This window comes from Cupressus sempervirens, chromosome 1 (assembly GCF_028749045.1).
Source record: "Cupressus sempervirens isolate cs-2001-9-10 chromosome 1, ASM2874904v1, whole genome shotgun sequence".
NCBI lineage: Eukaryota > Viridiplantae > Streptophyta > Pinopsida > Cupressales > Cupressaceae > Cupressus > Cupressus sempervirens.
This window is the reverse complement of record NC_143118.1, coordinates 713,716,305-713,860,483: the sequence shown is the minus strand read 5'-3', so window position 1 is coordinate 713,860,483 and position 144,179 is coordinate 713,716,305. Positions and strand designations below refer to the sequence as shown.

The following is a 144,179-nucleotide window of genomic DNA, read 5'->3' as shown; positions in this document are numbered from 1 at the left end:
AGGTGTGAAAGTAGGCACCTTATATCTTTGTATAGGTCATACCGTTCCTTCTACTTTGATTGTTTCAGATAAAAATGAATGTTCAGGGATAGTTGTTGCAGTTGAGCAAGAAGAACAAATACTTGTTGTAGATTCTGATACAGTGCTATGGCACAATAGACTTGGGCACATCAGTGAGAAAGGTATGAAAGTACTCTATTCAAAGCAAGTTTTACTAGGTCTGAAATCTGTTAATATGGATTTTTGTGAAAGTTGTGTACGAAAAAAGAGAGAGAGTGAGTTTTATGAAGACTAGGAAGGAAAATAAAAGTGAGAAATTAGAGCTTGTGCATACAGATGTATGGGGACCAACTTAGGTATCTTCCCTTGGTGACTCTCATTATTATGTTACATTTATTGATGACGCAATTAAAAAAGTATGGGTTTATTTTTTTAGATAGAAATTTGATGTATTTCAAACTTTTAAGAAATGAAAATGCTTGGTTGAAAATGAGATTGGTAAGAAATTAAAATGTCTCTGATCTGATAATGGTGGTGAGTATTGGAGTCATGAATTTGAAGATTATTGCTCAACTAATGGTTTCATAGACAGAAAACTATTCTAAGGACTCCACATGAAAATGGAATGGCTGAACACATGAACATGACTATAATGGAGCGTGCATGGAGCATGAGGCTGTATGCAGGGTTACCCTTAAACATTTGGGCGGAGGCTGTCAATACTATTGTATATTTGATTAATAGAGGTCCCTCTACTCCTTTGGGTTGTGGTATTCCAAAAGAAGCATGGACTGGTAAGAAGGTGAGTTATTCTTTTCTCAAGACCTTCGGTTGTGAATCATTTTCTCATATAGATTTTGAAAATAGAACCAAGTTGGAAGCTAAGTCAAAGAAATGTGTATTTGTTGGTTATGGCATTGATGAATTTGATTATAGGCTTTGGGATTTTGAAAATCATAAAATTGTAAGAAGCAGGTATGTCATATTCAATGAAAAAGTGTTGTACAAAGATTTGTTGCAACGACATGAGAAGAAAGAAGATGATTATGTAGTGCTGGATGATGTTCCAGCAATTCCTCATGATGTGCAACAACTGAAACAACAAATACCACACACGCCAGTGATGTTAGATGATCAACAAGGCTAAGTAGACCTCTAGAAAGATTTTCTCCTTCTTTGTACTCTATTTTACTAATAGATGTTGGTGAACATGAATGTAATGATAAAGGTGTGCAAGTGGATACTAAGATTTAGTGGGAGTTTTCTATGGAAGACGAAATGGACTCCTTGTTGAAAAATAAGAATTGGGATTTATGCAAGTTGCCTACAAGTAAACGGGCTTTACAAAATAAGTGGGTTTATAGGTTGAAAGAAGAGGATGGAGGCAAGAAAAGATTTAAAGCTAAGTTAGTTGTAAAAGGATTTGCATATAAAAAGGGCATTGATTTTGATGAGATATTCTCTCCTGTTGTCAAAATGACTTCTATCCATATTGTTTTAAGTCTTGTGGCTACTAAAGATTTGTATTTGGAGCATCTTGATGTTAAAACAACCTTCCTCCATGGTGATTTGGATGAAGAGATATATATGGCACAACCACAGGGACTTGAGGTCAAAGGTAAGGAGAACCTAGTGTGTAGATTGAAAAAAAGTTTATATGACTTGAAGTAAGCACCTCGACAATGGTATCCGAAATTTGACAGTTTTATGCATGAGCATGGATATAGTAGGTGTCATTCAGATCATTGTGTTTACTTTAAGAGGTTGAATGATGAAAACTACATTATTTTATGTTTATGTGTTGATGATATGCTTGTAGCTGGGTCTAACATGGATCACATTAAGGGGCTAAAATGCCAGTTTGCACATGCATTTTCTATGAAGGATTTGAGGGTAGCAAAAAAAATCCTTGGTATGAATATTTACAGAGATAGAAAGAACAGGAAATTGACATTATCTTAGGCTCATTATATTGCAAAGGTGTTGCAACGTTTCCCTATGGAGAATGCTAAAGTTGTCAGCACATCTTTACCTGGTCATTTTAAGTTGACTAAAGAGATGTGTCTCAAGACACAAGAAGAGGAGGATAAGATGTCTAAGGTACGTTATGCTTTAGCTATAGGAAGTTTGATGTATGCTACTGTATGTATTAAGACAGATATTGCACATGCAATGGGAGCTGTTAGTAGGTATATGAGTCATCTCGAAATTGAGCATCAAAATGGAGTAAAATGGATTCTCAGATATTTGAGAAGAACATTCAGTAAGAGTTTACACTTTGGGGGCTCTACTGCTGATTTACAGGGATATGTTGACTTTGATTTGGTAGGGGATATTGATACTAGGCAGAGTACTATAGGTTATGTATTTACTATTGGTGGGGTAGCCGTGAGCTGGGTTTCTAGGTTATAGAAGGTTAATGCTTTATCCACTACAGAGGTAGAGTATGTTGTTGCTACAGAGGCAACCAAGGAGATGATATGGCTTCAGGTCTTCTTGGAAGAATCGGGACACCCTCAAAAGGATAATTATTTGTTTATAGATAGTCAGAGTTCCATTCATCTTGCAAAGAATTTAGCTCTGCATTCATAAACAAAACACATTCAGTTGCAACACCATTTCACTTGGTCAGTTTTGGATGATGGATAGTTAAAGTTGGACAAGATATATATAGATAACAATCCAGCAGATATATTTACAAAGGTAGTGACACGGGAGAAGTTGAATTACTCTTCAGCTTTGGTTGGTCTTCTAGATTGAATAAGAATAAAAGAACAACATAGTCCAAAGTAGTTTGATCCAGTGGGAGCCCCATGTGGTAGTGGTATTGCTACATGATCAGTCTCCAAGTGGGAGATTGTTGTTTACTGTGGAGCCTCATCAATCCCTAAGTGGGAGATTGTTAGATTGTGGTGACTAAACAGGGAAGTATTGTACATACTCCATAATTCCTCAGCAGGATTGAAGAAGTACTGATGAGGGAAGTACTATACATACTCCATAGTTTTTTTAGGGCTACTATATTGGCATTTTATGGCTGACATGTTGTAACTAATTGTAACACTAAAGCAACAAAAATACTTTTATAAAAGGGCTTAGGGTTAGGGATTGTTTCATAAGGTGTGATGTGAAAATTTCTTCTTGCGGTAGTATTGAGTTGTAAGGGATTACATATTGTAATTAGGTTGTATCACTAGATCATAATAATATTGGACTTTCTATTTGGTGGACGTAGCCTAGGGATTCGGTGAACCATGTTAAATCTTGGTGTCTTGTGTTCTCTTTTGTGTGATCTATTATTTTCTGTTATTGTTTATATTTGCATGTAATTGTTATTTCCGTTTGAGGTTTAATCCTAACACAATTCTAATTTCACACAAACCTCAAAGCATAAACATACTGATACTCAAAACTTTGCTTGCCAACAAGATCAACACTACCCAAAAATTACCCTATGACCTCATCGTTAAGACTCTATGGTGGAGAGAGGATCATTTATGCAGTTATCATAGGAATAAGGGTCACAATACCAAAAATTTCATCAAACTCAAGGACATCATATAAGACCTTATTGAGGGTGAAAATTTTGGTGTGGATGAACTTGTCAAGAATTTTGACCACAAAGCTTTCACGGAACATCTTCCTAAATATGAGAAAGGGAGATGTCAAATGCTAATAAGAAAAGCAATGATGGTAAGATCAAGTATACCTACATGAACATTGATAACATCATTCATATTCTTAAACTCGTCAATGAGAACATTCACATGGTGAGACCTAATTACCATGAACCTAACTATGATACAGCTGATGAAAAAAGATAAATTTGAGGGGTCTTAGTTCCTCACAAACAAAAACTTCTGGTGAATACAAGCCTATGGTCATACTTAGAGTCGTAACCTCTTCCTCTCATAGTGAAAGACTTAATGCCATTACTAGGAGTCAACCTAAGGTTGTTCTTAAAGTTACAAATACTTCTAAATAGTCAAATCCTAAGAAAGTCATGCCTTCATCTTCCAATAAAACATCTACCACTACCAAGTCTACTTATGACCTTGTGGATCAATTGCAATGTACCTCTACAGAAATTTCTATTTTTGAGCTGCTACAATTATCCCATTTGATTAATGAGATCCTTGAGAAAGTGTTACATATAGTTAGTGTCTCTACTGACATTGATGTTGATAAGTTCCAAGCTATGGTCAATCATATCTTTGCTCCACACTACCTAACATTTTTTGTAGGATACGACAAAGAACTTATCCATCCGCATAACCTTGCACTCCATATTGAGGTTCAAATTTGTTGTACCCAAGTCAGACATGTGCTGATAAACAATGGTGTCAGGTTGAATATTTGTTCTTTTAATGTTGTCAAACAATTGGATCTATCTGAGTTTTCTATTGACCTTAGAAGAAATATTACTATCAAGGCTTATGATGAGGTTGAATGGTCTTCCAAAGGTCTTGTGGTTTTTCCCATTTGAGTTGGTCCTATTGAGAAAGATGTAATTTTCCAAGTTCTTGACATACCTCTTGCAAACAAAATCTTGCTAGGATGACCTTGGATACATGACATGTAGGTTGTCCCATCTACTTATCATCAATGCATTAGGTTTCCTTTTAATGGTACAGGAGTTTCTATTCTTGGAGATAATTCTATGTCAATCAATACACTTACTGTTGTTGAGTCCTTTGTCTCAATAATTGAGATGCTAAAGATGCTAGAACTACACTTTTTGACTATGAGAGAAAGCTTAAAATGATGAATATTGGTATGGGAGAATACACTATTGACTCGATTGTTGTACTTCTAGATTTCCCTCATTCCTATGGGAAACTATATGAAAACATGAGACTTTCATCTTCAACTATGATAGTCTATGGAATTTTTTTCTAGTCCTTAGTCCCACTAGAAGATGAGAAACAAGACCAAGCTATTAGTGTTTGGATTTATAGAGAAAAAGAGGCACCCAATGAGGTTACACTTACTACTCCCACTTCTCCTAAGTGACATGGAAAGGGATATGAATTTATTAAAAAGATGGGTTATCCAAGACATGGTCCTTTGACTAATAATAAATATACTCTTATTGAACCTATGAGTCATAAAAATGGGTGCAAAAGAAAATATACTATTGGATTAGGTTATGATGTTGATGATGGCTTTCCTATCTATGGTCAAGAACCTCCAACTACTAGCAATTCAGAAGAAGAAACCCAACTTGTTGCTACTATGACCCTAGAAGATGAGGACTTTGTATCTTCTAACTCTATTCTTTGGGGTGAAGCTGAACAACCTAGTGATCACAATGTTGAATCTTCTACCTCTAGATAGTTGGAATTTGATGAATCATATGTAGAAGACCTTAAAAGAGACATAATTGGGAGGAATATTTCTAGTCTTATAGAATGTGACCAAAGTACTAATTTTGATGAGTATGATTTGCATTATCTCTCGATTGCATCTCATGAACTAGTAGTTGATGATATCCATACCTATGCTAACCATATCGACACAGTTGACGGGTTTCCCATAGGGTTTGACGAGTTGAACTCACAACTTGCCTTAGTGGACCATGTTGACCTTGCTAGGAATCAACCAAAATTGAGTGTCTTTGAAGATTTCCTCAAAGATTCTAACTTTCTTGTCACTAGAGACGACTCCTTCCACATCAACAACTTGGAATCCTTCACCTCATTACCACTGATGTCCTATGATCTCATTGATTGGTCTTTACAATATCAATGAATTGATTTGACTTCCTTTCAAAACAATTATGAGATCACTTGCTACCTTAATGCCATAAAAAATGCAGTCTCTTCCATTGTGAACCGACTACCAACATGACAGAAACAGATATCAAGTACCTTAGTCACAAAAATAAAATGAAAAATGAAAAAGAACAAGCACTCTAATGGTGAAAACCACTTTGCGGCTATGTCAAATCCTAAAAATGGTAAAAATAAAGATGTATCCAAGGGTGAAAACCTCTTTGAGATGCCTGAGGATGAGGTGCTTGGTAGTCTTCCTAACTATTTTTAGGAAATATCATCAGTGGTATTTGACCCTACACATCCTATCAATCTCGAAACAAAAGAGGCTCCCAAAATCATACACTTAGCTCACTCTTTGTTAGCTTAAAGAAAAGGAACAATTTACTTAGTTCTTCCAAGAGAAAAAGATTAACTTCTCTTGGAATTAGGAAAATATGCATGACCTTGACACTAAACTTATCATGCATCATCTCTCTATAATTCTTGGTTTGAAGCACATTAATAAAAACTAAGAAATATGCATCCACATGTCACCCTCTTGGTAAAAGTTGAACTAGAAAATATACTAAGTGCTAAAATTCATAAGACCTATAGACTATGTAGAATGGATCTCCAATATTGTACGTCTCCAAGCATGAAAAATCCATTCAAGTGTTCACTACATTTTGAGACCTAAATAAAGCTTTCCCTAAGGATGACTTTCTGCTTCCTAACATCGATATGATAGTGGACATTATTGCAGTATATGAGATCTATTATGTAACAGATGGCTTCTTGAGTTATAATCAAATCAAGATAGGTCCAAAAGATCAAGAGAAAATTGCTTTCACCTGCGCATGGGGTACCTTTTTTTGAATGACATGTCATTTGGAATAAAGAATTCTAGTGCTACATATCAAAGGGCTATGCCAACTATTTTCCATGAAATGATGCTTAAGAACATGGAGGACTACATAGATGCGACTTTGGCTAAATCTAAGAAAATGAATACTCACTTAGATGACTTAAGCTTGATTTTGGACCATATGGAACAATTTCAGCTTAAGTTAAATCCTAAGAAATGTGTCTTTGGTGTCACTTATGGAAAACTGTTGGGCTATATCATATCTACTAAAGGAATTGAGGTTGATCCTGAAAATGGTCAACAATCATGTAAATCTCACCTTCTCACAACATTAGTCAACTAAGGAGTCTTCAAGGAAGTCTTTAATCAATAAGGAGGTTTATGTCTTAGCTAGTTGATCGATCACAACCTTTCAAAAAGAGTTTGGATAAGGGGTCTACATGTGTATGGAATGAAGAGTGTGAGAAGAAGTTTAATCAGATGAAAGAATACTTGGCTAAGCCTCCTATTCTTATGCCTCTTATTCCAAGAAAACATTTGATTTTATATATCTTAGCTACAACTACTTCCCTAGGGGCATTGTTAGTACAACATATCGAAAATGAAAAGGAGTGAGCTATTTACTATATTAGTATAACTCTAGTTGCTTATGAGGTCAACTATAACAATATAGATAAGGCTTACCTCATTGTAGTGTTTGCATCTCAAAAACTTTGACACTTTTTGCTCGCTCGTACTACACAATTGGTTGTGAAGATTTATATTATCAAATACCACTTAAGTAAATTTTCTCTCACTGGTCAACTTGCTAAATGGATGACGATTCTTTCAAAATTTGACATTCATTATGTCAAGCGTAAAGCTATAAAAGGACAAGCTATTGGAGATCGACTTGCTGATTTTCCACTTCAAGACGATGCTCCTATGCAAATTGACTTTCCAGATTCATCCATCATGTATGTCACTAAAAGAACTCTGAAGATTTTCTTTGATGGATCTAACACTCAGAACAATGTTGCTATTGCCATCTTGTTTATTACCCCACATGGTTATACTATTCCTAAATCCTACAAGTTGTTGTTTCCTTGTAAAAACTAGTGGGATTAAGCTAGCTATTGAATGGAGGATTATAGACCTACATATCATTGGAGATGCCCAACTTGTTATCATTCAAATCAACAATGACTATCAAACTAAGGATGAAAAGTCAATCCCTTACAAGAAACTGATTAATGCTTTGAGGAACTATTTCACTTTTGTTAATTTCCAACAAATTCCTCAGGCTAAGAATAAGGTTGTTGATGCTATCACTATTGTGGCATCAATCTTACAACTTGAAAAACAAGAGTCTCACTTTGAATTCGTGGTGGAAGAGTTACGTCACCCTTTGTATGATTCCCATAATAACCTATTCATTTGCATTATTGTTGGTCATGGCTCTTCCTACCACTCCACTATCTACTCTACTTGTGTGATCAAATCATACTAGATAACCTAACTCAAATTGAGAAGTGTCAAACCATTCACAATGCCTCACATTACACCCTTGTCTCCAGTGACTTATTTAGGAAAGGTCTAGATGGAATGCTTCTTAGGATCTTAGGAAAGGATGAGTCTGAATGAGCATTAGATGAAGTCCATGACGAAAATTGGGGGTCTCACTCTAATGGTCTTGTGCTTGCTCAGAAATTTCTTAAGACTAGTTATTATTACCCTACTATGCAAGCTGATGTTGTACGGTATACTAAGTTTTGCAAGAAATGTCAACTCCATGGAAACTTGACTCATGTTGTCGGACATGAGTCGATACCCTCTATCACACATTTTCATTTTTAGCAATGGGTCCTTGATTTAGTTGGCAAGATCCATCCTAGCTCTTCTAGTGAACAAAAATTCATCATCATAGCTACTAAGTATATCACTATGTGGGTTAAAGGTGTCCCTATTTTTTCTTCTATTGGAAAGCATGTGTGCCTTTTCATACTGAACCATATCATTTGTCATTGTGGTGTTCCTTCGTCCATTGTCATTGATAATGATAGATAATTTAAGAACAAGGATATCAAATAACTATGCAAGAGATTTAAAATCAACCAACATTGGTCCTTGATATACTATCCTCGAGGATGGTCAAGTTGAAGCCTATAATAAGACACTACTAAAGATCTTGCATAGAACAGTTCACAAATCTGGGAAAGGTTGACTCTTAAGCCATGGGCCTATAGGACGAGCATACACACACCTACTAGAGTGTCACTTTTTGCTCTAAGTCTACAAATCTTAGTTTGTTCTACCACTAGAGTTTTAGATTCCTTCCCTATGGGTCTCCTTAAAAGGACTAATTACTTATGTAGATTATAGAGCTATGAAAATTCAAGAACTTGAACTCCTAGATGAATTCCAAAAGGTTTCTTTTGATCACATGAAAGCATATTAGAGAAATATGTCTACTAGCTACATAAAGAAGGTTCATCCTAGGGAGTTCTAGGTTGGTGATCTTGTCCTTAGAGAGAATCCAAAGAATCAACAAAACATGGAACAAAAAGGAAAATGTGAACCTAACTAGTTGGGTCCTTACACTATTACTGTTGTTTTTGGATCCAGTGCTTATCATCTCTCTACACCTGTAAGGCCCCTTCCCTAGCACCCTATTATAAATCTTAATAAAATGAATATGATTATATATGGAAGAATAAGGAGATGAGATGTCATGTTGTGAATTATATATTGTTAACATACACCTTATGATAGAATGATAGTAAGGAGGTTTCAGGATATAAGTATGCCATGATTGGCATTTTCCTTATCAGTAATGAACTTGAGATTTTATTGAGACTGACATATATATATATATATATATATATATATATATATATATATATATATAAAAGTTATTGTTACATGCTATGCATCCTATTCAAAATTACATTAGGTTGATAGGCTAAGACCTTATGGAATAAAGGCACAAGGTGTCATAACTTAGAAACTATGTCAATGGGTTCGTGTTATTTTATGGCCTATTAGGATAATTGAATTAGATGGTTGTTATGGAAAGATGAATCAACATCCACTCTTGTGAATATTACTAATAGTCATAGATGAAAATTGTTTTCGAATTGGATAAGGGTCTACAAGGTAGAACTTGGTATGATGTTATGTAGTAAGTCAATTTTTGTGCAAATAGTATTAGGTGGATGTGATGATGTTCATGAGGACAGATTTTATGGCCCAATAAAATGTAATGGATTTATTCGATGATTGATTTTGAAACTATGTGACAGGACTATGCAAACATCCTAATTACCTGACATAATTGATACAACTTATGATGTATTGTCTCATAATGATAACATGATATTGTTAGTAATCACACCATATTGTAATTTTTACATTTTGGTTATTTTCACCTAAGATATGTATTCAAAACTAATTTTCATGTTGGTTGATTTAGTAGTTATAGATTCAGTATTTCATCATTATGATAGGAATTGGATTATGATGTGATTTAGAATGTTAATTGGATCACTTGATTAGATATAAATGTCAATATGCAGATTATGATATTTTAACATTTTTAATGCTTTATATGAAAATGATTAGAAAATAAAAGTTGATTATGATGATAAGGTGAATTATTTAATATGAAATTGTCATGCACATATATACATGCTTTTTATATAATTTTTTATTGGGTTACTGATGTTTGATTTTAGTGTGCAAGGAATTGAACCATGGAATTTAATTGAGTAAACAAGGCCCAAACTTATGTAGACACAATATAGCCAATGTGAATCTTTGAAAGGATTCAAAGCCTCATTGTGATGTGTTTATTCCGTAAATGTAAGTTTGCATGTGTGTAATAAATATATATTCATGAATGAATTAGGGACATGTCATTGTGATGTGTAATGGGTTTTAATGTGTCACTTGACACTTGTAATTGTCCATGTGTTGATGACATGTCACCTAGGGCTTTGGTCATGAGTTTACTTAATCTTAGTCTAATTTCCATTAAATGTGTAAGTACACCCACTTGGGAGAGAGTGTTAGGATGGGTCACCATCATATTGAATTTCGAATTCAAACTTGTCAAGGATTTTATGGGGCCTAAATATGGTCCTAAAGTGCAATTTCTTTTGAAATAAGCCACCCATATGGTAGTATAACATGTTAGGGGCCTAAATTCAATCATTTTAGTGCTTAGCTAACTTAGTGGGCCCCTTAAACAATGCAATCTTGAACCAATTCGAAATTTGGGGTTTTCCCATGAGTGTACCCTCATACTCCCACTTGGTCAAAGTTTCTTTTTTTGGAGGGACAACGATGTAGGGAATAGTGAGCTTGATGTTTCTACCAAAAATGGGATAGTAGAGAGTCTTTTTAGAGGATTGGTGACAAACTAGTTAGGTGTTCACCCACTTTCTAAGTTTAGAGACAATGAGGGTTTTGGAATGAAAGACTAAGCAGAAGGGAGCTCTTCATCAACTATCATTTTGCCTTTAGCTTGGACCAAGGTTGGTGCCCATGCCATGACCTTCTTTTGCACTTTCATAATGGTGTTGTAATCTTGTTATTTTTGTTGGTTAAATTGTGTTTTGTGTTACGTTGAAGTGATGGTAAATTGTGTTGCATTTACTTTCTTTCATTTTCTTTCTTTTGTTCTTGTTTTTAAGTGTTGAATGTTAATGGGTGTGAAGGCTTCATTCACCCTTGGGAGGGAAGAGAAGCCTTGGGTGAAGGGGTTAGTTGGGTTCAAAATTGAAGTTGATAAATTTTCCACTTTGAGAGGGATTAGTTTGTTCATGGAGTATGGGCTCCATTGAAGCCATATGCCTTGTTTGTATTATGAGAGGTATAAGTGTATTGATGTGATGAGGAGGATGTATTTTGATAGCCTTGAAGAGGCATTATGCAATTGAAAATGTATATGTATATATGGATATCACATTCTCCTCTTTGGATAGCCCACCTTCACCCATTGTTTCATAATTCCAATGGTGAATTATTGTGTTAAACCTTGGAGGGATTGTAAATGTATTATGATATTGTGCTTGTATGCATTTTTGGTGCTTGAGTGTAACCCATTTGAGCCTTGTTTCCCCTAGCTCGGTGGGTGGCTTCTTAGAAGCCTAGGATGGGAGGTGAGCCTCCATGGTTCTTGTGTAAATGTGTGTGTAGGTTTTGTGCTATTTGGATCCATGAAGATATGATGGTTTCCCCATTGTATTGTTGAAGAAGCAAAAGATATGTCATTATGTAATGCATTTGGAAGGATGAAATCCTCCTCCATGTCTTGAGCATTGTATTTACAAAGTTAAAACCTCCATGGTTGTATTGTGTGATGCATTCCTCCATGTCTTTGAACATTGTATTGGTAAGGACAAAGTTTCCATTTGTTGTTTTGTGTATTGTGCTACACAAAAAAGCTCTCTAGATTTTATGAATATCACTGTCAAGAATGGTTTCATGGAAGAAAGAAAGTAATTTGGATATCTCCCAACTATTTGCATTGTAAGATTTATTGTTATGCATCTAGTTTCATTGAAAAGGCAACATCGACTTGTCATAGTAGACACGTATAAAATGTAAAAGAGATTCATTTGAGATAGCTATTTCTATTGAAACTTAAGTAGTGTATATGTCTTCTTTGCATGTATTCAATTGAAGCAAGAATCAATACAAGAAAAATGTTTCAATCAGAGAATGATCATGAAGGAGATTTTACCATGCATTCATTCAATGAGAAAATATTATTTAAGTCCCATTAATGATAGGAAAGGAAGAATCCAATAGTTACTTAGATTATATTTCATAACATTGCCCGAATAATGGTGTTTCTTTCAATGATTTAAAATAACTTCATAAATTTGACATTTATATCAAAATAACAAGTAATATTATACCACTACTACACCAAGACCTTCCATATAATAGCTAAGTAGAGAGGATAAATCAATAGATAACATAGTATGAATATCATAAAAAGGAACATATTGTAGAAGCACATTTAGTTCTCTGGATTTTGTATGGAGATAGAAAAAATGCCCCACTCTCAAATACAATCCATTAAAATATTCCTTGAAAGCTTTGAAATAAGAAATTAACAAAATAATATTAGTCTTAGAAAGTAATAATAAAACTTGAATTCACCTAGCCAAGAAGAAAGAATTGCATATAAGGAGATCCCCAAGAATCTCGTGACCCATGGAATGGACATGTTTGTTATTAAACAAGTCACTTCAAAAAAAAAAACTAAGTTACATGTATGTAAAGATGGACAAACAAGGAAGGCAAAAAAATAGGGATACTCAAAAATGCCACTCCCCACATAACTTTCCTGCTTAGCACATGACCTCCTCCCCAACACTTGGCTCATGCCATACCTAGGAATGGCCACTGCCAAGTATCCATGTTAGGTCGTCACCTTAATGCCTTGGGTCCAAGGAAAAACATGACCTAGTCACATGGGCCCCTTGGAGACTTAGGAGGGCACGTGGATAGAGGTTTAGGGAATAGCGCTTAGGAAGTAGCACAGAGGGGTAGGGAATTAGTAGTGTAAAAGGGTCTTTAGCAAGTAAAGAGGTCACGTCGATAGATGGGTTGGGATTAGTTAAATTAAATTGAGATGCTATAGTTGGTGGTTAGTTTGGGTGGTAAAGGAAGGTTGGCTAGCATTTATGTTTAGTTAGTGGTTAGTTAGTTAATGATTTAATTGGTGATAGATTTAGTTGCATGTCAATTGATCAAAAGTAGGATGGTAAATTAGAAGATAAGTTGGATTTTAGTGGTAAGCATCTTAATGATCGGTTAGTAGGTAGATTTAGATAAGTTAGTATAAATAGGTAAGATAGTAATTAGTTTAATTTAAATAACTTAGTTGATAAGTGGTATAGTATATATTTTTAGTAAGAGGGGAATGTTAGCACGATATTTAGTATTAGAACTAAATGTTTTGTTATTGGTACTTAGAATTGTAAATTTTATAGTGGAAAATTGTTGGTTCTTAGTTGTTAGTAAAAGTGAAGGCTAGGGGTTATTAATAAGAATCATTTGTTATTTGTTGAAGTTGAGTAAACATTGTATTGCCAAAATAAGATGAAGGCTCCTGCTTCTGCTTTGGTGAAGGTTCCTGCCCACCATGTGTTTCAAGCTTGTCTCTCGCACTCATCATCTGCTTGAAGCTTCAGTAGAGGATCTTAGTTCCCTGCATGTGGTTGGCGATGCTCCACCTGTTGTGGCTTGTTTTGTCGATGCAAGTCCTTCTACCGCTAACCAAGCTATTCCTGATGCTCATTGTTTTTTCGTTGTTCCTATCCAGGTTGTTCAAGCTAGGTTTCATACTTTGTCTTCTCCTAACCATTGTTCTCTGGCCAGTGCTAGGGGTGTTATTCTTTCTCTAACTATGGCTATGAAAGCTCTTCGTCCCCCTGCAGAGGCTTGGATTGTTGTGGATGTAGGTCTTATTGCTCTTGCTATAGTGGCTCACCATTCTCCTATTGCTAAGGGTCGTTCTGAAATCTCTTATGCTGATGTGGTGGCTTATGAGGTAGGTATTGGGGGTCCTGTTGTGAAATCAGGGCTTTATTTAGCTGTGCCTATATCTGTAAGTAACCTGTTAGTGCTTCATTTAGATTCAGAAATTGTTGATCAGATCTCTACATATGAGGCAAAATCCTCTTCTACAACTATTATTTTTCGTTTTAGGGGTTTCTAGCCCTCTCTTTCAGATCTACATGCTTGGATTTCCAAGTATTAGGAACCAATCATCTCAAATCTAGGTCAGATTTACCCTATGGCAAGGGGTTTTTTTATTGTAAAATTTGCTAATGCTAAAGATAGAAATTCCATCTCGTGTCGTGGTTTCTTGGGAGGAAAGGTTCCCCTTGATGGCCAAACCTTGGTATAAGGATTTTGACCTGACTACTGAATCCTTTAATTAAATACCTCTTTGGGTAAGGTTATTGAATCTTCCCATTCACTTTTGGTTGGATTTTGTCTTGGAGGCTATGGGGGAGGCCATGGGGGACTTCTTGTTGGTTGATTCAAGGTCTTCCAATATGTTTAGGATGACATATGCTCGCATTCTTGTGGAGATTGATGTCTCCAAGGGGCTTCCTAAAATGATAATGTTGGCCTCTCCAAAGGGGTCTTAGCTTCAACTTCTTGATTATGAGGGAATTCCCTTTCAATGCAGGAAAGTCATAAGATCGGCCATCTTGCTGCACGATGCTCCTTTGAAAAGGTTAGGTAGAAGAAACCACATTCTTGGTGGTTGGGGGTTTCAGATGATCGCCATGCAATACATAAAGTTTCCACAGTTTTGTATGGGTTGGACAACTCTTCTTAGATTGATCCTTCTTTGGTGGAGGATTTTGTTGTTGCCCTTGATGATTCTATCAATGTCCCTTCAACGGTGACTCAGAATATTATTGATGTCCCTACTTATGTTGTTGAGACAGTTGTTTCGAATGTTGGCCCTTTGGCGGCTCACATTCAGATTGGTGTTGTTGTCCCTTTTTATGTTGTTTTTTAGAACACTGACGTTGTTGGTAGTGCTTCAATAGTTTTATCTGCTGATGCAAGGGATTTGGGGGGTGGTTGTGGGGTTGTTTTTCCTGAGTGGTAGAAGTTTTCTGGGAAGGTGGAGGATGGATGGACATCAGTAAACGGAAAAAAAGTTGAGTCCTCCATTCCTTCGTCTGATATGTCTTTATGTTCTCAAAAGATGGGAACAAAATGTAAATCTTAATGATCTATTGTGTATGAGGTCTCAGGTCCTATCTTTACCCGTGGATTGCCTGCTCTTTTAGAGGCTGTCTCTTTTGGTCTAACTCTCCTGGCCTTCTTTGGCATGTTGTGTCCTTGTTTGTTTGTTTTGGTTCAGGACTTAATGTATGTATCTTTTGTAAACTATTGGGTTTCAAGAGCCCGTTAAAACCTATTTTACTTAATCAAAAACAAGAATCATTTGTTAGTGATAGTATTTTATATTAGGAAGGAATTTAAATAAATTGGTCAATAGATATTGTGAGACAATATAGTTAATAGTTAAAATGATAATTTAATTCACACTAGTGTGTAGGAAGTGAGGAGTAGTGACATCTATTTATTATTAATAACTTATAAAAATTTAGATTCAAAAATTGAAAAGTAGCTCTTGAAATTTGATGTATAAGCTTAAATATTTTATTGTTAATTCTACTAAAGTCATGCATTTTAAACATTCATCATACTTAACATACACACCATGTAATATATATAATGTGAGATGAAGAGCAATTGATATACAAAAATAAACATGATATATAAAACGAAGAGATGAAGACAATTATGTATATCCCTTTGAGTATCTAGTTAAGCAATGTCATGAGTCGTGACTTAAATTTACACATGAATGTTATGAATATAGTATATAGTGTAAAAAAGGAAATTATATAGTGTTTGATCTCAAACACAAATACGAACTTATTTATCTATATCCCCTTTTAATACAATTCAATTGTGAAACTATGTTCAAAAGATCAGATACAATGTCTAAGGCCTAATTGGAATTATTAATGCAACATGATACTCTTAAGTGTATTACTCTATACTAAATAATTGTTTAAAGAGATGCTCTTCTAAAAATGAAAGTAGTAGGTATCAACACATACCATACCCCAATGAACATAACCATTACTCAAAAACCCTAAGTAGATGTAGTATGAATGCCTAGCTATTCGACAACCTAGTTGCAACATGCATATGTCAAATTGTGACTCCTTAAGATTGTTTTTTTTATAAAAAAAAAAAATTAGTTGTATTTTTACCCTGTAAAATTTGGGCATGACAACACCTAAGGGAGAACAAATCCTGGAGCCTATCAACATACTAAATCTAAATAAATTATATGTTTAGTGCTCTTGTTGCTTAGAGCTTGTACATACTTTATGATCTTGAAAAAAATCCACGAAAAAATGATTTATTGTCTTGAAAAAATCCTAAAAACTAGACAATTTCCTAAAAAAATGATCATCGTAGTGAAAATCTAGCAATAGGTGCTTTGATATATCACCAAAAAAAAGAAATATCTCAAAAATAAAAAATAAAAATAAAAAGTACTTGAATGTGTGTGTGTGTGTGTGTGTGTCTGTGTGTGTGTCCTACCAAGTGATAAAAACATGGATATAGGTGCTACATAAGACCCTCACACCTATGTCTATAAACATGTCACTTTACGCTCTGAACTAATCCATCTCTCGTATCTCTTTTCGTTGCCTAGTTTGGAACTGATGCGTGTCTAGGTCTAGGGGGAACAAACTGTATAGCTTACTAGGTATCTTGGTTGTGTTGGTGTTTCTCTGATAGCTATCTAAATAGTGTTTTCTGATACTTTCCCCCTTAACATTGAGTATTTTTCAACACTTATCAGATACCTTATCTTGAGTCAATAATGTGGCTACAGTCTAGGATGTTGTGATATTTCTCACTGGTACACTTGAGTCATACGAAGACAATCATTTGACTTTCACACATACACACACTTAAACTAAAATGACTGAGACTTGGTTGACTTATTTTCTTTGTGTGTTGTTTATGATGATTACTCTATTGAGTGTTCCCTCCCTAATAGCATCTTGAGGATGTCACTAAATTAGAGGACTTGGCGTATGGGACATGCTTTCCTTTGATCTATGTATGTCAATGTACTTGGTGGATCTTAGGTGTCTTGAGCATTTTGCTTGACCCACTTGACAATTAGGATCTTTGAAGTTACATCCTTGTATATTTTTTAGCAAGGTTGTGCATATGGTCATCTTGATATTCTGTGTCTCGACATGAGCGTAATCTTTCTATACTAAACATAGGAAATCTAATTGCCATATCATCTTGACCTTTATGTCTTTGATGGATAGGTTGGATTCTCACACTTCTATCTGATATCAATCATATTCATTTCCTCATAGTTCACACTAGTGATGATTGTATGATCTTTTGATGTCCCTAATAAGGTTTGATGATAAAAACTATGACCTACTTATATAAGCCTTGCAATTGCACTTTTCATACTATCTTGCATTCTAGGATTCATTTTAGCTTAGCTTGAATTTGAATGGCAAGAGAGTCTTCTTTGTCTTTCATGGACATGACAATCAACTATGCTCATCTTCTTTATTCTTCTTGATCATGTCTTAATCACATCTTCTACCTTTTTCTCATCATTTTCTTTTCTTTTTCTGACATCAAAAGGGTTAATCTTATCAACACTTCTATCTACCCTTTTGGATCCTTAATATAGAATTTTGACCTAATTTTTTACTATCTTGAATTTTCATGAAAATTGCACCATTACCTAATTTTGACATCTAGGATCCATTTTCAGGATCAAAATCAAAATCTAGGTTCATCTTGATGGCCAAAATCATGTTTTAAAATTCTTCCTTCTTCTGCATAGTTGACTGACTCTTTGACGCTTAATCTTCAAATCCTTTTGAGAAAAACATCATTTCTTCATTTCTACTCTCTTCACATCTCTTCTCTTTCATTTCACATGAGGGGCACACTTTCCAAGGTGTGTGGAATCTTTACGCTCCTCCACAAATCTTTTGTCTCTTAAACATATCAATTGATCTTGCTTAAGTGAGATCCTTGTGCACATGGATCACTCAAGACTCATTCTCCGCCCTTGATTTTGCCTCTTAATCTCTATCGTCCATTTCTCTTTACAAGGAGGCTCTCACCTCACTCTCATCACTTACACTTCCATGTTATTATTACGTTGCAAGTTTTCTTAGAGTGTTTGGAATACTTGGAGCACTCGCTTTGCACTCATCTTGCACTTGCATTCTCTTGTATTTATCTTAGTTTTTGCTTATGCATATCATAGCTCACCTAGTCTAATTAGGGGATCTTGTAACGTTTTGTTGGCTTACTCTTCCATTTGCATTTTACTTAGTTTAGCTTGCATTGCATTTCATTCTTGATTCTTGGATATTGGCATTCTTGCCTCTACTCTTTTGAATCTTCCATTTTATGGTGCATCTTGCAAGGGTTTCTTAAACTAGGTTCATTTGAGAGCCACAATCTCATAGCTCTTGCATGTCATAGATAGGAAGCTATAGGCCGCCTCTTTAGATGTTCTTCATCATGGGTATTATCAAATATAAGTGTCTATAGAAGTGTGTCCACATTTTTACATACAATAATAAGATGGGTATTGATATCTTTGAGCACATTTGAACATGCATTTACTTTTTTGGCACAAACCCAACCAATAAAGCATCTTAAGAATGAAGCTCCAATGAATTATATCTGAATCTTTTATCAAAGTCAAACTTAACCAACAAAGCACTTCACCCTAATTGTTGGGCCCATTCTAATTGCCAAAGTCTTTGCTATAATTTTATCAAAATCAGTCAAAAGAGTAATTAGACATCAACCAACAATTATATTTTTTATTTCCCCCCTTAGGAATGAGTTTGATTAAGCCTTCCTTATCAATGGGCCTAAGGTTTGTCTTGAGGTTCTACGCAAACCATATAAAAATCATCTTTTATATGATTACAAATGGATTGATAGAATTCATTAGGAAGACCATCAGAACCTAGTCTTTTTCTAGACTTAATAGAAAAAAGAGTAATTTAAATTTTATCCAAGAAAAGAGTACGATCTAAGCATTGACTGCAGCTAAGATGAATCATGGAAGGGATGCAATACTTCACACCATCTCTAAATTTTCTAAATGTTAGCCCAACAGTTCTCATAATTATTTTTAAAATGCCATTATAATTTAATTATCATCTGATTGTAATCCATGATTGCAATAATTCCTTATTTTATATGTTTATAGTTAGGATAATTTAAAAAGAACTTGGATCTTTTATTTCCTTCTTTATCCATTGTAGAATAGTTATGATTATGGCTCTTTGACAAAGTTGTAATAGTCCATCTTTTGAAGTTCAGATTCAATTGTACAAATAGCAATTTGAATCTTTTCATTTTTAGGATTGGTATTCAAGTGTTTCTTGGCATGTTCTAGTTTTTCGTAAAAGGATTTTCCTCTACATTTATGTTACCATGTCATTCTCTTGCCAAATGTTAAAGAGAATCAATATATTGAGATAGAGTAGCACATTGCCACTCAATCTAAAATATTCCCAATAAACACGAAGTAATTTATTTTATTTTATTTATTAAGTGGTCCCAAAATTTAAATAATAGCATGTGAAGTACTTTAATTAATTAATTTTATTATGAAATAAAATAATAAATTAAGTTATGACAACCCTTTATAACTTTCCAAAAACTTTTTGGAGGCCTTTATAAGGCATTAGTTGACATCATAGGTAATTGTTGTGGAATTAATTTTCTTGTTAATTTGTGATTCCAGTTGGAATTGAGTCTATGTTTACAATTTTAAAGGTGCAAGACTTTCCCTATTTTGTATTTGTAGTTTTAGTGAGAATCACTCCTGACACTATTTAGCATGTGATCCAAATTTGTGAAGTCTTTAATTGAAGAAAAATCTAATGTAATATGAGTTATTCTTGTCATCTAAAAATACAAATATCCAATTATTGGCTATTCAATGGTGTTGAGTGTGTACTCCATGTAGATGATGCATTCATTCATTTCTTTATCTTGAAGTCTTCAATTGAAGAAAAATCTAATGCAGTCTAAGTTATTCTTATCATCTAAAAATACAAATATCCAATTCTTGGCTATTCAATGGTGTTGAGTGTGTACTCTATGTAGATGATGCATTCATTGATTTCTTTATCTTGAATATCAATTGAGTCTTATCTAGTGGTACCAATAGTAGAAGTCACAAGTACATTGCCTATGATGAAAGCCACACATGTGTGGAGTGACAATGTTTTGAGTTAGTTACTGTACTAGGGAGTGAAGAGTGATGAGATTATACATGGTATCATCCCAGTTAACAGAGTGGATTGGCAGTCTACTAGAGGGTGTGAGTATTTGATAATACAGTGGTTAGAGACTGTGTAGGAGAGAGTGGTACTATATGAAAGAAAGGCATATAGGTGGAGGGAATGATTGTTGTCGTATGAACACTACCTTGTCATATGAGAGCTCGGTACATTTCAATAGTAACAGAGCTGGTGATCTTGTCAACCTATTCGATAGTGTTGAATGCAAACAAGATCTCAATCATTAGATACGATGGAGGAATCAAGCACTGAAATGATGACATTACTACAAGAGCTAACAAGAAGAGAAAAACAACTCAGTAAAACCTTGGTGCATGGACAACAACTACTTGGTGAGACATTGACAAGAGGACAATAGAAAATTAGTGAAACACTATGGTTTTTGGCAGGAGGAAAGACAAATGTAAATCATAATGGGCATGACGATGATTCTGTAATTGAGAATGTCATACTCAGCATTCCCAGACACACCCAATAATGTCAACATTTCCTCAAAGGAGTGAACAACATGGAGAATAAGAGCCTTCCTTCTTAGAGATGGAAGACCAATTCAGGCAAGACTAGTTTGATGTCAGATTTCGAGGAAATCTACCCTTCAAGGATTATGTGGATTTGTGGATGAGATATTTTAAGAGATATGACCATCACAATAATGACATTACACAAAAGATCAATAAGATGAACCTAACTACTTTTAATGGGTCTGGAAAAACATCAACATGAGTTTGGATACAGAAATAAGATATGTACTTCTACTTCAACTTGACGCCTTAAGATGAAGCAATCAAATTTGTAGCACTTCAATTAGAGGGAGTCTCTCATGAATGGCGGCAATATGGGGTGGTCACCCTCGATTAGGACCAAATTACTTCATATGCTCATTTCACAAAGAGACTCATTGATTGCTTTGATGGGAAGGACCCAAAGCTCAATTTCAAGGAGTTGGCACTACTAAGAGAGACCAATGGACAATTACAATTTAGAATTTCAAAGGTTGTTAGTGTTAGTTACCAACATGTCTTGGAGAAGAGTTGTTGTATTGTTCATGCGTAGATTGATGGAGCCCCTCAAGGGTTGGGTCAAAGGTTTCAATCCCAACATCCTCACAAAGGCATATAAGAAGTCACATAACATGACTACTTCATCCTCTATGAATCAAACAAATTCCCAACCAGCTCTCTCACAAGAGGACAAGGACAAAGAGTCATTTTAGAAGAGGTCTACACTTGATGAGGCCACTCATCGGGAGCTTTGAAGGAGGAAGCTTTGTTTCACTTGTAAGGGGCCCAAGAAATTGGGTCATGGTTGTCTTGGCAAGGGGAAGATTTATTATATTGAGGTGTTACCTGATGACAAGAAAGAAAGAAAAGAACCCCAAGTGCATGAGGAAGAGAGTAATCAAGCAAAGAGGATTTCCACACTTGTGCAAAGGGGAGGTTTCATTGCTACAATCCACAACTTTCAGATGTATTGTATTTTAGATCCATGACAATCTTCAAGGGAAGTGAGTCACAGTCATGCTTGATGGTGGGGCCACACTCAATTTCATCAATTTGTAACTTGTCCCAAGCGAGATTTGCACATGATGGAGCATGAGGGATTTGAGGTCAAGGTGGCAAGACGATATTCACTACCCTACACTCATGTGATTCCACAACTAAGAATTGTGATGGGGAACTACACATGATAAGTAATTTCTTTGTGGTAGATTTGGATGATACAATGTCATATTGGGCATTCAATAGATGCAAACTCTCAACAAGTATACACAAAGTTTCAAGAGGATGGACTTTTCATTCGAAGTGGATGGCAAGAAGTTGGTGCTACGAGGGATGTCCAATATAGGCCCAAGAGATATTTTAGTGAAAAGGATGGCATCAATTTTTGGGCATGATAAGATTTAAACATATAACTTTAAAATCGAGGATGCGAACATGAAAAAGAATGTGCAACCAATGCTTTACTCAAGAAACCTATCATATGCTCCTATTTCAAATTTTAGAGGGTTGGAGAACTCATTTATTGGTTGAGTACTCCAAGAACACATTTGTTTGTCAATTCATGGGTGGATAGATTCAAGATGATAGTACAAGGTGGTTGATGTTGTCATCTACTAGAACAATAGGATCTATTTGGTACCAAACTCTAAGAAGATGATAGTTGTAATGCCCCACCCAGAGATTCTTGGAACAAACACAAATAAAAGCCAATACATTTTTTTAAAAAAGGTATTAAGCATGGATACTTGCAACATCAACATGCAACTGATCACAAAGATCACAACGGAAGACTCAACCAAACAATCCAATCAACCAATGATCACCAAATGCCACTACTTACCAACACAACAATAACCAACTAAGAAAGTTAACAAACGAGAAACACTTAATCATCGAACTGTCAGGATCTAGGAAGGGGCGCAACCCAATAGGATATCCAAAACACCCTTCAAAATTCATCTGACACGTTTGAAAATGCTTGTTGTTTGCCTAAGCAAGTTTTTGCACACAAACCATGCGATACTTTCCAGTATTGTATGATATTGTTCACTACTACCAAGTGATACTTTTTCAGTATTGCATGATACTTCTTACTACTACCGTGCAATACTTTCTAGTATCACACAATATACTTTATAATTACCGTGTGATACTTTACCAATATCGTACAATAGACCTTTCTACTGTTGTGCAATACTTTCTAGAATTGCACGATATTTCTCTCTATAGTCATGTGATACTTTTCTAGTATCACCCAATGTTGAACCAATGTTGCCCAAGTTTATAAGGAAAAATCCTAACAACAATTCTAGAAGGAAGATAGAGTGAGAACCTCCACACTGGGGAGTACCGAAACCACTTTAGTCAAGGCACTAACACTCGAAAGAATAAAGGAGATCAAATATCTATAACATCTAATCCATAGCATCTAATGAAATCATGTGGAAAGCAACATTGCAATGAACATACATGAGCATAAATCAAATATCACAATAAGGAAAGCACAAGCAACGAAGCACCAAACTAAAAACAACCGTGCTCGTTTCCTCCCAACCATAATAGCATCATGAGACCTTAAAGGCCCTAGCATCTAATCCATAGCATCTAATGCAATCATGTGGAAAGCAACATTGCAATGAACATACATGAGCATAAATCAAATATCACAAGAAGGAAAGCACAAGCAACGAAGCACCAAACTAAAAACAACTGTGCTCGTTTCCTCCCAACCATAATAGCATCATGAGACCTTAAAGGCCCTAGCCATCCCCCAAGCTTGAATCTCAAATTTCCAACAAGATAGTTGGAGTTGAGTCATGAGATCATTCTTACCAATAATCATCAAAAAACATCATAAGAACAAGTACATCCAACATGTTAATGTACCAATAGCATCACTAATCCAAAACAGTGGTAAGAAACATCATCTAGCAATATGATACAATATCGTGATAAAGGAATGCATCAAGTAACATACTAATCATCATCTAAACATGATAGCAAATGTATCCAAAGTAAAACATAAATCACGAGAGAACATACTTTGGACACACCAAGTGCTAAGTGAATATCCAACATTGGCATCAAACTGGAAATAGGCCATCTTTGTACACTCGTCCCCAACAGTGGTAGAGGTAGCTACATCTCCCAGCCATGTGGTACCCGTAGGCCCACTCCCATCGTGTTGATGGAGATAATGATCCAACCATTATCACACAATATAATCATCCATGGCTAACACTCACACCAAACAGTACAGAGGACTACAACCAAGATCATGAGACAATGCAATACAACAGATCCTGATCAAACGCTCTATGGGTCTACTATGTAGGGACTCTAGCAGAGAGTAGATCGCTTGGGACTCCCAAGCTAAACATCATATGGAACCTTTCCCCTCACGAGGCCAATGTGTTGTGTCCCCAAATGAACTGTGCAGACATTGGCCATCAGATAAACTAAACGGGCACATACCTTCGGATGAGCTGCACATGAACATAATATTTTCTTATCTTAGTTAATTATCCATGAATTCATTTAGTTATCACTTATTAGAAACTTCTTCACGTATACCTTGCTGGGATAGCCTGGGTATAAGAGAGAAGCCCCTCCACTTGTCTACCCTACATACCCATGTTCATCACACGATGAGTGCAAGTAGAAAATGCAATTTCCCAACCCAACCCCAATGAACATAACTCACCCGACAAGCATCTAGGAGCTCGGGTCTTGCAAGAACCCGACAAGTGCATGCTCACGTGCTCCTACGTGGGCACACCAACTACACGATGATCATAATAATAAGGGTTGGATGAGAACAAACAAAATACCAAGTAAAACAAAATCACTCAACCAACCTATATCCAAGAGTACGAATTTTACATGAATCCCAGTGAACAATAAATCACCAAGCATCATGAACTCGCTCTACCGACCTAAATCCTAGAGTGTGGATTCTACACGAATACCATTGTCCATGAAGGGTAAACATAACATGCAAGGAAACATGGCATATAATCAATTTCCACCATCCAAGGAAACAAAGCCAAAATCATAATAAAATATGGGTGACACGCAAACCAAGGCAAGAATAAAAAGCCCAAAACTCAAAGTTCTCAGATAACAACGAAACCGAAACCTCAATTCAAGAATAGGGTCACAAGACCAAGGGTCAAATAAAAGACAATAAAGAGGCACTGATTCTCAATCTGGAAAATTCGGCAAAGGACACAAGTCCACAAAATCCACTATGGAAACACAAGTTTGGCTCGGGAAATAAAATACTTTGGAATGTCCTATAATTTTTCTGATTCCACAATCCTCATCGTTAGGGCAAGGGCTACAAGATCAAATCTCTAAATAAGCCAAACAAAGAAATGGGCAAAAACCCCGATGGCACGCAAAATGAGACAATGTCAAAACACCCAAAACTGAAACATCTTGGAATTCAATAGAATCGGGTCAAAATCCACTAATTAAATCTACCCAACATCACACTTTCAAATTAAATCATGGACCCAAACACTTCATGGAAGTCTAGCAGCATAGCAACACCTAAACTTGCATTTCTAATTTCATATGAAATAGAAATGCTCACCCCCATCCAACCGAGTGATATGAATGTATAAAAACGCAGAGGAACACTAGTTCTCCACTCCCTAACATTTAGCAACATGAAACAAAAGCTGAAACAGAGTAAAACTATTAAAACTCAAAAGCCCTACCTCGTAGCCAAGAGGGCAAAATGAGAAATACCACTGTAAAATAATGGGAACGCCAAATTGGATGAAACCTTCGACATAACAAAGCAATCCCAATATGAATTCGACGAGATTGGCCTCGCAACAATTCGTCTAGCCAAACTCCCGCAATGAGCAAGATACCAATTTTTCACAAGAGGGTTTGGAGGAATTTTCTCCAAAATCTTCAAATTACAAAGTGAGAAGTGAGAATAAACTCACTTTTAGCCAATATATGCACTTTAGCAAAGTGAAATATTAATTAGATTATTTCAATTAAATAATCTAATTAGCTCCCTTAACCCAAATTAAATCAAGGAATTCCAATTGCATGGAATTTGACTATGGCCAAATTAGCTAGCAATAAAATAAAGATTAAATGAAATAGTTAAAATCCCTCTAACCCATTAACATCATTTAATTTAATCTTTTCCGTGACCATTGTGAAATCCTAAATGCATAGACATGCTCACGGGTCTAATCACATAATGCATTATGAATCCGGATTTACCATTTACAGGAGGATTAAATTAAAAATAAAGATACATCACCCATACAGGGACAATATTGGCTCAACATGAAAGGTCTAATCACCAACTCAATGTATCATTGTCAGGGATATAAGTCATGCACAATAAACGAACATAATTAAATGTAGATGCACAATAATAATAGTCGAAGCGACAATTACGCAAAATTATGTAATTAAAGCATCTAATTAATTTCATTTAAATAATCATTTAAATAGCTCATTTTGGATAAATTACCAAAAATGAACAATGCAAATATCTGTAGCACATTATCGATGAATCCAACATGGACAATTCATTTGTAAGTATTTGAGTATTTAATAATGGAATTAATAACAATTGTTAAACAACACTAAAAAGGCATTTAAAACACATAAGTGAACATGATCAAATATATGACTAACCAGTGTTACAGGAACCTAGTCAAGTGTAGTGGGATAATAATAGACAACATAATCTTTGCACACATATTAGGGTAATCACGGGACAACATCATGATAGAACATCAATCTTGGTAACCACTAGCACAAACCTCAATGAAATCATCTAACACATCATAATCTCATAAATCAGCCATAAGCATAACCAATCTAACTGATACAATAACATAAATCTAATAACCCCAAGGGTGTAGACCACTCATGGTCCCAATCATAATCACTCACAAAGAAAAATCATCAAGTTTGCATCCATAAGGATGACTTACATATATCGAATGGGAGAGGCACTACAATTGTAGAGGAGATTCATGATCCATCCCCAACCGATTACCAGGATTGAATTTGTGATTGTTTGAGAGCAAGCAATCTTTAATTAAATTAATTTATTGAATGGCCCCTAAATTTAAATATCATACAGGCTACTTTAATTAATTAATTAATTAAACTATAAAATTAAAGTAATAAAATATATGATCCTTCGTAACTTTCTAGAAACTTTTCGGAGGTCTTTATATGGGATTGGTTGGCACTATAGATAATCATCATAGAATTTAATTTCTTTTGTGCTTACAATTTTGATGGAATTGACTTGACTCTTTGTTTGTAGTTTCGAAAGTCCAAGGCCATCCCTATTCTTTATTTGCAGCTTCAGTGGAAATCACTCTTTACCATGTTCAACATGTAACCCAAATTTGCGAAGTTATTCAGTTGTAGACAAATCTTTAATCTAAGTTATATTCTTATCATCCAAAAATGCAAATAACCAATTCTTGGTTATTCAATGTTGTTGATGGTGGTGTGTACTCTATGTTGATGATCCATTCCTCCATTCCTTTATCTTTGATATCGAGTCTTATCTAGTGGAGGTTGCCATATATTATGGTGGCATCAATTGAGTCTTATCTTGTGGAGGTCATCGATAAAGTATGACGGTATCAATTGAGGGGCTTCAGAGACTTATGGACTTTGATTTAGTACGATGGTATCAATTGAGTCTTATTTGGTGGAGTTTGTAGCTATTGTATAGTGGTACATTGTGTAAGGTTCAAGCCGCATGGGTGTGTTGTGGCAGTGTTCTACAAGTTAGCTACTCCACTAAGGGGGCAACATCTATATGACCCATATATGAACCTTGATGTGACTATTTTTTTTTGCCAGTGTTAATGGAGTTTTAAAAATAATATAGAAAACATAATAATAGAAGAGATTCCAATATAAACAGATTAATTCGAATGGAGTGGTTTGGTAGTTCACCTTCTAAATGAGGATTTGACTGTACAGTGGCAGGATACCACGGAGTTGGTGGCTACCGGCAACTTATATGCACCCTATGCAGTGTTAAATAGTCTAAGTCTATTATATTTGCATTGTAAAAAAAGGTGTATATCTATAGCAAAGGGGAGTAGGGTATTGTACGAAGGAGGCATACGGGTGGAGGGAAAGAGTGTTGTCGTACGAGCATTACCTTGCCGTATGGAAGTTTGTTACATTACACAATCCAAGACCCTCCTTCCTATTGGTGGTTTAGGAAATGTAATTCCAAATTCCATCTAAGGCTGAAACACAATAATTATTTTTTATGATAGGAGATATTAAGTTTTAGGGAAGATTTGAACAAATGATGAGATAAGGTGGCAAAATAGTCAACTCCAACTATTGGACTCATCTAGATATACACTATGCGAAACATATAATTTATTTAACATATGCCATATAGACCAATTATTGTGGTGACTAGAATATTTATTATGCAAGGATTCAATCAATCAAATAGCACTACATCAATAGACCAATCTATGAAAACTAATTATTACTAAGATTGAGATAGTTAAAGAAGTTACGGTCTTCATGATGTTCAACCATGTTGAAATCCTCTTTCAACATCCAATCAACAATAGGACTATTAGAAATTCCATCCCAGAAAGTGTGTCTTTCTTTTGGATTCTTAGGAGCGTAGATAGAGCAAAAACAAATTGCTCATTAGCTGATAAAAGTAAGGAGCCAAATGAATTATACAAATGATCATGATCTTCACCTTTATCAATTACACATTGTAAAACTCAAGGAAATAATCTAATAATTCCTCTACTACTAATGTTATTAGAAGTATGAAGGAAAATTGTTCTTAAGAAGTATGAAGGAACACTGCTCGTACTTGACTTCTTAAAAGGAAGAAAATGTCAAGTCTCCATCTTGAGATTCAAACAATAAGGAAAAGAGAAGTCTTCATCTTAACAAAGTATCTTTAATTATAATTTTTCATTGGAAGTGGCAAAACTCTCACATTACTCTTCTCTAATCTTTCTTGAGGTTTCTTTGATGTTCCTTAATATTTCTTTAGAGCTTTCATCTTCTCTATATTCCTTCTCTTTCATACCTTGTTCCCCCTTCCCTCGCCCGCCTTCTGCCCTCAACTAACACTCATTGGTATCCCATACCTCCACCCTCTATGATATCTCTGGCCAACTACCCACTCACCCTCCCCCCCCCCTCCACTACCATCTTTTTACTTCCTCCACTGTTAGTGAGGCCATTAGACTCATGAGATGTAGTAGGGCTGCTAATGAGGAAAGTTTTGACGTAGAGCTCTTCAAGCTCGATATTCTGATCATTTGTTCTTTTCTTCCGACACTCTTCAACAAAGTGGTTTGTGGTAGGTTTCTTAACTCCTGGTTGAGACACATGATTTATCCCATCTATAAGTCTAGTTTGGTTTTGAACCGTGGCAACTATAGGACCATCATGATTGGGCATACCTTTGCCAAGCTCTATGCTATAGTTTTGAATACTATCTTGTCTGGATACCTCAACAGGGGGCAGTATCATGCTAGAGGACAGGTTGGGTTTCGTATCGATTATCAGACTATGGATCACATCTTGACGTTATGGGTTGTCATTGAGGAAGCTCGACATCGTGCTATGAACGTCTTTTGTTGTTTCATAGACTTTTGTAAGGCTTTTGACTCTGTTCCTCATGAAGCTCTTTTCCAAAGGCTCAAAGATAGCGATCATGAGATTATATGAGATAGTGGTGGGCAGATTTTGAACTCTCGAGGGTTTCTTCGATCCGATTCACAATATCATTGGGGTGAAGCAAAGTTTCCCTCTCTCCCGCACTTTATTCAATATATACATTGATGAGCTTGAGACCTTCCTCAGAGAGACCTCGCTCCTCGGAGATAGTCGACTTACACTAGGTTCTTATCTCCATTCTCCTCTTTGCTGATGATGTGGTTCTCCTTGCCTCCTCTCTTGAGGGGCTTTAGAGACTTATTTTGATGGATTAGCCTCTTTCTGTGTCCTTCGCCAACTCATTGTGAACCTGGGTAAGACTCGAGTCATGGTCTTCAATGCTTGAGGACCTCTCATCTTCACTTTACCTTCTAGGATCAAGATATTGAGATGGTCTCATCATACACTTACCTTGGGGTTAAGTTCTCTGGCCCCTAGTTCAACATGAGGCCAGCTTGCCTGCCTAGGGTTGTAAGGGGATGGGCTCCCTCACCCTATAGGAGAGACAGTGCTTCCAACATCACTTTCAGGACACCGAGTTTAAGTTATCACCTTTGGACTCTTTGGTCTGACCGGTAGTTCTTTATGGCTCGGTGGTTTCAGGACCTTCACTTTTGGACTCTAACTGGGCATTAGTCAAGTGGGTCCAGATCCTTCTCCTCCATCAGATCATCAAATGCCACCCATACACCTTACACACTATTATTTTGGCTGAGTTCAAGGCCCATCCTTTCAGGCTTAGTGTTATCTTTGACTTGATTTGGTTTCTCCACTGCCTCAGGGGCTTTGTTGACTCAGCGGATGACCACCACAGATACTCCTACCTAGCTTACTGCTCCTCCATTCATATCGCTAGGTCTCATTTGAGACCTAGAACTTGTGGTTGGTATGCCCAGGTCACTACCTTACTTAGCTTGATTGGGATCGATATTAATCGTCTCCCTCCTTACCATTTCTCACTAGATGCTCCTGCTCATCTGCTCCCCTCACAGGGTGAATTGAATGGGCATGTCAAACTCGACATATACAGACAATACACCACCACGACCTAGGTTAACCCGCACAGGGGTCTGTGCCCACAGATGGCCTTCTACTTGGAGCACTTTCTTGAAATCCATGAGGGGACTATTATGCGACCCTTCTACTTGAGCTGGTGTTGGAGGCATGCCCTTTGTGTCTCCCTAGGGTCCTTCAAAGTGGGTTCTCACAGGCTATAGTGCCAGATAGATCACCACTTGGTTAGAGACAATAAGATCTACCACCTTTGTACTCTGTACGAGACAAAGACGAAGATCCATTTCATCTTTAGATGTCCCATCTACTATGAGATTAGAGGCAGGTTTCACTACCTATTCAAAGACTGATAATCTTTGTTGGCCTTCTTCAACTACCCCAACCAGCAGTGTTTAGCCCTCTACCTCCATGAGACTTAGCATCTTCGTGACCAAACTTTACAACTCATGTTTCCTCAGAGTCAAGCCTCAGATCAACTCATCATTGCCTTCTCCTCCCCCCCCCCCCCCCCCCCCCACCATCACCCTCCAGGGGCAAGAAGTGGCCTCCAAATATACCCGCATCAGGACACACTTGATCTATTAGACCACGTCATGGATTCATCAGGCAGCAACATTCTACTCCCAGTGCTACTCGGATTCAGATTCGAGCTCAGGCCCCTGGTCTCCCTGGGTCTTATCCTTCTATGATAGACTTCTTTGTACCAAAAAAGGATATCTCATCCTTCTCTCATCCGTTGACTCGTGTTTCCTCTCTTTATTTTGATTTGTTTTGTTTTGTTGCTCATTCCTTTTCAGACATCGTTTGGTGCTCCTATTGGGTTGCATTTCTGCCCTATTGCATCCTCTAGTCCATTGGACCCTTGTTGGTCTTTTGTCGGACATTATTATTGTTATCTTATCTCTCCTCATTTTAATACCCAATGAATAAATTGTTATGCCTTATCAGTAGCCCAAAAAATTCTTCGTTAATCTCATTTACTCAAAAAAAATCCTTCTTTGTTTGTTGTAATTTGAATGTGATACATTGAACAATCACTCACGTTTCTCTTACAATGCATTCTCTTCAATAGCATAGGTAGCAGTGGAAATCAATAGCTAAAGTAAATTAAATTAAATGTGTCTTTTCATTTAAATTTCTAAGATTTTACGGGGATTTATAATTGGCACATCAATCTTCCTTCACATGAATTTATACCCAGTAAATTCAGTACTCAGTAGAAAACAGGTCTCTTCAGTACTCACATATGTTAAGTTCTTTGTGAATCCAAAAATTAGTTTTTTCCTTGGAACTTTTGATATTCGAGCAATAGCAAAAGTTGTAAGCTAACCATTATTATCACATACCTATCCACTAGCTTGAACAAACTATTAATCCTGAGAAACTGGTAGTTTGGCAGCAAAAACAATCTTTACAGATCACTTAAAATTGCAATAGTAAATCCAAAGCTGTCCACTGGATCAAAAGATGAAAAATTAACTTGATCTGCACCATTATGAAGAAATATGATGTTTTTGATTAAGTAAAACAAGTTTTTTATAGGGGTTCCTGAAACCCACTAGTTAACAACAAAATACTACTAAAAGCTCAGGTCTAGCAACCAAGCAACAAAAAAAACAACAGGCCATACCCGACCATCAGATGTAGACAAAAAACATATAGCCAAAAGCTAGGGTACAGACAAAAAACCAGGAGCATCGATCAGGGGACCAATTCTTTGGCCAGCTCCGCTTTCTTGAGGTCCAACTCTCCCATGGCCTCAACCTCGTCTATCTTCGATTGACTATCATCTTGAGAAACTTCCTATTCCCTCTTCCTCTTTTCTGCTCTCCTTTTGCTCAGGCTCTCAACCTGCAAAGAATCATCCTCATCAACTGCCCCGGTTTCCTCTTTGTCCTTTTCCTCCTTCCCCTTTTTGCTTTCCTCCATCATCAAGTGTAGCTGAATGATGTTATCATTAAAACCTTTTATTATGTTGAGGCTTTGGTTAGCCAAGCTATGGAGAGAGCTCTCCATCCTTTCCACTGTTTTTTCAATCTCAGAAACCCTTGCATCCAGTTTCTAATTCTGACAGTCCCGTCCCCCCCTTCCGACCTTTCCTGCCCCTGCATCCTGATCTTAATCTCTTCAATTTCATGGAAGATCCATTTAATGGACTGGAAATTGTCCACCAAACTGTTGCAGGGATTGTTTAGGAGGTTCATCCCCATTTCCCTCACGTTGTCGCTAAGAATCACCAAAGCTGGGTCAATGAAGAAATATGATGTTTTTTCCTTGGAACTTTTGATATTTGAGCAACAGCAAAAAGTGTAGGCTAACCATTATTATCACATAACTATCCACTAGCTTGAACAAACTATTAATCCTGGGAAACTGGTAGTCTGGCAGCAAAAACAATCTTTACAGATCACTTAAAATTGCAACAGTGAATCCAAAACTGTCCACTGGATCAAAAGATGAAAATTTAACTTGATCTGCACCATTATGAGATTTTTTATATCAGTATAATTTAAAATCAACTTATTCTGCACCACTATAATTTAAAAGTGACAAAAAATGTTTCAACCCAGAATATGATGTTTTATAGACCATATTTAAATATTTGAAAATACCGAAGGCTTCTGTTTGCTTGCCAACAATGAGATGTTTCATACCTATTATATCTTCTCCAGTGATGCCCATCTTCTACCCTGTTGACCTTGTGCTGCTAAGAATTGTGTTCTTTACATCTTCTTGTCTTTGTAAACAAGAATGGCCTCCTATCACATCAAACATTTGCTGCACTGCTAAGAATCATGCTCTTTAAAACTTCTTGTCTGAGTAAACAAGAATGACCTCCAATCACATCAAACTTCTGCTGCACTATGCAAAATTACAACAGTGGAAGCAATAACTCTCAACTACCTGAAATACAATATTAGAGTTGGAAAATACACGGTAGCTTTATATTACTATATGGTGCCTCGGGCAAAAAGTAGAAATGCACAAAACTGTGCAACAAAATGCTGACAAGCTTCTGGTTAGGGCATAGCAATTGGTATCATTAAGCAAAATCAAACAGCTATATCCCCAACTTTTCTATTCTTATATCATCTAATAGCTTTCCATTTATATATCTACTATCTTGTTGACCTAGCAAGCCATGGTTGTGTTGCAAGGTGGAGAGCATATATTGGTCTTTTAATTTGGTCATATCCATGCATACACTCACGAAATTCAACTCATGTCCCAAATGAATGTTAATGAGATAGAAACTCCTTGGAGGTGAGGTCTAACCCAAAAGGTGTTCTATCCTTGAATAAGATTTAAATAAAAGTTGAATTTACAATGTACTAAACTTGGTGACCTATAAAATTTCTTTATACAAATTAGTGCTACTGCAACAAACAATAATAAACAATTGATCACGAATTATCCTAACAGTGACTGGAAGGTTTATATAACTGGAATTAAATAGAGGCCATCTAGTAACTTTATTGGGTCCCAATTCTTTAGATGGATGTACTTTTTCTACTTTGCAGTAACTACCATGTATATACATATATTACAGATAAATCATTCAAAGAATAATTCTTGGAAAAGTCTGGAAGGAAGATATTCGATCCAATTGATCATTTTGTCATCTTTTATTCAGGTTTCCAGTATCATACATAATGTATCATTCATCTCATGTATTGATATCCTTGTTGAGCATCCACTTAATTCAATGACAGCTACTGCAAGGAACAATGATAAACAATTAATCACGAATTATCTTAGAGTGACTGGAAGGTTTATATAATTGGAATTATATAGAAGCCATCTATCAGCCTTATTGGGTCCCAGTCCTTTAGATGGATGTATTTATTCTACTTTGCACTAGCTGCCATGTACAAATATATCTATATTACATATTACAGATAAATCATTCAAAGAATAATTCTTGGAATTGTCTGAAAGGAAGATGTTCGATCCAACTGATCATTTTGTCATCTTTTATTCAGGTTTCCAATTTCTTACATAATGTATCATTCATCACATGTATCGATATCATTGTTGGGCATCAACTTGATTGATAGCACTTGAAATGTTCTGCAGTTATGATATCATTTTTTTTGTTTTCTTATTTAAAGCTTCCAGCACACTTTGAGAACCATTGCTTATGTTGCGGGTGAGCTTGTCAAATCAATGACATTCTTTGAAACAGGCCGAGGTGTAGATAATACAGTTATAACTTGTCTCTGAGAAGCTACTGGAGATAAAAATGTACAGCTTACACTAATTGGTTTCTTGGTGGGAGGGGATTTGAAGGGTGATGTGAATGACAACAACGCTTCCTCAGACATTTTCAGAGGTGAGATATAACACACAGGACTGTATTCCTGGAGAGATGGAAACTCTATCATATTTGAGCTTGCAGTTTTGCAGTTTATGCTATAATCATCAATATCATTTACTATCTTGTCAACTACACTATCTTTGGTAACTCTGTAATCAATTTTCAATTCATCGGATAAATTATACTCTTCTGAATCTGAGGCAGCAATCATTTTACGTTTTATGCTGAACTCGTCTGAGATATCTTTTAGCTTGCCAGACTCGCTAACATTGGGTAGAGAATGATCAGCTCTGAAGTTAATGGACCAACTATTTTTTACAGTAGTTGATGCTTCCTGATTAAGATTGACTGGCAAAGAGGTAGTTGTATTTGGCATTACAGATGAATCTGATGTACCATTACTATCCTCACTGTTCTCACTGTCTGATATTTGAATTTGGCAATCACTGCTGGAAAAAAATCTGTTTAAACTATCCGATCCCTCACTTTCTGTACCTGTCTGTGTTGAAAATAAAGATGATTTACTTGGGGAAGGAACTTTAGCTTTAGCACTTAATTCATCTGAATTACATTTAAATTTTTTTAAAGAGCGACCTCTTCTCCTGCATTTCTTAGCAGGATTCTGATCACATTCTTGCTTTTTCTGCTTTTTCATTTTAGTATGTTGTTTCATCAGTGCTGCTCCCTTGTCAACCTCCATTTCCTCTTCGAGATCACTGGCATTGCTTTTTCCGACATAACACTCTTCTTCCAGATCATCCTCACAATCTGACATCCAATCATTTGTATAACAGGGAAGTTCATCCACAGGACAGATCTGAACTTTCATATGAGAAGGTAGAATAGGGCAACCCTTTGTATTGCTCACGTACTTTGTTGACAAGAAATTGACCGTAAGATTTAAGCTACAAAGTACAAGATACAACAATTAGAAAAGATAGAATATTAGTTCCTCTGTAGGCACTACATAATTTATAGAAAGTTCTCCAACTAAACCAATGTGTTTTTGTGTAACCACTACCATAAATTTTATTCCTACACTCCTTTTGTTGTTGGAAACTCTTGCAGTTTTTAAGTTATTATCTACAGACTATGATAGATTCAATCTAACCTTCTCCATTCAGAAAGTGTGAGCATAGTATAAGCAAGCCTTATTTTACCCGTAGTGCCACCCAAATCCATCCCTTTGGCCGCTTCCCTTACAACCAGTGATTCTTTTGGATGCTGCCACGCCCACTCAAACTGCACATAGTAACAATTAATGAAGAAATGGCAATGGAAATCAAGAGACACTAATTGAAAGACCGGAGCGGTGAAATACTTCAAATATATACAGTAACATTTTTTATTTGCACAAACTTATCATGTCCAAACATACTCACAAACATGGAGTACAAGTATAATTGTAAGAAATGGATGAATTGAATTCACAAGCGACTCATGTATAATCTTCCTGAAAAATGCAACTAGGGAAAGTTTTCAATTATAGTTTTTTAACTTATCTCCTTTCAGCATAAAGATTAGAAATATATCAGACAGAGCAAGTCCACATATGTTCAAAATTACAATGCTGAGAACATTACCTGTCTGGGAAAACAATGTTCCATAGGGATAGAATTAACCCATACTAGCGTGACATTGGGTAACTCAAAGAGAAACCACATACATAATTGGAAGTATCCAACTAAATTTTTTATTAAGAAAGTGGAGTGAGAAAAGTAGGTTTTAAAAAAGTTATTCAAGAACAGGTCTGATCTATAGATGTCCTATCCAAAAATTGGAGTCTCCCAAATCTAGTAATAAAATGCAATCTTCCTAGAACAAGTCTACGTCATTAACTATCCTGTCAATTACAATTTCATTAGCTTGCTTATTTTGTGTGGTTAGTAGCTTGCCATCCCGATATAGATTAGTAAAATGGTATGCAATTCTCCATCATGTTTTTGAACCCATGGCAATTACCTTATCGATTGATGAGTATGCAAGTTGGTGCAAAAGTTGGCAAATAACCTTATCCTAGCCTTCCATCCACCATTCATCATCATGGTCAATATGATAAAATCTGCAGGTGCAAAATCAACCATGTTACTTCCAGGCCTGCAAATCTTAACCTCATTTTTTAATATTTGAGTTCCTAAATAGGGTACATGCTTCCATTGTTTACTAGCCATCACCAGCCAACTAAAGTATGAATAATGCTAAACTGCTTCTGAAGTTCTGAATCATGCTTTTGCTCGTCCAATTTTTAGCTGTTGATTCGTCAGCCGAATAATAATCTATTTGGTTTTCCTTCCCTTTTACTGCACATTTATGACCTGGGGCCCAAGGTTCTTTAATGTGAAGCTTAAATTTTTCTTCCTCGGGTCAATTATTGCATCACTGTCTAGTTTGGAAGTTGATTTTGTTGGCTGATTCAAGTCCATTGAAAATTTTTGTTGTATTTCTTGCTAGGAAGGGTCTCAGACTGAAATTTTGATCTAGGTGCAGCTCACTCCATTCTATGTGCTTTTATAGCTTCTTGCAAGGATGGGGGATCGAATGCCTCAACTCATTCCCCAATAGGATTCATAAGTCCTTCACTGTAAAAGACTGATAGTCTCCTCTCTGTAATCACTGAAACCATCACTAATAGCCTTTGAAATTCTGATGCATCAGCCTCCAATCAACCATACTGTTTTAACTGTGACGACTCTCTAAAATACTACATGAGATCCTTATCAAACCTCCCAGTGAACCTTTTAATGAAATCATGATATGTAGTGAATGACATATAACCCAAAGTGCTAAGGTCACAGTAATACCAATCTGTGCAATACCATCTGTCTGTAGAGTAGCAAACTTAATTGCCTCATACTCAACCATTGGCCTAAGAGCCAAGTAATTGTCCAGCTTCTGAACCCATGTTCTAGTTGTAGGTCTCTTTGAACTGCTGGACCTCTATTATCAGCTCTTCCTCCTCACCTCTAATTCTTCTGATCCAAGAACTCCTCGAATGCCAAATTTTGTCCGATCACTTCAGAAAGGGCGTCATACTCTGCAAAAGAATTCCTCAACTGATCCACCAATGGTATTAGAGCCTTGTGATCAACCTAAACTGTTGGGTGGATATTTTGCAACCGACAGTTTTGGGTAAAAATCTAGTCGCAAAATCGGATGACCAGTGGCTGGTCATCCTATTTTGCGACTGGATTTTTACAGAAGGGGGAGCCTTCCCTTTAAGGTAGGAGAGACTCTGTCTCACACATTGTGGCTGGTCATCCTATTTTGCGACTAGATTTTTACCCAAAACTGTCGGTTGCAAAATATCCACCCAACAATTTTTTGGCGACTCCGCTGGGGATATGAACGCATTCGGAAGCCTCTTGCTTTCGTTTGAAGTTTAGTTCCTTATTCTGATTGGCATTACCAATTATCACACTGGTAAGTTTTGAGCACGTATATTCTTGGAGAAAGAAGGGTGATAGTTCTTCAGCTTCTACCAGATCATTTTGGGCGCAACAAGCTTGTTTTGATTTGCTTACCAAAATTCCTTCACTCCCGTACTACAAGTTATCCTCGTAAAAGGAAGACTGTTATACCTAGTGAAGATTCCCAGTTGTTCCTCAAACCCCTTGTGTCTATTCTTCTTTAGTCTATGGCTTCGAGGTCATTCTCCCATTAGAAGTAGGGATCCCCTCCTTGAGAGTCTCTTTACATGGGTTGATAACTAATGAAGACCATAGAGCTATGCAAATACAAGAATTAGAGACTCTTGATGAGCGTCGTAAGGCAGCTTTTGATCACATGAGGGCTTATCAGAAGCGCATGTCTACTCAGTATAACAAGAAGGTTCATCTGCGTGAGTTTCAAGTTGGTGACCTTGTGCTTAGAGAAAATCTGAAAAATCAACAGAATAGAGAGTAGAAAGGAAAGTTTGAACCTGATTGGTTAGTCCCATTCATTATCACAGTAGCATTTGGGTTTGGGGATTATCAGTTGTCTACTCCCGAAGGTGAAGAACTAGCAGAACCTATCAATGTTCTACACTTAAAGAAGTTCTATGCTTAAATACTTGTTGCTCCACTATCTTGTACATATTTATGATCTTGAAAAAATCCTAAAAATTGCAAAAAGTTGAAAAAATAAAAATAAAAAGTACAAAAGAAGTCAAAATGCCACCTCTGATTTGAAAAAGGGCGAGAGACAGCGCTTTTGGACTTCCCTAAACAACACAAGGCCTTCAATGCTAAAAACGGGCTGCAGTTGAATGGTTGATTTTCCGTCTCTGAGACAAATTTTGGTTCTTTGTGGCTTTCCATTGCAATTAATAGAAGATAGGAATAAGAGAAAGGGTTAGCATTTACAATTGAATTATTTAGATGTATTTGGTAGAAAATTATTTGTTTATCTGGGGTTGAGAAGCTTATAGCCTGGACTAGAGTAGTCTATTAGGCTGGTATTTGATCTAGAATTAATTTCACAGATACCCAATTGACAAATACTGTGGGTTTTAAGTTCTACTCTGCCAATCAGTGGTTGCTTGGCATTAGAAATGGATGGAAGTAGGGGTAGCTGGAGAGAAGGAAGTTTGTGGCTCGGAGGAAACATGGAGTCCAATTATGTATTGAGATACCATAGACATGAATTGCAAGAAAATCAATGCACATCTTCGCTATCCCCCTTGGCCAATCATCTCCAATGTTTATTTTAGCACTTAGTCGACCCATTTGATGTCATAAACTTCTTTCATTACCTCTTTAGGTACCTCACATGGTCCTGGTTGCTCTCGTATTTTAACAAATCTCACTCACATCCTCTGTTTCTCCCTCACAAACCCAAAAAATATCCAAAATTACCAAAAAAATCAAAAATCATCCATAATTACCATAAAAATTCAAAAATCATACAAAATTACCAAAAAAATTCAAAAATCATCCAAAATTACCAAAAAAATTCAAATATTGCCTAAAATTATCAAAAAAAAATTCAAAAATTGCCTAAAATTATCAAAAAAATTCAAAAATTGCCAAAAATATCAAAAAAATTCAAAAATTGTCTAAAAATATAAAAAAGATTCAAAATCATCTAAAAATATCAAAAAATTCCACAAATAGCCCAATGCATTCAAAAGGGGGTCATAATTGCCAAATACGGCCGTAAAAGCTCGAAACATTAACAACACACCAAAATTCCTGTCAATTCCTGCCTCACTTTAGCTCAATTAGGCTATACAACAGGACATCAGATATTTGAACCCCACATGCCTCACTGATATTAAGAAGCACTGTAGTAATGTCTTGAAACATTTCGCGAGACGTTGGAAAATTTGGCATAACGTAGATAGCGCAAGAGGTGCCCTCATTTCCTTCCTCTTGTCAAGAACAACAATTCCGAACAGATCATAAAACTTATTTAAGTTGTAGTGGCCACGATTAGTCTACCCCCCTTCAACAAATATATCAATGTTATCTCGAAAACCCAGATATCTATCGGACTCTTTCATCCTCATACAGCTGGGGGCACAAAATAAGTAAGCATAAGCGTGAGAGCTTGGCTCTCCCCTCTACGCCTTTTTCAAGGCCCAAGTGTCCTTTTTGGACCCCTCTAGTGCCTTTTTAGGCCCCTCTAGCACCTTTTTCAAGGCCCAAGTGTCCTTTTTGGACCCCTCTAGTGTCTTTGTAGGTCCAAAGCGCCATTTTAGGCCCCTCTAGAGCCTTTTTCAAGGCCCAAGTGTCCTTTTTGGACCCCTCTAGCACCTATTTAGGCCCAAATGCATTTTTCAAGGCCCTATTTTGCCTTTTTCAAGGCCCATCAAGTGCCTTTTTAGGCCCAAGCACCTTTTTCAAGGCCCATCAAGTGTTTTTTTAGGCCCAAGCGCCTTTTTCAAATCCCATCAAGTGCCTTTTTCAAGGCCCCTCAAACACTTTTTTGTATCAAAGCGTCTTTTTCAAGGCCCTATCTTGCCTTTTTCAAAGCTCAGGTGTCCTTTTTAGGCCTCCAAAGCACCTTTTTGGGTCAAGGCGCCTTTTTCAAGGCCCTATTTTGCCTTTTTCAAGGCCCTAGCGTCCTTTTTAGGCCTCCAAAACACCTTTTGGGTAAAAGCACCTTTTTCAAGGCCCTATTTTGCCTTTTTCAAGGCTTAGGCATCCTTTCTAGGCCCCCAAAACACTTTTTTGGGTCAAAGCACCTTTTCAAGGCCCTATTTTGCCTTTGCAAGGCCCAAGCGTCTTTTTTTTTAGGCCCTCAAAACACCTTTTTATAGACCTTGAGGATGTCCGTCCCGGCGCACACTGAGTAACATCCCAACGTTGGCCTTGTAATCATCTGTAAGGGTTATTAGTACACACAGAATTACGCTTTACACACGACAGCTCTCCAAATGTTATGCTAATCTGTAGACATTCAGTTCCCCACACAGGTAAAGGTTTTCCTTACTCTATGGATTGTATTATTCCCACTTTTATAGAAATTACCTTTTCCAATATTCTTCAAAAAATCACAAAAACATCCACATATGGCATGAGATCACCACGATCCACTTGGGCAAATACTTCCTACCACATGACACACAAAGTCACAACATCAGTACAATACTCGTCAATGTCCTCCTTGTGGAGGTGGTGCATTTGGGTTTCCAGTTGGGGATATTCCTATTTGTGCAGTCCCAGATGATGAAGCTCCTGGAGTCAGTCTTGCACCTTCCCAAATTGTATCCATCGAAATCAGGATATGGCCGCGTCTCAACAAAGTATTCATCTGAGTAATAAACGTCCTATCTGAGAAGCATATTCCTCTCTTGTGCTCTGGGGAGACTACCTGATGGTACAATCCCATGTAGTACGCTGCCTCTCGTGCCAGTTTCTCTGACTTCTCCCTAACTTCATTCATATCCACTTGCAATTTTGCTGTTCCAAGTACTATCGTCGCCTGTTCAGCAATGTCTCATTCTGCCTTATACGTATTCGCAGTCATCTTCCACGATTCCCTCTCATGCTTTGCTTCATGCATCTAGTTTATGAAGTGGGTGATCCTTTCATTGGCAGCATTCAATTGATCTTGTGATTGGTATGCTATGGCATTAGTCTTTGCCATAGTTTTTCTGAACGTTTCCACCTAAGCTTGTAACAACACCATCTTATTGTGAATTTGTTCCACCGCTGCCCGCTCTTCCACCAGAGATGCCTCTGCAATTTTTGCGCACGCTTGTGTTGTTGATAGCGCTGCTTCCGCTCACTTCGCTTCCTCTCGTGCTCCATCTTCTCGAGCTCTTTCAATCAAACCTTGAAAGAACTCTGCATCTTTCTCTGTGTTATCAGCCCGCTTCGTCTCTGCCGCCAGCGCTTTCTTTAGCTCCACTTCTATCGCCTTGACTGCATTATGAACTGGTGGCAAAACCACACTAGGTTGCATTTCTTTAAATGGACAAAATGGAGACCTGAGAACAACACTTGTGTTCTCCTCGAGGATGTTGATTATACCCCTTAGGATGTTTTTTGCCCGCCTCCACGATGATGCAACAGGCTTTAGCACTAGTCCTTGCTCAATATCTTGGGAAGGCTCCTCCATCGGCATTTTCTCCTCTGCTCGGCTATCTATGAAACTGAAATGCACATCCGCAGTCTCACTAAGTCTTTCCATGCTTGGTGATCTTGTTTTCTATGTTGGTTTCTATTGCTCCGTGAGTTGTGCCACACTCTTCGCTAACAATTGAAGCAAGGTAGGGTCCTCTGCGTTGTCCTTCGTTGGACCCTAGACTAGTAGCTCCACTTGACTTGCTCCAACCACTTTTGGGTTGGATCTACGAACCCTTTGATGAGACGATGCTCCTCTTGGTTCTAAACGCCTACATTTTTCTCTTTTCTGTCCCCTTCACCCTGTTCCATCCACCAAGCTATCACTTCCCTCATCCATCCATTCCCCCTTTCTCGTATCTACAATCTCTGGTTCTTGTTGCACATTATCTTGAGCACTGGCCATGACTGTAATAATTCACAAGCTCTATTTACTTCACTCCAATTTCTCAAAGACTACTGATAATCTTGCAAACTTGTGAATTGGTTCAATCAATGTAGTTGCTTATTTATAGAATAACTTCAACATACATTGTTGTCTCTACATGTCATTTCATTCATCATATCATTGCAATGCGTCAAAGTAATATTGAAAGTAGGTGAAGTTGTTCGTTGAATTGTCAATATTAAATTGGATAGTTCTGGACAGGTGTCTCATACATCCTTTTTTATTATACTTTAACCTCAATTTGGTCATTGGATACTTAACTTTTTATGATACTACATGATGTTTGGATTTCCACTATCCTTTAATGGTCCAAACCGACTCCCACTTTTGCTTTATTAAACAAGATAACAACAAATTGCAAACTGTTAAACACTATCACACACTATTATGCAATAAACAAAGACTGTGATGTTTTCTTTTCTTTAGTCACCTGTCTCTTGCAACTCGATGATGTTCAAAACTAGAGGAAGGATTGTGGGACATGATCTTTTATTTGTTTTTTGCTTAATGGTTTAGTTCCAATGATCTGAAGAATCCATATAAAAGGGGTGTCTACTGTAAGAGTCTCTATCTCATGTTGGATGGTCGTGTATACCTCGACTCATTTTATATGAATGCTTTAGTGAGGTTGGTTCTTCTCCTTGTCTATTTCAGCGAGTTCTTTATGCTATAGTGCATATTGATACTCGTCCTCTTAGTGAATGTATGGGTCACTACGAGTATCCTTCGCAAACTTCTGTCTCAGATTACGAACCCAAGGGTCGTTGCAGACATAAAACTTTTTGATTACTTAGCATGAGAAGGATCTCTCACGTGTCTAGTGTGATTGTCTACAAGAAACATTCTGGTCATCCTAGCCTTTATGCTTTGATGCTTATGTTCCCTTGCTAAATTAAAAGGGATAGGTGTTCCGGTCATTTCAGCTTCTTGTGCCTTAATGCTTACACCTCATTCCAACATCCCGATAAGGTCATATTCATATCTTCATAGCTCATGCTTGTGATGATTGTATGATCTTATAAATGCTCAATGATGAAATTAGAGTCTAAATGTTTTGTGCTCCTCGCTAGTAAACCAATTTGCATATTAGTTTGCATAGTCTTGCATTCCTACATATGGGGAGAGCTCGCTCTTTATCTTTTTTTCAGACATCTTAGCTAACTGCTTTCATCTCATCTTTTGCTTTCTTCTTGATCATGTCTTTTGACCCTCTTGATCTTTGGCTTCGCCTCTTTGATATTCTGTCATCAAAAGGGTTAACCCTATCATCACATTTATCTACCCTTTTGTATCTCTTATTATTTTTTACCCTAGCTAATTTGGACATCCTGGATACATTGTCGGGATCGAAATTGAAATTTGAGTTTATCTTTCGGGTCAAAATCACATTTTCACATTCTACCTTCTTCTCTGCAGCTAGCTGACTTTTAGAGGTCTAGTCTTTGAATCTCCGCTGGGGCATCCTCATTCCTCCATGTCTTCACCATTACCATGCTTCATGTCTACTTCAATTCACAACTTTCACCTCTACATTCTTTTCGATTGATTTTGACCTCATTTTCATATTTTATCATTCATGGTTAACTCTTGTCAAATTGGGGCATTCCATCACTTCTTTATGGTCAACCTTTGGTTCTAATCACCTATCGGTCATTATGGACTTTGCTATATTTCAATTTGCCCATATCTTGCTAGTTTATGCACTTCCTCTCTATCATTTGAATTTCGATCCTGAGGGGGCAAACATAATCTATCATTGCTATGCTTGACAACATTTTCTCTTTCAAGGGCATATGCTTGACCATCTCTATTTGCTCTTGATCTAACTACTAGTATTCTAGACTATCGATATCAATTTGTTCACTCAATACTTGCTACATCCATTGCTATTATAGTCTCTTTATTCTTTGACTACATGTGTTCCCATACCAACCACACATTAGTTAGAGAATGGCTTCATTCTTTGAAGTTAAAGCTATCTATCTATTTGTTATCATGGCTTCTTCATTTGTTATGTTCCCATATCGATCACATATTAAATGAATACTTTTAAGCTTTTTCTATTCTAGGACCACATGTGTTCCCACATCAATCACACATTAGTTAGAGAAGGGCAAATGTAATCATCTAAAAATGGTCACCTAAACCATAAGCCTCCTAACATTTCTTGCTAATGTTATCAAGTGTTTGATCACAAATTCTCAAAAATAAGATAAAATCAATTTATTTGATTATAACCTATAGTTTGACCATCATATTCTAAACACATATTTGATTAAAAGAATTTGTTCCTTTTTAATTCAAATATAATTCTGAAAAATCCATCCACACATTCTTATTTAATAAATAGAAGAAATACATTTTTGTCTACAAATGAGCCTTCTATTTTGACTAAATCATTTTGTCTACACATGAAGGTGTCATTTTTCGTGTGTAGAGCCTCTTATTTTGACAAAATATTTTATCTACACATGAAGGTGTAATTTTGCATGTGTAGAGCCTCCTATTTTGACAATTTTTTTGTCTACACATGAAGGTGTAATTTTTCATATGTTGAAAGCCTTTCATTTTGACAAAATAAAATCATTTTCTACAAAAATGCATAATTTTCTATGAGTGGAGCCTTTTATTTTGACTAAGAATATTTTAGTGTAAAAAATAAGCCAAGGATTATTCTCCACCCTTGATTAGGCATTTCTTGTCTTTTGATCTCAACCATCCAATTTTTTTTAAAAAGAGGGCTCTCTCCTCATAAGGGAGGACACTCTTGAATATTGTTATGCTGCCAGTCTATCATTTGAATTCTTAAGAGCTTGTGGAGAATTTCTATTCCTTGTCTCATTCTATCATCCATAAGCATTTTAGCTTAGATCCATATAGTTTAGCTTTCATTTTGCAATAATTTAGCTCGCATAGTAATTAGTTGGATTTGTAATACTCTCATATTGTTTAATCTAGTCGCATCTTGCATATTCATACTAGTTTAGTTTACATTTTGCATTGCATCCTTAAGAAGCTCCTTGTGGACATTTACATACTTGCATCTTGTCTTTGGAATCTCCCATTACATGGTCTACTAGCAAGGGTTGCATTTTTAAAGCTCAACTGAGAGTCTATTTCATGTTATTTTATGTATCCTTGCACTCTATGGATAGGGAGCTCTAAGCCAGCATCTAAGCATTCCAATCTAATGGAATAACTTGGATAGAAGGGTTTAGAGTGTGACACAAATATATTGTACACCTTTCAATGGGTAAAAAAGTGTGTATTATGCTAGTAGTTTGTTGGTAAGTGGAAACTTGCAACCCTTCCATTAAAATCAATTGTGATTGATGAGCCATTTCAAAAATGGGTTATTGATTTTATTAGTACTATTAATCCATCTTCAAGCAAAGGTCATACTCATATCATAGCAGCGACAGATTATTTCACCAAGTGGGTTGAATCAATTCCTGTGAAACGATCTACATCTGAGATAATTTATGACTTTCTGAAGCAGAACATTTCACGTTTTGGTGTTCCAAATAAGATTGTTGCAGATAATGCAGTTGCTTTCTCTTCCAAGGAGGTCATTGAATTTTGTTTCAATCACGGGGTTATTTTAGCACATGCCTCTAACTATTACCCACAAGGTAACGGTCAAGTAGAATCAAGCAAAAAAAATTTGGTGAATATCATGAAGAAGTTGATTGATTCAAATCAAAGAACCTGACACAACTATCAAGAATTTCAAATTGATCTTGTTCTACTCTGGGACAAGAGGCGAGAACGAAAAGGAATGCATGGCAAATTTGATTCTCTTTGGCGACGACCTTTACAATTCATAAGATTGTGGGCAAAAATAGTTTCTAGCTTGCATATCATAATCGAACACCGATGCCACTATCAAATAGTGGACATCTGAAACATTACTATCAGTAATTATCAGATAAGTACCCCTTGTACATAGTTTTTCTTTTTGAGTCGTAGTTTAGTTTTTCTTTTGAGATTTTGTGCTTTGTGCTTGCTTGTTAGTTTTCTCCCCTTTGGAGAAGTTACAAGTTCTTTCCCAAGAACTTGTTGTTTCAATTCATGCGAAAGCATCGTCACGTTTCGCTTCCATCCTCCATGTCACAACACTATGCATCTCATCCGACAAATGCGATTACATGTTTTCCATCTCATTCACCATTCGCACATGCGTGTAATCCCATTTTCCACTTACATTCACACTCATCTCACTTTTTGCATCCACTCGCACAACACGATTACATGAAAAGCCTTACGTGTAATAGCATCTCAAAACCCCAATTTTGATTAAGTCACTTTTTGAAAACTCAAAAAAAATTCATTTTGATCTTCGATGTACTTTGACTTCACCTTTTCACCAAAGATGACTATAAAATTCATTATCTCTCTTGCATTTTCCATTTCCATCTCTCCATATGTATTTGTGCCTTCATGAGCAAATACATGTTTCTACATCTTTCCATGCTTTGTACCTCATCCTCCATCTGTGCTTGCATGTAAAGTGCATCCTCCATTTGCATTCGCATCTCATCTCACTTTCCATCTCTCGTTACATGTTGCGCTTACATGTAGTTATTTTTCATGTGATAATGTCTTGAAAACCCTAAGTCACATTTGAAAATTAGCAATCTTCATTCGCACACATTCCCATGCATCCCACTTTCATAGACTTTCATTTCATCTTCCATTTTCCACCTTCATAATACTTCATTCTGCATTCTGTTCATTTCATCTTCGTTCACTGCACATGCATATGATTTCTTTTTGAGATCATTTCATCGGATCTACAAAGTCTCCAATCCGTTTCCAAATCTTTTTTGCTGATCACAAATCAACTTGTATGGAAATTCCTTCTGATGATGTGTTTATGTTTTGAGATTTTTGTGTTGCAAACAGGGGAACATCACTGCCTAGCCTACCTAATGATCTAGCTAAAAATCAAGTAAGTATTGATCAAACTGCTCTTGCATCTAGTGTTTCAAAGTCCAGTGTGCCTAAAGTTCAGGCTGAAATTTTTAATTTTTCCTTAGCAGCCACAACGTGTGACACAGAGTCTCTCCTACTTTAAAGGGAAGGTTCCCCCTTCTCACCGATCCTTGGAACAACTCAAGGCAAGCAAGAAGTCGAGAGATTTTATAAAATGGGTGTTACCAATATCCTTTCTTCTTATCTTTCAAAAAAGAATCCACTTACTCATGGAGCGAGTAATGGGCAGGGTGAATCTCTGACTACACTTCTATCAAGAGCTAGAAATAGTGATACCAATAAATTTTCACTAACCCAAAGACTAGCTAAACATGAAACCAGTTTGGCTCTAAGTCTGGTAGTACTTCTATATGGAAAAGATTTACAATTAGGGCACAAAGACTCCTAAAAGTAAGAATAACTTAACTATTTTACGAATTAAGAAATAAGTATAAGGTATAGACAAAGCTTCTAGCTATACACTTCTACAACTGCTCCTTGTCAAAGCTCTGACTCCAATTGCTTCTTAACTCCTTTTATATTCAATTCACAAGATACAATTACCAATAACACAAGATAATATGAATCAAAGATAACTTAAATGAATTATAGACAAAGTTTATAACTCACACAAGTAACAATCTCACTTAATCAAAGTTAAGTCTCAAATGTTCCTTTGTATTCACTTTCTCTCAAAATAGTGCTTACACAAACAAAGTTCTGCTGGCACAGTTTCTCCAGAGCTCTCTTGCATAAAGATAAAGATGATTTTTACAATGAGGGGGCACTCCTTATATAGGTACAGGAGTTGAGAAAAAGGTGGAGGAAAAAGTGGGAGCAACTCAACCAACTTTGACCTAGTCTAACTAAAAGAGAAAATATACGGTCACATGCAACTCTCATTACATCTTTTACGTACACATGTAACTCGCATTACATGTAATTATATCTTTTCATGTAAAGCGTTCTCTTCGACCTACAAATAGAAATAAAAACAAAAACAACAATCTTAAAGATTGTTTTTTAGTGCCTTGAATTTGACAATGATATCACGCACTGTGGGAAGATCAACAATTTCCATGGTCTTTGATATGGCTTTGATCCTCACTACATCTGCATACACTGACTGTACAACTTTGGAATTTGTTGCTAGAGAATCCAACATCCTCACTGCATCTGCATGCACTGACTGAACAACTTTGGATTATGTTGCTAGAGAATCCAACAAGTGTTTTGTTGAGGATTTATACAAGACAACCTTGTTCATTGTGTGCAAACCAAAGTCTTCCGAATCTACATCAACATTAATCCTAATTGTATATTCCGAGCTTACCCTTTCAACTACAATGATATTACTAGATTCATCAATATCTTGGCATCCCATTTGTTCCAAATCACAAGTAACACCTGTTTCAATTGTTTGACAATCTCCAAGTGTTGCCTGCAACTTTGTAATCAGCTTCCTCAATGTTTCCTCTTTATAACCAATAAGTTCTTGAAATCTAAAGAACATTTCACATGACAGAAGAATATCACATGAGACCAAGGCATCTAGAACAAATCTTGCCATTTCATCCCAATCATTGAGAATTTCTTTCAAATCATTTGCCTCTCAAGTCAAAGAAGAGATCAAGTTTCGCTCCGTTTCATTCATGTCTTTAACATGCCTAAGAACTGCAAATGTCTCTGTGATGGCTTGGACTCCTTTAGAGATGATTTCTCCTATCAAGACTTGGCGGCTTCAATTAGTTTTCTCTCCTTGGATGTCTGAGACACAATAACAACACTCTAAGAAGATTGTTGCCGAATGACCTCGTTCAAGCGAGAAACCTCCTGTTTTAGTTGATTTTTCTTCTCCCATAGCTCATGATTACTCTTTGATACATTGGCCAATGCATCATGAGCATCTTGTAAACAACTCAGATGTGATTGTTTTCCGATTTCAACACTAGTAAACTTGTAATCAGAACAAGTAAGTTCTTCAACAAGTTTGTACACCAAGGGCTAAGCAACTTCAACAAATTTGGTTTTATCTGAATCAACCAAAATCCTTGATCTTCTTGATAGGGAGATTATCTGGAGGTACAACCACTTTTCTTCTTTGTTGTGATTCTACTCAACCATGCAAGCAAGTTGAAACCTTCATCCATAGAAGCAAGTAGAATAGAGACCATTGGCATTGATCTAGATTGTATTTCTGTTGTGACTAAGCAAGATTCAGTCTACACAGCTAAAGGCATACAAACATGCTGAGAGAAAGTCTGTCATGAAAAGCTCTAAAACATTACCCTACAGTGGACAGCATCTGAAACATTACTTTCAGTAATTATCAGATAAGTACCCCTTGAACATAGTTTTGATTTTTGAGTCATAGTTTAGTTTTTGTTTTCTTTTGTCGCCTGACTCTATTACCCAATGGAGTGGATAAAGACACTTAGAGAACTGGACTCTTTGTCACTCTTTGTTTCCAAGAACAAACGAGTAACATTCCCTAGACAGAGCCAGTTGTCGTCCTGCACTGTCATCACAAAATGTTGGTAACAGCACGAAACTTTTTCAAGCTAGTTTCGTGTATTTCTAAGTTGAATTCGGTATTCAATTGCTCAATGTTGATCGATCGATCAACTCCAATTCGTATATCAAATCATTTTACTGAAGGCTTACGTCAAATCTTTTTTGTTTTGCTTTCTATCAAGCCTTTGCTTGAATTTTTAGGCCTTCATCATCATTTTCTTTGCTTTTGAGTTTGAGTTTGTTGGTTTTTAATCATTTGGTTTTGCTCATGTCATAGCTTTCGGTTTCCCCTTCATTTTGGTCTAACTTGGAGCCTAATCGAATTTGTCAGTCAAGAGATATGGCTGTTTTAGTGTCTCAAAAGTGGACATTTTTTATGCAACAACACGAAAAATGAATATCATGTTATATTTTCAATTTGAATTTCACTTTTTAAAAAATATAACTTAAATTCACTTTTTGTTATGCTTTTAAGTTACTTTATCATTTAAATTTTCACTTAAAGTAACTATAGTGCATTTTATGTTATAATTTTAAGTTGAGTTACATTTCGATTTTTCACTTAAAATGACTATATAAACTATATAGTTTCAGTCTAATTTTTGACATTTAAATGTTACTTTTTAAATAATATTTAAGTGTTATATTTTTAATATGATATATAAATATTATTTGTCTCATTAAAGTAACATTTTAATGAAATTAAATTGATATATGTTTGTTAAATGACTTTAAGTTCTCAGAAGTGGACATTTTATATGCAATTACATGTAAAATCCATCAAAAGTGGACATTTTACATGTTACTACATATAAAGTTCAAGTTAAAAGCATAAGACTATCAAAAGTGGACCTTTTTGGTGCCATTACACCAAAAGTGTGAACTTTCACTTGAAATGTGTCATTGCATCAAAGATGTGAGCTTGTTACAACTTAAAATATGCATTCCACTCCAAAAGGTGCGATTTTGACCAAATGCATGTTTTAAAATGTGTCATGCACCCCAAAAGGTGCGATTTACCTTGTGGAGATTTTTTTAAATATGCATGTCACCCCAAAAGGTGCGATTTCAACTAAAAGCATATTTTAAAACATGTGCCTTCTAAAGGTCTGATTTTGGAAGAACATGTGCATTTGCTCTCCAAGAACCCGATTTTGCACATTGTGAGAGATTTACTTGATGTTTTTGCATGAGATCTTCTCCAATAGGGTCATTTTTGCTTGGCAATGGATTTTCTACCATCAAAAATGGATTCATCTTGCTAAAAGACATTTTTCGTTTTTGGTTAAAACTTCAAATAAATCCATTTTTTATCAATGTTTTTGTCTCAAGAGGAATCGTTTTGGCATTATTTGGTAATTGCATTGCATATTGGTAAATGATTTGGTGTTAAACAAGCAAAATGATTTGATCTCTTGCTTTGGTGAAAAACATTTTTCACCAAAAATGTCCCATAGCACGTTTAATCCAAAAACGTTGGATTTTGGAGCAAGTATAGGGCACGTTTTGGCATCTTCCTCCAAAAACACCTTGTTTACTGCCTTCTCTCTTTAGAATTTGCAAGAGTTTGAAAGATTCAAGTGTTTTTTAAGACATTTTCAACATTGGAGCATCTTTTTGTTTCATTTTTGGCACTTAATCTTCATGTAAGTGAACTTGTTCTTTCTTGCTATTTAATTTGTGCTTATCTTGTTGATTTTATGCACATTATTGTTTGATGACTGCCACTTGTTGAAATCAATGCCATGGAAAGTGCATTTTTCCTTTAAAAATGAAAAAATTGTTCGTTTTCTTGTTTTTGGTTTTTCCCCAATTTCCAAAGTCGAATTTGTGTGTTGAAGTGCTTTACATCTTGACATGTTTGAGTTACTTTTTGAAGGTACGTTTTTCTTTTGAGTTTTTGTGCTTTGTGCTTGCTTGCAAATTTTCTCCACTTTGGAGAAGTTACAAGTTCTATCCAAGGAACTTCTTGTTTCTTTTCATGCGAAAGCATCATCACGTTTCCCTTCCATCTTCCACATCAGAACACTTTGCATCTCATCCGACAAATGCAATTACATATTTTTCATCTCATTCACCATCTGCACATGCATGAAATCTCATTTTTCGCTTCCATTTTCACTCATCTCACTTTTTGTGTCCACTTCCACGACACGATTACACGAAAAGCCTTATGTGTAATAGCATCTCAAAATCTCATTTTTGACTTCGTCACTTTTTGAAAAGTCAAAAATGTCAAATGCATGTTTTCCCATGCACTTTGACTTCACCTTTTCACCAACGATGACTATAAAGTTCATTGTCCCTCTTCCATTTTCCATTTCCATCTCTTCATATGCAATCGTGCCTTCATGAGCAAATACATGTTTCCGCATTCGCATCTCATCTCACTTTTCATGCCTTATTACATGTTGCACTTATATGTACTCATTTTTCATGCAATAATGCCTTGAGACCCTAAGTCACATTTGAAAATCAGCAATCTTCATTTGCACGCATTCTCATGCATTCCACTTTCATGATTCAAAGCATTTCCATCCTTCCAAGCACTTTGCTTCACAAAAAAAAGGTTAAAAGTGCTAATGGAAAGTTATTTCGAGTTTACATCTGAACATCTTCAAAAAGGTTTTCAAAGTGTCATACTCCAATTTGTGTTGATCTACAAAGGAGAATTCACGACAACTTGAGCGAGAAAAGCTGGATCACACCAAGTTTTCAAATGACAACGGACAATTCATCAAAGTCAGAGGTTATCAAAAGATGCAACACCATGGTTATCAAGACGAATATAGTAGTACAAAGTAGAGGAACTCTCAATCCTATGATCATCCGGGATTGCATCGTCAAGTACAAGGCCCTTCAAAACAATCCCTAAGATTGTTTCCTACGCTTCCATCTTCTTTGTTCTTCTTTCATGTTTGTAATGGGAGAGGATGCATTGCATGAAAGGATGTAATTACATGTAATGCAAGTAACATGTGCATAAAAAGATGCAATGCAAGTTGCATGTAACCCAATAATTTCTCTTTTAGTTAGACTAGGTCAAAGTTGGTTGAGTTGCTACCACTTTTTCCTCCATCTTTTTCTCAACTCTTGTGCCTATATAAAAGAGTGCCCCCTCATTGTAAAAATCATATTTATCTTTATGCAAGAGAGCTCTAGAGAAATTGGGCCAGCAGAACTTTGTTTGTGTAAACACTATTTTGAGAGAAAGTGAATACAAAGAAGCATTTGAGACTTAACTTTGATTAAGTGAGATTGTTACTTGCGTGAGTTATAACCTTTGTCTATAATTCAACTAAGTTATCTTTGATTCATGTTCTTTTGTGTTCTTGGTAATTGTATCTTGCGAATTGAATTTAAAAGAGTTAAAAAGCAATTGGAGTTGGAGCTTTGACTAGGAGCAATTGTGGAAATATATGACTAGAAGCTTTGTCTGTAGCTTATACATCTTTCTTAATTTGCAAAATTGTTAAGTTGTTCTTACTTTTAGGATTCTTTATGCCCTAATTGTAAAGTTTTTCCATATAGAAGTACGACCGTACTTAGAGTTGTGGCTGGTCATCCTATTTTGCGACTGGATTTTTACCCAAAACTATCGGTTGCAAAATATCCACCCAACATGAACTTCATCCCTATGTATGGAAGAGGGTTGAGAAGGCCTAGGAACCAAACTTGGCCCTATTGCTATAGTCTCTCTCATTGTTACTCTACTAATTGGTAGAATTGGTTTCCCCACTATATGTTTTTAACTGCCCTGTGAATCATTATGTGCCCCTTATGGCATACTCTGATCAATTTAACCCAATAGTTGTGACATCATGTCCATCATAGCATTAAGCTTTCTTTCCATCCTTGTATTTGAGCCAATATAACTATCTCTTCTGTCATCCCTTTCTGTCATATTCACTTACTACTTTTGTAACATCCAGTTTTCTCGGGTCTTAATTAACAACTAACATATCAAAGAAATATAGTTATTACTTCATTTTCATAGGAAGACAGTTATATCAATTATGTTCATGTAAATGAGATTAACAGTTACAATTACTTAAACAGAAAACTCATAACTAATATCTGAAAATATCATCAATGAATTTACTATGGAAATTAAAATCTACATACCATGGAATTTGATTCGAAAATCAATGTAGGGATGCTTTTGCAATCACCTAGATTAGTCCACAAATATCACTTAGGATCAAATTGACGATTAACATCAAATACTACTATATCATTTAGGGCATCACATACGACTATATCAATTAGGGCATCAGATACCACTATATCAATTACCATTGGATCAATTAGGGCATCAAATACCACTGTATCAATTAGAGCATCAATTACCATTGGATCATTTAGGGCATCAGATACCACTATATCAATTAGGGCATCAAATACCATTAGATCATTTAAAGAAATAACTATAACATTGATACAACTCAATTAATCTTACCTTCTACTTGAATATACATCTTAAAAGTAAAAATACTTGTTTTCCAACAAACGTTTGAATGCATAGCTTATCTTTATCCGATGCATGTCCGTCATCTTGTAAAGAGGGGAAACATTGTCAGGGGCTTAACCAACCAACCTCGGACCATAACTTATCCCTACAATCTCTAATGAGAAAGGCCCTCCCTATCTGGAATAGACATAGAATACCTTGTCATCCACTGAGCATCCTAGTATCTAATCACACCACTCGAATTGACAGCAAGAGAATACAATAAACATGATCATTCATGAGCTATTAAATGATTTCTTTTAAAAATAATAAACATTGTTATATCACATCTGATTTTGTTTCTTGTTATTGCAGATTCCTTTCTCTCACCTCTTCACCCTTTTCCTTAGCTATACAGTCGGGTGAGTCCCAAGTGTTCGAATCTCAGAGCAACCAGCTCTTTCTGTTGATTCTTAATTGTTTCATGATTAATATATGTTCCAACTTATCACAATTTGTGATTTGATGAATGTGCTCTTTAAGACTCGCAAAAAATATCATTTGAATTTTAATCTCCAATGGCATAATAAATCATGATTTCATAACATGGTTACTTGGCATTTATTTGCCATAAACAACTCTAATCTAGAGAAGATCTAACCTATGATATCAAGTAAGATATTTTGCACCATGATATAAGTTGTAGCTTACTGCTACGTAATTCGGATTTGTTGTAACAAATGAATAAGAAAATCATATTGTAATGTTTGGATTTTGAATCTCCACATAACCTGGAATAATCTGAAAAGGAAAAGGGGTCTTGTTGGACACTCAGCAACCTACCTCAATTTCGATTGCGAAGTTCTTGAACGCTAAACCCAGTACGAAATTAGCTCACAAATTCGGCAAAACAACAGTATAAAGAAATCATGGAAAGGAACAATGCAATGATTACAGATTATCAGTGCCATGAAATATGTGGTCCGTAATATGGAAGAAGACGAGTGATGAATACAGAAGTCAGATGTTATATCAAGGAAGTATGTGCCTAGCTAGCCGCCATGATTCAGCCTCCCATAAATGTTCTTCAGGCGCCAATATCCAATGTATAAATGTATCACGTATTCTGCAATCAAGATTTTAAAATAAAACTTGGATTGTATGGGCAGCAGTGATTTTCCAATTGAAATTTGCAGGTTATCGACTTATGAAAGAAAGTCGGAAATGAGAGAGATAGAGACAGTCTCTCATGAAAGGCAGTCAAGTGCTTGAAAAAGATACATCCGCCTCTCACTCAGTACTTCTTATAAAAAGAATAATGTAACTCCTTGGCTTCTAAGAAGTCGTAACATAAAGGAAAAGTCTTGGCTCTTGGACGCCAAATAAATGTGCCAAGTGTTCAATCGGTTTCAAACAAGAAAAGAATAAAAAGGGTGGAAGAAGATTTGAAGGTTATAATTCGAAAAATATTATAGTTTATATCTATCTACAAACACATAGATATATTGGTGAGGTGGCATCATTATATTATAAAGAAAATAATGTTATGGTGTCACTTTATATTTATATCTATGTGTACGTAAATAGGTATATATTATTGTAGGTAAACATATATTAAAATAATATGGTGAAAGATCATTCAAAACCTTTGAGGTAGGCACATATTTTAATTAATTTAATTAATGTTTTAAATTGTTTATTTAAAAACTCATGCGGTTCCATCGATTGTATCCTGATGTTCAAGTCGCTAGATCCTCAATCATAGTGATTCACGATTCATACCCATTTGCCTAGTGATGGTGATGCTCCTATGCCTAGTTCTTTTCTAACAATGCTTCTACACCTTCGACATGCTTCCTACAAAGAAATTCTCTGCAGTTAAATCATATTACCATAACAAGTTATTAATCATAAATAATCATAATGGCTAACCATCTTTTCAATTCCATGAATTCGTAATAAATAATCAACTAGCATGTTATTTTCACATGAAAATATAATGACTAACCATCTTACCATTTTGCAAAATTATAACAATTTAATCTATCAACTGACTTCATGTGAACCACAACGGCTATATTTTAAATTAGGTCAAAAATTGGGATGTAATAACTTTCATTGTCTATGGGAGAATCCCAATGTATTCCAAGGACACCTGAAATATTCTCTCATTCTGAAAATAACAGGGTTTACAACTGAGTTCTCTGTTCCCTGTGAAAATACCTCTGTTTTCTTTCACTCATAGAAGGTATTCAACTCTGATATTGTTTAAACACAAGTTTGTTGGAATGATTAACTCTGATAGCATTGTAATATATACCCCTAGTTTTTTTTTAATTAGAATTTTTCCAATGTACAAATTTGAGACAAAAATGCTTGCCAACACTAATAAATGCTTGCAAAAACTGATGTGTTCCCAGGATAGCCTATTTAGTCTCTCACTCTGGAAATTGTGGGGCCTACTACTAAGTTCTCCTTTGTTCACTGTCAAGATACCTATGTTCTCTTTCACTCATATAAGATATGTAACTCAATGATATTGTTTTAGGCTGGCAGGGATGATAAACTCTGATACCATTATCATATATACCCTTGATTTTTATTTTTTAAAACTGATGTAGAGATTTTACATACAATTGCTTGCCAATACAAGTACATGCTTGCAAAAACTGATCTGACTTGTTTCATTCATATATAGCAAATACATTCATACGGTAAAGCAACATTAACATCATCTAAAAGTGAAATAATGTACCATGCATACTGCTGTTCACAGAATGAGGATGATTTTGCATTCAACTTGGACATTACAATCATGAATCAAGTATGAACTTGGCAAATTAACAAAACATGAGCACCTTCAGAATAATGTGTCTCCTTGCTGCTTCAAGTCTGAAAAGTCTTCCAAATCACCACCAAATGCTCCTCAAAAGGCTGCCAGATATGCTTTGAATTTTCAGTCACATCTCAATCACCATTCAGCATAATCAGGCCTCTCCTAATTCACAATAATGATGATAATCATCTCTTGATCTTCAACCTGATATGAGCTTTTCAAACCCTAATTAGAAGCACTAGAAGCCTCTATAGGAGATAATATGCAGATTAAACCCTTTTAGAAACTCCAACATCTGTTACAAGTGGGCACTACTTCCAAGATGGGGCAAACTCCCAAGAAAATCAAATGCTTACTAATAAATTCACATAACATATGTGATGAGAGCCATTTATGACCCATTTTTGTGTCATATTTTAATCCATTTCATGTACCTTCTAACTCACTTCCATATTTTATTTCTATTCCATTTCATCCCATTTTACCATTTTATGTTGCATGTGATTTAATGTATGTTAGTATCTAATATGGTTTTGGGATTAAAACATGGAAATAAATTAATGGTTGTTTTACCAGCATTATTATATTGTGCCATGAAAAATGTAGTTTGCAGCATGGAAAACTTCATGTTGTCTGTTTTACAGGAACCTCCTGTCACATTTTGATCAGTAAATATCTCTGTCAACTTTTCAAAGGATGACACTTGCTTCAAGGTGGTATTAATTGGTTCTTCAATTAGTAAAGGAGGTTATTACAAAGTTGTTGGAGGAGAAAACTGCAAGCATTAGTTTGTGGTAAAGACTCGCGTACTAGATAGAGCAAAACGACGGCTATTTCCATCTCTATTTATGCTCAAGTTGTCTTAATGCTGTCGATCCTTCAAATATCCACCTTGGCACTAAACACAAATCGTCTTGTTACAACCACATTATCTGGAGGATGCACTCATTTCAGCAATACTGTTGATTGTACTTCCCGGTTGTCTATTGTTTCTTATCGGTGTAGAAACACGTCTTTTTCACCAACATTTGATGCAGAGGTTATATTTTTAACCTCAGATATCGTCCATAGTTCATGTATGCGTGGAGAGGAATTCAAGGCGAGTTGGGTGCCAATTGATGGAAAAGGGCTCAACCCATCATCATTCGTTGTTGCCACAGAGAGTGGTGCACATGATTGGTATAAAGGACTAACAGAAAAACTTCTTGCAAATAAGATATTTCTAAATCTTATGTGGACAGGAAAACCACACATCAGTTTATTTCCTATATTTATCTTCTTGTATGACAATAATTTATGCCAAAGTTTATGTGGGCTGTTTTGCTCTAATTTGTTCGACGCTGGCCTGAACAAACAGCCTAATTTTGTATAGTTGTTATAAGTTGAACATATATAAGCAGTGTAAAGCAGACTTAAAAGACATATAGAATACTTTGCATCCATTCTGAGAAATCAAAATAACAATTTTGTGGATCAGCCCAGCATAGAAAAGCATTTTTGTTCTACTCATCTTGAGGACCAGAGGAAGGGCCCACTCTTGGAACACTCGGTCAGATTGTTTCATAGTTTGAATTAGTTAGAGTATGTATGTCGTGTGATATGTTTCATTTCAAGTACATTAATATATAGAGAAAAACGTGTTTATGATTTAATCTTCTCTTAAATTCTAGAAAGTCCAAAATGGTTGATTCAATTTTATTACAATTATATTGATGAATCAGTCAATTCAATATTGCATGCAACTGTTTTTTGAGATTGGAATATTTGTGCAGCTTGTTTATCACGGAGTATTTTCAAATCCATTTTGTTTCCATTGTATTTAATAGTTTGGTTTCTCTCACCATTATTGCTTTGGTTTGTTATTTATTTTCTGCAAGGTTGTATTCTAAATTAAATCTTCACATTTGTTTCTGATTAATAGAATAGTTTGCTTTCAGACTTGTGAGTTTAATTTCAATTCCTATCGCCAAGAAGTGTCAGTCCCAAAAGCCAGTTTTTTATTTGTTGTAAGGATTTTTTTGTGTGTTCTAGCTGCATTCATAATTACTCAACTCACAACTAGCACCCCCTTCATGGTGTATTGCCCCGACACCTTTCACAAGCTTATGCCCCCGGATTGACACATATAAACCATTGTAATGTCCCCACTTTCTACTTAGGTTCAAATGTTGTAAGCTACAACCATTTGTCAATACAATATCAAAAATTGCATGTAAAAACATATTAGCAATATTGAGTTTAAGTAAATACTAATCTAAATACTACCCAAGCTGCCCTTTCTAATCCTTCGGAAGAAGTTCTTCTCAAATCACCTAACCCTCTAGTGAGAATTACTTCCCGATTAGGCAATTGTCATATAAAGATCGTCTTCCTAAAGCCTCTTTCGGGATCTCTGATTAATTACTTGGTAGAGATCCCACCTCTACCAAGTCTCGTCTCTGACATATGCATATGTTTGACCACTACAATATATATATATATATATATATATATATATATATATAGTCTCTAAGAGATTCTCTATAAATCTCTCTCTGGGACACCAATTCCGACATTCATTTCTAAATATCCTCTACTAACTTGATATTCAAAACTGAATGCCCTCTAGTCTCTGACCTCTCTACTAGAGAAACTCGACATCCATAATGGATGCCCTCTACTAAGATTAACTTGTTCTCTATAAGAATTATAGAGTCCTCATCTTAATATACCTCTATGTTGTCCTTGTAACTGCACTTGATCCTCAACAATCTTACCTTGCCTTTAGCCTCACTTTTGTATTCTAAAACTATCTCTTAATTCTGGAATTAAAACAATGGACTGCCATATCCCATCTTTGTTTTCTAAAGAACAAATTGCATCATTTCTCAACTTCACACTTTCAGCTTCAATCCATTATTTTAAGTCTGTGATTATAAAATAATTATCCTTCAGTTGTATTCTGTAATACTCTATTTAGGACATTGGCACTTGTGTATGTTCTCTAGTCGCCCCTTTAGTAATTAGTCTCTTTAGAAGCTCTGATGATAAAATATTTCAAAGGTCTGAATTATATAATGAAGGTAAAGATTCGACCTCATTTCTAATAAGACTTATCATCAATTTCCAATGTAATTATTCTGTACTATCTCTGATACAGATTAATGTCTACAACATTCCCTTGGTGATAGCAAAATATTCACTTCACGTTTTGGGTGTCAATGCCTATGATGTACATAGGGGCATCTCAAGTTGATGTTGTCGCCTTATATATTATGAAGAGAATGTCATCATGCAAATCGTAGTCTTCTATTATATTCTTTTCACATTCTACAGGATGTTCTCTTCTGATTATCACTGTTGTGACTGAGCTGCTGATTTGGTTTGTACTCAGCGATGAATAATGGGCTTCATCTTTCATCGTATTTGGTGTTGGCTGAGTTTATATCTGTTGAGTGGCTTTTCTCTAAGTATTGTATTTCGTTTTCCCTATTGTCGGTTGTTAATATCTATTCTTGGTTGTTCATACATATCCAACGTACTTTCCTTAAGTCCCTCTACTCAATGAACATTTATAATTCTCTCTCCTGCATTCCTTCGTTCTGTAAGTGCTTGTGTTATTCTCATGTTGTTACACATGCTGGCCATAGCATGCCGACTCTTCTTTGTATACTCTTTTTTCTTATTGATATTCCTCTCCTATCCTTTGTCTGTATGTGTCTGTCGTTCAGGATTTGGTTTCTTTATGAGATTGATTTGGCTGTCTTCCTACTATTTCTGTATCTAATGATATTCTCTAGTATTCTAATCTGGTTCCCTTATTGATTTCTTCTTGTACGCATGTTCGCTTCCTCCTATCCAACTTAAGTGGCTAATTCCTTCTTTGTGTGTGTTGCTTATCATAATCTACCTGATGGCTCTTGAAGGATTCACAAACCATACCAATCTGCCTGATGGCTCTTTATAAGATTCACAAACCATACGGAATTCTATTTCTGAGCATACATCTTTAGTGCCGACTGTACTTTAAACCCTTCAATCGCTTTTGAATGTTGATTAGATGTTCCAGCCTTCATAATTCCCCATGGCAGCTATGTCTTTTCGTGCTTGTCATTTGATGGGTATTGTCTGCCACTGTATCTATCTTCCCTTCTCCCCCTTTCCGTCTCCCCCCCCCTTTTGCATATTAATATATTTCCTTTGTAGAATAGGGAGAGACATGTCCATTTGTGAGGCTTAATGTGATATAATTATTTTAGGTTATTATATTCATAATCATTAAATATATGGCATATATAATCATTTTTATTATCTATTAATATACTCATTGGGATATTATTTATAGTATTTATTTCATAATATATTATATTAAGGATTTATATATTTATAGTTTATAATGTATTATTATTTATTTAACATAATTACATGATAAAAAATATTATAATGGTAATATTATTGATCATGTAACTTATATTTCAATTCTTATTATCATTAAATTCAACCCTAGGAGGGGGATATTACAACCATGCTAAATTCAATTATAAATTATCAATCTTTCTTATTATTTGTCTCAGTGTTGGCCTATCAATATGCAAAACCGTAACCTAGTTGCAAGAAATCCATAGGATTCATTCCCACAAGTGAGAACTAATTCTTTCTTGAGATGCAAGCCAAAAGGCACTTATCCATGTAGTTGGAATGGTATGGCCACCACTACGAAAATATCTCCAATACTTGAGAAACTTGAACACCACTCAGAAAAAGCATAAATCACACCAAAAACATGAAATGCCATTAAAAAAAACTTCACTAGTATTCATCTCCATCAAATCATTATCACCATACTTCAAGCAAAAGAAATTAAAACTCAAATTGAAAGTGAAAACTAGCTAGGGTGACTATTGCACCACCGAAACCAGATCAAATGTAGAGAGTATTTGTCTTCAGCAATCTACAGAAGAAATCAGAATGCAAGAATTGTTAAATTATTAGCTTCATATGAAATACTGAATTTAGCCTTTGATTATAAGCTACTCACTCTAATTGTTTCTATCGTTGGCATAGTATATTGGTTGTGTTTATTTTTTGAGACACTTTTGAAGTGAAGGGATATGGATTTTATTGTCTTATCCGTTGCACGAATGTCTTGTTGTCATTGGTTCCATCTCAACTGCTACCAATGTGGACTCCCATTGCAGCGTCTTCATTAGTGCTGGCATTATCATCGCTCATGATTATCGTGTTGCTTTTATGGGAAGAACTCCCATTTTGACTTGTGTTGTTTCCCATAGAGACTATCGTTGGGTGTTTCCATCAGATACACAAAATAACATCATTCAGCTTCCCGAAACATAATGACTTCATCCATGAATGAAGACTCAAAAGTTCATTTGTATTTCTTGAAAATTGAAAAGGAATATAGGACGACAATGTGACAGAAACAAGTAGAAAAAGTTTTCTTTTCACATTTGTAGCACTAAGCCTTGCACAGGTTGAAGATCGTTTTGGTCTGAAATATGTATTGTTTTCAGTGAACTCACCTAGGTGGATGTATATGCCTGAATGGGTTCTTATTAGAAGGTATAGCTATATGCAGGTGTCTTTGAAGATAAACTTCCGAATATAGGAGTTTCACCTATCTGTGCTCTATATGCAGATGGTTGAATTTCATTCAATTTTGTGTTGTTCAATTCACCTATGTATGTGAGATTTGAAACTCTATATTCTGAAGCATTGCAAATTCTTCTTCTATTAATAAAATTACAGGTTTTGTGGGTTAGGTTGTTTCCCTCTGTAAATGGGTTTTCCCAAGATAATCTCGTATTAAGAATTTTGTAAAAGCTTGATATTTGACTGATCCAAATTTAACATGGTATCAGAGCCAGGTTCCTGCCATCAAGGCCTGAACCAGAACTTTTCTCTTGCTCATTCCTGTCAGTTTATAAACTTCATTATGGTGCTTGGTCTTTAAGATAGGTTGGAAGGAGCTTCAAATTCTATATCAAGTGGAAATCTAGAATTTTATTGATTCTTGAAGAAAAGGTACTTCTCAACTATGTGAAATCTGAGGTCATAGAACCAGCTAATAAAGAAAAGAAAGCAACCTGGAAAAAGAACAAAATCACAGCAAAAAGGATCATTATTGATTCTATGAAAGATCATCTAGTTCTAGCAATCTCCAAGTTAAATTCTGCTAAGGAGATGTATGATTATCTTCACAGCATGCATGAGTTCAATAACGCAAGCAGAGCCTTGGCTCTTCAAATGCAACTTCTCCACATTAAGATGGACAGAGGATACTCCATTGTTTCCTTTGTTCTAAAAATTATAGAATTAAAAAATTAGTTAAGTACTATTGGAGATTCCATTAATGACAAAGAACTTGTCATGCTTGCCATGAATGGCCTCCCACACTCTTGGAAATCATTCATCCAAGGCATTAGTGGTAGAAATGAGTTGCCAAATTTTGATAGATTAACATAATAAGATCAGATTGTATTCAAGAGGAATGTAGGCTAGAGGCTCGAGGAAATTCTCATAAATCTCATAATGTAAAGGGTCTAGTTCTTGCTGCACATACTTCAAGCAAAAGAGGGAGGAAAAGGAATTTTAAGTAGGTTGATTATAAGAATCCTTCCTCCTCTTCTTCTGATTTTAAAAGGAAAAGAGATATATCCAAGTGTAAATGCTTTGGATGTGAAAATTGCACAGTGAAACTAAATCATCAAATTGCTGTCACAGATGTGAATGATTCATCTCCATCCAGGACTCTAGCGACTATTCAGAAAGATTCCTTTTCATTTCAGCCTTGTCTAGTAATACTCCAACTGATTACAAAACCTGGTTGATACATGGTGGCACTTCTTGTCATATTTCAGGCTATAAGCATCACCTCTCAAATCTGATTGAAAAGGATTCTCACTTTCAAGTTATTATTGGTGATGATGCATCTTACTCTGTAAAAGGGGCTGGTAATGCTTCATTCAAATTGCACTCTAGTATTCCTTTACACCTCAACAATGTTTTGTTTGTCCTGGAAATCAAAAGGAATTTAATTTCTATTTCAGCCTTAGAAGATAAAAGTTTACTGTGGCTTTCAGCAAATTAAGTTGAAGTTTTAAGTCATGATGCTTCTAATTATAATTTGTTACGGCATAAAAGGTTTGGTCACCTCAACCTGAAAACTCTTTCTTCAATGGATGAGCTGGTTGTAGGACTTCCTAAATTTAGTGCTACTCATGATGGATGGTATTTGCAAAGGTTGTGCTATGGGAAAAAATAATAAGACTCCTTTTCATTCCAGTAAAAGTAGGGCTAAGCAAATTCTAGAGATGATTCATTCTAATTTGTGTGGGCCTATGTCTTCAACCTCCTTAAGTGGTTTTTGGTAATATGTAACTTTTATTGATGATTCCTCTTGCAAGACATGGAGCTACTTTCTTAAATCCAAGGAATCAAATGAAGTTTTATCAGATTTAAAGAGTTCAAAGCCTTAGTTGAAAACATTTCAAAGAAGAAAATCAAGATACTCAGATCTGATAAAGGAGGTGAATTCACTTCATGTGTATTTCAATCCTTTTGTGTTGAAGTGGGAATTAAGAGGAAGTTTTGTGTCCTCGACAATCCTCAATAGAATGTTGTCACTTAAAGTTAAAAGAGTGTCATAGATGAGGCTGCTAAAGCCATGATTCATGATCAAGGTTTGCAGATTTTTCTTTGGGTTCAGATTTGTAGAACAACAATATATGTTCAAAACAGAAGTCCTCACAAAATTCTAAATTACATAACCCTGAAAGAAACTTTTTCTCGTTCTAAACCTGATGTAAGTCATCTTAAAGTTTTTTGTTGTTTAGTTTATATTCATGTTCCCAAAGATAAAAGATCTAAACTAGAACCTTCAGGGAAGAAGGGAATTTTTGTTGGTTACAGTGAATCTTCTAAAGCATATAGAATTCATATTCAAGGGCAAAAGATGATTGAATTAAGTAGAGATGTAACCTTTGAAGAGAATGATGATTGTAGAAAATCTATTGAACCTTCTCTTGAACTTGAATTGGAAGACTAATAATTTCCAAGAACCTTTTATTGTTGCTCCATCTTCCCCTTGCAACTCCGAGAGGGGGAATCTTATTTCAGATTGTCCTCTTAAAAATCAGATTACTTCAGATGCAGGTCCAAGTGTCAAATTGGATGAAAAAAAGAGAGCACTATGGGCAAGACATACTATGCAAGATGCTGAAACAATTTCAGCTCCTCATGGAACATTTCGGGAAAGTAAAAGGCCTCAAAGGCTTGATGGATATGTTCATATTATTGACTCTGAACCCTCTTGGATTGATGTGGCTATATAGCAACAAGTTTGGAAAGATGCTATTTTAGAAGAGTACGACTCCATTAAGAAAAAGATGTTTGGGAAATAGTTCCTTGTCCTAAAGACAAGTTTGTTGTTTCTACTAAAGGGTTGTACAGAATTAAACATGCAGCTGATGGTAGTGTAGAAAAATTTGTCAGATTCGTAGCTAGAGGTTCCTCACAAAAGGAAGGAATAAATTATTATGAGACCTTTGCCCTGGTAGCCCGATATACCTCCCTTAGGACCATCATTGCTATTATTGCTGCTAAAAGATGGAAGCTACATCAAATGGATGTGAAGACCGTCTTTCTAAATCGTGTTATTAATGAAGAGGTTTATGTTGAGGGATTTATAATTCATGACAAAGAATCTCATGTATGTAGACTGAAAAAGGCATTGTATGACCTTAAACAAGCTCCTCGAGCATGGTTATGATCATATTGATGGTTACCTCTTGAGCTTGGACTTTATGAAAAATGAGGATAATCCAAATCTTTATCTCAAAAGGTGTAATGATCTTATGTTGATATTAATTCTTTATGTTGATGATCTCTTTATCACTAGTGAAGATGACTTAATTGCTAAATGTAAGAAAGGATTAACCTTTGAATTTGAAATGAAAGATCTTGGTTTAATGCATTACTTTCTTGGCTTAGAAATTTAGCAGAAGCCTAATGAAGTTCTTCTTAGTCATGGAAAGTATGCAGTAGGTATTCTTAAGAGGTTTGGTATGCTTGATTGTAAACCAAATGTGACACCTATGGAGGCAAATTTGAAGAAACTTCAAGAAGATGTTGTTTCAAAATTAATTGATTGCACATTATATAGACAGCTCATTGGTTCCCTCATGTATCTTGTCAACACGAGGCCTGACATTTGCTATGTGGTTAACACATTAAGTCAATTTTTGTGTGAGGCTAGAAAAATTCATTTTATTGCTGCTAAACATATATTGAGATATGTTCAGGGTACATTGAACTATGGCCTGAATTTTTCAAGTTCTAATGACATTCCTCTGCATGGTTTCTCTGATCCTGATTGGGCAAGATGTGTTTCAGAAAGAAAGAGTACTTCGGGATTTTGTTTCAGTCTTGGATCTTCCATGATTTATTGATGTAGCAGGAAACAAGGTTGTGTTGCACATAGTACAGCAGAAGCTGAATATGTTGCAGCTTGTACAGCAGTTCATGAGGCTGTGTGGCTCCTAAAACTTCTTTGTAGATTATCTGGAAAAGCTCTAGATCCTACTATTACTTCTTGTGATAATCAAAGTTGTATAAAGCTTTCTATGAATCTTGTCTTTCATGATAAATCCAAGCATATTGAAATTAAGTACCATTACTTAAGGGATTGTGTGCTCCAGAAGGCAATGGAACTAAAATACATCAGCACCAATGAGCAAACTGGTGATATTCTCACTAAGCCTTTACAAAAGGTGAAGTTCTCTTATTTTAGAGACAAGCTAGGTACTATTGATCTTGAGACTTAAATGGAACTAAGTCTTAGTTTTGTTGTGCTTATGTTTTTTTATTCTTGTATGAATTAATAAGATTGTAAGATCAGTTAAGATAACTCCTCCACTCTGAGGATGTGAACATCATGTTGGGAGAGTCCATGATGACATCATGTTGAGAGATTTTGTAATGGGAGTTGGATGTCACGTTGAGAGATCCCATGATAGTTCACATTGAGAAAGTATGTGATTAAAGGCTTAGCTGTGATTCTTACAAGTTCATCGTGTTGAGTGATTCCATGATATATTTTAAATAAGGAAAATTGATCTCTTATTGTCATGTCGAGAGAGTCCATGAATATTGAGTTTAACTAAATTTATATTTGCCAAAGAGGGAGTGTTAAATTATTAGCTTCATATGAAATACTGAATTTAGCCTTTAATTATAAGTTGCTCACTCTAATTGTTTCTATCGTTGGCATAGTATATTGGTTATGTGTTTATTTTTCATGACACTTTTGAACTGAAGGGATATGGGCTTTATTGTCTTATCCGTTGCATGAATGTTTTACTATCACCAATTCCATCTCAATTGTTGCCGATGTGAACTCTCATTGCAACGTCTTCATTAGTGTTAGCATTATCACGCTCATGATTACCGTGTTGCTAATCTAAGACGAACTTCTGATTTGACTTGTGTTTTTGCCCATAAAGACTATTGTTGGGTATTACCATCAGATACACAAAAGAACACCATTCAACTTCATCCACAAATGAAGACTTGAAAGTTGATTCGTATTTCTGAAAAGTTGACAATGAATATAGGACAATGGTGTGACAGAAATAAGTAGAAAAACATTTATTTTCATGTTTGTAGCACTGAACCTTGCACAGGTTGAAGATCGTTTTGGTCTGAAATATGCATTTTCAATGAACTCACCTAAGTGGATGTATATTCTTGCATGGGTTTTTATTAGAAGGTATAGCTATATGCAAGTGTCTTTGAAGATAAACTTCTAAATATAGGAGTTTCACCTATGTGTGCTCTATATGCAGATGATTGAATTTTATTCAGTTTTGTGTTGTTCAATTCACCTCTGTATGTGAGATTTGAAACTCTATATTTTGAACCATTGTAAATTCTTCTTTTATTAAAAAAATTATAGGTTTTGTGGGCTGGGTTGTTTCCCTCTATGAAGAGGGTTTTCCCAGGATAATCTGGTATCAAGAATTTTGTTGAAGCTTGATATTTGATTGGTCCGAATTTAACAAGAATGAGAACCCAAACTTCAATTTATAGAGTTGGAGGCAATATTAGGCCAATTCAAGTTTAAATTATTTTATTTCCCTCAAAAAACCCTTGTAAATTCTTTGAAAGAACACCTTATGTCCCATCCCCCAAAAAAAGTTTTCCTCTTTTATAGACATACAATATATAATATTTATAACTTGAGTTATAAAAATAAAGTTAACTTTTTGAACACTTAAAGTGAGAAAGATAAGGCATTATTTCCATCAACTAAAAAACTTTGCCAAGGTACTCGATTTAATAAAAATTCACAAAGAAGAAAAGGGGAAACCAAAACTATGACCAAACACTTACTAAATATAGCATACGCCAAAAATAAAAATGGTGTTGACACACATTAAACCTACAAGCTCGAGCTCTCTACAAAACTTTGAGATCCTTAATCGACATTGAATAGCTTAAAAGGAATAAGGAATAGGCTAATTGGAATCCAAATTGGGTAAGTGCAAGAAAGGGACCACTTGATTTTCCTAGGGATCCATCTCCCCATCAATCATTTTGGTGAACCCAAACACTTGTCTTATGCGTGCATATACTTCGATTTAGATAAAATCATTTCTAAATTTTGTTTCTTATTTACTTGTCATCCAGTGAATAATAATTCACATACAAGAAAAAGGAACCCAAATTAAGACCAAACACTTATTAAAGATAGCATACACTAAAAATATAAATGTCATTGGCACCCACTAAACCTACAGGCTCAATCTCTCCACAGAACTTGCAGTTGCCTGACTAACTTTGAATAGCTTACAAGGACTCGGGAATAGGCTAATTGGAAGCCAAACTAACTAGGTGAGAGAAGGGGAACATATGATTTTCCTACGGATCCATCTCCCCACCAATCATTTTGTTGAATACAATTTGTCTTATGCTTGCATATACTTATGATTTAACTACAATCATTTCTAAATTTTGTTTCTTATTCACTTCCACTTCATTTGGTGGTTAATTAATTACATAATTGTTGTCACATATTACACTTGTAATAAATTTTGTATGGCATAACCAAAAACTAGGAACTACAACCTCTCCTCTTCAAACTTTCTCCTTTGCATTGCTTTCTAGAAACATGTGTGTGTTTTTTGAGCTTGCATTTGTTCATGAGTTTTGTAAATCACTGATTTAAATATGAAATTCCTTTAAGAAGCTACCGACTTATGGCTTCAAATGCTTTGATTAATGAGATTGTTGAGCATCAGTTCCATGTTAACTTATTCCCGTCAAGAAACTCAAGAGAGCAAATGTACTTTAACCCAAACCCCACCTTGTATACAATACAAGAAAACAACTCCCCTCATGATTCTCATGATGTGGATATCGTATAGTTGAAGTGTTTGATCAACAATTAACACTAGAAAAGGAATTGGAAGGCTTCCTAAAATTTATATGTACAAGACACTTGGTTGGACAGTTTGTCCCTTTGATTGAGAGTCTAAGGAGATTGATACATGGTGTGAATATATTAAGTAGCATAACTCACATAGTGGATGAAAACACTAGGACGATAACTGGGTGCATTGTGACCCATGATGATACCTTGTATTCCTACATTCACTTCTTCCATCATGTCTACAACTACTGAATATAGCAATCCCACTCACATTAGTTTTGAGAATATGAGTTGGAATAATTGTTATTGATATACTTACGTCCCATCCTCCTCTACGCTTCTTTTTGTTTCTTAAGATATTCACCACACCATTAACCAATCCCCTCCACCTCTCACCTACCATAATGTTCCACAGTCTAGCATTAATTCCACTTCACATACCAACCCTTCACATACCAATTCACCTTCCGATTTCGTCATTGGTCAACTATTGCAAAACGTGTCTACATTACAACAATAGTTAACCACTGCTAGACCCAATTTCAACCTACCCTTTCATCATGTTGTACCCATAGTCCCCTTTCATTCACCATTTTAAAGACTCCCATCCCACAAAACCATGAGTGAAATAGAATGGGAAAAGAGAACCAAACATTCATATGTCGTCTTTTACCACTTTGTGCAACGATTTTATTTTTGAAAATGTTATCCTTGTTAATCACCTAACAGTTCAATTCAATCTTTTCCAGAACTACTTAACCATTTCTTTTACAACATTTTTAATATAATAGTGGACCTCAATTAACATTAGTTGATTTGGTCCATTGTAACAAGGAGTGAAAGAAAAGATTAATTGGTTTTCTACGTAGATATCTGTTGTGAGGTTTTCACACATCGCCCCAAATCTTGGGGACCCCCCTTTTTTTTAATCGCCACAGCAAATTTTTGGATTGCCTAGAATTTTTGAGTTTTGAAAATTTCACGCCTTGGCACCTTTAGGAAAAATGTGGGGAGGCTTAGCTTATTTTCACCCGGTTTCAACTTGATTTTCTAGAGCTATCAATTCTATCCCTAGGTTGAATAATTTTCTAAGTTAATTTCAACTTGGCAAGATAAAATTGTGAATTTTGTACTTAGACGTTTTTTTTGAAAATTTGGTTTTAATTGTGTAAATTTGGATGATTTTCAAAAGGAAAATTTTAATTAGACTTAAGCTTTTGGAAAATCTTTTTTTTTTGGTGAAAAAGGGGATTTAATTTTGTAGGATAGGGCTAAATTGCAAAAAATCGATTTTTGGTTCTAGATGCAATTTTATTTTATTGGCATAGCAATATCGATTTAGGTAGAAAGTTGCAAAAAATTGGCTTTAATAGATTAAAATTGCCTTGAAAGCTTTTAGATTTTAATGAATTTGGTAATTTAATATTGAAAAAACGGCTTTTGGTTAACCAAAATCCAAATTTAATGACGTATTAATTACTAAACCCTCATTAAATGGAAATATTTAACACCCTCAAGGCACCATTTAATTTTGTTTTGCAATATGGAGCTAATTGGCAAATTTAAAAATGCAATTTTCTTTTGGGCAAAATTAAATTTTTGAGCTAAGCACTTAATTATGGGCCATGACTTGGAGTTAATTTTTGTTTTCTTTTCTCCTCCAGGACCAGGTCGGCCAGATCTGATTTTGTGACATGGACAATTCATGGTGAAAGTCTGATTTTTCCTATTTAGGACTGCATTTTTTATATCAGAATTGGTGATTTTGTTGGGAGAAGGGATGCATACGAAGGTTTGATTTTTTGTTGGGCAAGTGTTGGATAGTTTTAGAAGTTTAAATTTCTAATTTGCAAAGGGATTTGAAATTCTTGAAGTCATATCCTAGGTTCCGAAAACTCGCTATAAGATTATTGGTTAAGGTGAATTTTCATCATCTAGAGTTGCAAGGGGTCCTTAAGCTGACATCCATCTTTTGTTCTAGTCTAAGGATTGCTCCTCTTGATTCTTCTTGCCTTCTGGTCCACCACTCTACCATCCCGTAATAGGGCGACAAGCATGGAGGATGGTAGTGCAAGTAAGAATCCCAAGCGGGCAAACACTAAGAAAGACAAAGAGGATATGATGCCCAAAACTCCCTTCTTCTCGAAAATGAAGAGAATAACCGACACCAATATCGATACGGTGGACATGATACAGATGAGGGACAGAGTAAAACTATTAAGGGTAAATTTCCAAACTTGATCTAGGTGAATTGAAAACAGGACTCAAACTGTTACTTGAATATTTTTCATACTTCAACACTTAGTTTCAAAACTGGAAATTTTACTTAAACCTAGACATAGAACTGAACTTAGTACCTTGTACTGTTGTAGGATGGTATCTGGGACTAGATCTTCTGTTAGAGGTCGTGGTCGTGGCAGAACTATCAGTGTCCATGAGTCTGCCCATGAGGGATCGGCTCATGTAGAGAGTAGGGAAGAGCACTCTAGTAGGCAGCAGGAAGAGAGCCATAGAGAGGACCAAGCTGAGTTTGAAGAGGTTGGTTTGAGGCAGATGATGCAGACTATTCTAGAACGTCTACCTCCTGTTCAAGAACAGCCTAAAGTGCATCAGACAGAACAAGAGCACAGACCCAGATCTAGAAGTCCTCGGAAGGAACGTCACAGGTCCATTGTGTCCACTCAGATGAAGGATCTTTCAAGATCCAAGGTTAAGCCTTTCAATGGGCAAGGTTCTGGTTATGTGGCCGAGCAGTGGCTTATTTCCCTCGACAGGATTTTTGCCATGCAAAAGTTCGACAGCAATGTTAAGGCAAGGTTTGCGATCACTAATCTAGAGAATTTTGGGGCCACTTGGTGGACGATTGAGGAGAAGAAGTTGGGAATCGATATGAGCAGTGTTACATGGGAATTATTCCTAGAGAGTTTTCGTGAACGATTCCTACCAGAGGAATGGAAACAACAAAGGGCTGATGAATTTCATAATCTCGGACAGTACACCTTGTCAGTGACCGAGTATGAGTGTAAGTTTTATGAGCTTATGCCTTTTTCAGGATTCAGTGAAAATTTAGCTCAGTTGACACAACATTTTATTAGGGGTTTGAATAACCGTATTATTGGGGGAGTTAAGGTATTTGAGCCAAAAACCCTCAAGGATGCGGTGCATCGAGCTATCCTTGTTGAGCAAAGTGTCAACCTTGGTCAAGGTGATTTTGTAGGAGCGCCAGCAGCATCAGGATCTAAAAGCAACTACAATTCAGGTGGTAACAAGAAGTTTTCTTTTTCTAAGGGGAAACAGTATTAGCAGCAGTCTCAACAGACACAGCAACAGAAGGGCTCAAATTCTCAAGCTCAAGGCCGTGGCAAAGGTTCTAACACCAAGAACAACTGCAATGCTCAACGCAATAAACAGAATCAGACCAATCAGCCAGCTCAGAGTAGCCAGTCTTTTGTTAGCAGGAACAGTCGCCAGCAATCAAATGTACCACCTATGGGAAGACGTTCTGGCAAAAATACGAAATGTTTTTCATGTGGTCAAATTGGACATTATGCAGCTCAGTGTACTTAGCGAGCACCTCAGTTTTCAGGACCTAGACCTACAGTTTCAGAGCCTATAGTTGGTGATGCAGGTAGAGCTCATAGAGTCTTTGCAGCAGTTGATCAGCGTCAGGCAGATCATCAAGGAACAGTGGTTGAGACCACAGGTGCTATTAGAGGTATATCTCTTTTAGTATTGTTTGACTCAGGAGCTACAGATTCATTTATTTCACCATCTATAGTTTCTAAGTGTAAGTTGGATACGGTGAAGCAAGATCGTGGTTGGCAAGTGGAACTAGCCTCAGGCATTAAGGTCTCCACAGATTCTGTAGTTCCAAGTGTGGGCTTAGCTTAGGAAGCTTCGATACGGCAGTGGATCTTCAAGTCATACCCCTTGGTTTCTATGATGTGGTTCTAGGCATGGACTGGCTTGGATCTCATAGAGCTAGTATAGATTGTAGGAAGAAGATTATTATGTGCCAAGATGACCAGGGGAATGATGTGTAGATAGTTGGGATACCGAGGCCTATATCTCTGCGGATGATTTCTGCTATGCAAATGAAGCGAAGTTTCCGTAAGGGATGTCAGATATTTGTTGCTATGGTAAATGATCTTGATGAGGAAGATTCCATGAGGGAGACTTTAGATCACCCGATTTTGCAGGAGTATGTAGATGTCTTTCCAAGTGAGATTCCAGGCATGCCTCCGAAGAGGGACATTGACTTTAGTATTGATCTAATTCCTGGAGCGAAGCCTATCTCTAAAGCTCCTTATCGCATGACTACTCAGGAATTGGGTGAGCTACGTCTTCAGCTAGAAGAACTTCTAGCCAAAGGGAGCATTCGACCTAGTGTATCACCATGGGGAGCTCCAGTGCTCTTTGTGAAGAAGAAAGACGATTCTTTGCGCCTTTGTATTGACTATAGACAGTTGAATAAGGTGACTATTAAGAACAGGTATCCTTTGCCTAGGATTGATGACTTATTCGATCAGATCAAGGGAGCGACAGTATTTTCCAAGATTGACCTTAAGTCAGGATACCACCAGCTTCGCATTAAGGGAGCAGATATTCACAAGACTGCTTTTCGAACTCGTTATGGGCATTATGAGTTCACAGTGGTACCTTTTGGATTGACTAATGCTCCATCAATTTTCATGAGTTTGATGGATGGTGTATTCCGATCTTATCTGGACAGGTTTGTACTCGTGTTTCTTGATGACATATTGATATATTCTAAGACTCAGAAGGAGCATGAGGAACACCTGCGGTTGGTATTGCAGTGTTTGAGGGACAATCAGCTTTATGCTAATGCAGCTAAGTGTGAATTCTTCAAAACGGAGATTCAATATTTAGGGCATGTTATTTCCGGTGATGGTATTTCAGTGGATCCTGTAAAGATCAGGCGATAATAGATTGGCCGACACCGACTAATGTGTCAGAGATTCGTAGTTTCATGGGTTTAGCTGGTTATTATCGCAGATTTGTCCAAAACTTCTCTAGGATAGCACATCCTATCACTTCTCTTCAAAGGAAAGAAAAGAAGTTCGTATGGACAGAGAAATGCGAGGAAGCTTTCTAGAAGCTCAAGGAGCTTTTGACCAGTGCACCAATTTTAGCTGTACCTGATCCAGAAGGTGATTTCATGGTGTGTACAAATGCTTCTCTTGAAGGGATTGGGGCAGTGTTGATGCAGAATGGACGGGTGATTGCTTATGAATCACGCAAGCTCAAGGATCATGAGTTAAATTATCCTACACATGATCTTGAGTTAGCAGCAGTAGTTCATGCTTTGACAAGGTGGAGACATTTCTTGTTGGGGCACAGACTTGAGCTACATAGTGATCATCGTAGTCTTCAGTACATTTTTACTCAGCCTAATTTGAATGCTCGCCAGAGGCGATGGCTGGAGTTTCTATGCGAGTATGATTTTAAGGTTAAGTACATTCAGGGTAAGGAGAATATGGTGGCGGATGCTTTGAGTCGCAGGAGACATGTGGCATCATCGATGACTCTTAGTGTGGATTTGAGGAGTCGGATTCTTCAGGCAATTCCTACAGATTCTTGGTATCAGGAAGTGTGTAGAGAGATTGATTCAGGAAGATCTCTGGAAGGTAAGTTTGCAGGTTATGTTCGAGAATCAGATGGTCTTTTGAGACATTTGGGGAGGATTTATGTGCCATTTTCGGATGAGCCTCGCCCCTTGATACTAGCAGAAGCCCATCGTACACCTTACTCAACACATCCAGTGTCAAGAAGATGCATGCTGATTTGAAACGTTTGTTCTTTTGGTCTGGGATGAAGCGAGATATTGCTGATTTTGTGGCTAGGTGCCTTGAGTGTCAGAGAGTTAAGGCAGAACATCAGCACCCGGCTGGACTTTTGCAGCCTAATCTCATTCCTTCTTGGATTAGTGGTATTGTTTTGACACTATCAGACATTATGTTATGGATTCAGTGGTTATATGATGAGATCATTTAGATTTTAAATTTCATGCATACATGATGATCATTATACTGTTTTCAGTTATTATTGATGATTAGATGGATGGCTTATTATCTTATGTGTTTAATTATGGATACTTACCCCATACTTGCATGTGTATGGTGTGCGTGTTTTCTTATTGTATGGCGTTTCTGATGTGGTTAAGGAAGGGAGTCGTAGTCACCTGCTTAGTCGGGATTTACACGATGCACCACTTCTTACCATTGTCTGTTTAGCTTAGCATTATATATATATTATATGTACATGCATAGTTTTTCTGCAAGTTGCAGGTACCGAGTATCGACTTCCCTGAATTGCTAGGATGAGCGTACCCTATTATACTATCTCAATGATAAGAGAAGGGAGATAAATTCTCAAGTCCAAATCCCAAACCTTTAACCAATTGTCCTAATGAGGTAGGACAAGTATCTGGATATTTTACCCACCAAATGTGTCGGATGACATGATTCGTGATTTTTAACCCTTTAGACTGATTTTGAGTGATTTTCTCTATGATGGGTTTTCATATTTTATCTTGGAGGTCTATGGTGAATTTTCTATTAATTAAGTCTTAATAAATGGATTTAATTAATAAATTAATTATTTGAGAAAATTAATATAAAATATCATGTTATTTGATATTTTGATTATAATTAATTAAATGGAAATTGATTGAGGAAAAATGAATTAAATAAAAGAAAATTAGAAATTAAAATTAATAATAATAATAAAATAATAAATAAATAATAATAATAAAAAAGTTATAAATATTTAAATAAAAATTATATAAAAAGTGAATTGGAGTTATAAGCTTGCATGGGAGTTAACACACTTCTCTATTTCTCATGTGTCAACAACATGGGGGTTTGTGCATCAATTAAGCACATGGTGTCTACAACCCTAAGGCACATCTTGAAGGTTGGAAAAGACCCATGCTTAGTTGGTGACACCTAGCTGTTTCTAGAAGCATTCTAGATGTTTCCTGAAAGCTCTTTATATTGAGGCATTCATAGAAGCTTAGACAGAGCGTTGGGAGAGCGATTGGGCATTGGAGGACTCAAAAATTCTGAAGAAAGGAGGAGCTTGCTCTGTGGATTTTTTGAGGAAGAGCAATTTAGCATCAGAATCCGGGTAGATTCTTGTGATTTTACTTATGCTATTTTTGCATCACGCATTCCCTATCTTCTTTGTGTCTTCCATATGTCTTCTAAGAAGTTTCATATTTATATGCATTCTATAATGCAAATATCTTACTCTTAATTGTAGATATAATCTTTGTGGAAAAACAGAAAAAAAAATATACATGGTTATATGTTCAGATATGCATCCATATACATATATATAAATATATATTTATATATATGCATATGTATACATTTATTATGGATCTATTATAAAATCCGAATATATATATACATATATACATATATATATATATATATGTATATATATGTATACATATATATATATATATATATACACATATATATATATATACCTATGTATATTTATATATATTGCACCGAATTGAACGATTAATAAAATCGTAGTGGGAGAATTTATTTATTTGTATCGCAATTTATATCGCATGAAACAAAGTATAGTATATATCATATGCCGTGTGCATGTTTCCTTCCCCGCGCCGGCGGATGGCAGAGACTTGCCGTCGCAGGTCTGCGGCAACAGGGGTACTATGTACCTGCTGTCGGCGCAGTGCCTGCGACCGCAGGTAGTGCGTACTACAGCATGAGTTGGGAGGGGATTTTTTTATTGATGTTTATGTTATGCAAAAAAAAATAAGTAACGTTTATGTTAGAAACGTTTGTATACAGTCGATTTCTCATTACTATGTTATATGAAGTCAATCGAAAATTGTTAATTCGATTTTATGAAAACGTATTTACATATGTATGTATGTATGTATGTATGTATGTATGTATATATATATATGTAAATATGTTATTTAAGTTATTATTTGATAATGACTTATATTGAAGGTTATTTTCATAAAGGTGACTCTTTAATAATTTTCAACTATTTAATAATTTAAATGTTTTAAATTATTAAATAAGGAATTGATAGATGAGTAGGGGATGTATCAAACAAATGTTATAAATTGGAAAATGGATTTTTAGTTCTAATAAGGAAAACTTTTACTTATCCAAAAACAATATATGTGTTCCTCCATTCATTCTTCAGATTTGGAAACTTAAACTGAGATCTCTACATTTAAATTCAAGTTGTAAAACCAAAACATGTGTTTACATTGTGTATTCTTTATGCTATTGTTTTGGGTTGACTAGTGTTGACCAGTATAGGACGTCTACCAGAGGCTTGGGGGTTATGTGATTGTGGTGACATGATGATGTTTTAATCTCGATTTTTATAAACCCAACCATGGTTATGTGATGGAATGCTCTACGTATTGGTTGTGATTACTAATTGTTATAGTTGAGATTCTTATGTATGAGACACTTGACATAACCATTACTTTGGTCATCGATCAATTATCCTTGGTTATTTTTCTAGTCGCCATGATGGGACTGTAATGTGGATTTATTTTGATGATGTCATGATGTGACATGTTTGACTCAAACATTTTTGGAGTCTTCGATCAGTATGATTGAGATATATATTTTGGTTATTGAGAACCATTGGATATTTGATTATCAGTGATACTTCAGTCATGGGCGAGAACAAAACACTTATCTTTTTAGGTTCATTCAGTTAGTATTAGGTGTGAATGTTATCACTTATTAATACAACTTACAATGAGTTACCTTGGCAGCCTCTTAGGGCCTCGGCCCCCATTGCAAGCCACTTCCCATCACTACATGCAAATATCCTACCCTAATGCTCGTGGACCCATAAATCTCAAAATTACAAAAGATAATCCATAAAATCATCAAATATGCATAAAAGCATCAAATCTCCATGAGCAAACATCCATAGAAAATCATGAACACAACAGCTCTCTATTGGCAACTGAAGTATCACTGGTAATCAAATATCCAATGGTTCTCAATAACCAAAAATATCTCAATCAAACTGATCGAAGACTCCAAAAATGGTTGAGTCAAACATGTCACATCATGACATCATCAAAATAAATCCACATTACAGTCCCATCATGGCGACTAGAAAAATAACCAAGGATAACTGATCGATGACCAAAATAATGGTTAAGTCAAGTGTCTCATACATAAGAATCTCAACTATAACAATCAGTAATCACAACCAATACGTAGAGCATTCCATCACATAACCATGGTTGGGTTTATAAAGATCGAGATTAAAACATCATTATGTCACCACAATCACATAACCCCCAAGCCTCTGGTAGACGTCCTATACTGGTCAACACTAGTCAACCCAAAACCCAAAACAATAGCATAAAGAATATACAATGTAAACACATGTTTTGGTTTTACAACTTGAATTTAAATGTAGAGATCTCAGTTTAAGTTTCCAAATCTGAAGAATGAATGGAGGAACACATATATTGTTTTTGGATAAATAAAAGTTTTCCTCATTAGAACTAAAAATCCATTTTCCAATTTATAACATTTGTTTGATACATCCCCTACTCATCTATCAATTCCTTATTTAATAATTTAAAACATTTAAATTATTAAATAGTTGAAAATTATTAAAGAGTCACCTTTATGAAAATAACCTTCAATATAAGTCATTATCAAATAATAACTTAAATAACATATTTACATATTACATATATACATATTACATATATACATATATATATATATATGTAAATACGTTTTCATAAAATCGACTTAACAATTTTCGATTGACTTCATATTACATAGTAATGAGAAATCGACTGTATACAAACGTTTCTAACATAAACGTTACTTTTTTTTTTTGCATAACATAAACATCAATAAACCCCCCCCCCCAACTCATGCTGCGGTACGCAGTACCTGCAGTCGCAGGCACTGCGCCAACAGCGGGTACGTAGTACCCCTGTCGCCGTAGACCTGCAACGGCAGGTCTCTGCCATCTGCCAGCACGGGGAACGAAACATGCCCACGGCATATGATATATACTATACTTTGTTTCAAGCGATATAAATCGCAATGCAAATAAATAAATTCTCCACTGCGATTTTATTAATCGCTCAATTCGGTGCAATATATATATATATATTCGAATTTTATAATAGATCCATAATAAATGTATACATATGCATATATATAAATATATATTTATATATATGTATATGGATGCATATCTGAACATATAACCATGTATATTTTTTGTTTGTTTTTCCACAAAGATTATATCTACAATTAAGAGTAAGATATTTGCATTATAGAATGCATATAAATATGAAACTTCTCAGAAGACATATGGAAGACACGAAGAAGACAGGGAATGCGTGATGCAAAAATAGCATAAGTAAAATCACAAGAATCTACCCGGATTCTAATGCTAAATCGTTCTTCCTCAAAAAATCCGCAGAGCAAGCTCCTCCCTTCTTCAGAATTCCCGAGTCCTCCAATGCCCAATTGCTCTCCCAACACTATGTCTAAGCTTCTATGAATGCCTCAATATAAAGAGCTTTCAAGAAACATCTAGAATGCTTCTAGAAACAGCTGGAAGGTGTCACCAACTAAGCATGGGTCTTTTTCCAACCTTCAAGATGAGCCTTAGGGTTGTAGACACCATGTGCTTAATTGATGCACAAACCCCCGTGTTGTTGACACATGAGAAATAGAGAAGTGTGTTAACTCCCATGCAAGCTTATAACTCCAATTCACTTTTTATATAATTTTTATTTAAATATTTATAACTTTTTTTATTATTATTGTTTATTTATTATTTTATTATTATTATTATTTTTTAATTTCTAATTTTTTTTTATTTAATTCATTTTTCCTCAATCAATTTTCATTTAATTAATTATAATCAAAATATCAAATAACATGATATTTTATATTAATTTTCTCAAATAATTAATTTATTAATTAAATCCATTTATTAAGACTTAATTAATAGAAAATTCACCATAGACCTCCAAGATAAAATATGAAAACCCATCATAGAGCAAATCACTCAAAATCAGTCTAAAGGGTTAAAAATCACGAATCATGTCATCCGACACATTCGGTGGGTAAAATATCTAGATACTTGTCCTACCCCATTAGGACAATTGGTTAAAGGTTTGGGATTTGGACTTGAGAATTTATCTCCCTTCTCTTATCATTGAGATAGTATAATAGGGTACGCTCCTCCTGGCAATTCAGGGAAGTCGATACCCGGTACCTGCAACCTGCAGAAAAACCATGCATGTACATACAATATATATATAATGCTAGGCTAAACAGACAATGGCAGGAAGTGGTGCATCGTGTAGATCCTGACTAAGTAGGTGACTACGACTCCCTTCCTTAACCACATCAGAAACGCCATACAATAAGAAAACACGCACACCATACACATGCAAGTATGGGGTAAGTATCCATAATAAAACACAAGATAATAAACCATCCATCTAATCATCAATAATAACTGAAAACAGTATAATGATCATCATGTATGCATGAAATGTAAAATCTAAATGATCTCATCATATAACCACTGAATCCATAACATAAAACTAGTCTATCATAGTCTGAAGAGAATAACAATGTCCAGAAAAGATGTGAACGAGGGTAGGCACTACATCCACCCCCCCTTGGGTTAGGCTTACTCCTGGAAGCCTACAAACAAGTAGGGATATAACTCCCTCAATCTAGTTGCATCCTCCCAAGTAGCTGAAGAATCATCAGTAGGGTCCCATTGGACCCTTACCTGCTCGATGGTTCGACCCCTGAGGGTCAACTCCCGCTGCTCCAGAATACGAACCGGCTCCAAAGCCAGCTGCCCATCCTCTACCTACAACGCATTCCAATCAAGAACATGTACAATATCAGGAATGTACTGCCGAAGTACTGAAACATGGAAAACATCATGAATGCGAGCTAGGCTGGGCGGTAGAGCAAGACGATAAGCAACCGGGCCAATCCTCTCTAGAATCTCGAATGGTCCCACAAAACGAGGTGCTAGCTTAGAACCCTTTCCATATCGGATCGGACTCTTTCGCGGTCGCACTCTCAAGAAAACCTTATCTCCCACAGCAAACTGCTTATCAGTCCTATGAGCATCGGCATACTTCTTTTGCCTATCCTATGCTGTAGTCAAGTGCTCACGGATACGCGCTACCTGTTGCTCCATATCACGAAGCATCTCAGGACCCAACAGGATGCGATCCTCAAGACTGTCCCAACTCAATGGTGTACGACAAGGACGCCCATATAACGCCTGAAATGGCGCCATACCAATAGAACTATGATATCCGTTGTTGTAAGCAAACTCCACTAGGTAGAGATAATCCTCCCAATGTGTCTGCCTATCCATCACATACATCCGTAACATATCCTCCAAAACCTGATTCACCCTCTCTGTCTGACCATCAGTCTCTAGATGATATGCCGAACTAAAGTTTAACTGCACTCCAAGCTCATGCTGCAGCGATGTCCAGAATGCAGATGTGAATACAGGATCCCTGTCAGAAATGATCTTTCTAGGAATACTATGTAATCTCACAATATCACGCATAAAAATATTAGCTACAGAAGCTGCTGTGTAGGAAGACCTAATCGGTGAAAAATGCGCCACCTTAGTCAACCGATCAACGGTGACCATGATAGCATCATGACGTCGAACTGTCATAGGTAATCCCACAATGAAATCCATGGAGATGATATCCCACTTCCAAGAAGGAATGAGATTAGGCTACAAAAGTCCAGCCGGGTGTTGATGTTCTGCCTTAACTCTCTAACACTCAAGGCACCTAGCCACAAAATCAGCAATATCTTGCTTCATCCCAGACCAAAAGGACAAACGTCTCAAATCAGCATGCATCTTCTTGACACCTGGGTGTGCTGAGTAAAGTGTACGATGGGCTTCTGCTAATATCAAGGTGCGAAGCTCATCCGAAAATGGCACATAAATCCTCCCCAACTATCTCAAAAGACCATCTGACTCTCGAACGTAACCTGCAAACTTATCTCTCTGCACACTTCCTGATACCAGGAATCCGTAGGAAGTGCCTGAAGAATCCGACTCTTCAAATCCACACTAAGAGTCATCGATGATAACACGTCTCCTGCGACTCAAAGCATCCACCACCACATTCTCCTTACCCTGAATATACTTAACCTCAAAATCATACTCGCATAGAAACTCCATCCATCGCCTCTGGCGAGCATTCAAATGAGGCTGAGTAAAAATGTACTGAAGACTACGATGATCACTATGTAGCTCAAATCTGTGCCCGAACAAGAAATGTCTCCACCTTGTCAAAGCATGAACTACTGCTACTAACTCAAGATCATGTGTAGGATAATTTAACTCATGATCCTTGAGCTTGTGTGATTCATACGCAATCACCCGTCCATTCTGCATCAATACTGCCCCAATCCCTTCAAGAGAAGCATCTGCACATACCATGAAATCACCTTCTGGATCCGGCACAGCCAATATTGGTGCACTGGTCAAAAGCTCCTTGAGCTTCTGGAAAGCTTCCTCGCATTTCTTTGTCCATACGAACTTCTTTCCTTTCCTTTGAAGAGAAGTGATAGGATGTGCTATCCTAGAGAAGTTCTGGACAAATCTGCGATAATAACCAGCTATACCCATGAAACTACGAATCCCTTTCTTCTAGAATAGAACAAGTGTCTATTTCTGGTTGGCCACCATTTTGGTGCCTTCTCATTGGTTGCCACTTTTTGCACTTTTTTCATTGGTCCAATGATAAGGTGGCAACTTCTCATTGGCCGATGGGGTGGCAACCCTAATTAGGGTTTTAGGGATCCAATTTAGATCGTTGATCGTGTTTTGATCTCCACCGTCCATTGTATTTCTGGCCCCTATATAAAGCCATTTGCTCTCATTTGTAAGGGGTTGGAGAAATTGTTGCTAAGATAATACCAAAATTGCTCTCTTTTTCATTGTTGCGATTTGCATGTTGATTAAGAACATTGGGCGTTATTGCATGTTTTCTACTTCCACTTAATTAGATTTCCTTTCAAGTTGTTAAAGTTGGTTGCATTTGAAGTTGTTTAAGTGAAGTTAAAGTAGATGGATAGTTGTATGGCAGCATTGGTAAATGTTTGATAGGGATCAATACTAGGCCACTAGGATCCTAGCGGCTGGTTGGGAAGTTTTGTGTGGTAAACTAGTTTATTATTCCTTCGAATCATTGCACCAGAGGAAGTGAGGCCACTGGTCAGCTCTCATTAGGTTCGATCCCCGTCCATTTGCTAACCTTCCATGCATAGGAGTAGGAGTAGAATAGTGAATAGCTGGGTAGTTGAAGTTTAGAGAGAAGGAAGTTAGAGTAGGTCGAGTATTAGAACACATCCACTCACCTTCCACCACCATCACTTTACCATCAACATCACCATTGGCAGACACATCCTCCATCATCACCACCATCAACATTATCTGCCTCCGCACATTTTAAAAATCGAGCCACCATCACCTTCATCCCACCAAAGTCCAAGTCATCTTCAACAATTTGCATAAGGCCGCCTACGTGATTACCAACGAATCACATTGATAAAATTGAGCGAGTATCCACAAGAGTAAGGAACATTGGAGTTATTCTCATATCCCATGAGCAATAACTTTTCAAGAGAGGAATTGTATGTTTGATTCTCCATATCAAATGTTCAATTGCTAATATGTTATGTAAGTGATATAAAACTCGCATCAACATTATCTGGCACTAGGAGGGCTCGAAAATTTTTATTTTGAGGATTTGTTGACATTTAATTATGAAGAAGAATGGTGCTCCCTAGATCAAATCAGCCTAGAGCAACTTGGAGAACACTTCAAGATCACATTGTAGCAAGTTTGTGCTCAACTGCTTGGGAGGAAAGTGAGAACACTAGTGAGTACCTGGACACCGTTGACATGCTAAATCAAGAGGAAAGAAAAGCAAGAGCTATTGAAAGGAGAATTCAAAGGAGGTTAGAACGTCAAAGAGAATTGGAAAGGGAGCTTGAGAGAGAAAGGAAAGCACAAAGACAAGCTCAAGCTATTGTTGAAGAGAACTCGAATTAGAGACAATCAAGTTGGGATCATTTTCAAGCTGGATAGAAAGATTGGGTCTTTTTCCCCCGAAAGATTTGAGAGACTGATATTTGATAGGAGGCAAAGGATATTGAGAAATACACCACACCAAGAGGAGGACTTACTTGTGTTAGAATCTCCCAAGAAACCAAGGAATCGTCAGGTGGCTGATACCTCAAACTTAGCTAGCCCCTCAAGTAGTCTACCAGTTCAAGCTCCAAGCAGTCCATCAGTTCAAGCTCAAGTTAATCCACCAATTCAGACCCTAGTCAATCAGCCAGTTCAGGCTCAGATCAATCAACCAACAATGGCTCAACCACCATGGATCCAAAACAATGCCACACCACTCTTATTCCAACAATACCATGATCTACCAAAGAATCCGACGGCATCCTGCTCCAAGTTTTTTGTCAATGATCCTAATCGTATAGCAGACGAGCATATCAAGGTATTCCAAGAGGCATTGTGCAGTAGAAGAATTCAGGAGGAAGATGTCACGTGTAGGCTTTTTCCTTATTCACTAAGTGAAGAACCTTATTATTGGTTTGTCAATTTACCAGCATCATCAATAACAGGATGGGTTCAACTCAAGGAAGCCTTTCTCACAAAGTTTGGTATGCCCATCACACCACTGGAGTTACATAGAAGGTTTGTGGACATAAGGAGGCATGATAGGGAGACAATAAGTTCCTTCAATGATCGTTTCCATAAGGCTTACACGAGATTGCAAGCCCCTTACACAATAACAAAAGCTAGTGCATTGGAAGCATACTACAGTGACTTAGACAACCAGACAGCTATGTTCACGAGAATGCCTTAGTCACCCATTTGAGAAACCAGAACAACCAACTCCAAAGTTCCCAAAGAAATAATCAAGGGAATAATTACCCGAATCAAGGTGGAGGTTATCAAGGAGGCTATCAAAGAAATTATCAAGATAGAGATTACCAAAGGAATAAACAAGGGCAAAACTTTTCACTCTTGGCATTTTCTTGAGGCAGATCTGATTTTGTGACATGGACAATTCATGGTGAAGGTCTGATTTTTCCTATTTAGGACTGCATTTTTTATATCAGAATTGGCGATTTTGTTGGGAGAAGGGATGCATATGAAGGTTTGATTTTTTGTTGGGCAAGTGTTGGATAGTTTTAGAAGTTTAAATTTCTAATTTGCAAAAGGATTTGAAATTCTTGAAGTCATATCCTAGGTTCCTAAAACTCGATGTAAGATTATTGGTTAAGGTGAATTTTCATCATCTAGAGTTGCAAGAGGTCCTTAAACTGACATCCATCTTTCGTTCTAGTCTAAGGATTGCTCCTCTTGGTTCTTCTTGCCTTCTGGTCCACCACTCTACCATCCCGTAATAGGGCGACGAGCATGGAGGATGATAGTGCAAGTAAGAATCCCAAGTGGGCAAACACTAAGAAAGACAAAGAGGATATGATGCCCAAAACTCCCTTCTTCTCGAAAATGAAGAGAATAACTGACACCAATATCGATACAGTGGACATGATACGGATGAGGGACAGACTGAAGGAAGGACAATCCCCCTTGGCAAAGAGGATATCAATGAGACAGATTTTGGATCGAGATTGGATGTGTTGGGAAAGGTTGCTATCAGGAAGAAGAATTGTTGGAGTTTGTAGCTACAATAGAAATCTTTATCTTTGGACGTTATTATCGTTATGGTCACCTTCAGTTGAAGAGGACAATTATGATTAAATTGTGATATTAAATCTAAAGACATGTGTCATTCAACATGGGTTAAGGCATGGAAATATGAAGAGTTGTATTTGAAAATAAAGAGTCGTATATTGGGAAACTCAAAAGACCTTCTATTGTAATGTGAAAAGTCTCTCCTCTTGTTATATATATATATATATATATATATATATATATATATATATATCGCATCAAGCGAAAGACATTGTACTCTTGAATTTTTCTATCAATAAAATGAACTTTTGTTGTGTGGTTGGGTTTTTCCCTTCATTCTAGAAGGGTTTTCCCAAGATAATTTCTAGTATTTATTGTATCTGTTTGGTTCTTTCCTATTGTTGTTTATCTCTTATTTCTAGGCTAAAATTAACAAGAACACACCAAGAAGTGTTAGCTTTTAAATCAAATGATTCCACAAAACCAGCTGGAATCTCATTTCATGACAGGCTAGGATGACTATTCCAAATAATAGGATAACCAAAAAAAATGGACCAGACATCACAAGCATAACTACGTTCAAAAAAGAGGTGCTCAAGAGTTTCAAGGACATAATAAAGACTACACATAATGGGATTGCCATTATTCTGAGGGAGAGTAATACCAACAGCAAGTTTTCTCAATAAAAGAAGCCATCTAATGCAGGATTTTTTCGGTTCACATGGAGCATGCCAAAAAAAGTCAAAGATAAAATGCCACTTAGAAATAGACCAACTCAGAACCCGACCTTGGTTCACCCATTTAAAGGTAGAGCATCCATCTTTTAACATATTATATATTTGCTTAGTAGAAATTTTAAAATATTTAGTGTCATTATTCCATTTAATCCACAGTAGGAATTGATCAGTATTAGTAGTATGGCTAGGAAAGAAATCACCCACCTAACCGATTATCAATCAAAATATATTTAACTATAGAGATGCCAAATTTATACCAGTTTTTAGCAAAGTGGCTTTGAGTTAATGCAAGAGGTTTCCCATTGATCTCCACTCCCCACCAAAGAGATCTATCAAGACTAGAGTAGGTAGGGGAACCACCACCGGCTTCCCTGAACAGAATAAGGTTCCTAACCTGGGACCATGCCTTTCATAAAGATTGGAAGACTTGTGAACCAAAAATAGACAATTGAAAGCTTCCAAAAACTTTGTCAGAGAGAGATACATTTGTCCATCCTTTACCTCTTTTAATAATAGACCTGTGAATGTTGTTTCTAACTAAGACTTTCCATGGTTCGTCACCTGAGAGATCTTGAAGGATCCATTTTTCTGCCAACACAATACCATGAACTTTCAAATCTTTGATGCCTAACCCTCCCTTACTTTTAGGCAAACAACACCATTCGAATTTAACACAATGTCTTTTTTGTTACCCAAGCCATGTGATCATAGAAAATCTCTCATAATCTTTCCCAAGCTATTAGATTGGTTTCATAACCTTTGTGTCTAGGTTGGACCTAAAAAGCTTGGATGTGAAGTTGGGTCATCTTGAATGTTTACCTCCCTTAAAGAAAACCCTATTTGAAGGACAAATGCATACTGCATAACATAGTAGGTTCTAGCCCTTGATCAAATCGCTTTGATGCCTAACCCTCCCTTACTTTTAAGTAAACAGCACCATTCCCATTTAACACGATGTCTTTTTTTGTTACCCAAGCCATGTGACCATAGAAAATCTCTCATAATCTTTTCTAGGTTGTTAGATTGGTTTCATAACCTTTGTGTCCAAGTTGGACCTAAAAAACTTGGATGTGAAGTTGGGTCATCTTTAATGTTTACCTCCCTTAAAGCAGACCCTATTTGACGGACAAATGCATACTACATAACATAGTAGGTTCTAGCCCTTGTTCAGACGTCGAGACTTTTCACTAGATTATTTTTTGCTAAAACCACATCTTTGATAGGGTAGTACAAGGTAGTATTCCCCTCCATAGAGTGTCTAGCATATATGTTATAGTTCAACCTTTGCCATCCTATAAAGGACAACGAGGTGAACTTTTGGCACCATTTGGACCTCCTCATACTTCAAGGACTGCTTTTGTTCCTCATACTTCTTTAGAATTTAAAGAAATAGAGTTTGTTGCAGCTGGATCTTCCCTTACTCCTATCTCTCAACCTTTACAACTCCTTTCATTCCTCCTATATCTAGAGAAAATGAAGAAAAGAACTTGATGTTGAGTAACATGTTGGCTCCTATACAAGCTCTAAATCGTCAACGACAAAATCATAGTGCAAGAGAACTAATGCTATGGATCATGAGCTTGTTGTGAGAAGTGAACCATCTCTTAGTGTTCCTCCCCTTAGCCATCAAATGTTGATTTGACCTCACATCCTCAACCTTCCTTAATTTTATCTACTCTTAAGATTGACCCTTACCTTTTGCAACCCAACCAAAAGCTTAAATTGTCAATTATAAAGGGTTCTTCTATCTATCCTATTCTATTGTAGTCAATAATGCCCACGGTGACACTAGTAGCATTGTTACACAACATATTTTGACAGACTCGATTAATGATTCAAAGGACATGATTGAAACTGTGGAAAATGATTTTGAATTATCCTTGAAGTATTAACTCTAACATTGAGTTATCTTATATTCATATTGACCCTAGGTCATCGAACCCCTTATGTGCTCTTATATGATCTTGTTTGTATGTGGCATTGCCTTGATCGGCCTATGCTTGGGGTATTTTGATGGTGCAACACATTTTTCTTTGAGCATATACAACCTTAAATACAATCGCTCTTACTTGGGGTATGCAATAGTTTAAGGTGAGGGCAAACATTCCTCTATGTGTTTCATTCTGTCTGCACACCATGAGATTGGTTGTTCACTTTGATCACACATCACGAAGTTGTTTATGCTATCACAATTGTTACATCCCTTGTGATCGTTTTATTTTATAACTGTAATAACTAATTCCTATAAAGTGTGGCAATGATGATTTATTGGTTTCTGGTTAATTTTGGTTAAGTAGATTTGCTAATGAGAATAGATATGTATCTCACTTTGTTGATGGAAATAATACTAGGAGGAATTATATATTTCTTATGTAGGAAAATTGGAAATAAATTGCAATAGAAACTCTTTGAAATATTGATGCATATTTATATTGATTTTGATAACATGAGATTATTAGAATGGCATGGATATCTAACCCTTTCATGTCAATGGATATATGAGGAGAAACCATCTGCAAGTGGGGAAAGAGTATCATTAATGTAGGAGCAAATGATGAAATTTAGGAACACCATTAGAGCTAGAACCTTGACCATTGTTAGTTAATTGGTTGGAGATATGGTAATTTGACGCCTAGTTGGTCTAACCAATGCTCTAGGCATAGAGGCTCCTCTTCGGTTTTAATAAACAAACTTGGTAATTGTGCATTTCACATCGATTTGATCATTCCTTGAGAAAAAATGTGTATGTAACGATTATGAGGCCAACCATCAAGGGTGACAAAGACAAGGGACGTGTGCTTGAGGTAAAAGTTGTTGAACCTGAAAAGATTCACATTGTTCTTACCGATGATGAGCTTCTTCCTCCGCAAAGAAAGTGCTCTCCAAGGAAACCACCTCCTCCACAAGTCTCGATTGCAATCACCCTTCCTACTTTTGCGTTAGCCTCAAATAAGTCAATAGATTCACCCTTGCATGCTACTATGGACACTTATCTTTCTAAGCAGGCACCATTCCATGAAGGTCCAACTCCAATCACACTAGCTATGCCTATCTCTTCAGTCGCTCCTGCGGTCCTCACAGTGGAGCAATATCACAACTTCAACAACATGTTCGATGACTACATCATGTCCATCCCAAATGTTGTGATTCCATCCATGACAATGATGGATACTTCATCTGCACTATTCAAGCAATTCATGGTTGAGGTCACAAATAGCAACCCAACTCTAGTGCAATCATGTCTACGGCCCTATCTATTGTACCTACAATTGCACAAGTTGATCCAGTGTCTACTTTGGTTACCATTGTTGCCATAGGATCCTCTTCCTTTACTCTTCCTCCTTGGCACACCACAATTACTCAAAAGAGAAAGGAGGAACTTCCACCTGAAGACCGTGATTCTAATGAGGTTGCAAAGGCCAAGGTTCTTATGACCAAGATAAGATAAGATAATAATATTAATGTCCAACAAAAAAGCACAAGGGTTTATGGGACTAAGCATACAAACAAAAGAGTCAACCAAAACAAGAGCACCAAACAGTGACTAAGAAGAAAAAAAGAAGTAAGGACTAAGGATCCATTCTTAGTACAAAGAGGTCACACATAGCAAACCAGCTTTAGTGTCAATCATGTCTACGACCCCATCTATTGTGACTACAATTGCACAAGTTGATCCAATGTCCACTTTGGTTACCATTGTTGCCATAGGATCCTCTTCTTCCTTAGCACACCGCAATTACTCAAAAGAGAAAGGAGGAACTTCCACCTGAAGACCGTGATTCCAATGAGGTTGTTATGACCAAGATAAGATAAGATAAAATAATAATATTAATGTCCAACAAAAAACCACAAGGGTTTATGGGACTAAGCATACAAACAAAAGAGTCGACCAAAATAGGAGCACCAAACGGTGACTGAGAAGAAACAAAAGGACTAAGGATCCTTCCTTGGTACAAAGAAATTAGTCACAAGAAGGTATAACCGTGAACGATCCAGAGTCTTAGATCATCACCAAGAACTGTTGGAGGAGTGGCGCTGCCTGGAAAGGCTGGTGCACTGTCTAACCGATCTAAAGTGAGTGATACCAGATGGCCTGTTCGTGCCCCGTCGTGGAGACAAGGGGGAGAAAAAGTCGGTAATGAGCTGGTCTGAGATATGGCCCTGAGGTATGAGTGACTACAAGGGTATGCTCACGAAGCTGGGTGGCCTCCCATAGGTAAAGTGCAAGGCACCGTTGGTCAATATAGTTAAAGAATGCTGAAAGAGAAGAGAATCTCTGAATAGGCAATAAAGTCTCCCTTTGATCTCTTAGTAGATAGGACATTAAAATATAAAGTGAGTCTCTGTCTCAACCTCCACCAAAGTACACAGCCGATAGATCCGGTCCTCTCTATCAATATGGTGATCGGTCTGAAGACTCTGAACCCGAAGACGGTGGGAGCCAACTCTGAAGGAGCCCAACAAGAATCATAGAGCGTGACTCCAGCGCTGATAAAGATTAGCAGGGTGGACAATAATACCATTCTGAATCTCAAGAAAATGCTCAGCATAAAAGGCCATATTCGGACATAATCCACCAGGACAATTACTCCAAGTAGTGATAAAGTACTGTCTATAGATATCATGTCTGACATACTCATTCAACTCCTGTCGTAAGGGAAGGAGGTGAGCAAGAGCATCCAGCAAGAACTGATGAGGAAGACAATCAATCTCAATCACAATCAAACTCAACAAAGAGGTGGCCTGGGCATACCAGCAACGAGATCTAGTCCTAGTGTCAGATCTCATAACCGCAACAAAAGAACAATATGCCAGATGAGAGTATTTGTGTCGGTCGACATCTAAGTTCGCAAAGCCTTGAAGCCGATGGAGAAACCACATCAAGTCAAAAAAGGCCACAAGTTTGCAAGGATGAGCACCAAACTCAACCAAGACAATGTTGTGGGGGGTGAGTCTGTGACATTTAATGACACGTCGTAAAAGAAACGTCTGAACATGCTCAATAGAGCCCCAATCTGAAAGCAGAAGAGGTCCCCAAACCACCAATCCATAGAGAACAGTCAGTCGAACCAAGGAGTCCAGGAGGAACAGCTTGGACAAAATGTCCTGAAAATGATGTTTAATGCACTATCTTTCGAGCATGGCCAGAGAACCCATGCCCTCACTAACTCTAGACTGAATAGTTGGTCTCAAGCTGAAGCGGGGTTCCGAGAACTTCACCCTGAGATACATGTAAGAAGTAATTGCAACCTCCTACTCCTAAAAGAAGAAATGAAGATGAGAGATCTTTAAACAGTTAAAGATTATAACCCAAGCTTAGTCAAATTGACCACGAGTTGACACTGATCACAAAAGGAAGCCAAACCATCAAGGAGTCTCTATAAACTGTCCGGAGAAGAAGCCAAGAGAACATCATCAACAAAAAGGAGAATGGAGACCAAAACTTGATGCAAATAACAACCGTCACCAGGTTCTGAGGAGTTCACAAGGAAATCCTCGAGCTCATCGATATACAACTTGAACAGGGTGGGAGAAAGAGGGCAACCCTGCTTCATCCTAATGGTGCTCTAAATTGGAACAGAAAAGCCCTCTGGAGTCCTGAATCCACCAATCACCTTCTCGTATAGTCTCATAATAGCAATTAACAACATATCTGAGATCCCAATCTCGCTAAGTCTCTGAAATAAGGTCATCCTAGGAACAGAGTCAAAAGCCTTGCAAAAGTCCACAAAACAACAGTAAACTTTCTCAGAGCGGTGCCTAGCCTCCTCAATAATAGCTTGCAACATGAAGATATAATCCATAGTCTGGTAGTTCACCCGAAAACCGGCCTGACCTTTTTCTCTATAGCCTCTTCTGTCAAGCTCTCTAGATAGCATAGTGTTCAGAGCAATGGCATAAAGTTTGGCAAATGTATGCCCGATCATGATGGTCCTGTAGTTACCTGGGTCAAAAGCAGACCCAAACTTATGAATAGGATAAATCACATGTCGCGACCAGGACTCAAGCACCCAATACAAACCACTCTATTAAAGAGTGTAGGAAGGTAGGATCCAAGAACCGAAGCACCAAGTCTGGAAACCTTCCCCATCTACCGCTCTACTGTATCTCATGGATCTAATGGCCTCATAAATACTAGAGGAGGTGAACAGATGACAGTAAGGAGGTGGAGTGGAATGGAGAGGTGATTGCCTTGGAATGTCATAAAGCGTAATGGTGTGGGAGGTCAAAGAGTGAAAGTCAGGGATGAAGAGCTGGGGGGGCACCAAGGGTAAATGGTACGCCAGAAGATTTGGGGATTTTGAATAAGCGTGTAGCAAAGGGATCTACATTGAGAAGAGACAAACGAACATTTCTTCTGGCAAAGAAAACGGAGGTAAGAGAAACGCAAGAGGGTAAAGGCAGCAGAATAAGTCTCAAAAGCGAAGCGAACAGAGCAATGGAAAGCTTTACAATCAGCATCAAACCATTGATTCATAGGACATGTATTCTGACGTTTAGACCTGAGAGACGAAGGGGAGCGATGAGGGATAGAAAGGAGAGCAGACAACCAAATGGCAGAAGCAAGCAAATCAAACATCACGGAGGCCGCATATGAATCACTGAAACTAGCTATTGTCAGAAGTCTCCTAAGATGGTAGGAAAAGAGCTCACCATCTCCCTCAGGGTAGTATAAGCGAGTAGAGGTGCAGGCAGTGTCAGACGGGATGTGGGAGGGCTAGGGAGACAGCGACAAACGGGGTGAAACACAGATAGCAATGCTAAGAAGAGCATGGTCAGCAAAGGGGAGTCGAGAAATGGTGAAACTGTGAATGGAGGGAATGAAGGATGAAGAGGTGATGACATAGTCCAGAACACTCGCACCACCACAATGGGGCCAGTAGGTAAAGAGGTTAGAACCAGGAAAGGAGGATAAACCGTTCAAAATCAACAAACTAGAAGACTCACAAAGTTGGATGAGGTGGCGACCGTAACAAGAGAGCGGCCCAAGGACTTCATCCGAGTACGCTGGAATCCCATAGTGGTCGGATCTATCTCCAAAGTGCAAATCGAATCAGAGCAACAGTCATGTATAGGAGTCTAAAGATTCTTGGTTCGTGCGTTGAAGTCTCCAAGAATAATGATGTCACCCAAAGCTGCAAACTATGAGATACTCTCCTGAAGATCACCAAATGGATCCCCACTGTCAGCCTCATGAATGGCATATAGAGAAGAGGTCGGTGGAAAATAACAAACTACAAGAAAGATGTCCCTCTACCGGTGATTCCAATGACCAATACGGACCCACATGAATCTGGCAAAGGCATCAGAGTGGACCACTGATGTGGAGCTAAAGATATCATCTCTAATCAAACAAGCAACACCTCCAGACCCATGGACCCCACCAGAAATACGGACCTCCTCTCTGCAAACTGGCAGCCACTAGTGTCCAAGGTGACATAAATGAGGGCGCATGGGACTTTTGTGGGTCTTTGTGATGGCTAAAATATCAACGGACCCCACTGCATCATGAAAGAGACTAGGTAATGACCATAAAGAGCCATTACCATTACCATTACCATTCCAGTAGTTAACAAGAAGGCTAAGGTAGTATCAAGGATTGTGGCGGTTGCTAACAACACCAAATATGCAGAGGAAGCTAAGCCTCTTGTTGAAAGCTAGTCAAGTCAATGCAAACTAGTGATAAGTTCACCCCAATTGAACTTGGTAAACAATCTCGATTGGCTTGTCAACAAGATGCACATGATGCTCTCAACATGCTTGCACAAATGAATGATAGGTTGTGTAAAAGGGAGAACTTGCTTAAGGTGGAGAATGCTCGACTGTAGGACACTAATGAGAAGATGAAGACCTCCTCTGTGAAAACTAAATCTTTAGAACATGTAGTTCAAATTTCAAAGAAAGCCAAAGCCATGGACTACTGGTGGGATCGTCTGATTTCCCAAGGTGTGGATGTGATCAAGGATAGCTTAAGGCTACTAAGACATGGAAGAGATATATTAGACAGGTTGAGGAACTTCTTGGTTCATTTCATCAACTTAAATCTCTTGATGTGGACTTGATTGTGTGGAAAACTATGAGCGAAGTTCACTTAGAAGCTTTGCATGATTATGGTATTTTCTCTTCAGTAGAGATGTGCCACAATACCTTGCATCTAATGGACAATAGGGAAAAAGTGTTGCGAACCCTAGTCATTGAAGACGAAGTAGCAGTACAATGTTTACAAGATCAAGAGCATGTGATCACAATGGTTTTTAGCGGCTGACATGTGCAATAATCATTGAAAATGGAGAACTCATTGATGAGGGAGTTCTCATAACAAAGTTTGAGGAAGTTATTTGCCTACAACTTGGGGCGGAAGACTTTGATTCTAGAGAGATTGATACTCTCACAAGCTATAGATTCTCACTTCATGATCTCCAGAGCAAGATAAAAGAATGTAGCACTATTACTGCAGAAAATGCAAATGTCATTTGCAAGTTATCAGTTGTTCAAGAAGCACAATAGAACCAGATGCAATAACTCTACAAGAATCATTGAACAAATTTGACGAGTTCATGGATACATTGAGAAGATCTTTCTAAGTGCCTAGGGCACTCCTTTCTTATGCTTTGTAGAAATAAAAAGTTTTGACATATAACATGTAAAAGCAATGTACATTGTAAATACAAGAAATGTGCACCTGTATACCAGCTTCATGTAATCAAGTTGCAACAACATTAGGCTTACAACTTAGAATAAGTCAAAGTTAGTTAGGAGTTTGTTGGTAGAATAAGTCAAGGCAGTTAAGGGTTTATCCTTTACTCTCTGCCTTTCTCTCTCTTCTTTTCCTATATAAAGGAGAGAGCTCAATGAATACACAAGAAGGCTATGCTAAAGTGCTTGTAACTTGAAAACTTTGTGTTTCTAGATACAAAAATTTCTGAATTGAATAATGAAGCAGGTTTTCTCAAACATTATGTTGTGAAGCTTGAAGTTGATCTTTGTTTTCTTAAGTTGCCTTGATCAATTTATCTTTTGTTCAATTTATAATCTATCTTTCTAAAGCATCTAAGCATTCATTTGTGTTTCTTGATTGGGCCAGCTAGCTTCTTCTATTGTTTGGTTTGGTAGCTTACTCTTGCCTCAGTTCTGTGGCTCTTTGCTTTTTGTTATAGCTCTCTTCAGGATACTGTTTGGTGCTCCCACTATATGCTGGGTTGTTGCTTTGTTTCTAGCAATCCCTTACACCCTTTTGTTGGCCTTTCATTGGACATTAATAAATTTATCTTATCTTATCTTATCTGTGTACTTAAACTCTTATCTGGTATTGTGTGCTTGACCTTTTACCATTATTTACGTATATGAATACATGTTCTTATTACAATAATAGATAAGACGTCTATTATTAGTTAATGGTTATCTTGTAAATATCTTTAGCTTTAGTTTGCTTTCGTTTTTTGCTTTCTCTGGAATAGAATGTTTCTATTCTTTACGATCGTTTCCTAAGGAAACATCATCTCTTCCTTTTGTATAAATTGACCTTTCGGTCTCTGTTATTAATAAGCAAGTATTTACCAATTACCTTGTAATATGGTATCAGAGCTAAATACTTAAATTTTTTCGGAAAAATTTATAATTTCTTCTTGAAATTATTTGTTTAAATTTTTCCAAAATTATTTCAGCTAATTTCTCCAAAACCCACCTAGGGTTTTTTTGCTTGGAGAAATTCCCGAATTACGGGTCTGCATATCGCGTGGAAATCGTGGCCATTTTTTGGAGACTCGCGTTTTTGGGGTGAAAATCTGCATGTTTCTATATCAAATCTTCATGCTCTTAGCCGTCTCAGTCTGTCATTGTGCTCTGGGAAGCAGATTCGACCATTTTTCATCAAGAAATCTGAAGTTTTTTCAAGCTTTTCTCAGCTAGGGCCGTTTTTTTTCGAAACCCTAATTTTTGGGGTCGAAAAAATTTTTTGTTTGCAAATTCTTGGTGGGTTTTTCGAGAGCTCAACTGGGTTGTCGTCCGTTTTTTCTGGGTGCCTCGATTTTTGTGCCTCAATTTTCGAGCCAGCGGATTCAGAAAACGACAGCAGATTCCTTCTGGGTTTTTCGAGCTCTCTTTTGGGTCATTCTCTGATTTTTTTAGGTCTTCCGTATTTTTGCCTCGAAGAACGTGCCTTCACAGATTTTCACAGTTTTTCATTGAAAAACGTGCCATGGCATCTCTGACAAATATTCTGCTCAAGCATAATTCCAAATTCAATGGTCGCAATTATGGAACTTGGAAGCAGCACATCATCGCAATCTTCAAATATCGAAACACCGATCAACTTGTTCTGGGTGTTAAGCAGCGTCCGACTTCTCCGGGTCCTGATCAAGATACATGGGATCTGAACAATCGAGAGGCAGTAATGCTTCTCAAACTCTCCGTAGCTGATGACCAGCTTTCTCAGATTCCATCCGGCAAGACAGCGGCCGAAATCTGGACACATCTAAAAGGTCTTCATGAGACTTCCGACAAGACCAGAGCCTTCTTTCTGAAAAACACTCTGTTTTCTATTGTCATGGATGAGCGCACCTCGCTCCAGGCACACCTGAATCGGATTCAGGAAATCCGTGATCAGTTACTTGCCATCGGTCGCAAGATGGAGGAAGAGGATATTGTGGTAATCACTCTTCGGAGTTTACCAAATTCCTATGAGCATTTTATCGAGACTCTCAACATCACATCTACTGGTGTTGATCTAAAGTTCACTGATCTCTGCACCCTGCTACTTCAGCAAGATCGGTGGAAACAACAGTTCGGTAGCAGCTCCAGTTCCACCTCCACTGAGCAAGCCTTTGCTGCGAAATCCTTTCAGAAGGATAAGGGCAAGTTTCAGCAACCATCTCAGCAGAAGTCTTCTGCTCCAGCATCCGATGGTACCAAAAAGAAGAACATTCAATGCAACTATTGCCACAAGTATGGTCACATGAAGGTTGCATGTCGGAAACGCTTAGCTGCCCAGACTAAGCAATCAGGTTCGCAACCCAAAGCGAACAATGCAGAGCACACTGAGCAGGTGGAATCTTCCTTTTATGCCTTCATGGCTAAAAGACCTGCAAATCATGTACAGTCATCTGCCTGGTACATTGATTCAGGTGCCTCTCGACATTTCACTCACCGCAGAGACTGGTTTACTGACTACCAGCCTTATTCAGATTCTGTTATCTTTGGTGGTGGAGAAGAGTACACGGTTGTTGGTAAAGGCAACATTCAAATTCAGTCTGTTGGGAGGAAGCTCATATTCCTTGATGTGTACTACGTTCCAGGGATGGAACTAAATCTACTCTCGGTCAGTCAGTTGCTGCGACATTCTCCACACTTGGCAGTCACCTTCAGTTCACATCAGTGCACCATCACTGATCGGGCGACTAAGTCTACTATTGCAGTTGGTCTTGAGGATCATGGTCTTTTCAGACTTACTGATTCTGGTGATTCTCAGGACTTAGCTATGGCTGCTCGGCGATCTTCCATCAGCTCACTTTGGCATCAGCGATATGGGCACTTAAATGTGCATTATCTCTCACAACTTGCTTGGTATGAGCTTGTTCTTGGTTTGCCAGAGATTCAAACCCAACACCTTGGAGTTTGTGACGCATGTCAGGCTGGGAAGCAACATCGCACACCTTTCCCCAGTGGCGATTCTTGGCGAGCTTCTCAAGTACTTCAGCTTGTTCATGCTGATATTTGCGGCCCTATGGCCACTCCTGTTCTTGGGTACAAGTATTTTTTGTTGTTTGTAGATGATTTCAGTAGAAAAATGTGGGTGTATTTCCTTAAAAAGAAATCTGATGCATTTATTGTATTTCAGAAGTTTAAACCCTTAGTTGAAAAAGAGTCTGGGAAATCTATTATTACTCTTAGATCAGACAATGGGGGGGAATTTTGTTCTAATGTTTTCTCCAGCTTCTTGGATACACATGGCATCCAACGCCAGTTCACCACACCCCACACGCCACAACAGAACAGTGTAGTTGAACGTCGGAACAGGACAATCACTGAGATGGCTCGTTCCATGCTCGAACACAGACATGTTCCGAAGCGTTTTTGGGCAGAAGCAGTTAACACTGCAGTTTATCTGTTGAACCGGTCACCCACAGTGGCGATCAAAGGTAAAACTCCGGAAGAGGCCTGGTCAGGTCGCAAGCCCAAAATCAGTCACCTGAAGGTTTTTGGCTCTCTTGCTTTTGTTTGGATCCCTGATGCTTCACGCACCAAGTTGGATGCCAAGAGTCAGAAACTGATGCTTGCTGGATATAGCAGTCTTCACAAAGCCTACCGCCTTATTGATGTTGAGACATCTCGTCTCATATACAGCCGCGATGTAGTCTTTGATGAGCAGCGAGGACCATTCATGCCTGTTTCTCCTGTTCCTGATCCAGCAGACCAGCCTATGCAGGTTCATGATTTGGGAGTTCGGCTTCCATTAGGTCCACCTGATGGGAGGGCTCCAGTAGCTCCTACAGCTCCAGTCCTGCCAGTGATACCTGTACAGCCACCTCTGGCTTCTCCTGCAGGATCACCTCGTTTTGAAGATGCTTCACCTGAGTTTGATCCAAATTCTTCTGATCAGGATCCTGTTGATCAAGCATCTCCTAGTACTACTGTTGGTCATTCTCCTCTCCGGCCTAAGTGGTGGGCTAAGACACTTGCTGATCTTCATGATGATGAGCTCATTGATGGGAGAACTACTCGAAAAAAGAGCAAAACTATAGATTCTGTTAACTTTGCTCTTATGGCCAACATTCACAGTGTGTTTGAACCTCAAACATATTCCGAGGCTAAAGGAATTCCAGAGTGGGAACAGGCCATGCAATCTGAACACCAGAGCCTGCTGAAGAACAACACTTGGGTCCTTTCTGATCTTCCCCCAGGGAAGAAACCCATTAGCTGCAAATGGGTCTACAAAATCAAATACAAATCAGATGGTACTTTGGATAAGTACAAAGCTCGTTTAGTGGCAAAGGGCTTTTCTCAGCATCAGGGCATTGATTATGAGGAGACCTTTGCTCCTACTGCAAAGATGAGCACCATCAGATTAGTCCTAGCCATGGCAGCACAGTTTGGCTGGAAGGTCCATCAGATGGACGTAAAGAGTGCTTTCCTGAATGGTGATCTCCATGAAGAGGTCTACATGACGCAGCCTCCTGGTTTCAAGGTTGCTGGTAAAGACCATCAGGTTCTCAGATTGGTAAAAGCTCTCTATGGTTTGAAGCAGGCCCCTCGGGCATGGTACATCAAGATTGATACGTACCTCAGTGATCAAGGCTTCAAGAGGAGTTCTTCAGACTCAAATCTGTACATCAAGACTACTGACAGTGACATCATCCTTCTGATTATCTATGTGGATGATCTGATCATCACTGGCAGTTCGGCATCTTTGATTCAGGGAATCAAACAACACTTATGCCAGTCTTTTGATATGACTGACCTTGGGCTCATGCATTATTGCTTAGGTGTTGAAGTTTGGCAACAGTGTTCTGGTATATTCATCTCTCAGTCCAAATATGCTAGAGCCTTGTTAGACAAATTCCGAATGCAGGATTGCAAACCTGCATCTACACCTATGGAGAAAGGTCTCAAGTTATCAGCCAAGTCTGATTCTCCTTCCGTTGATGATACTACGTATAGGCAACTAGTAGGCAGCCTCATCTACCTATCTGCTACTAGGCCTGATATTAGCTTCGCAGTCAGCTATATTTCACGCTTTATGACAGCTCCTAAGGCTGATCATTGGATGGCAGCAAAGCGTGTGCTTTGTTATGTGAAAGGCACTTCTGATTATGGACTTCTGTATTCTCGGAGTTCTAATCCTAAACTCAGTGGGTTCACAGATTCAGATTGGGCAGGCTCTATTGACGATAAAAAGTCAACATCTGGATATGTGTTCAGTTTGGGATCCGGTGCAGTCACATGGACCAGCAAGAAGCAGCAGGCAGTTTCTCTCTCTTCTACAGAGGCTGAATATAGAGGGACTGTTAAGGCAGGATGTGAAGCTGTCTGGCTTCGTCGGATGCTTGGGGATATGCAGATGTCACCAGCAGGACCGACTACTCTGTTTGTTGATAACGAAGGCGTTATCAAATTAGCACGGAATCCAGTCTTCCATGAACGAACCAAGCATGTGGATGTTCATTCTCATTACATACGACAGCTGGTTAAAGACGGGACTATAGATCTGCAGTATGTTCCTACCTCAGATCAGACTGCAGACATTCTCACCAAGCCTCTTGGTCCTGATAAGTTTGTCAAATTCAGAGGACAGCTTGGTGTGTTAGATAGATTAACCATTAAGGGAGGGTATTACAATAATAGATAAGACGTCTATTATTAGTTAATGGTTATCTTGTAAATATCTTTAGCTTTAGTTTGCTTTCATTTTTTGCTTTCTCTGGAATAGAATGTTTCTATTCTTTACGATCGTTTCCTAAGGAAACATCATCTCTTCCTTTTGTATAAATTGACCTTTCGGTCTCTGTTATTAATAAGCAAGTATTTACCAATTACCTTGTAATAGTTCTTACCCCTGCACAAGTGGGGGCTAGATGTAGTGTTGTAAATTGTTAATCTTGATTAAATTGTTGATCAAGTATATTATGTCTTTTCATGTTGAAAGCATGCATTTACACATTGCCAAACTTCATGAGCATCACATCGAGCATTGTATGAGATTCCTTGAAAGGAATTCATACTTGAGGTAAAATCATGTCAATTCAGCATTACATCATTTGTATTGCCTCTATCCTTATGAAGTGAAAGTCGAAGCACTAGCAGGGGGATTGACTTAAGTAATCCCCTAAACAATGTTTCCACGTTTTCTATGTGTGCAAGAGCAGATGCGATATCACAAAAATCAACAAAAAATTAGAGTAGATACTAACAAATACTGCCAAACTATGCAAAAACAAAAACCCCTGGAATAAGGTGCTCAATGTTCCTACCCTACTACTTTGACCAAAATTTTCAAGAGATGAATGTGAAAAACTTCTTGATTGCATTTTTGACAGTCCCTCAAAGACTTTGTCACCTACAAACTAGGGCGCCCAACGCTTCTGTCCAATACAGTTAGCTTCAGATTTCAATGACAAGTTCCTCTCTATATTCACATTTAGATTTCCTTATCGTTCGTTCTATGTTTTCATTATGCTTTGAAGTCTTAACCATATCATGCTACCTAATCATCACTCTTGTTCTATTAACCAAAGTAATAGCTTGTTTTTATTAGTTTTTCATTTTTACTTTAGCCTTTTTGATTGAGCAATGATTGTTGTGCTCCTCTTCTATCACACCCTCTTGTCTTATGTCAATATTGAACATAGGCTTTGTTATGGAAATTCTAACTAATATGGCTTGTTTTGTAGAACATATGGCCTATTCTGCTCGTTTGACTACAATAATACTATCAAGAATATATCTAAATTTATTGAACCCAGATTGCTTAAAAAAAACAATCAAAGGGAAAAGATGCTAGGTTTCCTTGTACAAAAGCACACCTAGAATGGAGAATAATGCCTCCTAAATGATGATGTGCAAAGTTATGAATAGCTATAAATATTTTATTATGCAAGAAGCTTTGAATTGATGTTGAAGTACATGATGTTTGAGACAGTGACTAGAGATTTCCACATTTTTAGCATCCTCCTTGGGGACATAAAGTCTATTCAATCAAGAGACTCTTTGGGTCATATGAAAGATGTATATTTGATGATCTTCTTTAAGAAAATCTCCTTATTGGTTAAGCTATCGAATGTAGATAATCACTTGAGCTAGCAACATGGGATATTTTGGGGGAACGAAGATGAACATCTAAGCATATTATGGACACCTTTTGCAATACACTGCCAATCTATTGTTTAGGATTTTCTATAAACCAATGACATTATCATGAGAACCAAAGTAGTGGAATAATTTGTAGTCAATCATTTCATGTCACAACAAATACACTGAAATGTGCTTCTTTGCAGTGGCTTCATTGTGCAAAGATAGTTTGTTTCATTGCTTATGATGACCAAGCAATTCTCGAAAGTAAAGCAACAAGGGAGATGACAATATCCATGGATTGGGAGTGAATTGATAAGGTATTGATCCTGCTACTGATGTATGACTTCTTTGTATTGCTAACAAGAAGACCTTCAGGCACTTTATAAACCCACTACGGAATCCATTTGATTGACAAATTTAGGAATCATGTACAAGGGATATATTTCAAATATCCAGCCAAATGAGGAGGCTAGGATGAGATTAAACATCAAGGTTCCTCCCTACAATATATGGTAGTCTAGCAAGAATAAGCGGAAAATGATTGAAAATCTTCTTCAGATTTGCAGCTTGTGTTGTATCATATAAATTTCAAGACAAAAAAGTCGTTTTGAGATGGTCCATTTTGTTGATAGATGCAATCAAAGTTGAGATGACTGTATTTTGAAGATGGAGGAATGTTGTGTTGGATTCTATCTAATTGCTCCATGCTCTCTTTATTGATCTAGTGGAAAGAGAATATAGCGAACAATTCTTAGCTAAAATACCTACCAAGTCAAAGGACATTATCTTGACAGGTGCTTCAAAAGTTGAGCTGCTAATGAGGCATTACTCCATAGTCCCAGATATTTTCCATCAATTGTAGGTACTTGATGATAATAGTGATTTGCTCAATTTTGTAAACTGCACTAATGAATATCATAGCTAGGAAATTCAATTTTAACATTTTGTTCAAAATATGTATGGTACAAAAACTATTTTTGGTACTAAAATCATGCAGTTAATCACAAATAAACCCCCAAGGATTTGGGAGCTCTGCAAAATGTATTTGATCAATCCAATAGGAGCATAGCTAAAACCCATTTCTGTGCATGAAAATGATTTAGAGGAAAACAACTTTGGCACACATTTCCATGCATAGCAAATAAAATTATAGTCTTGTGTTTGCTTGGTCATATAGGGAAGACCTTTTTCAAAATGAGATAGCCCTCGCACAAGATGCCAAGCTTTTCAAGCAAAAAAAAAAAACTTCAATCCCAATCTAGCTCTCAAAACGTAGCATGAGTCGGCCAAATTCAAAGAGAGGGATAATATAATCCATTAGTTATCCTTCGTCCTTATCTAATTTAGTTCTTGTTAGAAAGAAGAATGGGGATAAAAAATTGTGTATCAATTTCAGAAAATTAAACATATCTTCTCTCAAAGCTAACATGGAGGCAATGCTATATAAGGTAACTGGTTTTGAGCTGCTATCTATGATGGATGGTTTCTCTAGGTACAACCAAGTTAAATTCAAAGAAACGAAACACAAAAAAATACAATGCTCTAAACTTAGTGAATGGAATTAAAGTACATAAAGTGTGAACAGCAAATAAGACATAAGTCAACAGAAGAGGTATCGTTTATCAAGGGGTTGCATCAACCTAAAGTATCATCAAACACGTGATTAATTGTCTTCATCCATGGAGGAAAAAACAATATTATGTGCTACTGATTAGAAACACTAACTAATGCAAGAGCACAAAAAATTACTCATAACAAAAGGTGTGATAATCCAAGAGCAATACCAATGTGGAATAATTAAGCCAACCGCTGAAGAAAAGATAACATGTGTCAAACTATCCGTATTGAAGCACTTAGAAGTTGTTATAGACGAAGATGGTTATGAAGGGGTATAGGACATGTCCATTACAACATGACCCCTCAGTCAAGACATCAGGATAAGAAGGTAGTTTTCATACCTCCTTCAGACATCAAAGAACAATAAACAAAAGATATTGAAGTCTTTCCAGAGGACAAGTATCAAATAAAGATCGTCCTTGACTACTTGCTAGCAAGTAATGTTAACAGCAAGTTAGTAAGCTGAGATTGATAGCTGGTAAATACAGGTCTATGGAACATTATATTTGAATACTATTAGGAATAAAGGAGCCTACATATAGCCTGAAATATAATCTGTAGCATTAGTATCATTTATGATTAAAAAAATAAGATATATATATATACATAACAGTTAGGCCGTACTTTTATTTATACATACGTATTCATACTAATTCATAATACATTTTTAGTTAGTACTCTCCTAGCCCATTCCTTAATCTCTCACTAATACCTGTAAGAGGATAGGCTGGTTTTATCCAGGAAAGGCAAAGTAATTCTTCACAAGATAGGGGAAATCCCAAGATGGGGTAAGGACATGTATCACATAAAACCTTGAGGGAGAAGTCCTGAGATGGGTGTGTTCTGGAAATTTTGAGAAAGCCTACTTGCCCCTAAGGACAAGTAATTAACCATCCTTTTTAGGGATGCTGATTAGGAGGGCAATAGGGAATATGGAGCTTGAGTATACTAATTGTCAAATGTATTATGAATCCTCAATTGCTTCTTAATTATTCTGATTGAGATGTATGTTTAATCATTGAAAATTGGCAGCTTCCTATCAAGGGACTTTACATATACACTTGTTGAAGCATAACTAGTTGGCTGCAAAAAAAAAAGTACAAGTCCTAGTCTATCTCCATTCCAACTTGCATTTTATATGTAATGTCCCCATTATTGCCAGCATCGGAGTTTACAAGATTAGCCTATTATTGTGATCCTCGTAGGCTAATTGTCGCTGATAGAGGGTCTTCTGAGGCGGTGGCTTAGCTTGGGAGGGTCTTGTCTTCTCCACAATTCAGTAAGCTACAGGTTGGTCTTCGTTTGGCTCATATTGGACTTCATTTGGTCTTAGTTTTGTGTACTTACTATTTGTGGTAAGTCGGATGTTGATTGAGATGAACCCTTTCTATTTTTGGAAAGTGTATTTGGTCACATGGAGAAATAATAGGAGTGACTCCTATTTCAAATGACATATTTTAATGATGAGTATTTTGAGAGTTATTATATTTTTAGTGGCCAAATTATTATTAAATCATTAAATGGCTTATTATAAAGTTATAATTTAACTTAAGTTGAGGTTTGAGTCATCATAGGAAGGGGTCATTTATTTAATTAATTATATGCCTAAGCCAAGTATTAAATGAATTGGGTTGGAAAGTTTTAAGAGTTCTTTTGGGAAACTTTCACAGTTTCTAAAGTTGAGTTCTTTTGGGAAACTTTTGTCCACAAGGGATTATAAATATGAGCTCATTGTGAAGGAAAATACATATGATTATCTAACTTGCTTTTGTCGATTTGGTGAGTTTTTCTAAGGTTGATGATTTCTTTTGTGCCCTTGCTGAAGTATAAGGGTTTGGTGCTGGGCTCTACATTTGATCCATAGCTGAGGTATTGTGGATTAAATACATCTGAGGTTCATTATTGTTGTCTTCTTCTGTTTCCTACTGTGATTGAAAGAAGGTTGTTTGTGGGATATCTTCTCATATTATTTTGGCTGCAGCTGAGAAGAGTTCTTTGGCTGAGAGTTGTGAAAGGGAATTCTGGAATTTGATATTTGCATTTTCTGGGAATTGTTGAGTCTTCCAATTCTGTGACTCCTGTAAGTAGGAAGACATTAGGTTTTGCTGGAGACACAGATTATATTGTATTGCAGCATTTCTTGTTTTCCTCATTGGTGTCAAGTGTCTTCTGTAGCATGGGATCCTTTCCAGCAAATTGGTGACATTTCATCAGTATTTCATGCATTATATAATCTGCTCTTGGGCACAGTCATTACTGTTCAATCTGGGCAATCTGGAAGCCAAGAAATTGCAGATGTTGGGCATGTTATCATACCCAAGGCTGCTGTTGTTGAGTTACAAGGGCTGCGAACAGATTTAGTGAGCCTGTGATCAAGTTTAAGGGGTCTGCATTGAGAATTCAAGGGCCTTTTTCTGGACATTATTTTAGCATATACTTCTGCAAATTGGGAGCCTTCTCCTTCAAGCAAATCTGCCGCATGATTACCAGGTTTTCTTTCCTTAAATATTATAATTCTCAATTGCATTAGAGTAACAGTTTGCAAGCATTTAATGTAAGAAGATTCATGACATTGAACTAATCAGTTTTGTGTAAGCTCCATTATTGCAAATGCATTGCTAAGGTGAACATATATCATTAGCAACTTATCATGTTATAAGATGTATGCTTTCCACAATTCAATATTACTAAGTTTAGCATAAAAAGGAAAACTAAGAAGCTTCAAATTACAAGCATTGGCAACACTTCAAGCTGGGTTGTTGATGTGAGTCAGTTGGGCTTTAACAGTGATATCAAAGTTTGTTTGCAAACTGTTTGACAAAACATCAAACAACTGTTCAGTTAAAAAATAATTGGTGTTTATTGAAGATATATCCAGCTGGGGTTATTACATTATATCACAAAAGAAAGAACACTACAAGGAAGGGGCAATGAAACATTTGCATGTACCAACTGGGATGTATCCATTGCGAAGCTTGCTAGAGTCAACATAGATGATGATAATGAGACTCTTAAACATGAAGCACCTAGTAGTAAAGGCACAGTTGTGATTCAAATGATGTTGAACCAAACAATGACCTTGATCTAGATAGTTTTGATGATTGATGAAGATTGAAGACAATTCTACAAATTTCTGATTTTAGTTATTTCAAATTTGTAATCGTGATGATTTTAATTTTAATCATCCTAGATATATATGATTTGTGACATAATATTGATATTTACTATCAATTGGCATTTATCTTTCGCTGCCATTAATCAATGATAAAGTATCATCAAAAGTGTGTTCAATTTGATATTTTTTCAAATTTCTGCTGTACCAAAATGTACCATACCCAAGGAAAAAAATTTGCACTGACGTGTGAAAATCTCGTATCTGATCCCATACCAAAACCAGCAACTTAGAATGGAAGCATATTAACATAAGAAAAATTATCTTCACAAAATTCTATGTGCCAACTAGATATAGTGTTGATTTCCTTTTTTATAAACTGGAAATAATATCATTGTATCAAAAACAATGATGAAAGATACCAAATAATTTAACCCCATAAGTGAAACAATTAAAAGATTACCTGTAGTGCAGAAACTTGTGAAGGAAAACCATATATACATAAAATCATTTCCCATGGCCTCTTCATTTTAGTTTTTCGTGCCCCTGACTTAATTTCTCCATTATGTTGTCTTATTCGACGTCGAGGATTGACAGTAAATCTATCAAGTAAACACACAAGAGACAGCCACCAAAATCATAGCTCATAAGATAGGAAGGATAAGAGTAAATAAGGAAACAATTTGCAAAACTCTATGACTAAGTACTCAATAACCTATAAAAACCATAGAAGACTGCATTCTAAAAGATCTAATGTTAAAGCCAGTGTTTACCTTTTAAAATCAAAATTACATGTGTTAAGCCAGTAATTAATTCACAGTCATGCATTAATTCATTGAAATCCTTAACCATAAAACCCAGGTTAGGCTCTACAGAGAAAGTTCAAATCAAGTGAGAATCCACAAATAGACGTCTACAAATCCATATCGACATAAAGGGATGACCATCCATTAAAAGTAACCATGGTGACTTTGTAATGTCCTTGTTTTCATAAGCATCAACTTTCAAAGGATAAGCCTATTTCCTAACCCTCATAGGCTAATGGGGTTAATTAAAGGGTCCTTTGAGGCAAAGAACTGGTCAATTAATGGGTTATTTTTCTACTCCAGAGTTTAGTTTTTTCAAACTTGGCATTTGTATGGGTTTTAGGGCAGTTCCTCATAGTAATTTTAGTAATCCAGTGGTTGATTGAGAGGGACCCTTCCTATTTTTAGTAAGACAGTCAGATGTGTTGTGGATGCTATGGTTGACTCCCTGATTCAGACAAAATTGAAAAATAATGATATTAAAAAGTAATTATTTATTAATAATTATTCATTTATGGCACATTATAAAATAAGGTTATAATTCCACTTTAATGAAGGGGTCAATTCACCATTGAAATGGGGCCATACGTTTTAACTAGTTGTTAAGTGCCTAGACCAAAGGTGACTTTTTATTAAGTATAAAGTGCAAATGCATTATTTATTAAATGCCAATTAAATGTTTTTGGGAGAAGTTTGTTTTCATGAAAGGAGAATGAACTAATTTATTCAAAGTCATCGTTTGCCACTTTAGCAAAATATATTTTAATGGTCTAAAAAGACAGAAGCAAGGTCTGGCATTAAGTACATAAGGATCCCATGAAATGAATTGAAGAGCATTATGATCAATTTGCTTTTAATTTTGGGAATTGGTGTGACCTCTTGGAAGTGATTTGTTCTCCATTGAGGTTTCAGCTTTAAGGAACAGTAATTCTTCGAAGGAAATTAAGGCAGTTGAGATTACTGAAATTTGAAATTGGAGGAAATTCAATCAGAGTCTTCATTTGAGCCGAGTTTTTAGACGATTCATTTGGTTGGCAGCATTACAAGGGTTTGTTACCATAGGACTTACAATCAGGTGTAAGAACCCCAACTTGTTCTAACTCCAACAAACACCAAATTGCTTAACTTTTAGATATTTGACATTTTGTCAAACACTTTGCATGCATCTTTTATCTTTTTGTCCTTTAATTTCAGACTGTATTTGCTTGCTTGAAATGATTTTAAATGAAGTTTAAATGCTTGCAAATGATTATTAAAAAATCCAAGTATAGAATTAGAACAGAAATGCAATCCTTTTTAACCATTTGAATGCATAAATAGGATTTTTACATGTTAAATGTGCATCTACAACCAATAGACATGTTTACAAACAATTGGCACGCAATCTAACTTATTGAATAGAAAACATGTAAATATTGTTGGCAACTGATATATATATAGCATTATAACCAAGTCAATTCCCGTGCCAACTTAGTGAGTGATAGATTTGATATGCAGTGCAGCTAACCCAATAATAAAGCTACTAAGAGACTCCACATCTCACCCTCAAGCAATCGCGCCAGCTGTAAACTTGAAAGCCACCCAGTAAGGATAATCGCAGCACTTCAATCTGCACTCCGGCAGCAGTAATAATGACCACACATCAGTAGAATAGTGGCACCCAGCTGTTCAGGTAAATTATCTTCAAACAACTCCAGCTTCAGCAATAAATCTCACACATGAAACCCTCTTTTTTTGACACCAAAATCAGATTTAAGTTACAAATCAAATCACTATACAACAACACTAAATTAAATACCCAATTTAAATTCAGAACAGTGATTCAATTGTTTTACAACAATAGCAACTGAACAATTGATGCACAGATCAAGAGGAACCATTCCCCAAGAATTCTCAACCTTCAAAACCTCAAGAAACTTCACAAGTCATTAAAAAGTAATAGACAAGAATGAATGAATTCTCTCCATGAAGTCTCTTTTATAATGCAACTTGGCTTCTTCCTCACACTTTTCTCTTAAATGCAAACAATACTTGTGGTTGCATATTTGAATTTGAAATAATATAATATGATAATCATTTTCTCCCAAAACTTAAATTAAATAAATGGCCCCTTCCAATGATGACTCAACCCTCAACTCAAGTGAAATTATAAAGTTAAATTACAACTTTATATTAAGTCATTTAATGATTTAATAATAATTTGGTCACAAATAATAATAACTCCCAAAATACTTATCCTTTGAATATGTCGTTTGAAACAGGAGTCACACCAGTTATTTCCTCATGAAGACTGTTGTGGTTTCACAAAGCATGCCCCATTTTCACTCAGAAAATGGGGACCCCCTAATTTTAAATTCTCCTCCGAGGCTTCTAGTCCGGAGCCCCGAACATTTTGGACCCTCCCTTGGGTCTAGGTCAAACCTAGCCTTCAATCAGGCACAGTCAAAAAGAGCAGGGACAAATGTTCATCTTTAAAACTGGTGTGCACATGCACACTCTTTGGAGGCACGCATATGCGCACCCTCTGGAGGTGCGCACTTGCGCACCCCACCTGGGTGTGCATCTTCTGGGGCCTATAAAAGACCCTGATCCCCCCTCTATCTCACTCCGCTCTCGCCTCCTCGTTGAACCGCACATCCGCACCTTCTAGCTCCGTGCTACTCTACTTGTCCGATCCCCCACACACACAAATCACACAAGGTAGTCACCTTAAGGAGGTGTACATGTGTGCACATCCGCCGCACACTCTAAAAAACTCAAAAAAACTAAAAAACAACTAAGGGACTTCCTAGGAGCACCCCCATGAGGTGTGCATGTGATGTTTCATTCGTCGAGGTTGCCTGATGACCTGTCACAACCACTGCGTGGCCACAAGAAAGATCAACCAAAAAGGTCATACGGAAGGATTGTGTGGGCTGTATAGGGTCTAAAGGTTTGTATGGTGAGCAAGTGAACAAGGTCATATGGTAGGGATTGGGTGCACCATACGGTAGAGAATGTGTGCACCATACGGTATTTCAAACAAGGTCGTATGGTAGAAGATATGGTGATGTGGGGTACGGTGAACGCAAGGCACCGTATGGTGAGGGGGGAAGGATGATGTATGGACAACTGAAGTCGTACAGTGTGGAATGGAAGCCAAGTCGATAGCCATACGAATTATCCTAGAGGTCGTACGGGAGGGATAATGCTGACCGTACACTCAACAATGTAGGTCGTACGGAGGGTGATTAGGAGATTGGCAATGATGAAGTAAGATGTCCAAGATGTGAAGGGATGGAAGTACGGATTGAGGTAGAAGGCTATACGAGCAATGGAGAGGTACAGAGATGGTCGTGATGCCAGCAAAAGATGAAACCAATTACATGAAACCAACACACAGATACTACTAGATTGAAGTAACTAGAACACAGAAGATATATATCAGACAATAAATAGCTTGCAAACAATAATGAAGCTCCGACTTGCTAGATCTGAGCCAAGAATTACAGTAATGGAATAGGGTGAGGGTTGAATCCCATCGAAACTAGAATAGCCAAGAAGGGAAGATCTTTCACTTCCGAACTGGCAAACAACAGAGAATCCCAACGGGAATTCGCAGTACAACGAAATAATCCAAATCGCATACCATCAACTACCTACATGCCATGCTTACATATGCGTCGGGTAAACCTTCCGAGGGTGTACAAAGATAGCTGACGGCCACACCTACCTATGGACACAATTAAATTTAAAATGGGTCCAAGATATATTGAATCAATTGGCCCATTAACAAAGTTTAATTAAATACATTTATTTTATGACAGGAACATTACAGTCCTCCCGTCCCAAAATTTGCTTGTCCTCAAGCGAATGCAAATCCGGTTGTAGGAAACCTTCCGTAATCAGCTTCTTCAGTTCCGAGTCCAGTACTAAGAAGATCTTGCCGTCGAAGTAAATGATGTCATTAATAACTTTGTATCTTTCATTGCGTATGTAGTCATCCATCAACTGACATGCAAAAGTGTTCTTGGAGTACTCGACCAATAAACGGGCCCGCCAATTATCCAAGGAATGGGATAAGGTGTTGACTGTCAAGTTTTTACTTGCAGCGTCTAGGATCAAATCATGTTTAAAAATGGCCTCCATCCTCTTGATTGTGACTACCCTCGATCATTTATTTGACATTCCTCTTAGCAAGACCTTCTTGCCATCTGTCTCGAATGAAAAGTCCATCCTTTTGAAACTTTGGGTGTACTGGTCAAGAGTTTCCAACCACTGGATGCCTAATATGATATCAGTATCAACCAAATCTATGACAAAGAAATCATCTGTCATGGTATAGTTTCCCATGGAAATTTGTCGTCGTGGGATCACATGAGTGCAAGGTAACAAGGTTCCTCCCGCAACCTTAACCTCAAATCCTCCATGCTCAACTGTGCATAAGCCTTTACTAGTGACCAAAGATGAATTGATAAAATTGAGTGTGGCGCCACTATCAATCATGATTAGGACTTATTTTCTGTGAAGTGTGCCACGAACCTTGAAGATACCACTTCCAGTCGTTGTAGTGAGGGTAGCAATGGAACCCCCTTTTTGTATCAGGGCATTTATTCTCTCCTGTTGGGTAATTTCTTCATTAGTCGCTGCAGGTATTTGTTCTTCGTCGTCATCAGGCATCACCTCAATGTGATGAATCTTTCTCTTCCCAAGGCAGCGATGACCAGGTCCCCATGGTTCTTTGCATGTGAAATAGAGCTTTTTCCTCCACAATTCTTGACAAGAATCTTCGTCAAACTGAGGTTTTTCTAAATTGGCTCCTTGTCTTTGTCTTCTTGTGGGGATGGTGTTGGTGTAGTTGCATGAGTTTTGGAGGAAGATGTGGCCATGTCACGCACCTTCTTAATAGCTTTGTTGAGTACACACGAGTTCAAGCCTTTGATCCAGCCTCTCAAAGGCTCTCTCAGCCCATCCATGAATAACACAATTCGACGTCCTTCAGATATGTCTGTGACTAATACGAACAGCCTTTGGAACTCAATGATGTAGTTGTCTACCGTGCCCGTTTTCTTTAGTTGAGCTAGATCTTTGAAGTTTAGCTCAGGATCCTTCCCGTCGAAACGGTCAATGAGTCTCTTAGTGAACTCGACATAAGAGGTTACTTGGTCGTGACAAAGAGTGACCAGTCCATGATGCCACCACTCATGCGCCACTTATTCGAGATGAAGTGTTGCAAACTTGATTGCTTCCTCTTCAGGCATCGGATTGAGTTGGTAATAGGTATCTGCCTTCAGAACCCATGACTGTACGGTAATGGCTCCAGATCCATCAAATGGTGATAAGTTTACCTTTCCAATCTTTCTCCTAAGATCATCATTAAAATAACCACGATTTCCCCTGCCAAAATATCTCATTCTTAGATCAACATAGTCTCTGTAAGACATCACCTTCCATATTCACGTTCTGCCAATCTTCCTGAAGTTTTTCTTGCATTTCCTGAAAAGTGAGCTCTCTTTCTTTGAGCGGTGCTTCCGTCCTTGGAAGGAAGATGGGTATCAAGGGTCGAGAGTGAGAGGGTTGAAAGTTTGCCCTTCCTGAAACCGAGTCGTCGCTATGCCCATTTTGTTCTCCTGCTGTCTTTCCCTTGGATAATTTATGTAGTGTTTCCTTTAAAAGATTCATGAGTTCTACCATAGGATCTTGATGATCTGCCATTCTATCAATAGGGTTATTTCGCCTTCTCCTTCAAGTATAAACTTGCATTCACTTCCATAAGCTGGCAGAATCAAAAAGCTCTGATACCACTGTGATGTTCCATTCATCGAGGTTGCATGATGACCAGTCACAACCACTGAGTGGCCACAAGAAAGATCTACAGAAAGGTCGTACGGAAGGATTGTGTGGGTTGTACAAGGTCTGAAGGTTTGTACGGTGAGCAAGTGAAAAGGGTCGTACGGTAGGGATTTGGTGCACTATACAATAGGGAATGTGTGTATTGTATGGTATTTAAGACAAGGTCGTACGGTAGAAGATATGGTGATGTGGGGTACAATGAATGCAGGGCACTGTACGGTAAGGGGGGAAGGATGATGTACGGACAACTGAAGTTGTGCGATGTGGAATGGAAGCCAAGTTTATAGCTGCATGGATTATCCTAGAGGTCGTATGGTAGGGATAATGCAGACCGTACACTCAACAATGTAGGTCGTACGAAAGGTGATTAGGAGATTGACAATGATGAAGTAAGATTGCGGAGATGTGGACTCCTCTTTTTGTTACCTTTCAGCAGGTGTAAAGTTTAGTTTGGAGTTAGCTGTAGGTGTTAGTATAGGAGTAAGCTGGCAGCGTTTTGGGAATTCAAAGCTTTGGTAAGGGGAGACAGCAATGAAGTTGGATGATGAGAGAATAACAATTAGCAACATTTGAAGTCTCGGCAATGGATAATATCAAAAAATCAGACTTGATGAAATTCTGATCATTTTAGCAAGCAGTTGAAGAAAGACATTAAAGTTGTAATCTGTGAATGAGAGAAGGATGAAATTTTGGTGGGAATATTCATCTCAGGCATGCAGACCTGACAATTCATTTTAATTCTAAGTAGAAAATCAGATTCAAAACAATGCCATCAGATCAGGCATGAAGTGAAGTTTCGCCTTATTTGGTCTAGATTTCCACCTCATGTTGTAGACGCTTTGCCCTTGGTGGTAATATCCACTCCGCACTAAAAATATGCCTAATGCGGATCTAATTTCCACTTTGCATTTGAAAGTTTTCCTTATTTAGTGTAAATCTCCACCTTGCATTTTTTGGGAAGTTTGCCTTATTGGGTGTGAGTTTCCACCTGCTGTTGTAAGCATCTTGCCTTATATGACAACGATTTTCCACCTTTAGGCTGAGTACTTTTCCTATTTGGTGTGAGTTTCCACTTTGGTTTGCTGGAGTTTGCCTTATTTGGGTGTAATTTCCACCCAGCATTTAGACTTTCGCCTTATTGGGCCTGTTTGGTTGCTGGAATATGGATGGAATTAGCATACGGAATTCCTGGAAATTTTTAATTCACTGTTTGGGTTGGCTAAATTGGAATGGGAATTGAAAAAAACAAGAATCCGGTATGCCCATTAACCCCCCAAAATCTGGATTTGGAATTCCACCTAAATAGGTGGAATTGGTCTAATGCTCGTTTTAATTCCAATTTGTATAAAAATGAGCATTGGATATTATTGGAAATGAATTGTTTTTGAGGTCCACTTGACCTAGGATTTTCCCGCTTGTTCTGTCCTATTTTTACTTGCATGCTGTTCTCCTCAATTATTTTGCCGCCTCTGTATTTTCCGTCTCTCACACAGGTATCCATTTTGGATTTTTGCTTGTTTCATTCTGGCTACAGCTTCTATCCATCGAATCTTATTTCTGCTCCAATAAAATGTTGATTTGGGGACTCTTGTCTTTTGCAGATACTATTGTTTTTCCTCAGCGACATCAACGGTGAAGGGTTTTGCGTTTCCCAATCTGGGTTCAAACAAGGTTCAAACAAAACTCAGAGGGTTGGCATTTGAACATTTGGGAGTTTTGATTCAAATATTTCCACCAAACATCTGCACAGAAAAATTCCCAAGTTTTTCAAGAAGCAAAAATTGTACACATTAAAGATTCAAAATGAAGTGCAATATAAGATCCCCATCCAACTTCACCAAACTTTTTAGTTCCACCTTCACTGAATAAGTAGTTTGATATATGTAATTTTATGCATGTAGCAGTAAGAGTTTTCTGATTTGAAAGTTAAATAATGTTGGGCTTTCAATGTTCTGATATAACAATAATCATTATGCTTGGGTATATGATTTGATTAACAAATAAGACCATATTCTCAATCCATAATCTGCTGTCATAACAGAGATATATTCATTTATTTCAAAGCATCGATACAAATAACAGAAAGGCAACATAACAAAACGATTTTACAGTCCACTATTTCTGTGCATGGGGATTAGCAAGTCAACATGGTTTATATTCAAAGGTTTGTATCATCCCTTTTCTGGCTGCACCGATTTTATAGGTAAAGCATAGTATGTAGCAGCTGAGTACAATGCTTTTGTTAAAATATTAACAATACATTTCATTCATGTTAAAAAACTGAATAAAAAAGACAATGCTTTTGGCTAGTATTCCAATTCTACAATGTGCAACCAAACGGAGGAAATCTATATTCTCACAATGAATTCTTGGTCAACCAAACAGTCCCAAATTGAATTCCATAATCATAATCTGGATTCCGAATTCCAGAATCCCAAAGCCAGCATTCCGAATGCCAATGCTTAATTTATATTCCAGCAACCAAACAGGCCCTATGTGCCTTGCATCTCCACTCAACATTATTTTGGAGTTTGTCTTATTTAAGTCTGGTTTCGACTTCATTTTAAATGGTTTTCCTTATTCAAAGGTGGTTTCCATTTTACAAATAGTGGTTTTTCCTTACTGGGGTGTGATTTCCACCTCTTGATCAAATGGTTGTCATCTGTGCTGTAAATTTCCACTCAACATTTTTGCATTTGCCTTATTTAGTGGAGATTCCCACTCCATGATTAAGTTGATGCATAGATGAGCCTTATTTGGCTCTAATCTTCACCAAATGTCTCAGGCCAGCCCTTATTGGGGCTTGATTTCTACATTGAACTTTGCCAACATCTTTCATTGGGCAATGGAAGGGGTTCAATTTAATTGCAATTGGCGCAAGCTTAATATGGATTGATTTTATTAAACGTTGGGCTGTGATGATGAGGTTCGATTTTATTGGAGAGGGGCTACAAATAATAGCAATGCAATTTGATTTCAAATGACAATATGGAAGGAAATGAAACTTGTAATCAAATGCCAATGAAAAATCATTGTATATCCCAATGGAATGTGATTTGTAATGTCAATGTGGTGCTTTTCCAAAGACCAATAAGATGCAATTTGAATGAGTACTGGGCTGCATCTTAATGATGAGAGCAGTTTTGAAATTTATTTAGTTTAACCAAGATACGTCACCCTTACCTGAAGGGGTGCATCCCATCTCCCAAACACCTATATAAGGAAGCTATGCATTCATCCCATGTCACAAATCAAAAATATTCTTTAGTGCAAAATGAGTTTCTTAAATGCAGACTGAATTGCTAAGTGCTGATCTACTTGAAGGTAGTGCAGATTGATTTTCATCTACATCGGCCTTCATTTCAATAAATCCAAACTTGTGTAAGATATTGATTAGCATTTACGATCAGACCTGAAGTGCATTGATATTGAGACTATTTGATTGATCAGACCGAGATTTTCAAGAGAAGTAGACTTCAGAAGGGGCTGCAAATTTCAGGTACATATGAATTTATGGAGATCTGAAAATGTTCCTGAAAGGTAAAAATATTCCCAGAGCTGTGTACAATGAAAGGATGAGGTCACACTGAAAATCAAGCTAAGATCAAAGAGCAGTAGGTTGCATTTGGCAAATCAAGTGTGTAGGATTTGAAATGAAAGTCAAAGCAATGCAGAAGTTTGTAAATTGTTTGAACTATTTGATCATGACCAGACTTCTAGTAATGAAAATATGATAATGCATGCTGTATATTAAGCATGTTTGGTTTTGATCAAGTTTAGTTAAGGTTTGCAATCTAATGGAGTAATAAGTCTGATTTGTTATTACTAACCATGTCATGACTTTGAGATATGAATTTGTAATATGAAAATCTAATGTGTGATATGGTGTGCCAGGCTATACATGGTGGGTGCTAAGGATGGAGACGTTTGAGGTCAACATATAAACCAAGATGTAAACCAGGTTCCAGTATAAAGTGATGATGCATGAACGATGTAAGTACATACTACAAACAAAAGGATTGATCAGGCAAGTAGACCGAGATGATGTTCTAAGTTCAAGACAAGAAGAAATTCAAAGAACAAAACGTGCAAGGGCAGTGATCCAATATGCAAATGGAGAAGATAATTACCAAACTTGAATTTCCATTGGAAACCAAGTTCAATTGAAAGATCAAATTATATGAAACAGTTCTACAATTACAAACCCAAGATCATCAAGGAGACATCGAGATTTCAAGTGCAAGTTCATTAACAAATCCAATGAGAATATTTTTGTGTGAGTGTGTGTGTGTGTGTGTGTGTGTGTGTGTGTGAGAGAGAGAGAGAGAGAGAGAGAAGAATTTTTGAAGATGAAGCAATTTGGGAAAATGCCATCACAATTGCAGGCTTGAGTAATGTTGAGTATCAAGAGATATTTCCTCATCATCAAGAGATATTTATTAAGTCTATGAAATAAGCATTTTCAAGTGGCACTCATTCATCTTCAACTAGTTAGATCATGCCAAGTCTCCCAATGGAAGAGCTCAATAATATTATGTTCAAATTCAATAAATTTGTCCAAATGGGAAAAGTTAAAAAATTATCTTCTAAAGGAAGATTTATTGTAAGCCCATCTGGCATTTTATCATTGGCTCACTGATTGGTGTTGTCTTCTTCTATAAGCTTCTATCTAACCTATTTTTTGATTGGCCAATAAAACCATTGTAATTTTTCTATTGGCCTACAAGGTGATGCTCTTTTGTAATTGGGTAGGCACTTAATAATTGTTAGTAGTGGTTATGGAAACCCTATTCAAAGATTTTGTGGATTTATTAGGGCCTTTGATTCTGATTTAATCTTAGTTATTTGTTGGACTAGACCTCCCTCTATAAGGCTTTCTCTCCTCATTTGCCAAGGGAGAGACTTGGAGAAATTGTTTCCATAATGCTATCAAAGTAATTGTTGATTCATTGTTGCTCGTCGAGGTGGACCACTTGTGTTGTTTCTAGATGGAGGTGATCTCTAACCGGAAGTGATCTCAATCCGGAGCTGATTTTAGTTCGGAGGTGGTTTGAGTCCGAAGGTGATCTCGATCCGGAGGTGATCTTTGTCTAGAGGTTGTCTCTATCTGGAAGTGTTCTCTACCCAGAGGTGATTTATGTTGGGACAGTGGAAGTTGTCCATACAATAAAGGCAAATTAAGGATGTCGTACTTTGTATTATAGGCAGTGGCACAGGTGGAATGAAGGGTCCATATAGTGGTCCAGTCACAGGCGTACGGTGCATGGGAAAATGGCATGTATAGAGTAAAGTGGAATCAAGTGTCGAAGGGGATGCCATATGTCATATGGTAGAAGAATGGATGTGGTCATATGGTGCTATTGGAGACTTCCACGATGACTGTAAGGAGGTATCAGTGAGGGGTGGATGTACGGTAAGATAAAGGAAGATGAATGTCAGTAGCACCCAAAAGAATGGAGATGTTCCTTTGCCACGATTTGAACTATAATCTATGATGTCAAACCGGATGTAAGTTGAGACAATAATGTGAAATATATTTGCCAAAACACACAAATTAATGCCCACACGAGTAGTTACAATCTAATCCAGAAATATATATTTGTAGACAACGATGGCGTTCAAGATGTGCCAAATCCGAAACAAAGTAATACAGAGAATCGAAATATGATGAGGGTTGAATCCCACCGAAACCGAACTAGCCAAGTAGGAAAGGTCTTCCACTTGGCGAACAATATTGAACTCCAATAGGAATTCGTAGTACAAAGAAATAACCCAAATCGCATGCCACAAATATCCTATCCGCCAATCATAAATGCCCATTGGTGGAAAAATTGCCGAGGTGCACAACAAGTATCGACATGGCAACAAACACCTATGACCAAAATAAAAGATGGGCCCAAGATATACATAAATCAATTGGAATCCCAAATACAACTTTAATTTTATTAATTTGAGCCCCACATTTATTAATTAAAGTAATTAATTAGAGATCTTCTTTTTTCTACTATATAATTTAAATCCTAGGACAAATTAATTAGTTATTTTAATTTAACTATTACAATAAAAATTTGGGAACATCAAAAATACTCGCCGCCCAAAGATTGCTTGTCCTCAAGCAATTCACTATCCAATCCACACCATCAACTCCCGGATCCCAAATCAAACGCACAAGTAGAGCATTTGAGTTGACATTAAGCCTCTCTTGCAACACACAATCATCCAACTTCCATTGTGTCACTGTGATATAAACATTGTTGTACCCTTTACTACGATGCCAATGACATCAATCCATGAAATCCTTCACATCATCATGTTCAAAAATCTATTTGGGTATTGTCATATATACAAACATTGACACAACCATGGCGACTACTATTATATTTGTAACAACCAGTTTTCTCAGGTCTTAATTAACAACTAACATATCAAAGAAATAAAGTTATATCAATTATGTTAATGAGAATGAGATTAACAATTACAATTACTTAAATGAAAAACTCATAACTAAAATATGAAAACACCATCAATGAATTTACTATGGAAATTAAAATCTACATACCATGGAATTCGAACCGAAAATCAATGTAGGGATGCTTCTGCAATCACCCAAATTAGTCCACAAATATCACTTAGGTTCAATTGACAAGTACCATCAAATACCACTATATCATTTAGGGCATTACATACCACTGTATCAATTAGGGAATCAATTACCATTAGATCATTTAGGGCATCAAATACCATTGTATCATTTAGGGCTTCAGATACCACTATATCATTTAGGGCATCAATTACCATTGGATCATTTAGGGCATCAAATACCACTGTATCATTTGGGGCATCAATACCACTATATCATTTGGGGCGTCAATACCACTGTATCATTCATTTTCTTCCGATTGCTTAATTGTAGCAATAACATAAGATTAGAAGATATGCTCATAATCATTATTCTTATAAGTGAAAGACTGAATTAACAATCCATCAGATAAATCTATCTCTCACAACTAAATATATTCCACATTCAGCTAGAAGATCAATCGATCTAACTGGTTGCCAATTATATTGACAATAAGAGTTGCTTTCATTTAAAGAAATAATTGTAACAATGATACAACTCAATTAATTTTACCTTCTACTTGCATATACATCATAAAAGTAAAAATACTTGTTTCCAACAAACGTTTGAATGCAGAGCTTATCTTTATCTGATGCACGTCCGACATTCTTATGGAGAGGGGAAACATTGTCAGGGGCTTAACCACCCAACCTCGGACCATAACTTATCCCCTCACAATCTCTAATGAGAAAGGCCCTCCTTACCCGGAATAGACATGGAACACCTTGTCATCCACTAAGCATCCTAGTATCTAATCACACCACTCGACTTAACAGCAGGAGAATACAATAAACGTGATCATGCATGAGCTATTAAATGATTCCTTTTAAAAGTAATTAACATTGTCATATCACATCTGATTCTGTTTCATGTTAATGCAAATTCCTTTCTCTCACCTCTTCACTCTTTTCCTTGGCTATACAGCCGAGTGAGTCCTAGGTGCTTGGATCTCAGAGCAACCAACTCTTTCTGTTGATTCTCAATTGTTTCATGAATAGTATATGTTCTAGCTTATCAGAATATGTGATTTGAGAAATTATATTCTTAAGGCTTGCAGAAATAAATATCATTCGATTCCAATAACTTATGATTCCATGTTATAGACACTTTCCTATACTTATTGGTAAGCAACTCCTTGGAGTTATTTAGTTATGAATGAGGATAATCTATTTATTTTTGTTGATTCTCAATTGTTTCATGAATAGTATATGTTCCAACTTATCACAATATGTGATTTGAGAAATTATATTCTTAAGGCTTGCAGAAATAAATATCATTCGATTCCAATAACTTATGATTCCATGTTATAGACACTTTCCTATACTTATTGGTAAGCAACTCCTTGGACTTATTTAGTTATGAATGAGGATAATCTACAACTTGCAGCTATGGAATTGAAACAATTGTAATATCATTGGAATAACATTAATTGGGAATGATTATCACATGACCTGATATAAACCCGGAACTGTCTGGAGTCTTGCTGAACGATTGGTAATCAGCTCTTCTTTAGTTGCTTGTAGACGTAACCACAGTGTACAAATATTTCTTAAATCCTCGGCAAGGCAAGAACATATATGGCAGACTATAATTGAATGGCACTGTTATGAGATGAAAAAGGTCTTCCTATGGTCTTGCAGAAATTCAATGGTTTTATAGCAAAGTATCGGTTATGAAGGAAGTCGGAAATAAGCAAGGAAAAATGCGATAATAAAAGGAAATCAAGAATGTGTTCTTGCATCTTTTGTGTCTCCTAACTCATGATATAAAAAGTTTTTAAAAAGACTCTTTGGCTTCCGTAACTTAAAGAATTATCTTGCCTCTTTGAGCGCCAATTAAATGCCAAGTGTTCAATCGATTTTTAAAAAGAAGAATAAAGAGATAGAAAAAGAGTTGGAAGGCTATAATTCGAAAATTATTATGATTTATATTTATCTACGTATATGTAGATATATTTGTGAGGTGGCATCATTATATTTGTGATGAACCTCCTTATAGCAATATCGTGAGAACGCTCGAAATAACAGAATACAAAGTGATAGCAGAACTCAGAATGAATCTACTGATCGCAGGCCACTTCGAGGGGGTAACCTCCTTTGAGCAAGCTCAATACAATAAATTCGTCCGTGCTCATCAAGGGCCTAAACCTATTCTTATATACTGGGTACGATCTAGAAAAGTAATACTACCTATGCATGTGGGATAATAAAATATACTCACGGGACGACTTACAAAGCATATGCGTCCAACAACACTACTCTAACAAAATAAACAGAAGGAACACACAGGTTCCTAACATCCCCTCTCCCTTAGAAAAAAGCTTTGTCCTCAAAGCTTAAGGTGTGGAAATTGTTGTTGAATCTGAAGAAGGGGTTCCCAGGTAGCATCCTCTGGTTGCATGCCATGCCACTGAATCAAGACCTCAGAGATGGAGCGAGAGCGAAGCTGGCGAGTGCGCTGGTCAATGATTGCCACCGGCTCCAGGATAATGGATCCTTCCGTATCCATTTCAGGGAGAGTAGTTTGTGCTCTGACAGTGGTACCCAGAACTTTCTTTAGACAAGAAACATGAAAGACTGGATGAATGCGGGAAGAAGGAGGAAGGTCCAGTTTATAAGCAACTGAACCAATCTTCTGCAGAACCTTATAAGGCCCATAAAATTTTGGGGCCAGCTTATGACGCCCTTTCAGCTTTAGGGAGGATTGTTTGTATGGCTGTAGACGAAGAAAAACCATATCCCCAACTTGAAATGAGCGCTCAGAACGGTGTTGATCTGCTTGCTGTTTCATCCGATTACGGGCCATGTGAAGATTATCCTGTAAGGTACGAAGAATCTGATCCCTGCTGCGGAGAACTATGTCAACTGCCTGGACTGGTGAGCTGTTGGGAGTGTAGGGAAGGAGCACTGGAGGTGCCTGACCATAGACTGCTTCATATGGAGTCATTTTAGAGGCAGTGTGGTAAGAGGTATTGTACCACCATTCAGCTAAAGGGAGCCACTTGGCCCACTGATGTTGCTGTTCGGAAGTGAAGCAACGAAGATAAGTTTCCAAGCATTTATTGACAATTTCAGTTTGACCATCAGTTTGTGGGTGATAGCCCGAACTCATCTTCAGTTTGGTGCCAGTTTTCTGAAACAGTTCAGTCCAAAAATGACTGGTAAAAGTTGCATCACGATCAGAGACAATGGAAGAAGGGAGTCCATGAAGACGAAATATCTGGTCCATGAAGATTTGTGCAACAGAGGAGGCAGTATAGGGGTGGCTGAGGGCACAAAAATGACTATATTTCGAGAGACGATCAACCACAACCAAGATCACTGTCTTGCCACCGGATTTAGGAAGCCCTTCAATGAAATCCATAGAAATATCAGTCCAAATCCGTGTAGGGATGGGCAATGGTTCGAGCAAGCCAGGAAGGAGGGTCGTTTCACCCTTGTGGCGTTGGCAAGTATCACATTCAGCCACCATCTGTTGAATCGTCTGTTTCATCCCTTTCCAAAAGAAGTTTCTCCTTGCTCGCTCATAAGTTTTGAGGAAGCCTGAGTGCCCTGCTAAAGGAGAAGCATGGAGTTCATAAAAAATAGCCTGATGTAGAGCTGGGTTCTGAGGAAGCACTAGTCGACCCTTGTATCGAAGAGAAGCACCATCCCAAGAGTAATGTGGTATAGCAGAAGGATTAGTGGCTAGCTGGTGAATGATTTGAGATAAAGAAGAGTCACTGTCATAGCCCTGCTGAACAGACGCTAACCAATTGGGAATGGGCATAGAAATAGCGGAAAGGGAAGCTTGATTATCAAATGTGCGAGAAAGAGCATCTGCCACAATATTCTCCTTACCCTTCTTGTAGGTGATCTCATAATCATACCCCATGAGTTTGCTGACCCATTTCTGTTGTGTAGGAGAGGATACCCGTTGTTCCAGGAAGTATTTCAGACTTTGGTGATCGGTTCTGATGCAAAAATGACTCCCTAAGAGGTATGGCCGCCACTTCTGTACAGCATGCAAAATAGCCATCATTTCTTTTTCATAAGTAGAGAGGGCTAGATTCTTACCAGAGAGGGCTTTGCTAGTGAACGCAATAGGATGGTCATCTTGCAGGAGAACAGCACCCAATCCATTGCCGCAAGCATCACTCTCAATAGTGAAGGGTTTGGAAAAATCTGGCATCGCGAGAACAGGTGTACTGCACATAGCCTGTTTCAGTTGTTCAAATGCAGTCTCAGCAACAGGGGTCCAGGAGAAGGCATCCTTTTTTAACAGAGCTGTCAATGGTGCTGCAATTTTCCCGTAAGCTTTGACAAACTTGCGGTAGTAGCCAGTCAACCCCAAAAAACCCCGAAGGCTCTTGAGAGTTTTAGGATGCGGCCAAGTTTTCATGGCATCTATTTTTGTAGGATCCACCCGCACTCCATGGTGTGCAACAATATGCCCGAGATACTCCACTTCCTCCTGGCCAAACACACATTTAGATAGTTTTGCACAGAGTTGATGATCAGAGAGAAGTTGCAAGACAAGCTCCAGATGATGGAGATGCTCAGCCCAAGTTTTGCTATATATGAGGATATCATCAAAGAAGACCAGAATGAATTTCCGGAGGTATGGCCGAAATATGTTATTCATCACTGCCTGAAATGTTGAAGGAGCATTCGTGAGGCCAAAGGGCATGACTAAAAATTCATAGTGACCATCATGTGTGCGGAAGGCAGTTTTAGGTATATCCTCCTCATTAACCCGAATTTGATGATACCCAGAACGAAGATCTAACTTGGAGAAAAAATGAGCCCCATGAAGTTCATCAAGAAGTTCATCAACAACTGGAATGGGAAACTTGTCCTTTATAGTGAGATGATTAAGTGCTCGGAAATCAATGCAGAGTCGCCATGACCCATCTTTTTTGCGAACAAGCAGAACTGGAGAAGAAAAGGAACTGGTACTAGGGCGAATAATACCTTGCTTCAGTAAGTCACGGACAAGTATCTCGATTTCGGTCTTCTGATGAAATGGGTAGCGGTAGGGCCTGATGTTGGGCGGAACACTGCCAGGAAGGAGCTGAATACGGTGGTCCTCTGGACGAGAAGGAGGTAATCCCACAGGTTCAGCAAATATACCAGAATACTTGTCCAAAATGTGTTGGAGATCGGCAGGAGTGCTAGAGACTGCTGATGGCTGCATCTGAATGGAATGGAGCTGAGCGATGACACCATGTGAATTCTTCTTAAGAAGTTTTTCCATACGGTGTGAACTGATGATGCTGAGAGACCCTGGTTGTAAGCCTTTCAAAGTGTGTTGGTGCCCCTCGGCTGAAAACTGCATCCAAAGTTCAGCAAAATCCCAGAGAATGGGGCCAAGAGTGCGTAACCACTGGGCACCCAAAACCACATCACAGCCACCTAAGGGTAAGGCAAACATGTCAGAGCGCATGTTATAATCTCCAATAGAGAGACGCACATTGCGACATTTCCCTTTACAAGGTAAAGTGCCCCCATTGGCAATCATGACTTCAAAGCTAGAGCAGGGATGGATAAAGCAATCAGCCTGTTTGGCTATTCGTGGATCAATGAAGTTATGAGTGCTATCAGAATCAATGAGTATAGTAAGAGGGATCTTCTTGAAGAAACCCTGGACCCGCATGGTTTGTGGAGTAGTGACTCCTGCCAAAGCATGGACAGATATCTCTGGTGGAGCTTCTGGTGAAGGAGGTTCAGGCTGGTGAGGCTCAACCTCATCATCCACTGTTTCCTGAGCATCTACATATTCTTCCAGTTCCGGTGGAGAATCCACATCCAAGAGATAGAGCTTTTGCTGAACACATCTATGGCCCCGAGACCATTTCTTATCACAATTATAACAAAGCCCTTTGTCTCGCCTGACTCGCATCTCTGTTTCAGACAAGTGCTTGATCGGAGTAGTTCTGGGAGCTGGTATGACTGGAGGGTTGTGAGAACCTGTATTTCTGAATGGAACAAAATTAGATCTGGAGCGTTGTAGAGCACTAATCTTGTCTTCCGCTAACTTAGCCAACCCAAGGGCTTCCATCATTGTAGTAGGTCGAAACATTTTGACTTCTGAGCGAAGTGCATCCTTCAGACCACTGACAAAACAACTACGGAAGAATTCATCAGACAAGCCCTCTGTGTGATTAGCTAATTTTTCAAACTCTGTCTGGTATTCTCTTACAGTGCCTGTTTGACGCAGTTTAGTGAGTGCTCCTGTGAAATCATCAAAGGAACTAGGGCCAAAGCGCTCCAAAATGAGGGTGCACAATTCGCTCCACGTTGGGCCTACATTAGCCTTGATGTACCAACGGAACCATTGAAGAGCTTCATGTTCCAAATGAAAAGATGCAAGGGGGACTTTGTGGTTATCCAAAGTATTATGCAAGCTGAAATACTGCTCTGCCCTATAGATCCATCCAGTCGGATCAGAACCATCGAAGCGTGGAAAATCAAGCTTTGGTCCACGGAAATTGCCAGAAGAGGACCCAGTATCTCCTGAATGGTTTCGGCTCATGGCTGACTGCTGAAAGTTAAGACCCAGAATTTTGTCATCCAGATCTTGAAGTTTGGTTTTGAGGGATGCAATTTCCTCTTCCATGATTTTTGCTCCTGTACGCGTAACAACCATAAAACAAGGTTTTTTTTTTTTTTTTTTTTTTTTTTTTTTTTTTTTTTTTTGGAATGGGTAGAAGATGAGAAACAAAAACTTTTTTAGTTACGGCAAACTTGGATTTGGGTAAAACTCATATAAGAAATGGGTGTTCGACGGGTGGTGGGAGACTATCTGGGGACAAGGGAAAAAGAAAAATGAGGGTTTCAAGGGTAGGGAGGCGAAATGAGGCGAACAGTCCAAGAGGGATAAGGGAGCAAAATGAGGAATTGAATCTTGTGGCTCAGTTTGGTGGCGATTGGATGAGAGGTGAAAAAGATAGGGCAAACCCTAAAATTAGATAAATGAGGGATTTAGGGCTTTGATATGTAAAATTTGGGGTTGGGTCGCCAAGGAAGGAAGTATGCGAAATGATATTGCAGACGTTCTGCGGAAGTATGAGCAGAAACAGAAAGCAAACAAGGAAGCTACGACTAAAAAACAGAAAAATTTTTACTCTTTTTTTTTTTTTTTTTTTTGAACAGTCGACTTAGAAAAATTCACTCACAGACAGAACAACTGAAAAGAGTTATTGCAATAACAAGAGCTATTAGAAGTGAGAGGAACCTGAAGGCCACGACAGAAAAAAAAATTTGATGTAATTTCCACCCAGCGAGCCCAAGAGAGTGCTCTGATACCAGATGTGATGAACCTCCTTATAGCAATATCGTGAGAACGCTCGAAATAACAGAATACAAAGTGATAGCAGAACTCAGAATGAATCTACTGATCGCAGGCCACTTCGAGGGGGTAACCTCCTTTGAGCAAGCTCAATACAATAAATTCGTCCGTGCTCATCAAGGGCCTAAACCTATTCTTATATACTGGGTACGATCTAGAAAAGTAATACTACCTATGCATGTGGGATAATAAAATATACTCACGGGACGACTTACAAAGCATATGCGTCCAACAACACTACTCTAACAAAATAAACAGAAGGAACACACAGGTTCCTAACAATATTATGGTGTCACTTTATATTTATCTCTATGTGTACGTACATAGGTATATATTTAAATAATATGCTGAAAGATCATTCAAAATTCTTTGAGGTACGTATTATATTTTAATTAAATTATTTTGTGTTTTAAATTATTTATTTAATAACTCATGCGGTTTCATCAATTGTATCCTGATGTTCAAGTCGCTAGGTCCTCAACCACGGTGATTCAAGATTCATACCCATTTGCCCAGTGATGGTGATGCTCATGTGCCCAATTATTTTCTGACAATGCTTCCACCCCTTCGACATGCTTCCTACAAGGAAATTCTCCGCAGTTAAATCATATTACCACAACAAGTTATTTAATCACAAATAATCATAACAGCTAGCCGCCTATTCAATTCCATGAATTTGTGATAAATAATCAACTAGCATGTTATCTTCACATGAAATTATAACGACTAACCATCTTACCATTTCGCAAGATTATAACAAATTTAATTGTCAACTGACTTCATGTGAACCACAACGGCTATATTTTAAATTAGGTCAAAATTTGGGATGTAACAATATTCCTGAATGGCAAATGCCCTTTGGATAAATCTTGTAGAATATTCTCAATGGACAAAGCCTCGACAAAGAGTACTCCAGGGAAGGGAGCCTTAGTCGTAACTAGCTCATCGAAGGGAGCCTTGGCCATGAGTACCTCGTCGAAGGGAGCCTTGAGTGAGATAGGACTTAATGACGGTATGCAGACCATACAACAAGCAAGTCGTACAGTCAATCAGCCAATTGCCTCAATGAAAGGAACCTCACTGGAAAGTATGTTGGCAAAGGGGCCTTGGTCATGAGTACCTCGACGAAAGGAGCCTCTTGGTGGAGGGTACATCAGCAAAGGAAGCCTCAACGAAGAGTACCTCGGTGAAGGGAACCTCGACGAAGAGGAACTCGATGAAGGGAACCCCAACCATGAGTACCTCAACAAAGGGAGCCTCAACAGAGAGGGCCTCGACGAAGAGTACCTTGGTGAGAAACAGAACCTCAATGACAAGCAAAATTTTAGTTGTGGATAGAACCTCAACCATGCACAGAACCCAGGCTGAAGCCTCAACAATGGACAGAGCCTCGACAGTGAATAGTGCCTCAATGACATACATGGCAACAGACATAGCCACAATGGCGGACACACAATGGCAACGGAGACTACCACAACAATGGCATGCACAAATACAACTATGATGACGACGATAGATAGACACGGTGACAAAAATGGACACAACAAAGACAACGGACATAGACTCAACGACAGAGACAGACCCAATGACGGCAACGCACACAACGACGATGATAAACATTGACTCAGCAACGAACACGGTGACAATAATGGGCACAATGACGATGACGGACATAGACTCAATGATGGACATAACTATGGCAACAAACACAGCTCAACAACGGACACAAGCTTGACGATTGTGATGAACATGTTAATGGTGATGGACATGATGATGGTGTCGAACACAAACTCAACGACGAACACGACAACGATGACGACCACAGGCACAATGACGGTGGCAGACAGAGACTCAACAACGAACATAGTGATGACAACAGACATGACTATGGTGACAGACACAACCACAATGACGAACATGGACTCAGCGAGGGACACAGCCATGGCAACATACACAACCACGTCGACGGACAGGGCCTCGGCGATGGATGTAGCCTTGGCGATAGACACAACCATAGCAATGGACACACAACCTTGGCGACGGACATAGCTTCGATGATAGTCACACAACTTCGGCAACAAACACAACCTCAGTGACGAACACATCCTCGGGGATGAACACAACCTCGATGATAGATTGAGTCTTAGCAACAGACACAGCTTCTATGATGGACACAACCTTGGCAACCGATATTGCCTCGACAAAGGGTACAACCTCAATGACGGGGACAGCCTCAGGCACAACTTTGATGGTGGTCACAACTTGATCCATCCATGTTGTCTTCACAAGATCCATGGAAGCAACCTCTTCAACTCTTAGTTGTTTTCCCCACGGTGGTGTAGTGGAAAGATTTAGCAAATCCTCCTGGAGAAGCCCTGTAATTATGCCTTCATTCTCCTCACGTAATGCATCACCCTCATCGTTGTCATCCATTTTCTCCCACTTGTGCAAATGAGATATTAGTTTTTCTTCACAATGCTTGAAAACATTACTAACCAATCTACATGCTACTATAGAGGGGACATATTCTCAGCCCATAATGTAGATGTTATAGGTTGGGATATTTCATCCATCTCTTCAATGCACAAAATCATAAGGCTCTCCATAGCAACTAAAACCTCGATACCATGTTCTTCCTTGATGTTGACCAAAAGTGATGAAACATATCATGGACCAAATTTTGCAACTCAAGATCTAAGAGGAGGTTACCCACTTTGACATTTGCACAATTCTCGAAGATTCTAAATTTCTTGCCAAAAGGATCACCACTGATGTCATCTAGGCTCTGAAAGTTGTCAATGATCAAATGCAAGATCTCTATCATGGTGTTATCATCATACAGTGCTTTAGGAGCCGAAACTCTCAAGACCTCACTAAGACATGCTACAATTGCTTGCCTTTTTCCCTTGTCATGGTATCTCAAAAGCCTAGGTTGACTTAAGGCATCTTTAATCAGCAAAGGATTCTCCGTATAAATCTTGAAGGTAATTGGTTCACCTTACACAAACATACTTCCAATAAGTGTAATGGAGGATGAATGCCCTCACTGAGCTCTTTGCTAATCTTTTGTAGTGCCTTCAACCACCACTCTCCATCGTTTTTGGGCACCATAGTTTGGTTCAAATCCCAAAATATCTCAATCATCCCAGCAAGCTGGCAAGATCACCACCTCTAATACCACTGTAATGTTCCGAAGGCGATCTCAGTCCAAGGGTGATCTTTGTCCGGAGGTGTTTGATGGAAATATTGTCATTGATGTCAAAGATGGACAAGTTGCAAGTGTAAACAACATCAATGTCAAAGGTACGAATATGAGATTACAAGAAACCTAAGCTATGATGCATGACAAACAGAAGCCAATATTATACATTGAGTAATAAAGATCATAGTATCAACTGAAAGTGATATAATACTCACAATGGTAAATGAAGATACAATACAAAGAAAATTAAAAAGGGGGATGATGGAAATTGAATAAAAGTAATTCACTAAAATAATTAGGAAATATCATATGCAAGTCAATGATGTTCAACTGAAATAGTGAAATATAAACAAATTGGTGTCAGACAATTTGAAGTAATGAACAGATTTGGAAATACCAATCTATTGAAGACATGTATGGACTTGCAACATGTAATTGTATCACATGAAGACAAGTCAACTTCATCATGGTTTTCCAAGCCAGCATTTGATTGGATTTATGTCTGTATTAGAATGCTTTTCAAGCATGGCTCATCATTATGGGTTACTGAAAGACTTACCATGACTCATTATAAAAAGGAGAGAGCATATAAATGGCAAATTATAGCATCTATTGATTAAAAAACAGATACTTCAGACCAAGACAAAGAAGGTGATATAAAGACAAGATACATTAGCGATTAAACACAATAGAGTTCAAATGAACTAGAGCGAACAACTATCAAACCTGACACGTCATGCATTATTCAGCAACCACAACAGAAGATGAAAAATATCGGGTGTTATGAACATATAATTGAAATAGCATATCCGTTATCATTCAGAAGGAGCCTTGGGAAATTCATGAAGACAAATTATTATTTAGAGATAATAACGATTGAATTGGGAGTCTTCAACAAATTGAACTAAACAGGCAATGATTACTTCCATATAAGCGACTGGATGGAACAGACAAATAAGCAACCTGTACGACTGTTCATAGTATGAAATATGGTAGAGGAAGGCAAGTAACGTGTATAGTAACCGAGCTCATGTAGGGAGTCAACGCACAGGTTGAAGAAGTGCTATAATCAACCACAGGAGAGCCAGCAAGAATTGGATAGATAAAATGATTTCAAAATCAAGCAACGATTGTGTAATTAAAATAATGTCGAGCTTTCTTCAGCAATGGAAATTTAAGTGAAGTTACCCAAACAATAATAGAATATTGATGAATGACGGATAGTATGGATATCAGCAGAAAACAGACATATCGTGCAGCCCAGACAAGGAATATTGGCAGAAATTGATGTGACAAACAAAGCCGTGAGTATGTGATGTAAGAGACTATAACAAGTCAGCGTGATTGAAGGGATGACTTCGAGCCCTATGGAAATAACCATTTGACTCTTACTCAGCAGCAATTATGGAATATAAAAAGTTCCTCAGCAGACAAATAGATTTCGTTAATGTTTGATACTCTTGAAGGTGCATACAGTAAAGAAAAGAACTCGATTATCTGAACCTGCGGCATGAATCTGAAACGACAATCTTTGATATACAGTAATGACGCTGGAATAATCAGGAAGTAATTAAATAAACAAAAATACCATTAAAAGATTGTGCACAGCTTGGTCAAAAGTTTATACAATATCTAAGATTATATTCGATGCCAAAAATAGAGTGTGTGCAGTGATTGAACACTTGAAGGAAGAGATATTCAGAAGAGGAAGATATTTATTTAATACTCAAAATAATGTTAAAATATCATTATAATACAAGATTAAAGTTAACATTAAACAAAGAAGTTCGATGATAGGTGTCCATCATGTAAGCTTTCCAAAGAAGAGGTAATGAGTCGTTCATGGTACAACCTTATACAACCATTTTGGCTGTCAAGAAAGACTGTTTACAAAACCATAAGATCAACTTGTTCTCTAGCTACAAATAACCACAAGGAGAAAATGCATCAAAGTCTGAGTTTGAATACATGTGATTTAATCAGTGGATAGTTTAGATGACCCATGGTCATCACTTACCACTGGTTCAATATGTCTCTAGATAATGCTATTTAACTCAAAGGCCTAAAATTACAGTACAAGCATCAAGCATACAAGAGGCAAGGAATGAGATAACATATAAAATGCATGATGTTTAAAGCAATACAACATGTTTGAACCATTTAGTTTTCATATAACTTATCTTCGTGTTTATCTTAAAAGGCAAAGTAATACAGTAGAGTTTGGATGGGATATAAAGTGTTCAATGAATTTTATGACCCACTTTTGTAGTAGATTGACTTGAAAACATTCCAATTGAGTTTGTAATTAAAAAAAATGTTGACTACTACCAAATAAATTTGAAATCTAGGGCAAAGCAGAAGTCCCCCTACAAAAGTATACTTCTTTTGACCTATATGATCAATAATTGTAACAAGATCTTGCATTATCTAAATGTTATCAATGTTATCAAGTGTCATTTGCAACTTTAAACAGTTGCCTAAAGTTTTTTTCTTAAATTAATTAATCTCATGTCATGGTATTCTAATCTATATTTCAACTTGCCTCTTGCCAACTTAGCCTATTAAACCCAGTAAAATAAGGATGTAAAGTGATCATACCCAATATAGGTGCAACCCTTATAACGAGAACTCAAGGAACAAAGTAAGTAGCAGGCAAAAAATGATTGTTGTGCCTTAGACTTCTGAGATGTATATGTTTCATCCATACTAGTTTCCATATCTGTGATGTATAACAAAGAGTAAAATTATGTTATGAAATATCCTTGCCTTGTAAAAATGATACATTGAACAAAGCAAATATTTAGAAAAAGAATTTACAATTACTACATGAGTTCAAAATTAAAGTTAATAGTAACTAGCAAATCCTAGACCTTAGCATAAATGATGTCAAACCATATTAACCATAATAACACAATGGTCATTGGTAGATGTTCGTACAATATAATCTAAAGCTAAATTTTAAGATAGTAAACGCATTGTGCATCATGTAAATATATGTAATATTTTGTGAGAAGTGAGGATTTGTCAAAAATAGAGTGTAAAAAGATTTTACATCAAAAATAAAAATGCTTGCCCGTTTACTAACTCCATTGCATACAGTATTTCTGTTTTTCATAAAAATCAGTTTCAGTGTGCATATAAGCTTAAAGAGAAGCTTAGGAAAATCTTTCTTCAGATTAAAAGCAATAGCTATATGTAATGTTTTATTCAAAGCACCAGCTATATGTAATGTGTGTTAGAGAAGTTCAGGACTGCCATGTGGACAAATCAGATAGGTAGAAAAAAAATTCTACTACATCAAAGAATTTAATCCCACGTGGGAACACGGGGATAACGAATATTTAGGATCTGCAATTAAAGTTAAGGAAAAAAATCCTAAATGCTCAACTGAGAACCATCTCTCATCATTTACGTTGTGAAATGGGTAGATGGAAGGTTCCTAAAGAAGGGTGGGAAGAAAGGATATGTACGTTTTGCAACAGAGGAGTGGTGGAAATGGAGTGGCACTTTATCAAAGAATGGACCACTTATGAAGATATTTGCAGCCAATACAAGGATACGTTACGGGTGAACAACATAAAAGAACTTTTTGATAAGACGAGGATGCACAAGGCAGCTATCTTCTTAATGCAGATCCACAAAAAAAGGGACAGCCTGGAGAAACTGCAGCAACCAGAATGATCAAACCTTAGCATGGTCCCTTAGACCGTTTGGTCTCGTAGACGTCATTAAAACTTTTCATTCATTCATTCATAGCACCTTAATTCCTTTCACTCAAAATCCCAATAAAGGACAGAACAAAATAAAATACAGTACAAAACAGTCTATATTTGCATTTTCAAAACCACTAAATATGAATACATACAGAGGTCGGGGATCTTGAATAGACATTAACAAAATAATACAACTACAAGACCATTTAAGCAGCAAGCAAAACTGTTTTAAGGTTACAGGTGTGATACAAAGTGAGGAACTACAAATTTAGATTTAAAATATTGTTGTACTTGTACCGTAATAAATTCAAGTCTAGACTTATAGAGGGTCTCATCTCAAAAAAAAAAAAGATCTATCGAGAAATTATCAAGGCTTCAGCATTTAGTTGTGTCACATTCAGGTTGACTCAACACACAGAATTTGAAGTGAGAGATACAAACATAAAATATCTTCCAAGGTGATGATTTTAAGACACTCCAGTTAAAGATCTGCAATGGTTTGACTTGGAGAATCACACATTTCTTCAGAAGAAACAAATATAAGATTTGAGAAAGTAGGAAACCTTTTGAAGACATGTTGTGGTATAGTTATGGAAATGGGTATGTAGCTTGGAGGCATACAATGAACAAATTATTTCTAGTGAAAAAAGCATATGCACTCCTGATGCCTCGATAGACATAACCTTCTATAAGAAGTTAAAGACAAATACAAAAAGAACGTAAAACATACTAACCCTAAAAGCTAAACAAAGTACAGCCAAGCCACTTTTCACTCAGTGAAACAAAGTAATGTGCCAGAATTTTCGACGCCATGCAAACGATGTCACCACTATTTTCAAGAAAAATAAGAGCAAGCCTGCAAGGTTATGAAAGAAAAAAGACATAAATGATTGATAAATATAAGTTGGGTGTCTTACCAACAGCAACGAAAATAAAGGTATCCAGAAAGATATATAGCAATGCTGTTGGAATCATATCAGTCAATTAAACCACCATGACTTGAAGCATTTTACCAAATTATTCATGTGATTTCAGCATGCATCCACATTTTCGAACATTTTTATCAGAACAGAAATATATTTCTTAAGTCTTCGATGGAAATGCGTACATCTCATTGAGACATTATGACATAGAGTTTACGAGCTCTATGTGTGTGTGTCTATATCATGACAAACTAACAAGTCTTATTATGCTTTGATGGATATCGATAACATACAGTGTAACTTATGTATCACAAGACATTGTAACAAACAGTTTCCAAGCAATATATATGATACATACGAATTCATCAAATAAAAAAGTTCGATAGGCTCTCTCCGTGCATGTTATTCCATATTGTGACAGACAATATAATTCTTATTATGCTTTTACGGATATCCATAGCATACATAGTCTATATCGTAAAAGACATTAAGTTAAACAGTTTACGAGCCATATATATGATCCGTAGGAATTCATTAGATAAAAGAGTTCAATAGGTTCTCTGAAAAAGAGTTCGATAAGCTCTCTCTCTGGGATTTTTGTGACAAACAAAACAATTCTTATTATGCTTTCGTGGATATCCCCAACATTAATAGCTTATGTCCCATGAGACATTATGACAATCAGTTTTCAAAGTACGATCCCTAGGAATTCATTAGATAAAAGGGTTTTATATCATCCTTGCCAAATTTATGAATCATTACAGCCAAAGAGACCACCTATTTTTGAAACCATTAACATCAACACGAACACATTTTTTAAAGTTTTTTAAAAAGAATAATGTGAATTTTGTATTTGCTTCCACATCTTGCACAGACGTATTAATGATATGCTTGCATTGGATGAAATAATTTGCCAACATGTGCAGTGAACCTTTAAAAATCATTGTCCACACAGGCACATATAAAAGAGAGTTAAATGCTTACTGATTCCGAACCGTTGAAATAAAAAATGGAGACACTTCTATTCATCTTTACTAGGGTAACAATGAATTGTTGAAATCGTAGTCCCAAAGCACATTTACAATGAACAACAAGAGGAACAGCAATTTTCAGGCGCTAAAGGTAACGTAAAGAAGCTAAGATTTGCGTTGGAGGATAACACAAAACGCAGAAGGTTCTTTTCCATTTAATTAGGGTAACAGTGAAATACTAAAATAATAATATGCAGAAACAAAGAGAAAAAGAGCTCTAGTCACCTGATACACGCGCATACGACCTTCCTAGACGCCTTCTCTTTAGTGCTCTGATTCCCCGCGCATTAGAAATAAACGCAATTCATGCAGACAGAGGCTGGGGTACAGAGAATGACAAATAGAGTCAAGCTCAATCTTTAATTCGAAATCTGATTTCAAACAGGCTAACGGTAACATTTATTTGAAATAATTATAAGTCGATAGACTATCACATGCTGGACTTTGGATGGAATGCGATGTTTCACACGGAAAATGTGGAAGAACTCCCGAGAAAATTACAACGACTCCGAATCGATTTGCTAACAACGATAGGCCTAGTTTTGCCAATAATACAATAATACAAAAGCCATCTCACAAGAATTAAAAATTAAAAATTAAAAATTAATAATAATAGAGATGATGCAGCTCGCAAATTGGTGTTTATATTTGTGACATTGTAACCATTACTTAAGAAATTCTTTGTACGGCTTTTGTGTTCCAATTTAATCACAAAAATATGCTCATAAATCTAATGTTGCGGAAGTATGAAATTATAGTGAAAAAATTGATATTCTAAAAAATATATCTTAGAGTTTTTTTTGCATTTAATATTTGTGAATTGTGACATTACCAAAAAAATGTGATTTCCTTCATAAAAATGTTATAAAATAATAATTTACATTTTATGTATTATTTTGAATTTAAAAAGATTAAAGTTTGATTTTAAAATAATTTATAATTTATTTATTAATCAAGATTATAATTATTATAATAAATAAAATATTGATATGTAGTTATTTAGTAGTATTTAAGATTAGATTTATTATTTTAAGAAATTAAAATAATTAATGAATTATAATTTATTCAATAAATTCAATTCAAGAAAATTTCAACCTAAATTTTAAAATAGGTTGAAAAATAGAAACAAAATGAACTATTAAAACTTTCTAAGTTCATGTGGACAATCATGGAGTCAATTTTAGAAATTGTGTCATAAGATAAAAAGTTAATCAATATAAATAGGTATGAGTTAGATAATTATTATGTAATTTCAAAAAAAAAAATTAGTGAATGTCTATATAAGTTAATAAATAACTTTTATATAATTTATGTCTACATAAATTAAGTCATTTTTTGTGTAATAATCTAATTATGTTATTAATAATAATAAAATAGTATAATTTGTAATACTTATATAAAAAGAATAATAATAATAAAATTAATATAAAAATAATCAACTTAATTCTACTTTAACTATTATCTTAACTCTAATTATTTCTAACCCAACTCTTCAAAAAGCATTAATACATTTATATTATGGACAATTATCATTAAAAATGAAGTTGTCTATGTTGTGTACTTTGTACTCTTCAATATAGGCCCTAATGATGATGGGTGTTATTCAATAGTGTGCCAATTTGGAATGCAAGATTTAAGGTAGATTTTATACGTCCATGGGGCTTCCCATTAAAGAAATACAAATATTGCATTGCCAAAAATTTCAAGAAGAACTGAAGGACATTATCTATACATCATAATCAATGAAATGAGATACATAGGGCCAAAGATACTATTATAAATGGACAACAAATTAAGGATAACATTTCCTTCCAACCAATATGTGTGCTTTGGATGAGTCTCCATAAGACTAGTCACTAACCTAGCTTTTTTACCACTTGTGATGGACTAACCTATCTATACTTCACACTTGACTTCTAGAACATATGGGAGCAGTTCATGGCAGTAGTCACCTTACATTAAATGTTCTAACAGAAATGTGCAAGTAAAGTACAAGCATTATTATGTGAGATATTATAGGACATATGCGAAGAAGACCCAAGGCAAGAAAACTAGGAACTCTTGATGACATGCATAGATTAAAAAATTTACATCAAATGAGAAGGAAGGATTTGACAACTCAATAAACCTCTTTTCTAACAATAATAGAGTCAGGTTATACAATACAAGGACATTAAAATCATTGAATTGTCTGATTGCAACAAGCATTGTGACAAGCACCAGAAGCACAATAAAACACGTATTAGGTAATCATCAACATGAGAAATAGGTCTTATTTGAAAAGGGCAACACATTAAATCATACTCTCAACAAACATAAGGACATAAGTTGCAATGCAAGTGAATGAAGTTATTGGCAAAAATATTTCAAAAATTTTACAACCCTAATTCCAACACACACGATGTTGTGATGTGTGTTTTGATGGGACTTTGTTTCGCATCCTACCAGCAGAGTAACAATTGTCACCCAACACTGAGTATTTGACCAGTATCGCCTGAAAAAATGGATAAGAACTTCTCACTCCCAAGCTACTATAAATTAGGCCATACTCATGCAGGGACAAGAAAAGTTGGCCTAAGAGTTGTTTATATTAAGGGGCATACTAGTTGTTTACTTTCATCTATATTTGGTGAAGCATTCGGTTGTTGAACATTGTTAGGTGATTACCTTAGAGGGAACCAAAGAAATAGAAAGCAAAGAACAAGAAAACAAAGAGCCTAAGAGTCAGAGATCTAATATATATGTATTCTATCTTTACCATCATCATCATCAATAATACATTCTTGAATAGAACTACTTCGATCTATGCTCAATTAATCAATCTCCCATAAACAAGTGTTGCAAATGAAACATATATTGAAGTAAACAAAGTCATTCAACTTTTATCCAAGCCAAGGAAGATAATAATAGTAAAGCAGAAAGATGTCACTATTTTTGAAGATAAATGAATCCCATGACAACACTCTTAGATTCCTTTCCTCAAAACACAACTTAAAAAGACCATAATTATTGGGCAAGACAATGAGAATGCTTTTAGGAAGCTAGAATGTATTGATTCTCAAAAAGGGTTACAATGTGTATGGCTAACAAAGAGATGTTGCGATAAACACTCGAAGGCAAAATTTGTAATTTGATCGACCCTTCCAAAGTCTTTAAATTACATATTTATACAAATTATTTACAAATGTGCAACAAATTTATAGTTGTTCTTGGGAGGAACCACCCTATCCTACTATTTACAAACTAGCATTCACAAGGAGGTACTACATACCATAAGTACATTATACAAGAAAGAAAGGGACAAAAAGAAGCAAGAAGAAGGGAAAATAGACGAGACATCTAGAAATGATAGATCCCAATGGAGATATTCACATGCTTCCTCTTGTTAGGTCCTAAACATACTATTGCACATATTAAATCATTAATTTTATGCAGTAGGTGGTGTAGGGAAAGTATTCAACCTACAAGAGGCCACAGATTGAGACCTTTAAGGCCATCGGATCTCCTTGTGTTTTTCTCTCCAACAAATATGCATGAAGCACCTAGAACTCTTTCCATTCCATGACATCCATGTATGTAATATAATGTAGAGAGGTGTCTACCTTGGCTGGACACGATAACTTTGTTCTCCTGATAGTTGAGAATTAATGGAAGCTTCTCAACTTCTTTCTCTACCTTTGTCTTTCTTACAAAGGGACCTACATCGTGGGAACCCACAAATTTGCTTAATGGTGTCATTGTTTCATGCAAGTATCGAGCATGAATGAGTAATCGAAAATAATAAAACTTGTCAAGTGTTTAAATTTTTTCTCAAGTTCAGGGTTTTAGACCCTCACATCCTATCCATAAGGTTGATGATCATATAGGTGGATTTGGAAACTCGAAGCCCAAAATTATATTAAAGAACACTTAGTAAAGAGTGGTGGGATATGGAAGATCATATCTTGCAAGGATATTACTATCTTTACCATATGAGGGATGAAAGCCACAAAAGTCTAAGAACCTGTGACATGAATACATCACTAATAAAGATAGAAATACATTAAGCCCTATTAAACCCATCTTTCTAAAAATTGGCATTGCACCACTCAAACAAAGAATTTGGTGATACCAAAGAAAATGTTAAATTGTTTTATTTCCATTAAAAAAAATCATTTATTGTTTTTAGGTGTAACACATATGACCATAAATATTGTGTGTGTTTTCCAAAGGAACATGAAGTGACAATAGTTTAAATTCAAACAAGCTACATATTCAAAGTGGTGTTGGAGGATGCTCTATTAGGGGCAAAGTAGTTGCCATGACAAGTGGTGAGAAGTGGAGGACCACCACTCATTACCACCAAGACCCTATAAACAATACCAATAGGATGTCAATGAGCCACTACTTCTCAGCCAGAGCCAAGGCTATATAGGGAGGGTGAGAAAGACAACTCTCCTCAGCTCAATTGAATCCAATTATAGAATAGTAAAATTAGACCAACTAGGAACCTACATAAGTATGCCCCACAACCTTGAGCTAAACTAGAACAATAGACTCAACTAGTGGGCTCCTGGCCACGCAAAACCAAGAAGCAAAAATAGTAGGGGTGCGCAAAAATGCACCTTGGAACACATACAGAACTACACAAAACAACCATGGTGAAACCCTTCTGCAAGAGTTGGAGCCCCAAAACCATAAGGTGAATGCCACACCAAGATAAACAAAGGGAATTCCTCGATACAAATGCTACACTAGGAACCCAAATTTGATTGCCAAAACAACCATGAATTTGTGCCCTGACCAATATTTATAGAGAACATTTTCAACCGCCTCTACAAAATGATAGTGAAGCAAAAAAGGGCTCCACCTTGGTAGGAACAAAATAAACAAAACCAAATAAGAAAACCAAAGAAAAATAACCAAAAATAGATAATTAAAAAAATTGCAAAGGAAAGAAAAAGGATCACCAACCTGGGAAATCAAATACTACTATGAAGGTTCAACACAATGTTTCTGTTATTTTGAGCACCAATGACCAATCCTAATCACCACCATCATGAAATCAAAAATACTTGAGCACACTAGAAGTGAGAATTCATAGTAACACCACTTGTAGAACATAATTATCACAAGGTAAAGTAAAAATGAAGCTTTAACCAACATAAATAGCTCAGTAATTATGACACTTAGGGCATATTAACCGCACTTGAACTTTTAGGTGAATCCTTACCACACATCAAGCCTTTAAGAAATCCTTCCCATTATGTTAAAAAACATGAGAGGATGAAGTTTTGTAGGCTCTAAAGTCTAATCACCCTTGAAGATCTTTAGGGATATGACCAAAGCAAACCTATAGATTTTTGTTCTTCATTTCCAAAACAAGATGATGACATCCCTTGACAAGGGATGTGGGAACCCAAGACCCAAAGAAAAAAAAGACAAAAGACAAAAAGATTTGCCTCCAAAGAGAGAAGGAAAAAAGTGAAAGGGACGGCTATGTAGGGTATAACAAATGACAACTTGATGGATCAAATGTCTCATGCATTTGAGAACTCCATAATTTACCATTTAACATATCAATGCCTAACCTTTACGAGATAGATTAAATAAAATAGTATTTTCAAGATCCATAAATTTTAACTTGACATGATCCATACATTATTTACTTTTTGGGCTATGAAGTTTTTGCTTTGGAGGGGTACATTATTTCACTCCATGGGAAAATAGAGGAATTATGCTCAATATTTTGCTTCTTCTACTTTTATTGGATATCATACAAAAAGGGGGATTGAATATCTCTTTCCTCCAACCTTTAGATTTTAATATTTTTAAGGTATGGGAGCAATATTGTTAGCATGAATGTTGAGAGTATTCCTTTACATGCTTAGAGAGATCATTGAGTGCTTATGTGTTTCTTTCATGACTTAGTTTATCAATGATGTCAACATATTGGCTTTCTGGATAGAATGATTAGAGTTGTAGCGATAGTTTTGTTTAGTGCAGTCAGAGGATGCAAAGTTGCGCTTTACAGGGTTAGCAGAGTGTTGTTGGATATGTATTTATGGTGTATCTAAGTGCATAGAAAGAAATATGAAGATTCAAATTAGTTACAAAAGTTTTGTAGAAGACTAATTGTAGGCCAATGTGTAGAAAACAATATGTTAATATTTGATTTGTATCTATTTCATGAGGTTAAAGCTTGTTCAATGAGATTTGATTTCTATTAGAGACATGTTTGTGGTTGTGTTCAAGGTAGAAGAATCAAAAGATCATTCTAGGATGGTCTTTGAAGTGTAACATGTCCTTTGTTCACTATCAAGCCGATTGATGTTATGAGTTGATGTAATATGTATTGTAGCATGTGGAACTTA

General features: G+C 36.9%; 1 protein-coding gene across 3 annotated transcripts; it reads right to left on the bottom strand.

Annotated features, from left to right (window-relative positions):
* Positions 1 to 34,384: 34,384 nt before the first annotated feature.
* Positions 34,385 to 138,383, bottom strand: LOC149579949 (uncharacterized). Of its 3 annotated transcripts, XM_089787919.1 has the most exons (6): positions 138,261 to 138,383; positions 138,052 to 138,145; positions 134,758 to 134,878; positions 108,835 to 108,973; positions 36,217 to 36,347; positions 34,385 to 36,010 (listed from the first exon to the last, which is right to left on the bottom strand). In XM_089787919.1, exons 3-6 carry the CDS (start codon positions 134,874 to 134,876, stop codon positions 34,927 to 34,929), a joined length of 1,473 nt encoding a protein of 490 aa, XP_089644045.1. In that variant the 5' UTR covers positions 134,877 to 134,878; positions 138,052 to 138,145; positions 138,261 to 138,383; the 3' UTR covers positions 34,385 to 34,926. The 3 variants fall into 3 exon arrangements, with proteins under 3 accessions (XP_089644045.1, XP_089644038.1, XP_089644053.1); XM_089787912.1 differs by lacking the exon at positions 138,261 to 138,383 and having other exon boundaries at positions 138,052 to 138,249; XM_089787927.1 differs by lacking the exons at positions 138,052 to 138,145; positions 138,261 to 138,383 and adding an exon at positions 110,721 to 110,786.
* Positions 138,384 to 144,179: the final 5,796 nt, after the last annotated feature.

What these genes read in the sequence shown, in the direction of transcription:
- LOC149579949 (XM_089787919.1), bottom strand. Translation starts at nt 134,876, where the DNA reads ATGGAAACTAGTATGGATGAAACATATACATCTCAGAAGTCTAAGGCA. An exon ending in AAGGGTTGCACCTATATTGG is followed by an intron (nt 108,974 to 134,757) that starts GTATGATCACTT and finishes TTTACTTGATAG; the next exon opens with ATTTACTGTCAATCCTCGAC. An exon ending in CACAAGTTTCTGCACTACAG is followed by an intron (nt 36,348 to 108,834) that starts GTAATCTTTTAA and finishes TACTATGTGCAG; the next exon opens with TTTGAGTGGGCGTGGCAGCA.